Genomic DNA, 144179 nt, shown 5'->3' with positions numbered 1-144179 from the left:
AACCGTGGAACTGCAGTCACTTGACTACAAAATTTAAATACAATAATTGAATCCCAAAATGGCAGGGCTCGAGAGGTGGCACCAAACCTGCAAAGGCAAGGTGGGCATAGCTACTGTAATGGACAGCAGAGGCAAAGTGGCAATCAGCATAGTCTGACTTCTGTAGAGATCTGGCATTTGCTAATTAATCATGGTGTTTCTAGAAAGGAAATTGATAGGAAACCTACTACATTTCTACTCAATTTATACAAGCAGAAAAATTCTAGGTTGAATGGACAAAGACTACTTTGAATGATAAAAACAGAGAATCATGGATCCTCAATCAATTTCCAGTCTTGAGCCAGTTTACAGACCCAAAACCACTTGATTGAAGGGGAGGCCATGTCCCCTTGAGGAAGGACCCCATGACATTACCAACAATTTATTCAGTGAAAGTTTCTCCCATTATTTCCCAAGGAGACCTCCAGCATTTTACTAGGGTAACTGTGCATTGGAGAAAGGGAAATAATCAGGGACTACTGGACACTGGCTCTGAGCTGACATTGATTCCAGGGGACCCTAACCATCATTGTGGCCCTTCAGTTAAAGTAGGTACTTAGGGAGGTCAGGTAATTAATGGAGTTTTAGCTCAGGTCTGACTTACAGTGGGCATAGTGGGTCCCCATACTCATTCTGTGGTCATTTTTCCAGTGCCAGAATACTTAATTGGCATAGACATACTTAGCAGCTGGCAGGATGCCCACATGGACTTGTTCACTGGTAGGGTGAGGGTTACTATGGTGGGAAAGGCCAAATGGAAGCCATTAGGGCTGACTCTACCTAGAAAAAATAGTAAATCAAAACAACATTTCATCCCTGGAGGGATTTCAGAGATTAGTGCCACCATCAAGGAGTTGAAAGATGCAGGGGTGGTGATTCCCCCACATCCCCATTCAACTCTCCCATTTGACCTGTGTGGAAGACAGATGGCTCTTAAAGAATGACAGTGGAATATTGTAAGCTTAACCAAGTGGTGACTCCAATTGCAGCTGCTGTACCAGATGTGTTTTCATTGCTTGAGCAAATCAACACATCTCCTGGTACCTGGTATGCAGCCACTGGCTTGGCATATGCCATTTTCTCCATTTCTGTTCATAAGGCCCACCAGAAGCATTTTGCCTTCAGCTAGCAAGGCCAACAATATATCTTTACTGTTTTACTTGAGAGGTATATCAACTCTTTGGCTTTGTGTCATAATCTTATTCAGAGAGAGAGCTTGATCACTTCAGGTTGCTGCAAGATATCACACTGGTTCATTACATTGATGATATTATGCTGATTGGATCTAGTGAGCAAAAAGTAGCAGACACACTAGACTTACTGATGAGACATTTGTGTGCCAGAGGATGGAAAATAAATCTGACTAAAATTCAGGGATTTTTCTACCTCAGTGAAGTTTCTAGAAATGCAGTGGTGTGGGGCCTGTCAAGATATTCCTTTGAAGGTGAACGATAATTTGCTGCATTTGGCCCCTCCTACAACCAAGAGAGAAGCACAATACCCAGTGGGCCTATTTGGATTTTGGAGGCAACATATTCCTTATTTGGGTGTGTTATTCTGGCCCATTTATCTGCTACTGCCCAACAAAATGCTTTGTCTGGCACCACCCATTGGAGTGTTGTGACCAGCTGTCACCAGGCACCATAGCCCCTCTAGCACAGCAGGTTTCTAACCTTGAGGGACCAAAGAACAAAGTGATGAGCTGGTACCAGTCCCCAGAGTTAGAGCATGCAGTCCAGGAGTCCTGAACTGAGCCTTGCCCCCGATTAAAAATCTTCCAGAAATGAAGCCATTTGACTGAACCCAACTTATACCACAATCAAACCCTCAAAGTAGAAAAAAAAACATTCAAAGTATAGCAACGTTAAAGATCGAAAGAACATTAGCCCACAGAGATGAGAAAAAACCAGTGCAAGAAATCTGACAACTCAAAAAGACAGAGTGCCCTTTTTCCTCCAAAAGATTGCACTAGCTCTCCAGCAAGCGTTCTTAACCAGACTGAGATATCTGAAATAACAATAGAATTCAAATTATGAATAAGAATGAAGATCATTGAGATGCAAGGGTACATTGAAACCCAATCCATGGAAGGTAAGAATCACAATAAAATAATACAGTAGCTGGCAGACAAGGTAGCCAGTATAGAAAAGAACACAACCAATCTGATAAAACTGAAAAATACACTACAAGAATTTCATAAGACAATTGCAAGTATTAATAACAGAATAGATCAAGTGGAGAAAAGAAACTCAGAGCTTGAAGACTGCCTTTCTGAAATAAGACCAGTAAACAAAAATAGAAAAAAAGAATAAAAAGGAATGAATGAAACCTCCAAGAAATATAGGATTATGTAAAGAGACCAAATCTATGACTCATTGGTGTCCCTGAAAGAGATGGGGAGAATGGAAACAACTTGAAAATGTAGTTCAGGAAATGATCCATGAGAATTTCTCCAACCTAGTTGGAGAAGCCAATATTAAAATTCAGGAAATACAGAGAACCTTGGTAAGATACTATACAAGATGATTATCTCCAAGGCACATTATCATCAACTACTTGAATGTCAAAATAAAAGATAAAATGTTAATGGCAGCTAAAGAGAAAAGTAAAATCACCTAAAACGGGAAGCCCATTTGAGTAATAGCAGACCTCTTGGAAGAAAATCTACAAGCCCGAAGAAATTGGGGGCTAGACACCAAGCTAGCTGCAGGAGTTTTTTGTTTTCATACCCCAGTGGTGCTTGGAATGCCAGCAAGACAGAATCATTCACTTCTCTGGAAAGTGGGCGGAAGCCAGGGATCCAAGTGGTCTAGTTCAGCAAATTCTACCCCCTTGGAGCCCAGCAAGCTAAGATCCACTGGCTTGAAATTCTTGATGCCAGCACAGCAGTCTGCAGTAGACCTGGGATGCTCAAGCTTGGTGGGGTAGAGGTGTCTGCCATTACTGAGGCTTGAGTAGGCAGTTTTCCCCTCACAGTGTAAACAAAGCTGGCAGGAATTTTGAACTTGGAGGAGAATACCACAATTTGGCAAAGCTACTATAGTCAGACTGCCTCTCTAAATTCCTCTTCTCTGGGCAGGGCATCTCCGAAAGAAAGGCAGCAGCCCCATTCAGGGGCTTATAGATAAAGATAAGCTGTCCTTTGGACAGAGCAGCTGTGGGAAAGGGCAGCTGTGAGCACAGTTTCAGCAGGCTTAAATGTTCCTGCCTGCTGGCTCTGAAGAGAACAGCAGATCTCCCAGCACAATGCTTGAGTTCTGCTAAGGGACAGACTGCCTCCTCAATTGGGCCACTGACTGGCAAACTGAATAAACAGTCAAGACCCATTGGTGTGCTGTATTTAGGAGACCCATCTCACTTGCAAAGACAAACATAGACTCAAAATAAAGGGATGAAAGAATATTTACCAAGCAAATGGTGGGGGGGAAGAGGTTGCAATCCTAGTCCCTGATAAAACAGACTTTAAACCAACAAAGATCAAAAAAGACAAAGACGGGCATTACATAATGGTAAAGGGCTCAATGCAACAAGAAAAGCTAACTATCTTAAATATATATGCACTCAATAAGAATTACCCAGATTTATAAAGGAAGTTCTTAGAGACTCACAAAAAAGTTACAGCAGATCTCTCAGCAGAAACTCTACAAGCCAGAAGAGAGTGGGGGCCAATATTCAACATCCTTAAAGAACAGAACTTTCAGCCCAGAATTTCATATCCAGCCAAACTAAGCTTCACAACTGAAGGAAAAATAAAATCTTTTATGAACAAGCAAGCACTCAGAGATTTTATTACCACCAGGCCTGCTTTACAAGAGCTTCTGAGAGAAGCATTACACATAGAAACAACCAGTATTAGCCTTTCTAAAAATATATGAAAAAGTAAAGAGCATCAACATAAAGAAGAATTTACATCAACGAATGGATAAAACAGCCAGTTAACATCAAATGGCAGTAATCCTAAATTTAAATCGACTAAATCCCCCAATCAAAAGATATAGCCAAAACCCAACTGTATGCTACATCCAGACCCATTTCACATGTAAGGATACACAAAGACTCAAAGCAAAGGGATGGAGAAAGATTTACCAACCAAATGGAGAGCAAAAATAAATAAATAAATAAAAAGCAGGAGTTGCAATTCTCGCATCTGATAAAATAGATTTTAAAGCAACAAAGATATAGTGGTAAAAGGATCAATGCAACAATAAGAGCTAACGATCCTAACACCCAGATACATAGAGACTTAGACTCTGTGAGACAGAAAATTAATAAGGATATCCAGGACTCAAACTCAGATCTGGAACAAGTAAACTTAATAAATACTTATAGAGCTCTCCACTTTAAATACACAAAATATACATTCTTGTCAACACATCATACCTACTCATAGGTTTAAATGAAATACTGATTGGCCATTATTAATACCCAATTTTTAGAATAAAGCAACATTTCCATTCTCTCTCCCTCTTTTTCTTCCTCTTTCTTCCTCTCCTTCACTCCTTTTTTTTTCTTTCCTTCTCTCAAAAAAGAAAATAAAATAAAAGTCACAAATCAACACATTCCAAATGATCTCTTATCCTGGCCTGCAACCCCTTTCTAAAAAAAAAATAAATAAATAAAAAATAAAAGAAAAGAAAACAGACTCACAAAAAGACTTGAACTCCCACACAATAATAATGGGAGACTTTAATATCCCAGTCAGTATCAGACAGATTGATGAGACAGAAAATTATCGAGGATGTTCTGGACTTGAACTGAACTCTGGACCAAGGAGACCAAATACACAACTACAAAACTCTCCACCCCATATCAACAGAAGATACATTCTTCTCAGCATCACATCGCACTTAGTCTAAAATTGACCATATACTTGGAAATAAAAAACTCCTCAGCAAATGCAAAAGAATGGAAATCAAAACAGTCTTTCAGACCACAGTGCAATCAAATTAGAACTCAGAACCAAAAAACTCACTCAACACCACACAACTGCAAGGAAACTGAATAACCTGCTCCTGAATAACTACTAGGCAAATAACAAAATTAAGGCAGAAATAAAGATGTTCTTTGAACGATGAGAACAAGGACACAGCATACCAGAATCTCTGGGACACACCTAAAGCAGTGTTTAAAGGAAAATTTATAGCACTAAATGCCCATAGGAGACAGCAAGAAAGATATAAAATTGACACCCTAATATCACAATTAAAAGAACTAAAAAAGGTGCACCCCTTCCCAGCCGCCCGGCCCCGACTGCCAGCTCTTCTTCGTCGCGCCGCCACCATGCTCTCCGTCCGCGTCCCGCTCGCGCCCATCACGGACCCGCAGCAGCTGCAGCTCTCGCCGCTGAAGGGGCTCAGCCTGGTCGACAAGGAGAACACGCCCCCGGCCCTGAACCGGACCCGCGTCCTGGCCAGGAAGACCGCGAGGAGGATCTTCCAGGAGCCCGCGGAGCCGAAACCTCGAGCAGCCGCCCCCGGCGTGGAGGAGGAGCCGCTGCTGAGAGCAAACCCACGCTGCTTTGTCATCTTCCCCATCAAGTACCAGGACATCTGGCAGATGTATAAGAAGGAGGAGGCCTCCTTCTGGACCGCCGAGGAGGTTGTGACCACCGAACCGCAGGTGGACCTGTCCAAGGACATTCGGCACTGGGAGTCCCTGAAGCCCGAGGAGAGATACTTTATATCCCACGTTCTGGCTTTCTTTGCAGCGAGCGATGGCATAGTGAATGAAAACCCGGTGGAGCGATTTAGCCAAGAAGTTCAGATCACAGAAGCCCGCTGTTTCTATGGCTTCCAAATTGCCATGGAAAACATACATTCTGAAATGTATAGTCTCATTGACACTTACATAAAAGATCCCAGGGAAAGGGAATTTCTCTTCAATGCCATTGAAACGATGCCTTGTGTCAAGAAGAAGGCAGATTGGGCCTTGCGCTGGATTGGGGACAAAGAGGCTACCTATGGTGAACGCGTCGTAGCCTTTGCTGCAGTGGAAGGCATCTTCTTTTCTGGTTCTTTTGCATCCATATTCTGGCTCAAGAAACGAGGACTGATGCCTAGCCTCATATTTTCTAATGAACTTATTAGCAGAGAGGAGGGTTTACACTGTGATTTTGCTTGCCTGATGTTCAAACACCTAGGACACAAACCATCAGAGGAGAGAGTAAGAAATAATTATCAATGCTGTTCCGATAGAACAGGAGCTCCTCACTGAGGCCTTGCCTGTGAAGCTCATTGGGATGAATTGCACTCTAATGAAGCAATACGTTGAGTTTGTAGCAGACAGACTTAAGCTGGAACTGGGTTTTAGCAAGGTTTTCAGAGTAGAGAATCCATTTGACTTTATGGAGAATATTTCACTGGAAGGAAAGACTAACTTCTTTGAGAAGAGAGTAGGCGAGCATCAGAGGATGGGAGTGATGTCAAGTCCAACAGAGAATTCTTTTACCTTGGATGCTGACTGCTAGATGAACTGAAGATGTGCCTTTATTTTGCTGATTTCTTTTTTCCACCTCATGAAAAAATCAGCTAAAGTGTTATCAATTAGCTACACCATGCATTGTCCATAATGTTCATTAACAGCATCTTTAAAACTGTGTAGCTACCTCACAACCAGTCCTGTTTATTTATAATGCTGGTACTATCACTTTTTGCTAGCAGGCTGGCTGGCTGGCTGTGACTTACCATAGCAGTGACAGTGGCAGTCTTCGGGTGACCTTCTAGTGAGCTTGACACAGCAGGATTAAACATTTCATTTAACCAGCACAGGCAGTTGAAAGATGCAGCCTCACTGCTTCAATGCAGATTTTCATGTTTACTTAAATATAAAACTGGCACTTTACAAACAAACATTGTTTGTACTCAAAAGATGATAATAGCTTGATTTATTTGGTTTCTACACCAAATACAAAGCATTCTCCTGACCACTAACAGGAGCCAATTGACAATTCACTAACGGACTAAAGTAAGTTAAACTTGTATAGACTAAGCATGTAATTTCTAACTTTTATTTTAATGGATTAAAATACTCATTAACCAACTTTAAAGTCAATGCTGTGTATAGCTAGATATCAGCCTGTTGGTGCCAGATACAAGATGGGTTGTGAGTTTCTTCTGTGGCTTGGGTAGCGTTCTGGGATTCTCTGCCCATCTGAGTAGAGTGTTGTGGGATCAAGGAATCTCTCAGGGCAAGGAGCTTCTTAAGTTAAATCCCTAGAAATTTAGGCATGATCTGAGCCTTCATATGGGTGAGAAGCCTTTTCATTTTATTTCTCACTGTAGTTTGTCCAACTTCTAGTTGATAAAATTCTTGAAGCGTTTTAATATGTGGGAGCTAAGGTAGTATTGTAAAATTTCAAGTCATCCTTAAACACAATGACCCACCTAAGATCTTACTCCTGTTAAGTGGCAAAATTGTTGTTTATCCTAGTTTTGTTTGTATGTAAGTAGGTTGTGTGAGTTAATTCATTTATATTTACTATGTTTTTTAAATTGGGATTTTTAATTATGTATGTCCTTTTAGATTTTGCCTGTAGTTCATACTTTGAAATAATTGCCGGGTGTCATCTTCTAGCATTGTCTAAATCTGACCATCATCTAGGGGAATCTTAAACTTCAGTAGGAAACCATGAGTTATAAATACAGTTTCCATTCAAATATTCATTTCAGAAGGAAACAAATATTCTTAATAGGGCTACTTTGAATTAATCTGCCTTTATGTTTGAGAGAAAAGAAAATCTGTCTTTATGTTTAGGAGAAGCCGTGAGTTATTAATATAGTTTCCATTCAAATATTAATTTCAGAAGGAAACAAACAAATATTCTTAATAGGGCTACTTTGAATTAATCTGCCTTTATGTTTGGGAGAAAAAAGCTGAGACCTTGCTTGAAAGATGATGCAAGATAAATGTTGACATTTTGGCCCCATTTGTTAATTGTATTCACTATTTGAACATTGTTGTGTTCTGTTGTTAGTTTTCATCATTTATCGTATAGTCAATTTTTAAATCTCTGTATACCTTTCCCTAGCTTTTAAGTTATTGTTACCTAAAGTTAACGAATCAAGATTATATAGTCCTTATACTTATATAACATTAAAATAAAGAAAGGCTTTGCCTGGCATTGTGGGATACAGGCAGAATCGGGTTTTAGGATTCTGTCTCATTAGCTGAATAATGTGAGGATTAACTTCTCCCAACTCAGACTGTTTCCTAATCAGTTGAAAGGGAAACAAGTGTTTCAGTCTCAAAATTGAATACTACACAAGTGTTAAGTGACTAAAATAAAAGTGTTCTTATGTTAAAAAAAAAAAAGAACTAAAAAAGCAAGAGAAAACAAATTCAAAAGCTGGCAGAAAACAAGAAATAACTAAGATCAGAGCAGAACTGAAGGAGATAGAGATGTGAAAAACTCTTCAAAAAGTCAATGAATCCAGGAGCTAGTTTTTTGAAAAGATTAACAAAATAGACCACTAGCCAGACTAATAAAGAAGAAAAGAATCAAATAAACACAATAAAAAATGATAAAGGAGATATCAACACTGATTCCACAGAAATACAAACTACCATCAAAGAATACTATAAACACCTCTATGAAAATAAACTAGAAAATCTAGAATAAATGGATAAATTCCTGGACACATATACCCTCCCAAGACTAAACCAGGAAGAAGTTGAATTCCTGAATAGGCCAATAACAAGTTCTGAAATCGAGGCAGTTATTAATAGCCTACCAACCAAAAAAGCCCAACCAGATGGATTCAAATCCAAATTCTACCAGAGGTACAAAGAGGAAGAGGAGCTGGTACCATTTCTTCTAAAACTATTCCAAACAATAGATAAAGAGGGACTCCTCCCTAACTCATTCATGAGGTCAGCATCATCCTATACCAAAACCTGGCAGAGACACAATAACAACAACAAAAATTTCAGGCCAATATCCCTGATGAACATCTATGTGAAAATCCTCAATAAAATACTGGCAAGCTAAATCCAGCAGCACATGAAAGATCTTATCCACTGCCATCAAGTCAGCTTCATCCCTGGGATGCAAGACTGATTCAACATATGCAAATCAATAAACTTAATCCAACACATAAACAAAACCAATGACAAAAACCACATGATTATCTCAATAGATACAGAAAAGGCCTTCAATGAAATTCAACACACCTTCATGCTAAAAGCTCTCAATAAACTAGGTATTGATAAAACATATCTCAAAATAGTAAGAGCTATTTATGACAAACACACAACCATTATCATACTGAATTGGCAAAAGCTGGAAGCATTCTCTTTGAAAACCAGCACAAAACAAGGATGCTCACTTTCATCACTCCTATTCAACATAGTATTGGAAATTCTGGCCAGGGCACTCAAGCAAGAGAAAAAAATAAAGTGTATTCAATTAGGAAAAGATGAAATCAAATTGTCTCTGTTTGCAACTGGTATGATTGTATATTTAGAAAAACCCATTATCTCAGCCCTAAATCTTAAGCTGATGAGCAACTTCAGCAAAGTCTCAGGATACAAAATCAATGTGCAAAAATCACAAGCATTCCTACACACCAATAATAGATAAACAGAGCCAAATCATGAGTTAACTCCCATTCACAATGACTACAAAGAGAATAAAATACCTAGGAATACAACTTACATGGGATGTGAAGGACCTCTTTAAGAAAAACTACAAACCACTGCTCAAGGATATAAGAGAGGACAGAAACACAGGGAACAACATTCCATGCTTATGGATAGGAAGAATCAATATCATGAAAATGGCCATACTGCTCAAAATAATTTCAATGCTATCCCCATCAAGCTACCATTGACTTTCTTCACAGAGTTAGAAAAAACTACTTTAAATTTAATATGGAACCCATATAGCCAAGAACAAAGCTGAAGGCATCACACTACCTGACTTCAAACTATACTACAGGCCTACAGTAACCAAAACAGCATGGTACTGATGCCAAAACAGATATGTAGACCAATGGAACAGAACAGAGGCCTCAGAAATAATGCTACAGATATACAACTGTCTGATCTTTGAAAAACCTGACAAAACAAGCAATGGGGAAAAGATTCCTTATTTAATATAAATGGTGTTGGGAAAATTGGTTAGCCACATGCAGAAAACTGAAACTGGACCCCTTCCTTACACCTTATACAAAAAATAACTCAAGATGGATTAAAGACTTAAATGTAAGACCTAAAACCATAAAAACCCTAGAAAAATACATAGACAATACCATTCAGGACATAGGCATGGGCAAAGACTTCCATTACTAAACCACCAAAAACAGTGGCAACAAAAGCCCAAATTGACAAATGGGATTTAATTAAACTAAAGAGCTTCTGCACAGCAAAAGAAACTATTATCAGAGTGAACAGGCAAGCTACAGAATGGAAGAAAAATGTTGCAATCTATCCATCTGACAAAGGGCCAATATCCAGAATCTACAAAGAACTTAAACAAATTTATAAAGGAAAACCAAACAACACCATCAAAAAGTGGGTGAAGTATATGAACAGACAATTTTTAAAAGAAGACTTTTGTGTGACCAACAAATATATGAAAAAAAGCTCATCATCACTAGTCATTAGAGAAATGCAAATCAGTGAGATACCATCTCATGCCAGTTAGGATGGTGATCATTAAAAAGTCAGGAAACAACAGACGCTGGAGAGGATGTGAAGAAATAGAAACACTTTTGCACTGTTTCTGGGAGTGTAAATTAGTTCAACCATTGTGGAAGGCAGTGTGGGGATTCCTCAAGGATCTAGAACCAGAAATACCATTTGACCCAGCAATCCCATTACTGGGTATATACCCAAAGGATTATAAATCATTCTACTATAAAGACACATGCACATATATGTTTATTGCAACACTGCTCACAATAGCAAAGACTTGGAACCAACCCAAACGCCCATCGATGATAAACTATATGAAGGAAATGTGGCACATATACACCATGGAATACTATGCAGGCACAAAAGGATGAGTTCATGTCCTTTACCGGGACATGGATAAAGCTGGAAATCATCATTTTCAGCAAACTAACACAGGAGTAGAGAATCAAACACCACATATTCTCAGTCATAAGTGGGATTTGAACAATGAGAACACATGGACATGGGGTGGGGAGTGAGTAACATCACATACTAGGGCCTGTTGGTGGGTGGAGGCCTAGGGGAGGGATAGCATTAGGAGAAATACCTAATGTAGATGACAAGTTGATGGGTGCAGCAAATGACTATGGGACATGTATACCTATGTAACGACCCTGCACATTCTGCACATGTATCCCAGAACTCAAATTATATATATATAAAAGATTGTTTTCTACTTTATGTGTATCACCATAGCAGCTGGTGCAGAGCTCAGGTGTTTAGAAAATTACTTATTTGCTAGATAACCATTATTTCTATTATCTCTACACCAGTCTTTTCAAGATGGCTTTAAAATAGAAAGAAAGGTCTTTGTCTAATAGCTTTATTGAGGTGTAACTGAAGTACAATAAAGTGCACACATTTAAAGTGTACGAGTAGATGCATCTTGACATATTTATACACCAGTGAAACTATCACTGATAGTGAATGTTTCCATTTCACATAAAAGATTCTCTACACCCTTTTCCTTCCTGCTAATCCTTAGGAAACCACTAATCTTCTTTTATCCAACTAGATGTTAGCTTTATTTTTATATTTTAGAATTTTATATAAATGGAATCATATAGTACTCTTAAAAATAATCTGGCTTCCCCCACTCAGCTTAATTATTTTGAAATTCATCTATATTGTTGCATATATACTCTTTTTTTCTCTTTCTTTTTCATGTTAACGTTCTATTATATGGATATACCACAGTTTATTTTATTTTATTATTATTTTTTTTTTGAGACGGAGTTTCGCTCTTGTTACCCAGGCTGGAGTGCAATGGCGCGATCTCGGCTCACCGCAACCTCCGCCTCCTGGGTTCAGGCAATTCTCCTGCCTCAGCCTCCTTATACCACAGTTTATTTCACCATTTACCTGTTGATAAACATTTGAGTTGTTTTCAGTTTGAGTCTTTACAAATAAAGATGCTACAAAAATTTTAAAAAAGAAAATTACTTGAAATCATACGATTACATGGAAATTAAATAACCTGCTTTTGAATGACTTTTGGGTAAACAATGAAATTACAGCAGATATCAAAACATTCTTTGAAACTAATGAGAACAAAGATAAAATACCAGAATCTGTGCAACACAGCTAAGGCTGTTAAGAGGGAAACTTATAGCACTAAACATTCACATCGAATAGTTAGAAAGATCTCAATTTAACAACCTAACATCAAAACTAAAAGAACTAGAAAACCAAGTGCAAATCAACCCCAATGCTAACAGAAAACAAGAAATAACCAGTAAGCACTGAATAGAAGGAAACTGAGACAAGAAAAACCAATCAAAAGATCAACAAATATAGGAGCTGTTTTTTTGAAAAAAATTAACAAAATAGATCGACAGCTAGCTTCACTAATAAAGAAGAAAAGAGAGAAGATCTAAATAAACACAATTAGAAATGACAAAGTGGATATTACCACTGAGTCTACAGAAGTACAAATAACCATTGAAGAATAGTATGAACACATCTATGCACACAAACTACAAGATCTAGAAGAAATGGATGCATTTCTGGACACATATACCCTCCCAAGACTGAACCAAGAAGAAACTGAATCCCTGAAACCACCAGTAATGAGCTCCAAAACTGAATTAGTACTAAATATCCTACTGACCGAAAAAGGACCAGGATCAGATGGATTCATAGATATATTCTATTAGATATACAATGAAGAGTTAGCACTATTCCTGCTGAAACTATTCCAAAAAAAATTGAGGAAGAGGAACTCCTCCCCAGTTTATTCTATGAGGCCAGCGTCATCCTGATAACAAACGCTGGCAGAGACACAACAACAACAACAACAAATAAAACTTTAGGCAAATATTCTTGAGGAACATTGATGCAAAAATCCTCAACAAAATACTGGTAAACTGAATCCAGTATATTAAAAATCTTATCCATCACATTCAAGTAGGAAAGCCTACTTGAATCCCTTGAATCCCTGGGATGCAAGGTTGGTTCAACACAAATAAATCAATAAATATGATTGATCACAGAAACAGAACTAAAGACAAAAACCACATATTATCTCAAACAGATTCAGAAAGCGTTTTGATAAAAATTACTGGTTATATGCCCAACTGAATAGAAATCACTGTATCCTAAAGACAAATGCACTTCACTGCAGTACCGTTCACAATAGCAAAGACATGAAGTCAACCTAAATGCCCATCAATGACAGACTGGATAAATAAATTGTGACACATATACACTGTGAAGTACTATGCATCTATAAAAAATGAGGTCATGTCTTTTGCTGGGACATGGATCGAGCTGGAGGTCATTATCCTTACTGAACTAATGCAGAAACAGAAAACCAAATACTACATGTTCACACTTATAAGTAGGAACAAAATGATAAGAACTTATGAACACAAAAAAGGAAAAAACAAATTCTGGGGATTACTTCAGGGGCAATGATGGAAGGAGGGGGAGGAACAGAAAAGGTAACTATTTCATATTGGGTTTAATACCTGGGTGATAAAATAACCTGTACAACAAACTCCCATGACATGTGTTTACTTATGTAACAAATCTTCACATTTTCCCCTAAATCTAAAATAAAAGCTAAAAAAATTCAACACCCCTTTATGTTAAAAAATCTCAATAAACTAGGTATTGAAGGAACATACCTCAAAGTAATGAGAGCCATCTATGATAAACTCACAGCCAACATCATACTGAATGGGCAAAAGTTGGAAGCAGTCCCCTTGAAAAATGGCACAAGACAAGGATGTCCTCTCTCACCACTCCTACTCAACAGTTATTAAAAATCCTGGTCAGAGCAATCAGACAAGAGAAAGAGATAAAGGGCAAATAGGAAGAGAGGAAGTCAAACTGTCTGTCTTTTCATGTGACATGAAATCAAACTAAATGCCCATCAGTGAGAGACTGAGTAAAGAAAATGTGGTATATATACACAGTAGAATATTATGTAGTCATAAAAATTTATTGATTTATCTAGATAACCCCATAGTCTCAGCCCAAAATTTCCTTCAGATGACTTCAGCAAAGTTTCAGGATATAAAAACAATGTACAAAAATCACTAGCATTCCTATACACCAAGAACAGTCAAGTCAAGAGGCAAATCAGGAATGCAAACCCATTCACAATTGCCACACAAAGAATTAAATATCTAGGAATACAACTAATGAGGTAGGTGAAAGATCTCTACAATGAGAATCACAAAACACTGCTTAAATAAATCAGAGAAGACACAAACAAATGGGAAAAATCCCATGCTCATGGATAGAAGAAATCAATATCATTAAAATGGCCTTACTTCCCAAGGCAATTTATAGATTCAGTGCTCTTCCCATCAAACTACCAATGATATTCTTCACAGAACTAGGAAAAACTACTTTAAAATTTATATGGAACCAAAAAAAAAAAAAAAAGAGTATGAATAGCTAACAAGTAAAAAGAACACATGGTACTTGACTTCAAACTAGAGTGCAGGGCTACAATAACCAAAGCAGCATGGTAGCGGCACAAAAACAGACACATAGACCAATGGAACAGAATGAAGAGCCCAGAAATACAGCTGCATATCTACAATCATCTTATCTTTAACCAAGCTGAGAAAAACAAGCAATGGGGAAAGGACTCTCTATTCAATAAAAGATGCTGGGATAACTGGCTAGCCATACACAGAATATTGAAACTGGAACCCTTCCTTATACCATATACAAAAATAAACTCAAGACGGATTAAATACTTAAATGCAAAAAAACCATAAAAACCCTGGAAGACAATCTAGGCAATACCATACTGTACATAGGAATGAACAAAGATTTAATGACAAAGACACCAGAAGCAATTGCAACAAAAGCAAAAATTCACAAATGGGATCTAATTAAAGTAAAGAGCTTCTTCACAGCAAAAGAAAATATTAACAGTATTAACATAGTGAACAGACAACCTACAGAATGAGAGAAAATATTTGCAAACTATGCATCTGACAAAGGTCTAATAGCCAACATCTACAAGGAACTTAAGTTTACAAGAGAAAAACAACCCAATTGAAAAGTGAGCAAAGGATATGAACACACATTTCTCAAAAAAATCCTTTGGGTATATACCCAGTAATGGGATTGCTGGGTCAAATGATATTTCCGCTTCTAGATCCTTGAGGAATCCCCACACTGTCTTCCACAATGGTTGAACTAATTTACACTCCCAGCAAGTGTAAAAGTGTTTCTGTTTCTCCACATCCTCTCCAGCATCTGTTGTTTCCTGACTTTTTAGTAATCGCCATTCTAACTGGCAGGAGATGGCCACATACATGTGGCCAAGAAACATTTTTCAAAAGCTCATCATCACTGGTCATTAGAGAAATGGAAATCAAAACCACAATGAGATACCATCTCCAGTTAGAATGGTGATTACTAAAAAGTCAGGAAACAACAGATGCTGGAGAGGATGTGGAGAAACAGAAACACTTTTACACTTGCTGGGAGTGTAAATTAGTTCAACCATTGTGGAAGACAGTGTGGGGATTCCTCAAGGATCTAGAACCGGAAATATCATTTGACCCAGCAATCCCATTACTGGGTATATACCCAAAGGATTATAAATCTTTCTACTATAAAGACACATGCACACGTATGTTTATTGCAGCACTACTCACAATAGCAAAGACTTGGAACCAACCCAAATGCCCATCAATGATAGACTGGATAAAGAAAATGTGGTACATATACACCATGGAATACTATGGAGCTTGAATAGCCAAGGCAATCTGCAGAAAAACAAACAAACAAAAACACAACAACAAAACAACAACAACGAAACAAGCAAAGCTGGTGGCATCATGGTATCTGACTTCAGGTACCATGCCATAAGAAAGAACAAGATCATGTCTTTTGTGGGAACATGGATGGAGCTAGAGGCCATTATCCTTAGCAAACTAATGGAGGAAGAGAAAACCAAATACCACATGTTATCTCTTGTAAGTGGGATCCAAATGATAAGAACACAGACACAAAGAAGAAGAGAAGAAACACTGGGGTCTACCTGAGAGTAAAGGGTGGTAAGAGGGAGAGGATCAGGAAAAACAACTAATGAGTAGCTGGCTTAATACCTGGGTGATGAAATAATCCCTACAACGAAACCCTGTGACACAAGTTTAACTATATAACAAACCTGCACATGGACCCTTGAACTTAAAAGGTAAAAAAAGTAACGAAGAAAAAGGGGAAAAAACTAATGTAAAAAAAATTAAATATTTATTTTTTGCTTTATTGTTTGGGTTTTCTCTTCTTTGGGTATTCCAATTATGAGCAGGTTGAATTTTTTTGCTTGTCTTTTATAATTTTTCATTAATATATTTTATATCCTTATTTCTGCTTTATTCTGTATGCTTTTCCTGTTTCTATCATCTGAGGCCCTTAGTGTGGCGTTTATTCTCCTTTGTGCTCCTTGTATTTTAGTTTTTATTGTTTTTTCATTCCATTTCCTTCTTGAGTCTTGCCAGTTTCTGTAACATATTCTTGTTCTATTTGTTTTTTTTTTTTTTAAATCATTGAGTTCTTGTATTTCTTCTTTGGGGTCTACCCTCAGACTTGTGATTGCTTCATTAAATTTTTAAAACTTATGTTGGAATGACAGATTACAATTTGTTTTATGGTAACATTTTTCTGGTAAGTTCTAATTTTCTGTAGAAAGTTAGACTGGTATTTTCTACTTGGTTTTATCAGTGTATGGTGATCATATTCCTTTTCTTTTTTCTTCTATGAAAATAAATTCCGTTTTATTGGACTGATTTAGGAGATTCCTGTGGATGTGGGTAGAGGGTGGGGTGTCCTTCCAGACTTTACTGCTCTGGGGCTCCCTGTTTTGTTTCTTTAACAGCCCCAGAATGCTTCCTCTTCCTCTCAGATTTTAACCTAGTTAGGATGGTTCTATATTTAATCCTGGGCCTCTCCAGTGTTTTATAAACCACTGTTACCTGGGGCAACCTTTGTCTACCCAGGTGATGTACTCATTTTAGAAGGTGTATTTTGTTGATATTTTTGAAACAGCCCTTTTCTAGGCTCCCACTGCCTCCAAAATTAAATCCCCGAATTACCCCTGATCATGCTCCACTACCATGTATAGCAATGGAAAAGAGAAATTTTCAGTGACTTGAATCCTGTTTGGTACACTCTCACTTGTTTGTTGATATGTCCCCTTGAAACGCCATTGTATAATTTCCTTGAGGTCAGAAATCATGCCTCCTGAGGAACGCGGTGGCAGCTTAATGATGAGTCTTCTCCCTTCGCTTGCTAGAAAACACACAAAGCAATAAGAAGAGAGGCAAAAATCAGAACAAAACAAAAAATCTCTACACACTATTTTTCAGTGAAATGAAGAGAGAGAAAAACTGCAAACTTCAAATTGCTTCTAAGCAGTGCCTGATAAATTGTTGCTGGGAAGAACAGGGAATGCGGAAAGGGTGTAGCAATAGCAGAACTAAGAGCTCTCCAGCAAGTTAGTTGGTGGAGCACAGGGGGTTTTGAGGGTAGTGAAACTATTCTGTATAATACAGTAATGATGGACACATGTCTTTATATATTTGTCAAAAACCCTTAAGATGTGCCAAAAAAAGGAGTGAGCCCTAATGTAAACTATAGACTTTAGTTAATAACAACATATCACTATTGGTTCACCCACTGTACTAAATTTACCTCACTGGTGCAAGATGTTAATAATGGGGGAAAGTATGTGTGGGGGTAGGAGGCAGGGGCATGTGAAAGATCTGTGCACTTGGATCACTTATTCTGTAAACTCAAACTGCTAGAATAATTAAATATTGATTTGAAACCCCCATATATTGTCAGTTCTGTCACCTTAGGAGTTTGAGGTAGGATAATTCATACTAGCAGGAACATGAATCTCTATACTCTTTCTTTCTACTTTCAGAAGCCGAAGGAAAGATTACTATCTCGCAGCCTCTGCTAGTTCCTTTGACACCCCATGTGGATGGCTGTCTGCTTAGCACAGTACATCAGTGTGTCTCTGGATATGCTAAAGAAGGCTCAGTGCCAGTTAGGGAGAGAAAACTTTGCAAATCAAGCGAGGACACTCCTCAAATTAGTTTGAAAGCAGAGCAGAAGCATGGACTTGAAGCCAGAAGTAAACTTTGAAAACATAAGCCCTTGGATTGTGGAGAAATCTTAGGCAGAGCACCGAACTTGCATTGGATGAGGGCTCAGCACAGTTTAAATCAGTCTCAGAGGGCAGGATAATTTCAGCTTACATCTGGATTACACATTTCAAAGATATTTGGTTTCCAAATTAAACTCTTCCCTCTCTTCAATCAATGTCTTACCTTCAAGTGTCTGTGAGTCATTGGGAAGAGGCTTGGTTCAGCTACATTGTAAGTAGATAACCATCCAGAGAAATTACACATGACCCAAAGCAGTAGAATGAACAGTGGGAAAAAAGCAATTACTGAATTGACCCTTTGCCAGGAAATATATAGTATAGTGGATCTATGCCATCTGTCGACCTATCTATCTATCAATCAATCTACATATATATTTCGTATCATTTATTCCTCACAAACAATCCATTGCAGAGGTTGAGACTGATGCTCAGAGAGGTCGTTATGAAGCTAGTAAGTTCCAATTCAGGTTCAATTGACACCACAGTCTGTAACTGCAACTTTGAATACAATGGTAATGAAAGATTTGTCAAGTTTTTTTTTTAACTTCTGGCTTGATTTTGTGATTTAAGAACGTTAGTCCATTTGCACAGGCAGACTGTCTTCTCAGTGAAACAACGAAAGGCTTCATGGCAGTTATGATAGGCCTAAGCTAGGAAATAAAAATAATTCTGAGATTTGAACTGCTGATGAACTTCACATATTTTTAGCAGGCCTTCCTAGGTATTTAGCAGAGCCTATTACTCTTTTTGATTAAGATTGGAATTTCGATTGCATTTTGAATTTTTAAAAAGGATTTCCATAATTTTCTCCTATCCTTCACTTTCTCCCAGCATCATCCATTCCCACCTCCCCAACTTCTGCACAGTAATTTGAGGTAGAGGCCATGGGCTTCTTGACCAGGGTCATACACCCATTAGAGGCTGTGGCATCAGCAGCCTCAGATTTGTTTAGGATGTAGCAATGTAAGTACAGGCTCTCGTTGAAACAAGGTTGTAAATAAAAGGGATAGCCTGTAATTTCCTTATATCTTTTGTTTTGTAATTTGCAAGTATGTCATATGAGCTGGCAGTAGAACTCTCCAGATCTATCCCTTTGAGAAAGAATCACAGTTTATTTCCTTTTTAAAAAAATTTAAAGTGTAGCTGTACCCTTCTTAATGATTATATGAAATTTTTAAACTGTGCTCTTTATGGCAAATCCTATCTGACGTAGCACCTTAGCAATAATAATAGCATGACTTCATTAGTCTTTACACTTTAAAAAGAGATAATTTGTGCATTTCATTGGCATACAAAATAGGCATTAGCTTGTAGTGTTAAAGGATGCAGTTTAATCAAATTCTCTGTATAGAGGAAGAGCCTTATTCTGAAAGTTATAAGATGACTACATACGTGTGTGCGTGTGCACACACACGCATGCACACACACACACACACATACACGTCAGTCCTAGGTTAAAGCAAATTAAGTTATATAAGAACTCGCTAGATATGAGAACACTCCTCTAATATGGAATTGCTGAATTTTTTATTGTTTCCTGTGAACATGTGATATTTCATTCATAAACACAATTTTGGTAAGCTTTATCATATAAGTGAAAGTAAAAATTTCAATTGTTTTTAAAGGAAAGTATTGCGTTTTGGAATTTTTACCCATGTGATCCACAAAGTGGACATGATCAAGTGTCTATTTAGAATAAATCAACAAACAATTATTTATCTAGATAAAGTATAAATGTTTTTCACAGAGCTGGATCTTCTTATAAATTGTTTGGGCCAGATGTCTTCAGTCATTGTTTGGGCCAGTCATACACCATAGAAATGTGGGAATTTCAGTTTGTGATTTTCTTGACACATCACTCACCCTCAGGGATGCTGGTTTACTGCACTGTTAGAGCTTTGTAACTTAAGTATAAGACGGACTTTATGGGCTGGATGTGGTGGCTCATGTCTGTTATCCCATCACTTTGGGAGCCTGAGGTGGGTGGATCACAAGGTCAGGAGATCGAGACCATCCTGACCAACCAGAGATGATAAAAACCCATCTCTGCTAAAAATACAAAAATTAGCTGGACATGATGGTGCATTCCTGTAATCCCGGCTACCCAGGACTTTGAGGAAGGAGAATCACTTGAACCAGGGAGTTAGAGATTGCAGTGAGCCAAGGTTCTGCTGCTGCACTCCAGCCTGGTGACAGAGCAAGACTCTGTTTCATAAAAAGGGGAGGCTTCCTAAGCATGTTAAATCAAATGAAAGAAAATTGTCCATGGCGAGTAGGTAATGATCAATAGTAGAAATATGCCCATTAGAAAAAAATGTTCAGAAGGAAGCCAACATGATAAGAACATAAAATGCAAAAAGACAAGGAAAGGAAAGAAATGATACACACATATATATAAAAGGAAGAAATCGAAGTATCTTTGCAGATGACAGAATTTTTATATACAGAATCTCAAATAATTGACAAAAAACCCCAGAATGAATTAACGATTATCACAAAGCTGCAGGATGCAAGATTAATCTACAAAAATCAACTGTTTTTCTACATACCAACAATGAACAATTACAATTTGACATTAAAAAACACAACATGATTTATATTAGTACCAAAAAGTAAAATACTTATGTATTTACTTAAATGCTTGGGTATAAACCTAACAAATATGAAGATTTCTAAAGAAAACAATAAAACTTTGATGAAAGAAATCAAAAAATATCTAAATAAACAAAGAAATATTCCATGTTCATGAATAGAAAGACAATATTATCAAGATGTCATTCTTCACAACACAGCAAGTTGTTTTGTGAATATTGGCAAATGGATTCCAAAGTTTATATGAAGAGTTAAAGGACCAAGAATAGCCAACACATTATTGAAAACGAAGAGCAAAGGTGGAGCACTGACACTACTCAACTTCAAAACTTACTATAAAGCTACAGTAATCAAGACAGTATGGTACCAAAAAAATAACAGGCAAGTAAATCAATAGAACTGAATAGAGAGCAACAGGAATAGATCTACACAAATGTAGTCAACTAATCTTTGATAAAATAGCAAAGGCAATTTAATGGAGAAAGGGTAGTCTTTTCACTGTTAAAAAAAATGGAAAAATAAGCCACAAAAATTTTCAAAATGCATATCTGATGAAGAAATTGTATCCAAAATATACAAATAAGAAAATGAACAACTGAATTTAAAAGTTTAAAATTAATAACTGAATTTAAAACTCAATAAGAAAATGAACAATTGAATTTAAAAATGGGTAAAAGATATGCAGAATTCAAGTTACCTATGTAACTTGAATTGCCAGTTACAAGAATTACCAGAATTTAATTACCTATGTAACTTGAAGTACCAGTAGGCCCAGCAATCTCCACGTGTACTCATTGCAGTCATATTTAAGCATGGGTCCCAACCACTGACATTGTGACTTTGCTTTGTGACCTTTCCTCTTCTGGGTACTGAGATGCTATGAAGCCATCTGATAAAGATTCATCACATGTCATAGGCTGATGCCACTACCTGATTCGTTTACTTGCAATTTGAGCCATTTAAAGACCAATAAACTTCTTTTTAAAAAATGGGCAAGAGATCCTCTAAACAGACACCTCAGCAAAGAGGATATATAGATATATGAAACAACGCTCAACATCATATGTCATTAGGGGATTGTGAAATAAAACAACAATGAGATACGACTACACACCTATTAGAATGCGGAAAGTCCAAAACACCAACAACAAATGCTAGTGTTGATGTGGAGTGACAGGAACTTTCATCCATATAAAATGAAACAGACATTTGGAAGACACTTCGGTGGTTTCTTACAAAACTAATATACCCTCACCAGACAATGCAGAATGAAATACTTCCTTGGCATTTTTCCAAATGAGTTGAAAACTTAATGTGCACACAAAACTGGCACACGGATGCTTATAGCAGCCATATTCATAATCGCCAACACTTGGAGGCAACCAAGATGTTTTTAATAGGTTAATGGATAAACAATCTGTGGTACCTCCATACAGTAGAATATTATTCAGTACAAAAAGAAGCCAAGACAAGAAATGAGGGAATCTTAAGTGCATGTTGCTAGTGTTAAAAGCCGATCTGAAAAATGCTGTACATTTTATGACTCCAACTATATAACATTCTGGAAAAGGCAAAACTATAGAAAATATAAAAAGATTAATGGCTGCCAAGTTTGGCATTTGGGGGACAGAGGGAGGAATGAATAAGTGGAGCACAGAGGTTTCCTAGGACAGTGAAACTATTCTCCATAATACAGTAATGATTAATACGTGTCATACATTTGTCAAAATTTATAGAATTGTATAATACAAAAGTGAATCCTAATATCAAGTATGGATTTCAGTTAATAATCATGTATTAATATTGGTTCATTAATTGTAATACATTTACCACACTAATGCAAAATGTAGTATAGGGAGACTGTATGTGTGTGGAGGAGGGTAGAGGGAGTATATGAGAACTCTTTGTGTTTTCTGCTCAATGTTTCTGCAAACCTAAAAGTTCTCAAAAAAGAAAGTCTATTAATTTAAAAAACTGAATCAAGGGTTGTGCATGACAATTGCAGGTAATCTGGGGATGAGCACAATTTGCTTGACTTAGAGTCCAACTAGCTCCTGAATGCCATTAGAAACCAAAGCACACTGGATTTCTAAAGTGTACTAAAATGAGAACTTTGCATACTTGAAGAAACTATGACTAGAAAATTCTTACTGGGAAGTTAGATTGTCTGTGGAAGTGATCAAATTGGCTGACAGTAGCTCCTCTTTCCTCATGGCCTTAATTGGTTGATGTGGCTACCACTTGTGAAAGGAAGCTGACTGGCTGCCACCCACAGACCTCACCCTTAGTAGTTGATGTAGTTAACTTTCATCAAGTCTGGAGAGAATCTTCCTCCTACAGGTGTCACAGGCTTTGGGGTTCCTTTGAAGTTGCTCTTGGTCTTTCAGTTTTTTAAACTTGGGACAAGTTTTCCCAGAACTAGGTCAGAAGATATCAAGGTAACTCAAGCCCAAGTTGCTCCCAAGAGTCCCCACCTCCTCTGAAAATCAACCACAGACCCAGCAAACTCTTGGTTCTGTATCTATTCCTCCCATCACCTCAGGTTGAGTGTGTGCCTCCCGTCCCTCTCTCCTTCAAATTTATCCCACAGTTTTAACTCTTGGGCCCCAAATATTGGTTAAAAATATCGTTCATCTTTTACAAAGAGGGAAATAAAAAGTATTTTTACATGTGTCTTCTTTACCGTTTCTTGCAAAAAGTCCTAATGTTTCTCTGGTCACTTCCGTGGAGATAGATTAGCCTCTTCCTTGGACGTTTTCTTCTCGTGAAATAAGTGATGCCACATTTATCTGTTTAGTCTGTTCTTCCATAAAGAGAGGTCTTTTCTAGCAGCAGCAAGGACTGTTTTAGTGAAATTGCTTTTGGACACTGAACGTAATGATTCAGGATACTTCTGGGTTTTTTTTTAAATACCCTGTTATGAATTTACTATTAGTTAATTAACTTACACTCTGAACTTAACCATGGTGTGGCTTCTATTATGCAGTTATAAAACTCACTCCAACAACACAAATGGAAGTATGCTGGTCTGTCCTCATCTTGATGAACTCAGTTCACTCCCAAAGTGTATCAAGCTAGAGTTATTTTTCTATTTTCTGGTCTCTAAACCCTGCCTATTGATCCAGAGCTTGAATTCAGAGTGATCTATAGAAACATGGCCTATTTTTCTAAAAACATAATTGAGATTTTGGGCAGATTTTCCATGGAATGGGAACCAAGGTATAAAATCTAGTGTTTGTAAAATCAAATTTTGCAATTTGAAATTCAAATAGGCATACAAAACCATGAAAATGTAAGGATTAGGGGGACTTTCATGTGGGCCACAGGTAGAAACAAACGAAGTGAAGGAGAACCCTCAAATAAACATATTTTTATGAGAAGAACATGTTATGAGATAAAACATAAATGTGGTTTTGAACGAAATCCCCAAGTGGAAAAGGGAGGAGAGGAGCAGAGAGGTTCTGAGGAGACAACCCACGATTGTGAGGCTATGAGGTGCTGGGAACCAGCCACAAATTCAGGCCACAGAAGAGAGTGGAAGGGGTAGTAAGTACTGCACAACTTGGGCTAGCTTCTACAACCACTTGGCATCAGCTCTGTGTAAAAAAGAAAAAAACCCTAGACATCATGACTACATAACCTGAGAGAACCTCCATATCTAGATGTGTGGATTCTAGATTTTTACTTCAAAATAATCTCAGACACTTACTTCCTGATATGGGGCTCCTTCTCTTACCTCATTCCCTGACCTCTGGGTCCAGGCGACCACAGGTGCCTCATGCTGTCTATAACCTATGTTTGCCTCTGTTTAGGAGGATGCTAAAGACCATTAGGACTTAAATAAGTTTTTTTCTTAAGTAGGTAAAAAATTTGAAATAAACATTGGAGGGAAATCTGCAGCTTTCATGTTGGGGAAGCACTGCGTCATTGCTGTGCTTCTCTGGATGCTCCCCTCTGAGATGGGGGAGGTGATCCTGGGGCCCATGTTTGTTTGGATCATGACACCCCAGGGACTTCTGTTGAACAGATCAGTCTTGATTCTAAGGCAGGACTGCTGAGAGTGCAAAGTTCAGCCTTAAAAATAATATCTCCATAGATGAGTATCTCTTAACTGGGCAAAAGGTCTTGCAAATTGGAATGAGACAAAAGGTAACCATGGGATTTTGAACTTGAGCAAAAAGAGGAAGTTTGTGGGCTCTGGCAAGGTGCTTTTTCAGGGTTTTTTTTTTAAAGGAGAAGTATGGACAGTTTATAAACTGGCCGACTTGCTAGCAGATAATCAGTTATTACTGTCACTTGCAGATAGTGTCTGGCAAAATAGCTCATAACTAATGATTGCTGGGAACTCTGGACCCAACCTGATGTCTCGCCCTCAATTTCTTTTCATTTTGCACAGAGCCCATTCCAATTATGGTAATCAAAATGCTATTATAACTTATGAAATCCTGGGCAAATTATTTATATTTCTTAGCCAGTATCCTTTCTGTAGATCGAGACTACAGGAGGCTTGGTATGAGAGAGAAGTAAGATCTGACTGTGGAAACCCTGACACAGTAGGCACACCGTAAGTGCTAGTGCCTTCCTCTCTCCATCCCATTTCTTGACTGACTTCTTTATTTCTTTCTCTTGGTAAAAACTGAAGGGAGAAAGTAAGCAATAATGATGTGAGGAAAGGCTGCCTACTGATTTGTTCTGATAAAAGAGCAAGATTTATTTAATAGACGTTCATGAGCGCTTTTCATGTTAAAGGTGCATGCTTGGCAGTAGGAAAAGGATGAAACTGTACATTATACATTTCATGCCCTCAAGGAGCTTTTAGAGTAGTAGAGAGGCTGAGAAAGTATTTGATAAGAGTTCTATAAACTGGTAAATAAGAAACACTCTGGGAATGGGTAGGAAAGGCAAAGTCATTTCTGGTTGGATTCAATACGGTGTTGGGGACAGAATGGAAGCAGCATTAACAGTGCTTTCCAAGAGCCGACAGCGTCATCATGAGCATGCATGTATTATCTTATGCAATACAGCAATTCTGTGTGGTACATTCTTAGCTTCATTTTACAGGTTAGGAAATTGAGGCTGAGACAAGTTAAAGAACTCGTCTGAGATCAAGTAATTAGTAAATGGTAGAGTTGGGACTCTAAACAAGTTATCTGACTTTTTATTTTTAATTATCCTTTAAGTTCTGGGGTACCTGTGCAGATCATGCGGGATTGTTACACAGGTACACACATGCCATAGTGTTTTGCTGTATCCATCCCCGCATCATCTACATTAGATATTTCTCCTAATGTTATCTGTTCCTAATCCCTCCCCCATGCTGTCCCTCCCCTAGCCCTTCCACCCCCAACAGGCCTGGGTGTGTGATGTTCCCCTCCCTGTGTCCATGTGTTCTCATTGTTCAACACCCACTTATGAGTGAGAAGATGCGGTGTTCGGTTTTCTGTTCTTGTGTCAGTTATCTGACATTTTAACTCTTTTTTCTCTATCCCACATTGCTTCAAGGCATTAGGGACAAAAGATAATTCTACACAAAATAACCATTGTTAATAGGTGGAGATGGAGGAGGGTTCTTTCTTTTGCAGGTGAGGGAAGAACATGAAAAAAGTTCTGAAACAGGACAATGTATTCTTCTCCCTTGTGGTTATGTGATCTTTTCAAGGCACTATTTCCATGAGGCTGATCCATCAAACAATTGGAGGTATTGTACCATGTGGACAATTTAGGAACAATCTAGGGCTTAAATAGAAATGGCACTGACTAATTAAAAAATAGAGAGGACTACTGCTTGGGACAGTCACCTGAAAGCCCCAATTCTGGCTCTGCCATAGACTTCCTGCAGTTCCAAGGCTCTAGGAATAGCTACTGTCCTCATGTGTCTCAGCGACCGTCCTCTTTGTAATCATTTAGGCACCAAATGAAAGGCTTTTTTTTTTAAAGAAATCTTGTTGAATTGTCTCCTTATTGTTGCTCTGTTCAGACTCCAGGGACACAGAGTTTTGGGCAGTCTGGAGTCTCTCCAGGAATGCTAATCTTCTCTGAAGGGGTTGCTCTGAAGAGGAGAAATGCTTGCCTTTCAAAAGTACATCCTTAGGGAGGTTATCAGCTGCTTCAGTTTTGTACAGTCAGGGAAATTTTATCCTCTGATAAGGGATTTGAGAACAGTTGGCTGTGGTTGCCTAAAAGACTCCACAAGGACAAATGTCCAGAGCACAGTCAGCCCCATTACCCAGAGGCCAAGGTCTCTTTGTTTATACCCCTTGTAGCTTTGGCTGCATTCCTATCCTGTTTGTCCCAATATTATGACCTCTTTTGAGTCTGGAAGAAGTCACAGTCCTTGGAAGTGACTCCTATAAGAAGCCAATATGTGGTGTAACTTTTTTCTTCATTCATTAATTGCTTAGTTTATTCATTCAGTTTAGTAAAATTTTCTATTGTCAAGAAACTCTTATTGCATAACGTCAATGTTTTCCTAACTATGAGTCATGGAGACAATGCTGGCTTTCTTTGTTTTGTTCCTATAAATATGTGTGAAATTAGGATTTCTAAAAAATTAAGTACTTTGATAAATGGCATTTTTTACCCCCTTACCCAAATAAAGTGGTTGGAACCTATTTACTGTGGAAACATTTGACACTAAAGGTAAACCAGCTTTAATCTTAACTCTTCCCTCCGGACCAGTGAAAGATCAAAGAAGAATTTAGAGAATTTAAACAAGTGGACAACCAGTGGATCAGGTCCATGTGTGCAGCTGGAGTCCACCTCTATCCCGTATCCACTAGGAATGGAGCCTCCTTCTGGCAAATTCACTCTTCTGAAGGCTGTGGGTTGGTCTAGTTTGGGTTGTGGGTGGGTCTGAAGATATACATCATCTGGGATGTACTTCTCAGTCTTTATGTCTCCATCAATCAAATGATAGCATCATGTAGTGTTTACATATTAATAAAAGTCTTGTTCCTTATTATGTCCCTAATCCTTCCTCAAATGAATTAGGATATAAAATATCCCAGGTGAAATAAAGACTATGAAGATGGTTTATCAAGAACTTCATTCCCAATGGTGTATCACGTAGAAAGAGAGCATGTCCTGAAGGGAAAAAGGGAGACTTTATACTCGTGCATCAAACCAAATGTCAGCCAGAACACCAGCATGAAACAGGAATGACTCAGTGCAGTGAGCAGGCCCTAGACAAATGCGTAAAATAGCTGCGGTTGCCATTTGATGTCTCCCATGCTCCTTGTTTCTGCCTTTGCCTCTTTCCAACTTTAACAATGCTGTCACTAACCCATACTCATCTCTCTGTCTCTTTTCCTTCATCAAATCTCCAGTATCCAGACATGATCTGAAATTTATTTCCTCTAGGGGGTAGAAGTGACTCAATTTGATATTTTACTCATGGGACATTGAAGGTAATAAAAAAAAAGGATGAGGGTTTAAATATGGACTTTCAAACATCTGGGAGAGGAGTAGAAGGGTCTTTAAGGGATGAGAGCTTAGTGGAGACACTGGAAACAAGTGATATAGGTGATTTAATTTATCCTGTTTGACTTCTCAGCAGAATATTGTCAACATGTTGACAACACCCCTTTTTTGAAAGCAAACTTTTATTATTTTTAAAAATTATGTTTATTTATTTAATTTGGAGATGCGGGTCTCTCTCAGTTGCCCAAGCTGGAGTGTAGTGGCTTAATCATGGCTCACTGCAGCTTTGACCTCCCAGGCTCAAGCAGTTCTCCTACCTCAGCCTCCAGAGTAGCTGTGGCCACAGGCATGCTCTGCCATGCCTGGCTAATTTTTTTATTTTGTAGAGATGGGGTACTACTATGTTGCCTGGGAAAATTATTCTTATTTTGTTGTGTACAGAAAACTCAACAGTGTATGGTTAATTCAGTTTAGTAGCAAGTGTTCCAGCTTTTGCCTTTTCCTTCTTGACAATGTGAGGCACAGATTTGGGACCCAGGACATTGCCTTCCCAGTGGGGGCAGATCTCATAACATCTGTCATTGTCATTTCCTGATAGCTTCCAGCAGCTTTATCAAAGCTCCTCTGTCTTCTCAGTTACACTATGTGAAGGTGATGGTGGTTCGGGTCTTCCTGTGGACTAGACATCCTAATCTTGCCTTGATAAGGCAGTAAGGGATCCATATTTTACATCACAGGGCAGGCAGAAAGACAGCCAGCTTGATGGGATCCTTGTTGTGTTCAGTCACCACCAGTTGAGACTTCTTGTTCTTTACCATGTTGACAGTGTTAAAACTGCTCGAAGGACAGGTGATCCCTTAATGGGGAGAGCCCCTTTGCTGTCAGCTCTCTTCTCAGTCCAGGCCAGCGGTCCCTGCTTCTTCCCTTGCTTTGTCTCTGAACTGCACACCAGCTTAAGCAGTGAGTAACCGGCAGTCCAAGGCCTGAGTGAACTGGTTAATGGCAGGAGGAACTTTCGGCTGCTCATGGAAGATAGCCCTTTGCCACTGCAACTGCATGTAGTGGGGCTATTTGACAAAGCAGGTAAGGTCCCTTTTGGGTGGGATATCCTGTCCAATGCCAAAATTCCTAGGGCTTTTCTCAAACAGGGACTTCCCATCTTCTTGCCTTCCTGCTTCCTCATGACAGCGGGGGTCAGTGCCATTTTCTTTCCCTTGGCCTCCTTTCCTTTCAGCATCTTAGGCACTTGGAGGACAGAACAATTCCCTTTTTTACGAAGCCCTCTCCTGTCTTAGATTTTCTGTCATCATCCTTTCCTGCTCCCTCTATTTCACTGTCTGAAGCATCTCAGATCCCTTTGATGGGTTTTTCTCTAAACAACCTTTAAATATTGCTGTTCCTAAGGGATTATTCTCAGGCCCTATTTATTTCTTTCTCTAAATTCTCCCCCTAGGTTGCCTCATCTATTATAAAGGCTTTAAATACCATCTTTATACAGATGTCTTCTAAATTTTTACATCAATCCCTCTGAGCTTCAGACTAACCCAGAAGTTTACTTGACATATCCAAGTTAAAACAGCTAAGTCAAAACCCTTGAAATGTTTTTTTTTTTTACCTCTACAACTAATTTTATGTCTCCACTAATCTTCCTTCGCTTAATAAATGTCAGTGCCAAAAACAAGCAATGGGGAAAGGATTCCCTGTTTAATAAATGGTGTTGGGAAAACTGGCTAGTCATGTGCAGAAAGCAGAAACTGGACCCCTTCCTGACACTTCACACTAAAACTAACTCCAGATGGATTAAAGACTTAAACATAAAACCTAACACCATAAAAACCCGAGAAGAAAACCTAGCCAGCACCATTCAGGACATAGGCATAGGCAAGGACCTCATGACTAAAACACCAAAAGCAATGACAACAAAAGCCAAAGTAGACAAATGGGACCTAACTAAACGCCACAGCTTCTGCACAGCAAAGGAAACAATCATTAGAGTGAACTGGCAACCAACAGAATGGGAAAAAAATTTTGCAATCTACCCAAGTGACAAAGGACTAATATCCAGAATCTAAAAAGAACTAAAACAGATTTACCAGAAAAAAACAAAAAAACTCATTCAGAAGTGGGCAAAGGATATGAACAGATACTTTTCAAAAGAAGACATATATAAGGCCAACAAACATATGAAAAATGCTCATCATCACTGGTCATTAGAGAAATGCAAATCAAAACCACATTGAGATACCATCTCATGCCAGTTAGAATGGCAATCATTAAAAAATCTGGAGACAACAGATGCTGGAGAGGATGTGGAGAAATAGGAACACTTTTACACTGTTGGTGGGAGTGTAAATTAGTGCATCCATATGGAAGACAGTGTGGCAATTCCTCAAGGACCTAGAAATAGAAATTCCATTTGACCCAGCAATCCCATTGCTGGGTATATATCCAAAGGATTATAAATCGTTCTACTATAAGGACACATGCACAAAATGTTCCTTGCAGCACTGTTTACAATAGCAAAGACCTGGAACCAACCCAGATGCCCATCAATGATAGACTGGACAAGGAGAATGTGGCACATAAACAACTTGGAATACTATGCAATCATAAAAAATGATGAGTTCGTGTCCTTTGTAGAAACATGGATGAATCTGGAAACCATCATTCTTAGCAAACTGACACAAGAACAGAAAATAAAATACCACATTTTCTCACTCACAGGCAGATATTGAACAATGAGAACACATGGACATAGGGAGGGGAACATCACACACTGGGGTCTGTTGTGGGGGTCTAGGGGAGGGACAGCAGGGGTTGGGGAGGTTGGGGAGGGACAACAGGGGAGAAATGCCAGATATAGGTGATGGGGGGATGGATCCAGCAAACCACATTGCGACGTATGTACCTATGCAACAATGCTGCATGATCTGCACATGTACCTCAGAACCTAAAGTGCAATAAAAATAAAAATAAAAAATAAATGTTAATGCCATCCACCTGGTTTGTTATTAAGAGCCATCTTTCATTCCTCTGTTTTCCTCACCAGCTATATCCACTGCATTATTCATATGGTTTGACTGTGTCCCCATCCAAATTTCATCTAGAAATGTAGCTCTCATAATTCCTATATGTTGTGTGAGGGACCAGGTGGGAGATAATTGAATCATGGGGGTGAGTTCCCCCATACTGTTTTTGTGGTAGTGAATAAGTCTCACGGGATCTGATGGTTTTATAAGGGGTTTCCCATTCCACTTGGCTCTCATTCTCTCTTGCCTGCTGCCATGTAAGATGTGCCTTTGCTCGTCCTTTGCCTTCTGTCATGATTGTGACGCCTCCCCAGCCATGTGAAACTGTAAGTCCATTATATTTCTTTTTCTTTGTAAAATACCCAGCCTCAGGTGTTTTTTCATAGCAGTCTGAAAATGGACTGATACAATCATCAAGTCCTATCAATTCTACTACCAAAGTACATCTGAAATCCAGCAGCTTTTCTCTATCTCCATTGCCACTATCCTGATTTATGCCACTATTGTTTCTCCCCTAGACCTCTGCAATAGCTGCCTTCCTTATTACACCAAATAAGATTACATAAAAGGCAAAAATGTAGTGGTTTAGAGTGAATACTATGGAGTGATACAACCTAGGTTTGAATCCTGGGTCTGCCTATTACTATGTGAATTTAAGCAAGTTACTTAAGTTTTCTGTGCTGCAATAGCTTTAGCTTAAAAATGGTGAGAATAATAGCCCTGCCTATAGAGTTGTTATGATAATTAAATGCATTTTTTCATTTGATTAAATTGGTATTTAAATGAGAAGAATTGTGCCTAACATAGAAAACTCTTATTAATATGTCAATACAATTATGTTATTCAGAGCTTAAAAGCCTTCAGTGGCTTCTCATGTAATTGATAAAAAATTCAAGCTTCAAATCAGAGCCTCCAGGTCCCATGTGACCTGGCCCTGCCTTCATCTTGATCTCAACTCTGTTCACTCTCCCTCTCTCTCTTATTGTACTACAGACACACAGGGCTTCTCAGCTTCCCGGATATGCTAAGTTCTTTGCTGTTTCAAGGGCTTGTCTCTTGCTATTCCATCTGCCTGGAACCTCTTCCAATTCCTGATTCCTTTGCCTATTTCAGATTCGCCTAAGTGACACATCTTGTTGGGAACTTTCTCTGGTCATGTTATTTAAGGTAGGTTGCCTTTTTTTGTACTAGAGCTATGTTGTTCTGCTCATATCACTTACTACCTTATTTAGTAATTTTGTTTTTTTTTCTGCCATCCTCACCAAAATGTAAGTTTTGTGAATCCAGTGGCATGAATATTGTGTTTATTGTTGGAACACTGGTACCTAACAGTGCCTTGCACATAGTGCTCATAAATATTTACTGAATGAATGAAATGAACAATTGCTAGGCCAGTCTTGATGTTCAGTAGAAACTCAAGTATAAGGCAGAATTCAGGCTCTGCAGGATGTACCAAATAATATACCAGTAAGTACTGGCCACCTGACTTGCTTTGCTATTTAGCAAAACAAGCAATACAGTGGATAGCTGTCAGCCTGGTAGAGGAGAAAGTTCTGAAAATGGAGACAGAAGTCCTGAGTTCTTTGTCCAGGATCTGATACTAACCATCTTTGTGACCTTGAACAGCCTCTACATATCTCAGAAACTTACTCTGTCACTGGAGAACAAAAATGATTGAAAGAAGCAACCCCTATCCTTTGGTTCTCATGTTGGAGATAAATCACCTCACTGAATTTTAGGAGAATTAAGAAATCATCCACAGATGCTGGAATAGATTCTCCTTGCAGTATTTTAAATATGTGAGAATTTATCTATCAATAATTATTTATTGATCCCTGCATGCTCTCTGGAGTCATGATCACTCTCACTGTTACCTTGCATAAAAGCAGCTTCCCTATTTTTTATTTTTTTGCACAGCTCATGATTTAAGCAATATTTAGCCACACACACACAAGCACGAAAACCCACATACACACAAGTGTATGCATACATTTGTACATATACAATTTTTCTTTAACTGTAAGCTTTTTATTCTTGCTTTGTTGCCTAGAAAAACCTCGCTTCTATCAATTTATTAAGAAAAAAATATCTCCTGTCCTGTTAGATAAGGATTATTGGGTTATAATTTTACCAAGAAAAGGAAGGCATATTTCCACAACTTCAGTCCCACTCATCTCCAAAGCCCTTGAGTGTGCCCAGGGCCCTGCTAACAACTTCTATAAAAGTCTCTATCCACTTCTTCCCCTTTCATGCATTCAAACACTTTTTCACATATTGAAAACAATTTTAAAATATTTTTGACAGCTAGTAATTAACATTACTATTATAATATTAATGTTAATATTCAAATGATATATTTTTTATATATTTTGCAATGTGATTATACAGTGTTTTAGTTACATTTGGGGATAATGAGCTCTCTTAGGTTTGGTAAAGTTAAGCCTCCATGCACCATTTCTTATTGTCCAAATTCTACCCGTTCTTCCAGGACCAACTCATATGCTGCCTCCACCATAAACCTTGGTTTATTTCTTTGTCAGGAAGTAACTTACCCTTCCTTTGAACTCCTGTAGAACTTTATTTATTCATTTGGTTATCTATTCATTTATTCATTCACTCAGTGAATTTCTACTATGTGTGAATAAAAATCTCTTCTCTCAGTTTATAATTTAATGAAGGAGACAGACAAAAATGTATACATACTATATTAGATGGTGATATGTTTCATGGAGAAAAATAAGGTAGGGTAAGATTATAGATAGTTTTCACATAGGAAGTAGCCTCAAGAAGAAATAGTCTTTAATAAGAGACCTGTCAGGAGTGAGGGAGGAGGCTGGAAGACAGGTACAGGGGGAGAAAATTTTAAGTGGAAGTTCAGTGTTTTAGTCTATTTGGGCTACTATAACAAAATACTTTAGACTGGGTAACTTGTAAACAACAGAAATGTCTCACAGTTCTAGATGCTGGGAAGTCCAAGAAAACATCAGCAAATTCAGTGTCTGGTGAGGGCCTCCTTTCTGGTTCATAGGTGACTCCTTTCTCTGTGTCCTCACATGGTAGAAAGGATGAAGTCGTTCTCTGAAATCTCTTTCATAAACGCACTAGTCCCATTCATGGAGACTCCATCATGACCTAATCACTTCTTAAAGGCTCCACCTCTGACTACTATTGCATCGGGGATTCAGTTTCACCATATGAATTCTTGGGGAATACAAACATGCAGACCATAACATCTCACCACTAGGCTCCTAAAATGTTGTCATTTCCCCATGCAAAATACATTCATTGTGTCCCAATTGCCCCCCAAATCTTAACTCATTCCAGCATCAACAGTTCAAGTCCAAAGTCTCATCCAAGTGTCACTTAAATCAGATATGGGTGAGACTCAAAGGTGTGATTCATACTGAGGTAAATCCTCCTCCAGCCGTGAGCCTATGAAATCAAACAAATTAGGTGCTTTCAAAATATAATGGTAAAACAGGCCTAGGACAGACATTCCCATTCCAAAAGGAAAAAAATTAGAAAGGAAAGGGATAATAGGTCCTGACCAAGTCAACACTCAAGAGGGCAAACGTTACATCTTAAGGCTTCAAAATAATCTTCTTTGACTGGAATTCCCATCTTCCAGACACACTGGCTGGGGCTGGGTCCTTAAATCTTCAGTAGCGCCCATAGCTTTGCTGGGTACAGCCCAAGCTGCGGTTGTCATGGGTAGGAGTCTGGTGCCTTCAGTTCTCCCAGGCTGGAGTTGCATGCCGATTACTTTAACAGTCCTGTGGGTGGTCCTGCCTCATGGCTCCACTAGGCATTGCCCTAATAGGGGCTATGATTAATGACCCACTCCTGTGGCTGGCTGTTCTATGCCTGGGACCTGCTGCTCTCTGGGACATCCTTCCAAACCTAGGGAGGCAGCCATACCCCCACAGCTTGTGTACTTTGCACACTGCATTTTGTGCTGGAATTGGCACAGCATGGATGCTGCCAAAGTTTATCACCTGCTCTCTAGAAGGGAGGCTGTTATAACCTGTACTACACCTGGGCCACAGGGACCGTACCTGGGGCAGCCGAGGAGCACTGTGCCAGAATGCAAGGAGTAGAGACTTGAGTGATGTTCTACAGGCACCCAAGGGCACACTTGGCATCATTCTGTCCCCCAGGCCTTGACACTCTGGACCTGTGATGAAAGGGACAGATGCAATGGTTTCCAAATGCCTTTGGAGTTATTCTTCCATTGTCTTGAAGGATAGCACCTGGCTTCCACTGAGAGTTACTCATCTCCTTATCAAAGGGTCACTTGGCCACACCCTTGTCTTCCTCCTTTTTCATTCTTTACAATAGGCATAGGCTGAGAATTTTCCAAATCTTTAAGATCTGCTTCTTTTTTTTATTATAAATTCTGCCTGTAAATTGTTTTTCTTTTCTTGCATTTTACTGTAAGCCATGTCAAGAGAAACTGTACAGGTTATTCAAATTTTGCTTAGGTATTTCTTTCTTTTTCCCTTCCCTTCCCTTCCCTTCCCTTCCCTTCCCTTCCCTTCCCTTCCCTTCCCTTCCCTTCCCTTCCCTTCCCTTCCCTTCCCTTCCCTCCCCTCCCCTCCCCTCCCCTCCCCTCCCCTCCCCTCCCCTCCCCTCCCCTCCCCTTCCCTTCCCTTCCTTTCCTTTTCTCTCTCTCTCTCTCTCTCTCTCTCTCTCTCTCTCTCTCTTTTGACGGAGTCTAGCTCTGTCACCAGGCTGGAGTGCAGTGGCGTGATCTCAGCGCCGCCTCCTGGGTTCAAGCCATTCTCCTTCCTCAGTCTCCTGAGTAGCTGGGATTGCAGGCATGTACCACCACGCCCAGCTAATTTTTGTATATTTAGTAGAGACGGGGTTTCACCATGTTGGCCAGGATGGTCTAGATCTCTTGACCTCATGTTCTGCCTGCCTTGGCCTCCCAAAGTGCTGGGATTACAGGCATGAGCCACTGTGCCTGGCCTGCTTAGATATTTATTTGCCCAAATATCCAGTTTCCTTTTTCGCAAGTTTTACCTTCCACAAAACACTAGAACATGAACAAAATTCAGCCAAGCTCTTTGCCACTTTATAACTGGATGACATTTCCTATCATTTCTAATAATATGTTCTTCATTTCCATCTGAAACCTTATCAGAATGGCCTTTACTAAATACCCATGTTTCTAACAACATACTGTTTATGACCACTTATGTACTACTTAAGAAGACTGAGGCTTTCTCTACAGAACTCTTCTTTTTCTGAGTCCTCACCTGAATCACCCTTAATGTTTTGTTCGTGGCAATGTAGGCTTTTTCTATTATGCACCTCCAAACTTTGCATCCTCTACCCTAGTCTAAATCCACTTCTACATTTGTAGGTATTTGTTACAGCAACACCCCACTTTTGGTACCAATTTCTGTCTTAGTCCATGCGTGCTGCTATAATAAAATACCTTACACTGTGTAACAAATAAAAGAAATTTATTTTGTACAGTTCTAGAGGCAGAGAAGTTCAAGATCAAGGCACCAGCAGATTCTGTGTCTGGGCTTGCTTTCTGGTTTATAGATGGCATTTTCTCATTTCATTCTCACAAGGTGGAGGGGGTCAAACAAGTTCTTTGGGGCTTTTTTAATCAGGACACTAATCTCCGCTAAAGGCCCCACCTCCTAACACCATTGCATTGAGGAACAGGTTTCAACACATAAATTTTGGGGGGACACGAATATTCAGACCATAGCAACTAGTGTGTTTGCAGAGAAGTACTGAGAGGAAGTCTGATAGGAGATGAGAGAAGATATGTAGGTAATGGTAGGATGGGGATAGGGTACAGACTTTATAGTTAGTTGAGGATTTTGGCTTTTACTCTGAGTGAGATGGGAGACCATTACAAAGTTTTGAGCAGAGAAATACCACTACCGGAATTTTGCTTCAGAAGGATCGTTCTTGCTGCTGGGTGTCAAATATGCTATAGTGGGTGAGGGATGGAAGCAAGATAATTGTCAGAGGCTAAGACCATGGTGGTTATGGTGGAGGTGATGAGATATAGTTAGATTTTGCAAATGTTTTGAAGTCAGAGGTAGCAGGAGATCATGCTAAACTGTGGGGGATAAGAGAAGGATCAAGAAGTTGGGGGAGGGAGCAAGTTTGAAAAAGATTAGAAGTTCAGTTTTGGATGTGTTATGTTTGAAATGTCTATATGACTTTTGGGAATAATCATGGAATGGACAGTTGTATTTATGAAACTGTAGTTCACTGGAGAGATCCAGGTTAAAGATGTAAATTTGGAAGTCATCTACATATAGGTGGTATTTAAAGGCAAAATAAATATAAGAGGTTACAAAGGAATGGTGCTTTACCTGTGCATGTTTTAAACATGTTTTCTATACTTTATTATTAGTTCTAAGTTTCTCTTACCCATTACTAGATTAATTTCCTTGAAGGTAGACTCTGTGCCTGAATTCTCACAGAGCCTAGCCCAGAACCTAGCTGTAAGTAGGATGTTAAGAAATGATTTTAGCTTGAGTCAATAAAACAATTTATTAACAGTGCAAGACAAAGTGTGATTATGAGTTAAAACTGTGATACAGGTAATGCTAGATTTCAGTAAGTGATGTGCTCAGTGTGGTTTAGAAGGCATTGCCCAGAACACTGGTACAAGACGGGAAATAAGGAAAGGGAATGGTCAGAATAGGGGAGGAAGAGGAGAAAAGCCTACGGAGTTGGGAGAGCGGGATAACAGGAGTTGTTTTGGTTCTATGAAGGCTAATACAATAGAAAAAGACATGCCGACCCCTGGTTTTCTATACTTTTTATTAGTTATAAGTTTCCTCTTGGAACTGGAAAAGAGATGCCAAACCATTGATTGGATAGAATGTAAAGAATTAAAGGATGGTTGAAGAAGAGGAAGACTTAAAACAGCAATTCTCAAACTTGAGCCTGCCTGGAGGGCTTGTTAGTACACAGGTTCCTGGGCCCTCACTTCTGAAATTTCTGATTTGATTGATCTGGAAAAGGGTCAAGAATCTGCATTCCCAGTAAAAATTTCTGGGTACTGTTGTTTCTGCTACTTTGAGAACCACAGGCTTAGAAAGGGGATACACTTTATAAATTTGTAAAATGTACTTTGTATGATATGTAACAAAATCATACTCTGATTTGTTAAAGTGCTTTCTAGAATTGTTGGCATTTCAAGTTCTTATTCTAATCTTACAGACTGAAAGATTTTTTCAGCAACTCAACCTTCTTGCCAGCCTTACTCAGAACCACCACCAGCTCTTATCAGACTTTTCCTCAGGTATCTGGACCAAAGCATCAGTGTGCACCATGTGACTTGAGGGTTAACTGAATTATAGGGGTTGAAGAGAGGGCAGTTGTCTTCTTTTACATAACATTTTAAAATTTATTAACCATGTATTGAGGTCATGGTATATTTCCAGTACTAAATTAGATGCCCAGGACAACATAATAATTATAATATTAGGTCATTTAATATTTATTATAATATTATTAACATAGAGCTTCCTATGTTCTATCCACCGATCCAAGTGCTTTACATGTGTTAACCATCTCACTAACCATAACAGCACTATGTGGTATTGTAGTACTCTTATCTCTATTTTACAGATTAGGGGTTGGCAAACCGTGGCCTTTGGCTTGTTTTTATAAGAACCATGAGCTAAGAATGGTTTTACATTTTCAAAAGGTTAGAGAAAGAGAGAGTGAGAGAGAACGAGAGAGAGAGGACAGAATATGGTATAGAAAGTATACTAGACTTTGCAAAGCCTAAAATATTTTCTGGCCCTTTACAAGATCAGTTTGCTGACCCCTTTTATAGATGATGTAAATCAGCCAAAAGGAAGCTCAAAGGTGGAGCCATTAGAATCCAGGTAGTCTGTATCTGGGACAGACAAACTCTGCTTTTGAGTTGTTCATGATTAAGGCCTGGGGAGGTAGAAGAGACTTTCCTAAGTGATGTTGTCAATTATTGGCAGTGCTGGGACTTCATGCCAAGACTTTCAGTTCAGTATTATTTCTGATACACCCCAGGATATTCTTCATACACTTTCCCATCCCTTCCAAAATAGCCCTTAGTAATAATCAGTTTTGAACATACTAAATGCTTAATTTTCTTCTTCTTCTTACCCAGTGCCAAGTTATCTGGTGAGGAGAACAACAAGACAGCTCAATTCATTTTTGGATAGATTCAGTGGTTAGACATTTGTCATCAAACATCTGGGTAGTGATGTCTTTCATCTCTACCTCATCTTATCTTCTTGCAAAGCCTGGGCGAGTACAAAAAAGAAATCTAGCTCTATCTACCTGAGTAGTCTAAAATCTATTTCCATAATGATATATTGTCTTTTCTTTCCCCCTTTTTAGTTCTTGTACTTTGCTACCATATGATTCTGTAATGGGTTGTAGTTTGCATTTCTTAGGTTAAAATTATTTTTTATAATAGGCTGAAAACTTTACATAGAATGGATGATATTCTTTGGGAAGCTCCAAAGCAGGTATAGGGGGTATGGAGATAATTAAGACAGTGCCCCAGGCATTATCAAGCTGATATAAGGAAAAAAGAGTTCTGCACCAAAAGGGCAAGCTCCTCAAGCATCCTGAAGACAATCCAGGTAGGCTGTGTGTCTCAGCCCACTCCTCACATCAAAGATTACATGAATCAGTATCCTTATTCATTGCTCAGGGCAATGTCATTTTCACTTGAGATGAGAAAACAATGCAGTCACCAATGACTAATTAGCCTAGATACTCATTTCAGATATGGATAACCAAAAAGAGGAGAAACCAGCAGCATGAAAACCAGGATCTAAAATGGAAAGAAAAAAAGAAATAAAATTCTGAAGAAACAGAGATATCTAAAAAATTGTAAAGGACTTTAATAAAATTTTATTTATGTATTTCCAGAAAGATTTGAGAGGATTTTAAACCCATAAAATAAGAGTAAGTTGCTATGAAAAAGAAGGAATTATAGGACACTAAAGTGCTTTAGAAAATTTAAAACATGATTTTCAAATATTCACACTCCTCAATGAAATGCTTAATGGAGATAGGTGAAAATTGAGTTAGCAATGGAGAACACGTCTGTCCAGGAGGAATACAATGGAAGTCACATATATGATAATGTTTTCTGGTAACTACATTAAAAAACTACTAAAAAGGGGGACCTGGGCAAAATGGCTGAATAGGAACAGCTCTGGTCTTCAGCTCCGAGTAGGATCAATGCAGAAGGTGGGTGATTTCTGTATTTCTAGCTGAGGTGCCTGGCTCATCTCATTGGGAATGATTAAAGAGTGGGCGCAGCCCACAGAGGGTGAGCGGAAGCAGGGTGGGATGTTGCCTCATCTGGGAAGCACAAGAGGTCAGGGAACTCCCTCCACTAGCCAAGGGAAGCCATAAAGGACTGTGATGTGAGAAACACTGCATTCTGGCCCAAATGCTATGCTTTTCCCCACCGTCTTCACAACTCACAGACCAGGAGATTCCTCGGGTGTCTATACCACCGAGCCCTGGGTTTCAAGCACAAAACTGGACAGCTGTTTGGGCAGGTACTGAGCTAGCTGCAGGAGTTATTTTTTTCATACCCCAGTGGTGCCTGGAATGCCAACAAGACAGAACTGTTCACTCCCCTGGAAAGGGGGCTGAAGTCAGGGAGCCAAGCGGTCTAGCTCAGCAGATCCCACCCTCACGAAGCCCAGCAAGCTAAGATCTGCTGGCTTGGAATTCTCACTGCCAGCACACCAGTCTGAAGTTGACCTGGCATGCTGGAGCATGGTGGGGGAGGGGCATCCACCATTACCAACGCTTGAGTAGGTGGTTTCCCCTCACAGTGTAAACAAAGCTGCCAGGAAGTTCAAATTGGCCAAAGCATAGCAGAGCTCCACAAAGGCATTGTAGCCAGACTGCCTCTCTAGATTCCTCCTTTCTGGGCAGGGTGACTTTGAAAGAAAGGCAACAGCACTTCTTTCAAAGATAGGGCTTTATGGATAAAACTCCCATCTGTCTGGGTGGTTGTGGGAGCAGCTTCAGCAGACTTAAACATTCCTGCCTTTTGACTCTGAAGAGAGCAGTGGATCTCCCAGCACAGTGCTCAAGTTCTGCTAAGGGACAAACTGCCTCCTCAGGTTGGTCCCTGACCCCTGTGCCTCCTGACTGGGATACACCTCCCAGCAGGGGTTGACAGATACCTCATACAGGTGAGCTCTGGCTGGCGTCTGTCAGGTGCTCCTTTGGGATGAAACTTCCAGAGGAAGGAAGAGGTAATAATCTTTGCTGTTCTGCAGCCTCTGCTGCTGATAGCCAGGCAAACAGGGTCTGAAGTGAACCTTCAGTATACTCCAGCAGACCTGCAGCAGAGGGTCCTGACTGGTAGAGAAAAAACTAACAAACAAAATAGAATAGCATAAACAGAAACAAAAAGGCTGTCCAAGCGAAACCCTATCTAAAGATCACCACATCAAAGACCAAAGGTAGATAAATCCACGGAGATGAGGAAAAACCAGCATAAAAAGTCTGAAAATCCAAAAACCAGAACACGTCTTCTCCAAATAATTACAACTTTTTGCCAGCAAGGAAACAAAACTGGACAGAGAAGGAATTTGATAAATTGACAGAAGTAGGCTTCAGAAGGTGGATAATAACAAACTCCGCCGAGCTAAAGGAGCATGTTCTAACCCAATGTAAGGAAGCTAAGAACCTTGAAAAAAGGTTAGACAAATTGCTAACTGGAATAACCAGTTTAGAGAAGAACATAAATGACCCGATGGAGCAGAAAAATACAGCATGAGAACTTTGTGAAGCATACACAAGTAAAGTATCAATAGCCGAATCAATAAAGTGGAAGAAAGGGTATCAGAGATTGAAGATCAACTTAATGATATAAAAAATGAAGACAAGATTAGAGAAAAAAGAATGAAAAGCAGTGAAGAAAACCTCCAACTAATATGGGACTGTGTGGATAGACCAAACCTACGTTTGACTGGTGTACCTGACAGTGATGGGGAGAATGAAACCAAGTTGGAAAACACACTTCAGGATATTACCCAGGAGAACTTCCCCAACCTAGTAAGGCAGGTCAACATTCAAATTCAGGAAACACAGAGAATACCATAAAGATACTCCTTGAGAAGAACAACCCCAAGACACATAATCATCAAATTCACCAAGGTTGAAATGATGGAAAAAATGTTAAGGGCAGCCAGAGAGAAAGGTCAGGTTACCCACAAAAGGAAGCCCATCAGACTAACAGCGGATCTCTCTGTGGAAACCCTACAAGCCAGAAGAGTGTGGGGCCAATACTCAACATTCTTTTTTTTTTTTTTTTTTTTTTTTTTTGCATTTTAGGTTTTGGGGTACATGTGCAGAGGTACATGTATGCAATACAGTTGCATAAGTACACACAGGGCAGTGTGTTTTGTTTGCTTTCTCCCCTTCACCCACATTTGGTATTTCTCCCCTGGCAATCCCTCCCCACCTCCCCCTCCCACCGGCCCTCCCCTTTTCCCCCTATAGACCCCAGTGTTTAGTACTCCCCTCTCTGTGTCCATGTGTTCTCATTTTTCATCACCCGCCTATGAGTGAGAATATGCGGTGTTTCATTTTCTGTTCTTGTGTCACTTTGCTGAGAATGATGTTCTCCAGATTCATCCATGTCCCTATAAACGACACGAACTCATCATTTCTGATTGCTGCATAATATTCCATGGTGTATATGTGCCACATTTTCCCAATCCAGTCTATCATTGATGGGCATTTGGGTTGATTCCAGGTCTTTGCTATTGTAAACAGTGCTGCAGTGAACATTCGTGTGCATGTGTCCTTGTAGTAGAACGATTTATAGTCCTTTGGATATATACCCAGTAATGGGATTGCTGGGTCAAATGGGATTTCTATTTCTAAGGCCTTGAGGAATCGCCACACCGTCTTCCACAATGGTTGGACTAATTTACACTCCCACCAACAGTGTAAAAGTGTTCCTTTTTCTCCACATCCTCTCCAGCATCTGTTGTCTCCAGATTTTTTAATGATCGCCATTCTAACTGGCGTGAGATGGTATCTCAATGTGGTTTTGATTTGCATCTCTCTGATGACCAGTGACAATGAGCATTTTTTCATATGATTGTTGGCCTCGTCTATGTCTTCTTTCATAAAGTGTCTTTTCATATCCTTTGACCACTTTTGAATGGGCTTGTTTGTTTTTTTCCTGTAAATTTGTTTGAGTTCTTTGTATATTCTGGATATCAGCCCTTTGTCAGATGGGTAAACTGAAAAAATTTTTTCCCATTCTGTTGGTTGCCGATTCACACTAGAGACTGTTTCTTTTGCTGTGCAGAAGCTGTGGAGTTTCATTAGGTCCCATTTGTCTATTTTGGCTTTTGTTGCCAATGCTTTTGGTGTTTTGTTCATGAAGTCCTTGCCTACTCCTATATCCTGGATGGTTTTGCCTAGATTTCCTTCTATGGTTTTTATGGTGCCGGGTCTTATGTTTAAGTCTTTAATCCATCTGGAGTTAATTTTGGTGTAAGGTGTCAGGAAGGGGTCCAGTTTCTGCTGTCTACACATGGCTAGCCAATTTTCCCAACACCATTTGTTGAACAGGGAATCCTTTCCCCATTGCTTGTTTTTGTCAGGTTTATCAAAGATTGTATGGTTGTAGCTATGTTGTGTTGCCTCTGATGCCTCTGTTCTGTTCCATTGATCTATATCTCTGTTTTGGTACCAGTACCATGCTGTTTTGATTACTGTAGCCTTATAGTATAGTTTGAAATCCGGTAGTGTGATGCCCCCCACTGTGTTCTTTTTGCTTAGAATTGACTTGGCTATGCGGGCTCTCCTTTGGTTCCATATGAAGTTCAAGGTGGTTTTTTCCAGTTCTGTGAAGAAAGTCAATGGTAGCTTGATGGGGATAGCGTTGATTCTGTAAATTACTTTGGGCAGTATAGCCATTTTCATGATATTAATTCTTCCTAACCATGAACATGGAATGTTTCTCCATCTGTTTGTGTCCTCTCTGATTTCGTTGAGCAGTGGTTTGTAGTTTTCCCTGAAGAGGTCCCTTACGTTCCTTGTGAGTTGTATTCCAAGGTATTTTATTCTTTTTGTAGCAATTGTGAATGGCAGTTCATTCTTGATTTGGCTCTCTTTAAGTCTGTTATTGGTGTAGAGGAAGGCTTGTGATTTTTGCACATTGATTTTATATCCTGAGACTTTGCTGAAGTTGCTTATCAGTTTCAGGAGTTTTTGGGCTGAGGCGATGGGGTCTTCTAGGTATATTATCATGTTGTCTGCAAATAGAGACAATTTGGCTTCCTCCTTTCCTATTTGAATACCCTTTATTTCTTTTTCTTGCCTGATTGCTGTGGCTAGAACTTCCAGTACTATATTGAATAGGAGTGGTGACAGAGGGCATCCTTGTCTAGTGCTGGATTTCAAAGGGAATGCTTCCAGTTTTTGCCCATTCAGTATGATATTGGCTGTTGGTTTGTCATAAATAGCTTTTATTACTTTGAGATACGTTCCATTGATACCGAGTTTATTGAGGGTTTTTAGCATAAAGGGCTGTTGAATTTTGTCAAATGCCTTCTCTGTATCAATTGATATAATCATGTGTTTTTTGTTTTTGGTTCTGTTTATGTGGTGAATTACGTTGATAGACTTGTGTGTGTTGAACCAGCCTTGCATCCCTGGGATGAATCCTACTTGATCATGATGAATTAGTTTTTTGATTTGCCGTTGCAATCGGCTTGCCAATATTTTATTGAAGATTTTTGCATCTATGTTCATCATGGATATTGGCCTGAAGTTTTCTTTTCTTGTTGGGTCTCTGCCGGGTTTTGGTATCAGGATGATATTGGTCTCGTAGAATGATTTTGGTAGGATTCCTTCTTTTTGGATTATTTGGAATAGTTTCAGAAGAAATGGTACCAGCTCCTCTTTGTGTGTCTGGTAGAATTCGGCTGTGAACCCATCTGGACCTGGGCTTTTTTTGTGTGGTAGGCTCTTAATTGCTGCCTCGACTTCTGCCCTTGTTATTGGTCTATTCATAGTTTCAGCTTCCTCCTGGTTTAGGCTTGGGAGGACACAGGAGTCCAGGAATTTATCCATTTCTTCCAGGTTTACTAGTTTATGTGCATAGAGTTGTTTGTAATATTCTCTGATGATGGTTTGAATTTCTGTGGAATCTGTGGTGATTTCCCCTTTATCATTTTTTATTGCATCTATTTGGTTGTTCTCTCTTTTCTTTTTAATCAATCTGGCTAGTGGTCTGTCTATTTTGTTGATCTTTTCAAAAAACCAGCTCTTGGATTTATTGATTTTTTGGAGGGTTTTTTGTGTCTCAATCTCCTTCAGTTCAGCTCTGATCTTAGTTATTTCTTGTCTTCTGCTGGGTTTTGAGTTTTTTTGATCTTGCTCCTCTAGCTCTTTCAATTTTGATGATAGGGTGTCAATTTTGGATCTCTCCATTCTTCTCATATGGGCAGTTATTGCTATATACTTTCCTCTAGAGACTGCTTTAAATGTGTCCCAGAGATTCTGGCATGTTGTGTCTTCGTTCTCATTGGTTTCGAAGAACTTCTTTATTTCTGCCTTCATTTCGTTGTTTATCCAGTCAACATTCAGGAGCCAGTTGTTCAGTTTCCATGAAGCTGTGTGGTTCTGGGTTGGTTTCTGAATTCTGAGTTCTAACTTGATTGCACTATGGTCTGAGAGGCTGTTTGTTATGATTTCAGTTGTTTTGCAATTGCTGAGCAGTGCCTTACTTCCAATTATGTGGTCAATTTTAGAGTAGGTATGATGTGGTGCTGAGAAGAATGTATATTCTGTGGATTTGGGGTGGAGAGTTCTGTGAATGTCTATCAGGTTTGCTTGCTCCAGGTCTGAGTTCAAGCCCTGGATATCCTTGTTGATTTTCTGTCTGGTTGATCTGTCTAATATGGACAGTGGAGTGTTAAAGTCTCCCACTATTATTGTGTGGGAGTCTAAGTCTCTCTGTAAGTCGTTAAGAACTTGCCTTATGTATCTGGGTGCTCCTGCATTGGGTCCATATATGTTTAGGATCGTTAGCTCTTCTTGTTGTATCGATCCTTTTACCATTATGTAATGGCCTTCTTTGTCTCTTTTGATGTTTGTTGCTTTAAAGTCTATTTTATCAGAGATGAGGATTGCAACTCCTGCTTTCTTTTGCTCTCCATTTTCTTGGTAAATCTTCCTCCATCCCTTTATTTTGAGCCTTTGTGTATCCTTGCATGTGAGATGGGTTTCCTGGATACAGCACACTGATGGGTTTTGGCTTTTTATCCAATTTGCCAGTCTGTGTCTTTTGATTGGTGCATTTAGTCTATTTACATTTAGGGTTAATATTGTTATGTGTGAGTTTGACTCTGCCATTTTGATGCTAGCTGGCTGTTTTGCCCATTAGTTGTTGTAGATTCTTCATTATGTTGATGCTCTTTAGCATTTAGTGTGATTTTGGAATGGCTGGTACTGGTTGTTCCTTTCTATGTGTAGTGCCTCTTTCAGGAGCTCTTGTAAAGCAGGGCTGGTGGTGACAAAATCTCTGAGTGCTTGCTTGTTTGCAAAGGATTTTATTTTTCCTTCACTTCTGAAGCTCAGTTTGGCTGGATATGAAATTCTGGGTTGAAAGTTCTTTTCTTTAAGGATGTTGCATATTGGCCCCCACTCTCTTCTGGCTTGTAGTGTTTCTGCCAAGAGATCTGCTGTGAGTCTGATGGGCTTCCCTTTGTTGGTGACCCGCCTTTTCTCTCTGGCTGCCCTTAGTATTTTCTCCTTTATTTCAACCTTGTTGAATCTGACGATTATGTGCCTTGGGGTTGCTCTTCTTGCGGAATATCTCTGTGGTGTTCTCTGTATTTCCTGCATTTGAGTGTTGGCCTGTCTTGCTAGGTGGGGGAAATTTTCCTGAATAATGTCCTGAAGAGTATTTTCCAGCTTGGATTCATTCTCTTCATCACATTCTGGTACACCTATCAAACATAGGTTAGGTCTCTTCACATAGTCCCACATTTCTTGGAGACTTTGTTCATTCTTTTTTGCGCTTTTTTCTCTGATCTTGGTTTCTCGTTTTATTTCATTGAGTTGATCTTCTACTTCTGATATACTTTCTTCTGCTTGGTCAATTCGGCTATTGAAACTTGTGCATGTTTCGCGAAGTTCTCGTATTGTGTTTTTCAGCTCCTTTAATTCATTCATATTCCTCTCTAAGATATCCATTCTTGTTATCATTTCCTCAAATCTTTTTTCAAATCTTTTTTCAAGGTTCTTAGTTTCTTTACATTGATTTAAAACATGTTCTTTTAGCTCACAAATGTTTCTCATTATCCACCTTCTGAAGTCTAATTCTGTCATTTCGTCACAGTCATTCTCTGTCCAGCTTTGTTCCATTGCTGGTGAGGAGTTTTGGTCCTTTCTAGGTGGCGAGGTGTTCTGGTTTCGGGTGTTTTCCTCCTTTTTGCGCTGGTTTCTTCCCATCTTTGTGGATTTATCCACCTGTCATCTGTGTAGTTACTGATTTTTTGATTGGATCTCTGAGTGGACACCCAGATTGTTGATGATAGAGTATTTCTGTTACTTGGTTTTCCTTCTACCAGTCTAGCCCCTTCGCTGTATGACTGCTGAGGTCCACACCAGGCCCTGCTTGTCTGGGGTGCACCTGTAGCAGCTGCGGAACAGCGAGGGATGCTACCAGTTTCTTTTTCTGCTATCTTTGTCCCAGGATGATGTCTGCCGATTGTCAGTCTTATGGATATAGAGGGGTCAGGGAGTTGCTTGAGGAGACAGTCTGTAGGAGCTCAAGTGCTGAGCTGTGAGCTCTGTTGTTCATTCAGGGCTGCTAGGCTGCTATGTTTAGTTCTGCTGCAACCTAACTCGTAAGAAAACCCCTTTTTTTCCCTCAGATGCTCTGTCTGGGGGGGGGTTGGGGCTTTCCTTGTGAGTGTCCGCCTCACTGTCCTGCCCAGCTAGGAGGCAGTCTAGTCACTTTTTGTCTGCTGAGGCTCCACCCTGCTGGTGTGAGGTTCGCCCTTTTCCTGCAGGCTCCACCCTTCTGCTGTGGTCTCCGCCCTGTTGCCTCGGGCTACGCCCTGCGGTGGAGTCTCTGTGTTGTACTGGGTTGCCTCGGCAGTGGCAGGCTGCATCAGCAATGGGCGTGTACCTCAGTAGGGGCTGATTGCCTTGGTAATGGCTGATGCCCCTCCCCCACGGAGCTGCACTTTAAAAAAAAAACCTATTCACCGGGAGCATTTGGAATCGCCGTTTTGTTTGTCACACTGCGCTCCCCCAAACGCTGAGTCCCTGGGATTTCCTGGGCTGGGTCACAGTTCAAGACCCGTTCAGTCTCAAGTTCAGCCCTCTCGGGTCTTAGTTTGCTGGTTCAACAGGGCACCCGTAACAGTGCGCTTTTGTATGGAGTGCTGTGGAGCGCCTCTGCGCTCCGGTGCGGGCCGGAGCCACACCGGCTGCCGGCTACGCCAGCAGAGACCTCTGCCTGGCGTCCCGCGTCTCTTTTATACCTGGTAATTTCCCCGTTCTGTGGGCAACTAAGATCCGTCTAGAAATGCTTCCCTGACTCACCCTCTCCGTGCATCCAGCGAGAGCTTCAATCCTGGGTTGTTCTCACAGCGCCATCTTGAGTCCTCCCCTCAACATTCTTTAAAGAATTTTCAACCCAGCATTTCATATCCAGCCAAGCTAAGCTTCATAAGCGAAGGAGAAATAAAAAACTAAGCTTCATAAGGAAAGGAGAAATAAAATCATTGACAGACAAGCGACAGACTAAGAGATTTTGTCACCACCAGGCCTGCCTTCCAAAAGCTCCTGAAGGAAGCACTATATATTGAAAGGAAGAACCAGTACCAGCCACTGCAAAAAAATACCAAATTGTAAAGACCAGTGACACTATGAAGAAACCGCATCAACTAATGTGCAAAATAACCAGCTAGCATCATGATGACAGGATCAAATTCACACATAACAATATTAACCTTAAATGTAAATGAGACTATATTATATATATATATAATGTAATATAATATATATATATATCTTCTATCTAGATGTTTTATCCATTATTGAAAGTAGGATTTTGAAGTATCCTATTATTTTATTGCTATCTATTTCTCCTTTCAGATCAGTCAATGTTTGCTTTATATATTTAGGTTCTCTGATGTTGGGCGCATATACATTTATAATCATTATATATTTTTGGTAGATTGAACCTTTTATCATTATATAATGTCCTTTTTTTGTCTCCTGACAATTTTTGGCTTAATGTCTATTTTTTTTCTGATATGACAATGCTTGCTCTCTTTGGTTACCATTTATAAGAAATATCTTTTTTCTTCCTTTCATTTTTAGCCCTTCTAGGTCCTTAAATCTAAAATGAGTTTCTTTTTTTTTTTTGCCAATCAGTATGAGCCTTGAACTCATGACCTCGCCTTCGCAAGCGCCACGACATTGGGCTGCAGCCACTTTGGACCCCTAAAATGAGTTTCTTGTAGACAGCATATAGTTGTGTTTTGATTTTTATCCACTCAGCCACTGTATGTCTTTTGGTTGTATTCTCCCTCAACTCACTAGACTGTGCCAGTGCTGTCATAAATTCAAGACTAGAATGACACAAACTAATCCTCTTAGAAGCCCCCTCAGAAAGTTAGGGTACTGGATATGCATTAACTCATTACTTCCTTTGGGAGAAGCTGAGAGGTAGGGGAATCTTCTTGATTGTATGTTGTTGAACTAGGGATCTGGTAAGAAGGTATCTTGACTCTTCCTACTAGCTTCAATTAGTCTGGTTTCATGTTTTCCCAGGTTGCAAGAGACTTTGAATTAGTTTCTTAATTTCTCATGAAGGGAATTTGTGAGTTGTTGCCAAATTAGTTGCTAATGGGAGGAAAAATATTCAGGGCTCCCTACTCTGCCATCTTGCTAAAGTTACCACCTAACATTTTAAAAAATAGATTAAGAAACATGTTTTGAAATAATCAATAACATGAGATAATATATATCTATAATGTGCTTAATAGAATGACTAGCACATAATATGTGCTGAATTCTATCTACTAATACTAATGGCAATGATTAATAACATGAAATAATATATATTACATTCTTAATCAAATGACTGGTACATAATATGTGCTGAGTGCTATCTAATATTACTAATGGTAATGATAATAATGATATTAACTTGCCCAATGTCACATAAGCAATGATGCTGAAATTTAACCCAGAAATCCTATCAATTTTACGAGCAAAGCAGTTTGTCAAAGTGATTCTGTATTTATTTTATATATTATACAGAAATGTTCTTACACAGGAAGCCTGATGAAGAAAAGTCACTCACACATAATTCTAGCATTTCAATATAATAGGTATCATCATTCAATGTGATTTTAGATTTGGAAAGTTTGCTTTGAAAAGCATTCCTGATGCTTGAATTTGTCCCTACTTTCTAAGAACCTTCTGGGTTTTTTTCAGAGCAGAAAATAAACAAGCAAACTGTTTTTTCTTGCTCCTTTTCCTCCATAGTCTTAAAATATCTAGATTGTACATCTCGTTATTGTAATTTAGAATTATGATGGATGACCAATGATTTAGGTAAAAGAAAAGTTTATAACTAAAGAGAAAAATTGGAAAATGTCGACAGTTGTGGCTATGGAATAACCTAATGCTTTATTTAACTGAAACATAATATTAATTAATCTGATAGAGTTAAATATAAGGTTATGATGAGCAATCCATCCCTTCTCATTTGTTATTTGATTAAAGTTACATTATCACAAAGGATATTGAAGAAGTGTTCATCATTTTTTTCTCTCTTACATATACTACCAATGTGAGAATTCACGTATATCCCTTATTCTCTTCCCCCTGCCCACTCTACCCCAAGTAATCTCTTAGCAGTGATTAAAAAAATATTCATTTCATTATTATTATTATTTTTATTCATTTATATCAACTAGTATTTTTAATGATAAGCAATAGAAATCCACTTTGAAATTTAGTTAAAATGTGACTTTGCTAACCTCTCTATAAGATAGATTTCTGACCTCAGTAATATTAAAGTCTTCAGCTCATCAAAGACAGTAAGTATGCTCATGATATTTTTCAGAGAGAAGAAAGAACTTAACAAGCACTATATAACTACTACCTTAGTCTTGGCTTCCATCCATCAACATTTCTTCTTGTACTTCTGCAATAGTTTCCTATCTAATTATCTTGTCTCCATTTTATGTATCCCAAATTTACCCCCTCTATAACGATGAGTTATAGTCTTTCAATAACAGACATTTGATCATATTGTTCTTCAGTCTTTTCCCTTAATATCTTTCAGTGCCTCCCCAATACCTTTAGGATGAGTCTAAACTTTTTGTCACAGCATACAGGGTCTTTTGTGATCCAGATTCTTCTTATTTCCCCAAACTTATGCCTTTTTATTTCACATTATACATTCACTCATATCTACAATGAAAGTTCCTTACATGTGTTACTATTTTTTGTGCCTTTTTGCTTTTGCATCTGCCTTTTCCTTCCCTTTAACACACTTACCCTTCTATTCCAGGGTAATGTTTTCATCCTTTATACATTAGCTTTTGCATCACCTGATGCTCATGTTTCATGACAGACACTAGTATGCTATGTGACCAAGCCCCACTTCCTCTTTCCCCTGGAATCACAATTAGACTGCTTTCCTAGGCTCCCTCAAATTTAGATATGGCCTAGTCACTGAGTTCTGATGAATGTGAGTGACAGTGATTTATGTCACTTCCAGACCTGACTCTGAAAACATTCCATATAATACTGTATGTTTGCTCTAGTTCCTCATCTTCTGGACAGATGTAATGGATCCTGGAGGACTTCAAGATTCTAGTGGGTGATAAAGCCACTAGACTGGGGAGCCTGGTAACCCTTTGGGCCCTCTGGCTAGGCACATCCATATTGGACTACAGCATGAGCAAGGAGTAAACTTACGTTGTGTTAAATCTCCTGAACCTTATAGTTTGTTGTAGCAGTTAGTCCACAATGACTAACACGCTTCCTTTGATGTCTCCTTTTATCCAAAGTCCCTATCACTGTGACAAAGTTATATGTGAGTAAAGCATCCTTCTTCTCAGGCACAGATCTAAGACTGGTTTATTTATCTAAATGAAAAAAATGAAAATTTCTTTCCTCCTAAAATTCACATTCTGGTGTTCAAGACAGCTAGTAAATAATAAAACCCTAAAATATAACTTTAAGCAATGATAAGTGCTGTCAAGTGAGATAAGGCTGGATAAGGGGATGGAAAATGGAGGGTGAGGGGTGTGTCTCTGATGTATTAGAGAAGGCTCTTCTGATGATGTTATATTGAATGGACTCTGAATGTGAAGTGAGAGATAAGCCATAGATTGAGAGTTAGGCAGGGAATAGAAAGAGTTAAACAGATGCAGAAAATAGTGTTGCTTTTTTATATTAGGACTATTAATAGCGTGAAGAAGAGCAAGAACACTGATATGGCAGGAGTACAGTGAATGAGAAGGAGAGAGAGGTAAGAAGGAGTTCAGAGAAGGGGGGAGGAGTCTCAGGTCATGGAAAAACTTGAAGGGCCTGGGGTTTTACTCTTACAGAAGGTGGGGGAGAGCCACGGGGTGATTGTGAGCAGTTGAGTGACATTTTGAAATGATTGCTCTGGCTAATGAGTAGAGAATAGTCTCGGTCATGGATTTATGCAGGTGGATTCTCACCTGTCTCCAACGCCTTTGGCCCACCAAAAGCTTTATCTCCAGTTCCTCCTGATCAAGGAAGCCAAAGATGTGCGCTACAGACCATGTATCTGTTGGTCTTATGTCTGACCTCAAGTGATTTCCCTAATTTTCATCCCTCAATCATATTGCCAGAAACCGACAGCTTCTGTTTTCCAGTGAAATAAGAAGTAAGTCTTCACTTACATAAGAATGAGGGTGTTGATGGGAAGAAACGGGAGACTGGTTAGCTTTGAGAATGGGAGAGTAAATTCACTAGCAAAATGTAGGTTTTTAAATTTTTGCTTTTTTATGAGGTAAAAAGGGAATAGACAGGGATCAGCCATTGTGTCCAAGATGAGCAAGAGAAAGATTAAAAGTTAGAATCTTTTCCCAAGAAATGTCAACTAATTAGAGAAACAATGAGTACCACATGAAATAATTACATGGCTGTTTTCATTCATTCAACCACTATCAATTCAACAACAATTTATTAATGCTTATTCTAAAGCAGAAGACTAAAACATTGTCCCTACTCTGTGTTTAATAGGGAAAAATAAAAACAAGTTCTTTAAAATGCAAATAGAAACTACAATGACATATCATTTCACCCCAGTTAAAATGGCATATATCCAAAAGAAAAGCAATAACAAATGTTGGGGAGGATGTGGAGAAAAGGAAACCCTTAATACTGTTGGTGGGAAGGTAATTTAATGCAACCACTAAAGAGAACAGTTTGCAGGTTCCTCAAAAATCTAAAAATAGAGCGACCATATGATCTAGGAATTCCATGGCCATGTATATACCCAAAAGAAAGGAAATCAGTATATTCAAGAGTTATCTGTGCTTCCACGTTTGTTGCAGCTCTGTTTACAACAGCAAAGATTTGGAAGCAATCTACGCACTCATCAACAAATGAATGGATAAAGAAAATGTGGTATATATACACAATGGAGTACTATTCAGTCATAAAAAAGGATGAGATCCAGTCATTTGCAACAATATGGATGGAACTGGAGGTCATTATGTTAAATGAAATAAGTCAGGAACAGAAAGACAAAGTTTACATATTCTCACTTATTTGTGGGATCTAAAAATTAAAACAATTGAACCCATGAAGATAAAGAGTAGAGGAATGGTTACCAGAGGCTGGGAAGAGTAGTGGGAGAGAAGCTGGGGGCAGTGAAGATGGTTAATGGGTACAAAAAAAAATAGGATGAATGAATAAGTCCTACTATTTGATAGCACAACAGGGTGAGTATAGTCAATAACCACTTAATTGCACATTTAAAAATAACTAAAAGAATATAACTGGACTGTAACACAAAGGATAAATACTCGAGGGGATAGATACCCCATTTTACATGATGTGATTATTAGACATTGCATGCTGTATTAAAACATCTCATGTACCCCATTAATATATTAATATGTACCTACTATGTACCTACAAAAGTTAAAATAAAAATTTATTTTAAAAAATTAAAAATAAAAATGAGTTCTCTAATAAAGATGTGTACACCACACTATGAGAGCACCAAAGAGACAACTACTCAGTTTGTTTGATGAAAGGAATGCATGTGATCAAGAACAGCTGTGGATAGGTGAGCTGAGTCTTGAAGGATAGATAGGAGAGTCTAGATACATGACTAGAATAGGCAGAGTAATAAAAGGCTCTGGAGAATTGAAAATGCAATGTAATTCAAAGACGAGATTATTATCGGGGTTTGGTGTAGTCAGGGAAGGCTGCATAAAGGAATGGGGACTTGAAAGGACTTGAAAGATAACAAATGGGTGTAGATTTTAGGCTGGGAACAGTATATATAACAGAGACAGGAATATTCTTGGCATATACTGATATGAAAAATACATGATATGAGCAGTCTTAATCATAAGCACTGTGCATGTACATGCTGGCTTCTTCTGCAGAGTTGTAGGGGTGATGGGGTGGAGAGAGGCTAGATGGAGTGATTGGACTAGATTGTAGAGCGTCGTGCCTAATTCCAGGGTATACATCTGATGTTCAGTTGTCTTTGGATGAATATGAAAGAAGATATTTTCCCCTGTGTCTATTTCCACCTCAGATAGTCCTAGCACATTGTTAACTCTGCTCTGGTTCCTTCGGTTATGGAGAACATCTGGCAATGCACTGCCATCCCACAGGAGGGAAGCTAGGTGGCACTGCATTACTGCCCAGCCAGGGCTCCCTCAGGTCCCTTTGGTTTTAAATCAGTGTTAATTAATATAAAACCATTCAGCGAGATAAATGGTCTGGAAACCTTCTAAAGAAAGGAATTTTGTTTATTTCGTAAATGTTAATATAGTGAACCATTGTTACTTGGCCCAAAATTAGCTAGCTGATCTGCCTGAATTCTGCTATCAAGGGCATAATTCTATCAGCAGACGAAGATCGTTGTATTTTGCTATTTGGGAAACTCTTTATTATTTCTATAAAGAAAGTGTTAAAATGATTAAAGGTATGTCACTATCTCTTTCTAACCTTCCATAAGGGGAAAATTGTCCTTTTTTGTTCTTCAGCTAGAATTCAAAAGACAGAGAAATAAAGCTGCCTTTTCCCCCATGCCACTTAGTGATAGAATTGGGAATCCCACTGCAGGCTAATTATTCAGCTAAATAAGTGTTCGCCTGGATAAACTCTTGCTGTTTTGATTTTCTTTAAGTTTTTTTTTTTTCTGAGGAAAGTAACATTAAGAACTCAGGTAATTTAATAGCACCCTGTACCTGATGTAGACAGTCAGCAGATTTCAAAAAATTAAGGGGCTTGCCTCTACAGGAGAGTGAGATGGTGGACGATGTCTAAACATTCTCTACTGATAAAATATGTTGATCTAAGATATAAATTTGCTTCTTAAGAATTCAAATGTAATAGAGAAGATAAGGCAGACTTATCTAACAATAAACCTGTTTTACAGAGGCATTTTAGTCAACTAAAATCTTTCCCTCCTCATTTTTCTTCTGACTTCTAGTTATTATGGTATGAAATTACATTGCCTAAATTAATAAAGTTGTCCAAAACATCTAACCACAATTTTACTTAAAACATCAACTTCAGGAAATAAGGGGCTATGTGGGCCACTGACTATAGACGAGAGCTTATTTGGGGTCGTAAGAGCCAGACTCTCGAGGATTGTACGATGTACAGAGAGCCGGAAACGTGACTCTATACTAATCTTTGTAGTGCAGCAGAAAGTAGAGGAACTCGAGAGGTCAGAAGCAACCCCAGTCCGTAAAGCAGAATAGGGCTGTAATAAATAACAGAGTCAAGAGTCCCATTGTAATAAATGGAAGTAGAAGCAGGGCAGGACCAGAGAGAAGAGCCTGCAGGGGACTGGCTTAATGGTATCAGATTGACTATTGAAAGCCATTTTGTTTTCTAGGCTCTTTCCCAGTTGCATGCTGACATATTGTTTATACACGTAAAATTATCACTCACGTTTAATGAGCCTTAATTCTCTTCTTCATGAAGAAGAAAGAATGATTGCAATCAACAGATTTTTGGACTTACCCTGAATCACATTTTTACTACCCCCATGCATAGTTGCAGTTTTATATTTCCAGCATTGTGTTGAAACACATACCCTTGGGCCCTAGTACTATAAATAGAGTGAACTAACTTGTCCAAAATTAACAGCAAAAGAGGCCATTCAAAACTCAGTAAGATGTCAGGACACACTGAAAAATCATAGTTAGCGAAATAAGCATGGTAGGCAAATATTCTGTAAGATAACCAGCTTTTTAAGAACCTGATTTGATGAACTGGAAAGTTAGGGGAAAGAAGACCTAGAATGTTTCCTACTGTAACTTTGTTTGCATATTCTGATTTCTTAGGTTGGAATCAACCAATTTTGGTTTGAAAAGCCCTGAATGTTTTTCCACAGAACGTGTAGACCAATTTGAAAAACAACATTCCAAGCAAGCAAAAAACCAACTCAGTTCTTGGTAAAAAGTCTGATTTCCTGTGTTTAGTAAAACTTTTACTGTTAAAATAATCTCTTCCCCTCAATCAATATGTTTCTCTATTTTATATAATTTGGGAAACACATTTCTTTACTTTAGAAAGTCGTGAAAGTCACACAGAACTGAACCAGCTTGTAAACCCTGTGGCTTTACCATATGGCCAAATCATTATAATTATTCACAGTAATAATAGCAAACATGAAGCAGTTATTATATGCTAGAGTCTATGTCATACCCTTTATATTTATTAATCAATTTAATCATCGTAATAATTCTATGAAGTAAGTTGTTGATTTAGTAAAATTAAAAGCAGTTTTCTGATATCGTGTAAGGATTACTGGAATCTTCTGAATGTTGTGAAGTTTTTCTTAATCTAAAGTATTCCTTTCAACTTTGCATTGAAGAAAATGTTCTAAGGATCCTTGTGCCTTCCTAAAGTCCCAGTTTCCCAAAGCAGGCAGCTGACTGGGGACTTGAGAAGAGCATCTAATTTCTTGATTTCCGGCTTAGACATATTATTTCAGCAAGACTTAAATTTATTATCCTTCTCAGCAACTTTGCTGAAAAACACATCACATTGCATTGGCTGGAAAAAGACGGTTTGTTCTGTTCTCTTAAAAAATGCATAATTGTGCATTTCATTAAAGCAAAAGTCAAGAAATTTTCTGTTTCTCGGCAGGCCAAAGGTGGGCAATTCTCTGACCATAACTTTCTGTTGTCTCAGTTGTCTCGTTGGAAGTGTGGATTGTGACTGGGAATTTTGCCCCTGACATGCTCCTGGGAGTCAAGGGAAGTGTCTAATGCCAACAAGTCTCCTCATTTTCAAAAACAGAGGCAATTTTATTTGTATTTCAAACGTGTCCTCATTGAGCACATCCCTGGTTTCCGTTCTGATAACCTGTGATAGTATGCTGTCTTTCAATTTGTCATAAGTGGTGCAAGGTTGATGTCAATCGGATTTGTTTGATGCCTATATCCTTTTGAGGCTTGTTTTTGTATTTACTTTCTATACAGTTTTTTGTATTTTACTTTGTATTTACATGAAGACCATGAGTTTGAGACGGGCTGAAAATGTTCAATCTCTGCAAGTGTCTCAGGGCACACAGTCTGGTGTCATGGGAAGATACCTGGAAGCTCAGGGTCTACGTCTAGCTTCATTGGTCGTTAGGTCTGGGACCATGGGACAGTGACAGTCTCTTGGAGCCTCAGTTTTTTTAAGTGTAAATCGGGAGGTTTAAACTATTAACACAATATTAATATTAATCATAACTCAAATGTATTGGATGTTTTGACAGGAACTTTACATGGCTTCTCTTATCATCAAAGTAGCATTTTGAGGCAGGAACTATTATTACCCCACTTCACAGAGGAGTCAACTGAGTTTATTTACTTCTTTAACATAATGTAAGTGGTGAGGACAATACTGAGGCCAGGGCACCTGACTCTATTTTATTCTCTAAGTGTGACCTGCAGACCAGCAGCATAAACAATACCTGGGAGCTTATTAAAAATGCAAATTCTTGGGTGCACTCTAGACTGACTCAAAACCTTTTGGGTGATGTTCAGTACTCTGTGTTTTAACCAGCTCTGTGGGTGATTTAATACTAAAGGTGGAAACTGTTCTAGGACCTATGTCCTAGATGGTGGTTTTCTGTGTTCGATGAATTTTTCAGGATCTGAAATGTAGTCCTATTGAGTGTTGTTGATTCTGTGGTTGTCTCCTCCCCGCATCACTGCTTTGAGTCTGCCTATCCCTCCTGCAGCTGTGTGCTTGGCCCAGAGAACAGTGTCTGTGTAGGGAAGCAGCACAGGGCATGTGAAGATGGTATTCCTGCTGGGACTGCCAGTGTTCTTTCCTTGGCTCATACATCATTAAAGTCAATGTATATTACAGTTTTGCAGCCAGAAACCCGCCTAATTAACAATTCAAAAAAGTGCTCAAACCATTGGAAACTCTTAAATACGAGAACTTACACTTACACCCGTTAAATGCATAAATGTCTCCTCATTCCTACCAAAGGAACTTTGATGGACTTTATCTGTTCCAGAAGATTTTGAGGCCTTTAGTTTTGTGAATTAACCAGGGAACACTGCACATTTCTCTTTCTCTTGGAAAAACACCAAGTTATGTTTGTTACCATCAATGATAACAGATGCTATACTATAAATACAACAATTGGGTGTATAGCCAGATTGTTACAAAAACCTTCAGGAGCTTTTAAAATTTTTTCTAGAAAAAAACACAAATGAAATTTTCCTTTTTTTCTGTGCCCTAGTAATCATCAGATATCATATCATCAATATATGTCATCAAAGGAATTTGAATTTCTTCCACTTGGTTGCAACTAGGGTGGGGTATGATAGTAAGTGGCACATTTGTAGAGTGTTAAGAAAAGTATGAATACAAAGCAGAAAGAAAATCCCAGCAGGAAAGAGAAAAAATATGTTGATTTATGTATTTTAAAAATGTTTAAAAAATTATTATTATAGAAATTCATGAAGTATAATAAAGTACAAGAGGAAACTAAAAATACTTCACACTCCCACTATTCAGCATTAACCAGTAACGTTTAATGTATAAATATTTTTAGACTTTTTTGCTGGCATACAGAGACATTTATACTTTAGATCTGTATTTTGCCAAAAACTCAATCCTAGTTTGCACGCCTTTTTGAAATGTAATGGTTGTGGTTCTCACTTCATGTCAACACATATAGATGTGTACAGCTTTCAAGAGTGACTCTTCTTGCAGAAAGAACTGATAAGTAGTCACTCTTGTACTTTGGTGTCATTGGCTCAACATGTCAGACATGTATCTGCCTGAGTTATCTTCCAATGTCACCTGGGTAGACGTGGAAAAATAATCAGGCAGACATAATCTGCCTCTCATAGGTGGTCACTTCAAAACCAAATAAAATGGCTGTTGTGAAGCTCATTCAGTCTATTGTCTGTGGCTTCTTGCTATTTTAATTTACTAAGTACTATGCAGTTCTGCCTTAGAAAGTTCAACTTTAAGGCACATTTTTGTTGATTAATAGTTCCCTTTCCTTACCAATACAGACATTCCAAAATAAAGTCTGAGTTCATTTCTTTTGTTCTTTTTGTTCCCGTAGGGAATTTCTACCCCAGGGAAAGCACTGTTAGGGAGATTCCAGGGATCAAATTCAGGCCATCTGAGCTGTGTTCTAGCTGTTTTATTATTAGAAGAACTTAGAGATAAAAAGTTTACTATAAATTTCAAAGGATATAAATTTAGGCTGTATCTACACATAAATTAGCTTGGGAAAAAAGACAGCTGAATTCAGTGGAATGACTGGTAATGAACTAGTTAGCAACTGAGTGTAATTTGCTGCATTTTTTAAAGCTGATTTCTGTTAGGGACCAAAACAAGACACTTTTCTTTGTGGTGGATTTTTCTGCCTTTCAAACAGAACGTTCTTACAGACACAGAATGCTTTGCCAAGAGATGTTTAATCTAAAGGCTCCCCAATTCAAGAAGGGAATAATTTGTCTGAATCCGACAACAGGCAATGACAAATTCTTTATTTGGTGAAGCATATTAACTGGAGAACATGCATTGCAGGCACTCACAGAGGAAGCCACCTCTCTGCTCAGATCGTGATTCTCTGGTAATAACATACTGGAGGGCGACTTGAGGAACAGAAGAGCAAATTCTTGAAAACGCACTGCATTGTAGTTTAATGGTCAGAAAGCATTTGTACAACTTTAAGAATAAATTATTTTTTCCTAACAGATCAGAATTCCTCTGCCTCTTCTTTTTAGATGGCTGTATGTAAAGTAAAAGTAACATGGCTTGTCAGTTTTCATTTTCTGCTAAATGAAGTCATTAACAGTTCAAGACTTTTGTTTCTTTTATTTCTAAAGAATAGATACTCATTTTGTATTATCTGTAAAAGTTATAAAGGAATAAGATTAGGAAGAAATGAATAAATATTTTAAGTTATGTATTTAAAATGTAGCAAGTAATTCTAGTTTATAGGATAAGCCCTAGGAAAAAAAATGTAAAAACTAAACTATGTATCTACCTTTTAACTAACTACCCCACATCAAAACAATCCACTGAGAATAAGACAAATGTGACATTAGGAATAGGTGAATAAAAATAGGTATTTAAGGGAACCAAATGGTTTTTCAAATCTCACTTGATAATTTATACAGATGCTCCCTCTTCAAGGAGGTGGAACATACTTTCCATCCTTTAGGTATGAGCTGCAATAGTATTCTCCTTCCAAAGAGTACAGTGTGAAAGCTGGGGGGACGAGAATAGCTTTACAGTAGAGAAAACTGGCACACGCTATCTCCGCCAGGTGATGAAGGGTAATATGAAGAGTGACAAGTTGATATTATTTATCCTTGATATTAGGCAAAAAAAATGGCACTTTACCTCGAAGGCCTTTCTTCCCTAAACCCATACTTCAGTGTAATCATTATAAAAACACCAGATATATTCCAATAGCAGTGCAATATAGTTATTTATCCCCTCCAAATCTCATGTTAAAGTTTGATCTCCAGTGTCAGAGGTGGAGCCTGGTGGGAGATCCCTCATGAATGGCTCGGTGCCCTCTCTGTGGGGGTGAGTTCTGCTCTGTTAGTTCCCAGGAGACCTGGTTATTAAAAAGAGCCTGGCATCTTCCCACTCCAACCCCTGTGCTCTCTTGATTCTGCTCTTGTCATGTTTTCTCTGCACACCCTCTCCCCTTCACCTTCTGTCACAGTTGGAAGCAGGATGAGACTCTTACCAGAAGCCAAGCAGATGTTGTCACCATGCTTCTTGCACAGCCTGTGGAACTGCGAGCTGAACAAACCTTTTTTCTGTATAAATCACCCAGCCTCATGTAATTTGTAGCATCATAAATGGACTAAGAAAAGGAGCATCCCACACAACCCTGACCATTATCTGTGGTGGAAGAAATAGAATGTGTAGTGGTACCAAGTGAGAAAGCCATAGTGGATATGACCCCTGGACATAGCTATGCACAGAGCAGAAAGGAGGGAGTGGCTAGAGATGATGCTGGACAGGGCAATTTGGGGCCACTCACAGGGTCTCATTTGCTATGTTAAAAATTTTGTTCTTTCTATGGTCAATGAGAAGCATCAGAGGCTTTCAAGAAAGGAAGTGACATGGTCTGGTCTTGCCATAGAGAGACAACTCTTACTAAGGAAACTGGAGGCAGAAAGAACACACCTGGCCCCTCAAGTTGAATTAAGGCAAAAGATACATTGAGGCAATCAAGGGGACATAGGGAGAAAAGATTGTTGGGAAAAAGTTAATCCTCCTCCATCTATATGTTGTTTACCCATTCAGTAGGTCAGCCAACAAATCTGGGGGCCATGTGCACAACTCTGCATGTAGCGCACCACCTGAGAGGTGTATAAAGCAGCTGTGTACTGTGTATACAGCACTTTCTGGAGCTGAGTGATGGCATGCCTCTAGGATATGCATTTTGGCTGGGCACTGAGCTGGATGCTGAATGAGCAGTCATAAACAGAACAGGTACAGCCCCTGTCCACGTGGAACTCTTTCTCCTGTTAAGGCCATACCAAGACTGGTGGCTACTCTGTGCAGGGGAATAATTTTGCATTCCTTCCAACTGAGAGTGGAATGTAAGTCTTGTTTGGTGGGAGTTCTCTGTCCCTACTCTCCAATCCAGACCAATAGCTCTGGCCCCAATCCACAAATTTCACACAGCAAAGCTAGGAAGGCAATTTAACTAGTCCCTTTGGATCAGTTAAATATAGGCGGTATTTCATTCTTTATTGGGTGACAATGTTCCTTCCATTCAGTCAGTATTCTAAAAGTGGCTACGTTCCTTTTATCTTATCCCATCCTGGTGAAGTTCAAAGCAGTAGGTGATTTTGGCTCCCCTTTTAGACTGATGTTTGAAGCAGCTGTCGGGCTGGGTTGCCCCTTAATTCAGCCTTAGTTTAATGTGGAAGATAGACATTAAATAAATCTTTAGAAACATTTCATTGGAGTTAATTTGATTTCGTGATTCCAAATAAATGATAGAATTCTCTCCCTCCGCCCCCACCCCACCCCAGGCAAATCTCTTCATTTTTTTCCCCTGTTTATTCGTGAAGCCTTTCCTGGGAATAAATAGCTCACAGCCCTGTGGAGCTCCTTGGAGAAGGTCTGAATGAGACAAGTGGGGCAAAGCAGCCCATCTGTACTTTCTGTTCTTTACATCATGGGGGACATTGCTGCTTCCTTGGTGCACAGCAGGACGGAGTGAGAGCAAAAGCCTTAGAGAAGCAGTGATTTATACCAGCTATAGAGAGTTTTACCAAGAAATAGACTGATTTCTCCAAATAACAACCTTTTCAATGTAAATGCAGAAAAATGGCAGCAAAAAGGACAAGGGGCATAGTGGAAACTTGGTTTTGGTTTTGGTGCTACGCTAGAAGTGCAAGGCTGCAAGCTGCAAAGAATAGACTGGGGACCAATGTGTAACACCGTTAATACTTTTTGGAATGGGCTGACTGGCAATCAAAAATCTGTTAGGTTAAGTTTGAGTTCAGGGCCCACATACTTATTTCTGTATATCTTCCTGATCCCCCTACACCGCCATAAAACTAGCTGCTCTTTCTCCTTCTCTTTATCTCTGCTAGCTAAATCTAATCTAGATGGTTCACAACACATGTTATGTACCGCTTAGTGTGGATTAAAGCCACTTTCACTTTTTTTTTCCCCAGAAAAGGATTTTTTTAAATTCAAGTAACTGAAAATAGGAAACCAGAGGGGAAGCCCTAGGCTGAGGCATATCATGGCTACCCCTCCCTAAAAGAACAGGGGGAGGAGGTGGCCCCTACACCCTTTATGGTCAGTTTGGGACACCCTTGCTCACTTTTCTGCAGCATCCTAGGTGCAGGGCCCCACCTTCCCTGGGACTGGGATAGTTGGTCACCCAGCCTGCCATGCCCCAGTCCCTCTTCTCCATGAAGAGTATCTTGGGGTAGGGTATTGTGGGCAGAACAGGAGGCAATGAGGATGAACATCTGGCGCTGGTAGCAGCAGCAATGGCAGATGTCAAAGAACAGAACATTGAACAAAAAACAACACAACTGTCCAGAGGGAGTTTATGAACAGAGGAAAAATGGAACCAGAACCTTGGAGGATAGGGAGGGGCAGGAGGGTTGGGAGTGGGCAGGGTGAGCTCCTTGTTATTGGCGCCCCATCTGAGGAGGGGGAAATGGCCAAGTGGCAGAAAAAAAGTACTGTTGGGGGAGCAGCCCCAGCCCACCTCAGGTGGCAGCCACGGGGCTCGTAGGCCTCACTGGGACTATAAATGACTGCATCTCCATCACTGCAACATGTACTCAGATCCGAGGTGGAGGGCAGGGGGCTGGGGTCACAACAAAGAGGGAGTAGGGGACTCACACCCCTTCTGCCTTCCTGTAGTCAAAGGGGGCTGTCCAACCTAGTGCAGGGAGGAGGGAAGGCAGAGAAGGATGAAAGGTGTGAGCCTTACGTGGTGACAAAGACAGCTTGGCTGGGGGAATTCTGGAGCCAGCACCCCCCTCCATTGGCCACACCTGCTGCTGCCAGGGCAGTGGAGTAGAGCGTGCCAGGATGAGATGGAGCTTGGGCCCGTTTTAAGGCCAGGGGATCCCTCCCCTGGCTTCCCAGTGGAGGAGGAAAGAGGCGCCCCCAAACCAAAAGCCCAGACCAATATCCGCACCACCATAGGGACGCTGCAGATGCGGCTAAGTGGGATGTTAGCCTTGTCCAGGAGGGCACGTGTGTATGCGTGGGTGGGGGGGGGGAGCTGGAAACTGAGGCCAAGGGAAAACTGCTCCCCATTCAGCCCATTGGGGGCCGTGCAGCAGCTGGTGTGCTGTGTAGTGTGGTGTGAGGGCGCAGGTGGAAGTTGGGGGTGGCGGTCGGAGGCGGTGGTGCTGTTGGGTCTGGGGAAGGGGCGGGGGTCGTGGGAGGGGAGCAAAGCTGTCTAGTCTCAGAAGAAAGCTGCTTCTCTATCGAGGAGCAGGCGGCACGCCGGGTCACTGCTCCTTCCCCAAGGACTCCTGAGAGATGCCCTCCTCTTCCTCCTTCTCTGTTTTGGGGGTCTGCCCCTTGGTTTCCTTCCTGGACTCGTGGTGGTTTTCCCGGTCTTGGCAGTGCCCTTGTTTGTGCTTCCCTTTGGTCGGCCCGAGGTCTCTTAGGTGTTGGGACTTCGCTGGGCCCCTTGGGAGGCTGCCCCGGCCCTGCTTCTCAGTGCGTCCTTTTCCTGCTTGGAGGCCAAGGGCTGGCTGGACTCCAAGCTCGACTCTCTCATCTTGCCTTCTCTAAGGAGGAGGTGAAAGAACGATGGCTGGGGTGCTGGAGCTCGGCCGCCGACCTGCGGTGCGCACTCTGGGTTGCCGGGAGCTGCGGTGCTGGGCGCTGGGGACCAGCTTGGCTCTGCCACGGCCGCGCTGGTAGCAAATGCGGATCTCCACTTTCACTTTTTAAAAGCATGAAGCTGGAAATCATCATTCTCAGCAAACTGATACAAGAACAGAAAACCAAACACTGCATGTTTTCACTCATAAGTGGGTGTTGAACAATGAGAACACATGGACACAGGGAGGGGAACATCACACACCGGAGCCTGTTGGGGCTTTGGGGGCTAGGGGAGGAATAGCAGGGTGTGGGGGGATTGGGGAGAGATGATATTAGGAGAAATATCTAATGTAGATGACAGGGGGATGGATACAGCAAACCACCATGGCATGTGCATACCTATGTAACAATCCTGCACGATCTGAACATGCACCCCAGAACTTAAAGTATAATAAAAATAAAAATAAAAGGAGTACTTGTGTTCAGTTTCATCTTCAAAGGTTTGTGCCCTGGTAAAAGCACTAAGGCATAAACGGGGAGTTAGGAGGTTTTGAGGGACTGTGTAGGAGGGCTTGCAAGGGAAGTCTCTGAATTCATACAAAGCAGGAGCTGCTAATTCAGCTGTGCACTAAGAGACAGAACGGAAGCCCTGTCGCATCGTGGCTATTGCTGAAGATTGGGGAGGATCAGTCAACCTTCTTCACCCTCCAGACTCCTGATGTCATTCCCATTAGTGATGCTGAGGACACAGTGGTTGGGAGATTTTCCTCTGCTAACCATCTGACTTCATTTTGAACTCTGATTCCCTAACTTGCTAGTTGGGCAGATTACTTAACCTTGGAGCCTCAGACACTTCAGCTGTAAAATGTAGATAATAATAGATGCCACCTCATAGAACCGTTGCTATGAAGGTTGATCAAAATGATGCTGCATGGTGCTTAGCCTGGCACATCGCACTCCACCAAGCAGTCAGGTAAGCTATTAACTGTTAACTGTAAAAAGAAACCAAACGGAGAGTGTGCTTGCTGCTATTTTCCACTGAGTTAGAACAAACATTGGCCCTGCTTCACTGAAAGGATAGCGGTGCATAGATGGGGGAGAAAAGGTGAGAGCTTCAGCAAGCTCTAAGTAAGCGTATCATACAGCTGATGACACTCATGCAGCTCAGGCAATTGCAGAGATGTTCTGAGTGACATTTCTCCTACTCCCTGAAGGCTTAGCGCTGAAGTAATGACATGGATGACAGGTTTTCATTTCCCCCAATTTTCCTGCCTACATGGTTAATCTAGGGCTTCTATCTGTGTGCTACACCTGATGGGGAGCACAAAATTCTAACAAAGATGTCTAAAGTGTACCAAATTTTTCATCTGGGAGTATTGTATTGGAGATCAGTCTCGGACTCGTACAGCAGATAAACATAAACATGATCATACCGTATATTAGGACTTTAAGAAGCTTCATTCCGGGACAGTAATCTGAGCTCTCACTATATTTAGATGATTCCAAATTGAAGAAAACAAGAGACTGCAGCAGTTATTAAACATTAGAATGAGTTATTGAATAGAGAAGAAATTCGCATGTCTCTGAGGTGATATGGAAGTGACGTTGCCCGAGGGCAGGATGAGATAACAGGATTTACTGAGCTCTCTCTCAGCCCGAGTTACTCAGGGAAGGCTCTAGTTCAAATGCTTTGTATTAATTCTTTCTCACAGCATCTCCAACATAAATATAGAATCTGCTCATTTCAGTCTAAATCCATTCTCAACATCAATATCACTCATGTCATCCTTCACACTGATGTTACCTTTCCCATTGGCCACGGCAATAGCCTCTCACCTTCCAGCTTTCTTAGTTGCCCCCTAAATCCATTATGTTCAGAGAGGTCAGAGTAATCTTTTCCCCCAACATTTTACTAAGAAAATTTTCAAACATAAAGCAAAATTGTAATAATTTTACTATGAATATTCATGTACCTGCCAGCTAGGTTCTGCCATTACTTGCCTTCTCACATTTCTGTCCATCCGTCTTTCTACCCCTTGATTCATCCACTAATACATTAATTTTGGTGTATTTCAAAGGAGTTGAACATACCGGTAGTGTTCCCTGTAAACACCCTGGCATGCACATAACTAATCGAAGTTTCATATGTATATATTCTATATATTATATATATAGACCTATATATAGATCTATCTATATAGATCTATCTATCATCTATCTATCTATCTATCTATCTATCTATCTATCTATCTATCTATCTATCTATATAAAGAGAGAGACAGAGTGAGTTTCCCTCTGTTGCCCAGGCTGCAGTTCAGTGGTGCAATCTTGGCTCACTTCAACCTCTGCCTCCCGGGTTCAAGTGATTCTCCTGTCTCACTCAACATCCCAAGTAGCTGAGATTACAGGCATGAGCCACAGCATATTTGGCTAATTTTTGTATTTTAAGTAGAGATGGGGTTTTGCCTGTGTTGGCTAAGCTGGTATTGAACTCCTGACCTCAGGTAATCCACCTGCCTCGGCCTCCCAAAGTGATAGGATTATAGGTATGAGACACCATGCCTGGCCGTGAAGTTCAATATTTATGTAGTTTTTTTCTTTTAATGTAAAATTTGAACACCAAATTTACATTTTTTGTTTTCACCACTGTGTAACTCCTTTTTTAAATAATTTACTTTTTATTTTTATTTTATTTGTTTATTTCTTTTAAAGATGGGGTTTCACCATGATGACCAGGCTGGTCTTGAACTCCTGACCTCAGGTGATCCACCCACCTCGATCTCCCAAAGTGCTAGGATTACAGGCGTGAGCCACCACACCCGGCTTATTTTTTAGATGGAATTTCACTCTTGTTGTCAAGGCTAGAGTGCAATGACTCAATCTTGGCTCACTGCAACCTCCACCTCCCAGGTTCAAGTAATTTTTCTGCCTCAGCCTCCCAAGTAGTTGGGATTATAGGCATGTGCTACCATGCCCAGCTAACTTTTTGTATTTAATAGATACGGGATTTCACCATGTTGGTCATGCTCATCTCGAATTCATGATCTTGGGCAATTGATCTGCCTTGGCCTCCCAATGTGCCAGGATTACAGGCCTGAACCACCATGCCTGGCCATTAACCCTAACTCTTATTGAGGATAGATTACTGTTATTCCAAAAAGTTCCCAGAGGACACCAGTGTTCTAAGTTTTTGCCACTGTGTATTAATTTCTCCTGTTTTAGAAAACCATGTAAATTGAATCATATAAAATTTTCTTGCCTGTAAAAGAAAATTAATTCCTTTTTATTGCTGAGTAAAGTACATTTATAAATATTCCACAGTGTGTTTATTATTCTTTTATTAGTAGATTTGGGGGACGTTTCCTGTTTGAGGCGATAACAAATAAATCTGCTATGAAATTCTTGCACGAGTTTTATAATGTTTTATAAAGTTTTATATTTTCATTCATTTTGAGTAAATACCCGGAAGTAGAATTGCTGAGAAGGTGTGTTTATTTATTTTTTATTTATTTATTTATTTATTTTTAGATGGAGTCTCGCTCTATCACCAGGCTGGAGTACAGTGGTGCGATCTTGGCTCACTGCAACCTCCGCCTCCCGGGTTCAAGCAATTCTCCTGTCTCAGCCTCCTGTGTAGCTGGGACTACAGGCGTGCGCCACCATGCCCAGCTAATTTCTGTATTTCTTAGTACAGACGGGGTTTCACCATGTTGGCCAGGATGGTCTCCATCTCTTGACCTCGTGATCCACCCGCCTTGGCCTCCCAACGTGCTGGGATTACAGGCGTGAGCCACCGCGCCCGGCCAGGTGTGTTTATTTTTAAAACAGAGTGGCCTTTTAGAAATATGTTAAATAATGTAATTCCTCCTCTATTTTCAATTCTCCAGTGACTTCCATTGTAATTAGGATGACATCTTGCCATAGTAAAAGCTCAGAAAGATCAGGCTTCTTTCTTCCTCCAGCTCAATCTCATGCTGCTCCCCTGACCGTATCTTCTACTCCATCCTACCTGCCAACTTGTCCCACACCATTCTATTCCTTAGCAAGCCAAATGTGTCCCCAAATTGCTCATACCCTTGTTACCCCAGCCAAGACCATTATTATTCCAATCTATTACATGGCAGTTTCATTCTTCAGGTATCAGCTTAAATGTTACCTCTTCAGAGAACATCTAGGTTTAGAGAGGTTAAATCACTTGAGCAATGTCACACAGCTGGTAGAGCCAACATGTAAATCCACGCAGACAATCTGACCCCAAAGCCCGCTCCGAAGCATCTTAAAACAAAAGCCCTCCCTCAGTGCTATGTCTTGTGATAGTTTTTCTCCTTCTCTCTCTTAGCTACTATTCACTGCCCTTTTCATTTGTCTTATTTTTTTCCTTTGCTTTTCCCATTCCTTAGAATTGTTCCTTCTAAGGTTATCCATGATCAACCCACTGGATTCAGTGAAAATACTTTGTGGGACCTACATGACTTTGCCTTTCTTCAGCATTTGACTCTGCTGACTATTTCCTTTTCCTGAAAGGTTGCGTTTGGCTTGTCTAAGCACAGTCATTCATGGTTTTCTCCGCCTCTGTGGCCCCACATTCTTGGTCTCTCTACTCAGTGTTCCATTGCTTTCCCTTCAGGCACTGTTGCTTCAGAAGTCGTCCGCTGGTCTTATTCTTGCAGCACTTCATGCATTCTCCCTGGGAGATCTCATCTGCGTCTATGGCATCAATCATGATCTACATATTGATTGTCTCTTCAGCTAAATCCCCACTCTAAATACATATTGAACCACTTTAATTCTATGTCCCAAAGGCACCATGTTAGTCTCCAAAGATGGGTCCCAGTGAGCCATATCTCCTAGTCTTTATGCCCTCTGGAGTCCCCTACCTTTGAATCCAGGCTGACCCTGTGACTCTCTCTTAACCAGTAAAATGCTGTAAAGTGGCAGTGAGTCCCAGAGCTAGGTCACTAGAAGCCTTACAGCCTCTGCTTAAGCCTCTTGAAATGTGAGTTGTTGGGATACTGTCTCTTGTAACCCAGCTATCTTGCTGTGAGAAGCTCCAGCCACATGGAGAGGCCATGTGTAGGTGAACAAGCCCAGCTAAGCTTTCATCCAATAGCCGACATCAACTGCCACCCACATCAATGAACTGTCCTAGATAACCAGCCACTTGAGCCTTCAGGTGACTGTAGCCCAGCTCATCTCTGACAGAAACTACATGAGAGAGCCCATACGAGAATGTCCAGATGACCCTGGCCCACTCACAGAACCATGAGAAATAATCATGAGTTATTCTTCTAAGCTGCTAAATTTTGGAATAGTATGTTATGCAGCAATGGCTAACTGGAACAGGCATCTCAAATGCAACATTCTCAAACTGAACAAACTGTCTTTCTCTTGTACCATGTCCTCCTCTAATCTTTGTCATTCTGGTTAATGGCATGGCTCTATACCTAAACATAAACCTGGAAGTCATTCTTCTTTTATTTATTTATTTATTTAGAGATAGGGTTTCACTCTGTCACCAAGGCTGGAGTGCAGCGGTGCAATCAGACTCTCTGCAGCCACCAGGTGGGCTCAAGCGATCCTCCTGCCTCAGCCCCACCAGTAGCTGGGACTATTGATGCATGCCACCAAGCCTGTTAAATTTTGGTATTTTTAGTAGAGATGGGGTTTCGCCATCTTGCTGGTCTGAAACTTCTGACCTCAAGTGATCTATCTACCTCAATCTTGCTATTTTGCCCAGGCTGGTCTCCTGAGCTCAAGTGATTCTTCTATTTCTTATTAAATCAGCTGTCACCTCCAGTCAGCTTCCGTTTCAGTCCTATAAATTCTATTATGTAAACAGATCATGTAGTCTCCCTTTCTCTCCGACCTATTCCTGCTCCCTTAGTTGTGGCTTTGCCGTGGCTTGAATGTGACCCCCAAAAGCATATGTTAGAAACATAATCACCATTGTAACAGTATTAAGAGGTAGGACCTTTAAGAGAGAATTAGGCCATGAGGGCTCTGTCCTCATCAGTGGATTAATGCCATTATCACAGGAATGGATTCCCTATCAAAGGATGAGTTTGGCCCCTCCTGCTCTCTCTCTCTCTCAACCCTATTTGCCCTTCTGTCATGGGATGATATAGCAAGAAGGCCCTCACCAGATGCTGACTCCTTGATCTTGGACTTCCCAGTCTCCAAAATTGTGAGAAGTAAATTGTTATACTTTATAAATCATTCCGTCTCAGGTATTCCCTCATAGCAGCACCAAACAGACCAAGACAGACCCTTTATCCTTTCTCATGTACACAGTTAACGTTACTGTTTTAACTGGCCCTTCCAAAACCATTCTCTACACTGCTGTGAGCTATCTTCCTAAAACATGAGCCTGATCTTGGCTATAAAGCTGCTCATGGTTCCCAATTGCCCCAAAATTAGGTGGAAACTTTAGTAGGGTACACAAATTCTTCATAATCTGGCCCATTAGCACATCATTATTATTTATGTCTGCTGCTCTTCCATAACTATTTGGTCTCGTTCATATCCACTCCCATTTTTTTTTCCCAGAAGGCTCTGTCCTCTCTTTCCCTGGACCTTTGCATACATCTTTCTGTACTCGTATCCTGTAGTGGTTAAGAGCTCTGGATCGGCCGGGCGCGGTGGCTCAAGCCTGTAATCCCAGCACTTTGGGAGGCCGAGGCGGGTGGATCACAAGGTCAAGAGATCGAGACCATCTGGTCAACGAGGTGAAACCCCGTCTCTACTAAAAATACAAAAAAATTAGCTGGGCGTGGTGGTGCGCACCTGTAATCCCAGCTACTCGGGAGGCTGAGGCAGGAGAATTGCCTGAACCCAGGAGGCGGAGGTAGCGATGAGCCGAGATTGCGCCATTGCACTCCAGCCTGGGTAACGAGAGCAAAACTCTGTCTCCAAAAAAAAAAAAAAAAAAAGAGCTCTGGATCTTACTGTGGCTTTGTCACTTTCTAGCTGTGTGACTTTGGCCAACTTAGTCTCTCTATGTATCAGTTGCTGCAATGGAAATAATAGTAGAGACTACTTCATGTGGTTCTTATATGGATTTAAAAAATTAACACAGGCCGGGTACAGTGGCTGAAGCCTGTAATCCCAGCCCTTTGGGAGGCAGGTGGATCACCTAAGGTCAGGAGTTCGAGATCAGCCTGGCCAACATGGTGAAGCCCTGTGTCCACTAAAAATACAGAAAATTAGCCAGGCGTGGTGGTGAGTGCCTGTAATCCCAGCTGAGGCAAGAGAGTCACTTTAACCCAGGAGGCAGAGATTGCAGTGAGCCAAGATCGTGCCATTGCACTCCATCCTGGGCAACAAGAGCGAAACTCTGTCTCAAAAAAAAAAAAAATTAACACAGGTAAAAAGCTTAGAGCAGTGCTGAGTACATCATAAACACATTCGTGGCTAAAGCATCAACAAGGATTGGGAGCTACCACTATTTTTTCTTTTCCTAGAATTCTATCTCTTACCTTCCATTCTTCTCACTGCCATCATTTGCCCAGAAATCTTTATATGTCCTGCAAAACTCAACTCCGAAATTATCGGTGACTGCTCTAACGAAGTTCTTGATGTATGCTATTCACCCCCGACCTCCTACTTTATTGATGCTTTATTATTGTACTTACTACTCCATACTTAAAATCTGTAATTAGTAATAGGCAGAAAACCTGGAACTGATTCCCAGCGCCTGGTACGTTACAGGGGCTCCTTCTACACCTGCTGAATGAACGATGGAAGGGTCAAGTGAACAAATGAAAGAAATCAGGCAGAAAATTTTTTCAGGTGTCTTGGGGAGGTGAGAATTAGAGAAGAAAAGAATGAAGGCGGTTGGGATTTGATGAAGAACGTATTTGTGACAGTGAAACTCAGTTGTGGGATTTTACTATTTATATTATTTTCTTTCCTTTTCAAATCAGTGTGAGTTTTACAGACATTAATAAAAATTTCACCTGGAGCTGGTTACTGTGTCACCATTTGGCTGCTGTTTTCAGCCCCATCAGTGCTTCATCACTGTGGGAAGTTAACATTCACTGAGGGGTGGCAGTGCCCTCTGCATTTCTCTGGGAAACTCCAATGACTCACCCAAAAGTGTGAGAAGCCAAGCAGCTTTCCTCAGCCAGGAGATAGCTATAACCCGGCCTCGATTCATGCCAAAGCAGCCTGGCGAAAGTGCCCTGGAAGTGAACAGCCTACTCATGACTCAAGGAACTCAAAAGCCAGAGTTCTGACTAGTATTCTTGGGGTGGGTGAAAGAACTTCACTCCCTCAGATCTCAGCCTGTCCTTTCCTGAGGTGAGGGAGACTTTATTTCAAGTGTGTTTGAATAAACATGACATGCATCAACTTGATTTTCCAGGTTTTGGAGAAAGCATCCATTTGTCCTCTGCATCATGAAATAATGTCACTGGCAGCTCCTTTCAGTCCTCGTGCTGCACTCTCCTTGGTGACTATTAGCGCTGGAGTTGGGCAATTTAAGGGCAGGAGTGGAGACCTGCTACTTATAAAGGATGATGACACTTCTTTGGGGACACCGCTCATGCTATGTCTCAGAGCATCTCTTATGTTCCAACAGCTGTTCCCAGGGTAGGGGATTTTGGAACAGAGGCTTATGCTGCAGTCTCCATGCAAGTAGGACTGAGGCCTCTTCTCTTCAGTAGCTGAAAATTCCCCCTTCAGTAGATATTGCTTAGCTACTATAGCCCTTACTCTCTTCAAAAGCAATGATAGGGATTCCTTTAGGACCTCAGTGGAGGAATTCGCTTTTTGCAGAGACTAGAAAGAATGCATAGGATGCAAACGTTTCTACAGTCCGGGAGGGAGTCTCACATATAAAAACAAAACGGTAATATATTTTATAAGTGTTTTGCCTAAACATGTGAGGCTGTATTTACTGTTTCTCAAGAAACATTTCTTAAGAAGTTACTGTGTGCCAGAGCCACATTAGGGGCAGGAAGCTTTATCTTCACGTCAGCAGCCCTAGGTAAGTGCTTAGTCCATGGTCTGGGATATAGCCTGTGTGTAGTGCTATTTCCCTTAGCCTGGCCGGAGTTCAGGGTGAAACTGATGGGCAGGATTCTGAACAGATCTTCTTTCTCTCCTTGAAGGTAACTAACCTTCCATGGGACTTGAAACTTTGGATTTTGGCCCTAACCAAGTCAGCAAACTCAGAGGGGCAGAGATTATTTGAACTGCCAACATACTACTTAATGAGAATATGTGTGACGAAGCTCTTAAAGTTGAAACTTGAGAAAGTAACATTGGCTGAAAAAACTTGTTGGATAAACACTGCCACTCCCTCGAAAATTCTGGGAGTTCCAGCTTAGTTGCTGACCGTTTCTTGCTATTTATCTATTTGCTTAGCACTGACATTTCTTAAACTTCCAATGTATACAGAGTGCTACACTGGGTTCTGGGAAATACAGTCAGCTATGCTTCCTGTCTGCAAGTCGGTCACATTTTAAGTGGGGATGTAATAACTGACAGATTCAAACAGCTTAACAATTTCAGAGAAAAACAACTTTTATGGCAAAGGTTTTCAGCAACTACAGGCACAGTACTGCCCAAGGCCTTGGCTGTGACACTGCTTCTGTCACAGAGAAGAAAAGTGAAGTATTAGAAGACTGTCAAAACACCATGGAGTTAATGCTATGTTCTTTTGCATCTGCCGGTCTTTGTACATGCTGGTTCCTCGTCTTCCCACCACTACCCTTCTATCATTTATCTAACTCATAAATATGAATGCAAAGCCCTTTTTGACCACCAGCCTACACACACACACACACACACACACACACACACACACACACACACCCTGTGTTAGTTGTCCTTCCATTGAGGTACCAATAGCACACTATAATTCCTGCATCATGATAGCATTTATTACAAGGCATTATGATTTCTGCTCAACTTCTCTGTATCTCTCCTGCCTGCTACATTGTAACTTCTGTGATGGCAGGAATATATCTGTTTTGTTCACCATCATATTGGCTGGCATGTAGCAGCCATTCAATAAATACTTGCTGAATGCATGAATGAACAGGTGAATGTGAGAAACAACATTCAAATAAAATTTTCATGTATTGTTTACTTTGTGCTGTAACTTTCTAAGTATTTTATAGATCTCGTTTCTGTGGTCTTGTAGATGGCATACATTTGTTGCAGTATTATATTGTTTATTGAATGCCTCAGTCACTTATAAGATTCAGTGCCTGTTGCAGAAGGATATAATGTTACCGATAGGAAAGCCACAGGCTTGATCCTTATAGAGAGACCAAATGACTTCTTATCTGGAAATCTCTGCCTTAATATGAGCAGCACTTGGATTAGATGTTCTGAAACTATGTGCCACTCATTATGGTGGGCAAATAGTTCAGACAGACTAGGACATGGGATATGAGCAACTTAGAATAAGCTACAAAAAGAATTCTAAAGACGAATGGCCCATAAAATTACTTTTCCATTGAAAATCAGACCCAAATCTGTGGCAAAAACAGAAATATGGCTGTAGAAGTGAGGGCTAAATAGCAAGCAGTGTTTAATTCGAAGTAAATGAATGTTATTTCAAGGAGCGACGTAGCTAACATTTGCAATAAATCTTTGTTTTGAAGTATCTTTCTCAAAGGTCATCAAAATAAGTTTTCATTTAGTTTCCTAAATCCAGTTTCTGCTCTGTTAGTTATTGGGGATTTTTTGAATAAATAATCTACACAGAACTGTGGACTCTGCGCTGCTTTTTCAACCTCATGGTGTGGTCATCCAGAAAGGATTTCTTCTCCACACGGAAGGCTGGAGGGTTAGAAAGGGGGTACCTCCTGCCTGTTGTATCATATGCTTCCCAGAACCTTAAGGATTAAGATGAGTCATTATAAGTGAAATGACCCTAGACAGAGAACAAAGAGGGCTGGCACATGTTTGCTGTAATATTCCAGGAGAGCTCTTCACCGTGTTTACATGTTCTTGAGAGGGTGCCTTCCGTGCGGTGACAAATGAATCACCCGGACCTCCCGCTACCACACAGCAATTGTTTAATCAGTGATCCTGTGCATCTGGGCCATTATTCAATCAGCAGGGGCTAAAAAACAAAAACAAACAAACAAAAACAACCCATTCTCTCTAAATATGACTCTCTTGTGTTTCCTGTTTACATATTTTTTGTGTGAATGTGATTCTACTTTTTAGCTTAATGCATTTGGATTGGTTGTTCACATTGACCGTAAATTGCCAAACACTCAACTTTAATCTAATTATACATACTATAGACAGAAAACGTTGAAGTTAAAAACATTTCCATAATCACGAATGGGGTGTATGGATGAGCAAGTGGATGAATTAGACCTTTTGTCATCTCAGTCCATAGCTTGATCCTTCAGGTATTCAAACGGAAACTGGGACTGTCTTCGACTAATGACCTCGCTGATGATGAAGTTCATCTGCCACCATCCGTAGTGAATGAAACTGTATGGTGTAGTTGTTAAGTCCTAAAGTCAGAGAGACCTAGGATCAAATCTCACCCTGCTACTTTCTAGCTATGTGACCTTGGGCAAGCCACATGGTGCCTGTAAGACTCAGTCTTCTTAACTATATATAAGAACAATGATATTCCCTGTGCCAAAGGGATCTGTGAGATAATAGGATCTTAATTGAGTTAAATTATTTAATAATTAAATGAGATAATGCATTAAAGTCATGGCACATTTTGAGCACTTCGTAAATATTAATGATGAAGATCCTTATTTAAACATACCCTGCATTCTAGAAACGAGAAGTAACGTTCTGGCTGAACCTAACCCCTGAATGGCAACAGAGAAACCTGTTTCAACAGGGTTGAAAAAAAAGAGCTGGGGGATAAAGTAATGTTTCCAATCTTAGAGTTCAAGAGGAAAGACATTTTTTAAATCACTTGGCATAGGGATCTTTTAGGCACCCTAGAAGAAGACGCTTTCTGAAAGAGTTAAAATGATTTCCTTAAAATGAACAAATCTTGGCTGGGCACAGTGGCTCATACCTGTAATTCCAGCACTTTGGGAGGCTGAGGTGGGTGGATTACCTGAGGTTGGGAGTTGGAGACCAGCCTGATTAACATGGAGAAACACTGTCTCTACTAAAAAAAAAACACAAAATGAGTCAGGCTTGCTGGCGCATGCCTGTAATCCCAGTTACTCGGGAGGCTGAGGCAGGAGAATCGCTTGAACCTGGGAGGTGGAGGTTGTGGTGAATTGAGATTGTGCCATTGTACTCTAGCCTGGGCAAGAAGAGCGAAACTCTGTCTCAAAAAAAAAAGAAGAAGAAGAAGAAGAGCAAATCTCCCTCATAGAATTTTTGCTTAGACTAAGTTGATGAGACATTCATTAAGAAATAACTTCTCATCCTTGCTTGGATAATGCAACCAGGGAACCAGTAAATATCCTGGGAAAACTAACTCGCTAAATACAATTACTGTTTCTTAAAAATGTTATTTTTAATCTATTAAAATAATGTTATTGTTATTAAATATCCTTGAGGTTCTATCCTGTGACAGAAACTGTACTTAAATATAAGGAATTAAATATGAATGTGACATAGCTCTGTCCTCAAGAATTTTCAGTGGGAAGATAGAATATGCTATTTTAAAAAAAAGCCATCCTTGGCATGGAAGGTCAAACGCCTTATTGATGATTGATACTGAATGATTGATGATTGAAACTGATGATTGATAGCAGAAGAATGACCAGTCCTCATCTTGAAAGAGAAGGCCTGGGCTCTAGTTTTGGTTCCATCACTTGTCAAGTTTGTAACCTGGGGAAATTCACTCACATCCTTTGAGCTTTCAGTTTTCAAAGGAAACAGAGATGATAATATTTTCCCTACCATGCCCATAAGGTTGTTGTGAGGTTCACATGAGCTAAGATTTATGAAACCATATAATAAATTATAGCACTTCTGTGCTAATCCTTGGTATGATCAATTTCCTTCCTCTGGCTCCTCATAGACTGAGACTCTTACACACTTTTTCTATTTCCTGTCTCAGCTTATGGACTATCTGAAAGTTATGTCATTGTTGTGTGTATGTGTGTGTGTGTGTATTGTGTGCCTATTATCAAGTCTTATCAAGCCAAAGCAGCAGAACTAAACACAGACTTCTGGACTCCTAAAAGTCCACCACTTAATACTGAAGACAACATTGTTAGAGAAGAAAAGATATCCTCTACATTTGGACCTATTTCAGAAATGAGTAGTGTCACCCTTGTAACAGTGGTGAAAACTGAGTATTGATTTATTGAACATTTATTCAATAAAGGTTTATGAAGAGCCCACCCTGTACCAGGAACCCAGCTACCAACTCAAAGAATGTGATTGAGAAAAACAGGGAACTCAGTCCTGACATTGACCTTTGCTGGTAACTTATGCACATTGTAGGAATTGGTCAACTTCCTGTCCTTTAATTTCTCCTCTGTAAAATGAAGGTTAGTTAGTTGTAGAGCATACAACCAGTGTTATGTCTGAAAATACTGAAATATGAGACAAAGTGAAAAAGAAGGGTATGAAACCCCTTTCCATTCAACTGAAAAAAGGATGGTGATTATTACTCTTGAGAGTTATGAGAGTGAGCAGTGGAGAGAGTGGTTTGTCTGAGGATGTCATGCTGAGCATCAGGTGGATACGGAATTTGTGTCGGTCGGGAAGTAGAGAAGGGAGTTGGGGCAAGCTAAGACTGCCAGCTTCCACAGTCGGGAGTTTCTGGGGCTAGTTATGGGGAATGAGTCAGGAAATAGTTGTGTTTAAATGGGAAATTTTAAAGCTAATGTTGTCATGGGTCAAAGGAATTTTTTGGGATGATGAGAGATGTCAAATTTTGTGGATGAGCCTACAAGTAGGTGATAGTTCGACATTGAAAGATTTGTCACTTTTCTTCATTCTAGAATGTTCATTTTGTGTGTGTGTGTGTGTGTGTGTGTGTGATTTCTTAGTCTATGGTGAGATATATTAACAGAGATAAAAGGAATATTTAACTAAAAGATGAAGCAACAGAAAGTTAATCAAATAGCATCCAAGACAGGACTGCAATGGACTCCAGGGCTGTCCTGAGAGAAAAGGAACCAACATGCACTGAGTTCAGGTGAATTTTTGCTGAGCCCTGGGCACTGTCATATCCATGAAATAACCTTGTTATTGCCTTGAAAGGCTGTTCTTATATAGCTCTGAAAACTAAGGCCAAGAGACAGTAAGCAGCTTCTCGGAATGTCTATGTTGTTGAGCTCAGGTTTGAGCTGTGGAGGGTACGAAGTCATTCTCCTCTTAGAAACTCTGTCACAGACTCAACGTGCTGGGCAAACTCACTTTACCTTTAAAGAACACTCTTTACTTGGAAAGGAGAGACTCCGCTCCCATATGCTTGGCTGTATAGAAGCACTGTCACTGTCACTGTTAGCATTGTCAAACGATGTTACCGGAGCAAAGGCACTCGAACTAAGCCCAAGGCATATGATGCTTCTGTCGTCACCCTGTGGTAACTACTGGGGTCAGCATTTCACAAAACCTACTAAACCTTTTTCATTAGGAAAACCCTACAGGTGGGGGAGGGGAAGTGTCCCACTTCCATTTGGAACAATGTCCAAATGAGAGCAGGCTATCCACTTCCTAGAGGCAAATCTTTCTGAATCTACATGGTTTCACAGACTCACAGGACTTTAGAGGTGAAGACACCTTCAGATAGATATTTTTCAGATCGATCTTCAGACAGACGTTTTGCCTGATTGCTCAGTCTAGGTTAGAGGAAAGCCAGGCCAAGAATTCACTTGCGGCCCTCCCTATCTTCCTGTGTTTAGGACTTTTCTGTCTACAGCATTGGGTACATGATTAAGCTATTTAACCAGTTTCTGAATTTGTAATTTATGAAGCCAGGAAAAGGGCATTTATCACTTGAATCATCCAAGCAGCCTGTGTCAGAATTAAGGAGGGATTTTTTTTCTAAAAATTCTGTTCTAGGCTATTTAAGGTGACTCTACTTGCCTGCTTTGGAGAGACTTGGACATGCATTTCTGATCCCTGGGCTGAGTTCTCCCAGCCCTAGTGAACTCGGAAGTACAGACCCAGAAGGTTCTGCTTGATGGTTCCCATCAAGGGTAAAACTGAAAATAGGAAGCCGTTGGTTGCTGACTGAAAGATAAATTTGTTTAAATCGCCTGCAAAAACAGTGGGTCATATGAAAAGCCACGTGACTAACCAGAAATAATTGGAGCTTAAAAGATGCTAGAGTCTATGTGTAAGATGTCTTTCACCATGGGATCTGGGTAAGGAAAACTCACCCACTCACAAATTCTTAAGTCCCATTATCTTTTTGTCCTGGAACAGTTCACCTGAGCTGATGTGGCAAATTAAATAATTGACTTAATACAGAAATGTCAGCCTTTATTGATGACAATGAGGTGCTCATTTATTTCTGCTTTATTAATAATTTATTTACCTATTCAACACATCTCTAAAGCCTATTGTGTGCCAGGTGTGGGGGAAGAAACAAGTCACACTTCCTCCAGGACACTTTTTCTAATCCTGTGTAAATTCTGTCTCCCTTTCTTGAAAGTTAATAGACCTTTATTTATAGTTCTCCAATAGATTTATGCCATGTTGCCTTGTATTATAGCAGTTTGAAAACAGGTCTTACTCTTCAGAACAAAGACAACTGCTTTACAAATATTTGTCTGTCCCATGGTATTTAACGTAGGGCTGGCACAGAGTTTGTTGTCAGTGCTGTGGAATAAATGAGTGAATGAATATTTGTTGAATTAGGTAAGAAGTTGCTTCAGCTTTGGCTGTTATGCTGCTGTGACAAACAATCCCCAAATTTCAGTAATTCACAACACAACAATTTATTTCTCATCTGTGTTAATGTCCACTGTGAGTTAGATGCACATCTGCTCCTCATCTCTTTGATTCTGGGATCTGGGCAGAAGTAGCCATTAGCTGGAATTTTCTAGTGTTGGGAGACAAGAGCGATGGCAGAAATGGCATTCATTGGCTGGGTGCAGTGGCTCACGCATGTAATCCCAGCACTTTGGGAGGCCTCGGCAGGCAGATCACCTGAGCTCAGGAGCCCGAGACCAGCCCGGCCAACATGGTGACACCACGTCTCTACTAAAAAATACAAAAATTAGCCAGGCGTGGTGGCGGGTGCCTGTATCCTAGGTATTCAGGAGGCTGAGGCAGGAGAATTGCTTGAACCCAGGAGGTGAAGTTGCAGTGAGTTGAGACTGCACCACCACCCTCCAACCTGGATGACAGAGGGAGGCTCTGTCTAAAAAAAAAAAAGTGGTGTCCATCACTTCTGCTCAAATTGCATTGGCCCAAACTAGTCATGTAGCCAAGCCTGCCATGGAGGGCAGACAAGGATAATTCTCCCATGGGGAAGGCCATGAATGTTTGGGAATAATAATATAATGTACCAGAAAAGTCATCCTTATTTTTTAAATAACTTAAAATTTAGTTGAGCAAGTAAGCTATACACAAAGAAATACAATTTTTAAAAAATAAGGTGCAAGCGACATATTATAGAGGTGAGAGAAGGAGGGATTTCTTTGGACTGAGATTAGTCATAGAAGGCTTAATAGAAGATGAGTTCTTTAAAATGGGCATAAAAAGTAAGATTTTTTTCAGATGTAACTGGGCAAAAGGTGGATAAAAGAGTATTTAAAAAGATATGAAAGTACTCAAACAAAAGATGTACTAAAAAAAGGTAAAAAGTCCAATTTTGATGGAGAATTAGGTACCACATTTCAAAGTCAGGAATTTAGAGTCTATTAAGCAGGATATTGTAAGCCACTAGAGTTTTGGAAAGCTAACTAGAGAATGGATTGGAGAGAAGCTGAAGATATTTATGAGGCTATGCACAGGGTCCAGGAAGGAGAGACTAAAGACAGAATCAGAACAGTGACAACTATGAAAAAGTCAGAACGCACAGCGGCGAGATGCAAAGGAAATGCACAAAGTTTGAAAACAGATTGGTTTGGAGAGCAAAAGAGAGAGACCGTGAAAGAAGTTGCAGATAATTCCCTTAATGGTTGTGCCATTAACGGAATTCAAAAATTAAGAAAGAGGACAGACTCATAGGAGTAAAAAATAAGTTTTATTTGAGCTATTCTGACTTTGAAGAATTTCAGAGAGACTGTTTAGTAGGCATATGGAACTGTGGGAATAGAGTTTGGGATTGTGGTTGCGATTGAAGATGTAATCCTGAGATACCCCTTAAGAGGTGACAGTTGAAGCCATGAATGCAGATGAGAATCCCAAAGGAAAATAGTGGCCAAAAGACAGAGTCTTGGAGGGCTGCCCACATGTAGGATGTGGGAAGATGAAGATAAACCAGGGAGGGAGGCTGAGGAACGCTGACAAGGCAGAGAGGAGAACAGTATAGTGTGGGATCAAGTGAGCTGAGGTGGGCGAGAGGCCGAGGAGCAGGGAGAGGTCAGCAGTGTCAAATGCTCTAGAAAGTGCTAAGCAGACGAGAATATAGAAAATGGTATTGAGGCTGGAGTAGGAGATCACTGCTGATGAGAAAGGAAACAACTTCAGTGAGGACTGGAGATGTTCTTGTGAGATATTTGATAACAAATATGGCAGAGATTGAATAATGGAGTAGTTGGAACTGGTGGAACTGAGAGTGCAGTTAGTGCAGTAACCTATGGAAAGAGGAGGGATCTGTTCCATTCGAGGAAGGCAGGAATAAAATATGCACTTGTCCTTGAGAAGGAGTGATTTTCAAGGTGCCTCTTAACAAAGTAGAGTCTAGGGAATGGATTCGTTCTTTGAAATCAAAAAGGAATTGCTTATTATTGAAAACTCAGGTTAGCTATTAAAAAAGAAATAGAAAAATGAGACAAAACAAAAAACATGCACATACAGCCAGTCGGGAAGCTGAGGAGACCTTCCAAACAACGGGGTTGTGTTCATTTTTATGTCAATGTCTGGCACTGGGCAGTCAAATATTCACAAGTAATAAATAGTTATTAGAGAATGTATTATTGGGGCTCAGGACTGATAATTTTAGGAAAAAATTTTTGTGACCTGGAGCTGGTTAATCAAAGTGTTACTTCAATCGAAGTGTCACTTCAGTGAGAGGAGGTCAGTTTAGGCCTTTTTGGGGGTGTAGTCAAGACCTTTTCTTTACATCAGATTGAGGTTGCTGGAGTCTCTTCAAAGTGACTAGGATGTAGTTTTGTGCAACCCACAAAACTCTGCAGGGAGATAAGACCCAACCAGAGCATACTTATGTTATGCTAGGCTGCTGTCTGTGACATGAGGAAGTGTCCTTGGGCAAGAATAACTGGTGAACTTAGCAAAAAGGTGATGTTTAATAATATTTATTCATTTATTTCTTCATTAATCATTCACATTCATTCAACATTCTGTGTATTTACTGAGCAAATAACTGGCTACTCCTCCGGAGACAGACAGAACCTCTCCACTCATGAGGATCACATTGAGATGCAAAAATAAGAATGCACTATGGGAGGTCATATAGTGATGGCTGCTTTAAAGAAAAAGGAAAGCAGGTTAAAGGAATCAAGAACAAATGGGTGGGGGGGTGACCGCTCTTACATATAGTATGGCTTTGAGAGCTCTCTGATGAAAAAAACACTAAACAGAGGTCTGAATGATCTGGAGAAAACATGGCCCAGACAGAAAGAGCAGGCAATGGTAAGCCTATTCATTCCCAAGGCAGGAATGAACTTGACACATTTTAAGTGCAAGAAAGTCAGTGTGGTGGGAATAAAGGAGCAGATGGAGAGATATGGAAGTGGGTATGAACTCAGAAGAGAGGCCAGACCATGTAGGACCTTGAAGGCTTTTATTTTCACTGTGGTGGAATCTCCTTAGGTGGGTTTTGAGCAAGAGAAGAACTATGCTAGGGATTATATTTTTAAAAGATCACTCTGACTACTGTGTGGAAATAGACCATAACAGGACAGGACCTGAAAGAGAAGAACAGAAGTTTGAATTGTGACATGGTAAAAAGCCCCATAAAACTGCATACCTCAACCACACCTCGGCTTTCTGTTGAAACTGCTATCTATAACCCAAATGTGAATAAGTAATTAAGGACTGTAATCGCCACCCTACCCAGACAATGTATAAACAAATGCTAATCTTGGCTTTTGTGAACCACTTCAGTAACAATCAGAGTGTCAAAAAGTCCCCTGGCCCTCGGTGTGTCTGGAGCCCCTCACCCCCATCTCCGCCCAGGAATCCACTGGAATGTCCAGAGCCCCTCACCCCCATCTCCGCCCAGGAATCCACTGGAGTGTCCGGAGCCCCTCATCCTCATCTGTGCCCAGGAATCCACTGGAATGTCCAGAGCCCCTCACCCCCATCTCCGCCCAGGAATCCACTGGAATGTCCGGAGCCCCTCACCCCCATCTCCGCCCAGGAATCCACTGGAGTGTCCGGAGCCCCTCACCCCATCTCCACCCAGGAGGTGATTTACAGAATCCACTAGCCCTTGGAATGTCTGAAGCTTCTCACCCCCACCCCTGCCCGTCACCCTCACTCCCAAGGTGATTTTCACAGGTATAAAAGGTCTTGACACCCTCCTTTCAGGGCCATGGGTTGGAGAGACGTGAGTCCTCTGTGGGCACCGGCAATAAAGACCCTGCAATATGGCATTCTTTTGTCTTGGGGTTGACTTTCTATGCTCGGGCCAGTACAACAGAATGTGGATCCACCAATGGTGATGAGGAGAGGTGGAAGGATTCTAGGTATATTTAAAAGTTTTTAATAACAGTTTTATTGAGATATAATTTACATAGCATAACATTTTATTTAATTGTACTCATTAAAAGTATACAATTAAGTGGCTTTAGGAATATGACAGGACTCCATGATAGGGTCCATACAAAGTGTGAGAGGAAAAGAGAGGCATCAAGGATGTCACTTAGGTTACAGATTAAGAAACTGAGTGGCATTTGCTGACCTGTAGAGCACTGGAGAGAAGAAAAGTACCTGTATCTGAAGTATTTGGATCGAGTATAGAATTAGCACCAAGACAAAAGTATGCCAAATTGCAGGGTCTTTATTGCCTGTGACCACAGAGGACTCATGTCTCTCCAACCCGTCTCTCCAACCCGTGGCCCCGAAAGGAGGGTGACAAGACGCTTTTATGCCCGTAAACCACTTCTGGGGTGAGGGTGTGGGGCGGGGGTGGGGGTGATTCAGGCATTCTGAGTGCCAGGGGATTCAGTAAATCACCTCCTGGGCAGAGAGGAGGGTGCGGGTCTCCGGACATTCCAAGGGCTAGGAAACTTGTTGTCACTTCGATTGTTACCTAAGTGGTTTACAGAAGTCAAGATAAGCGTTAGTTTACACATCGTCTGGGCAGTGGTGGAATCCACAGATCTTAGTTACTTATTACAAGTTGCAGGGCCAGGATGGAATTAGCTTGGGCTGCTTATTCTGGTCATTACCGGTAAGCAAAGGCCAGCAATTCGGGCAGTTACTGATAAGAAAAGGTAAGCAGCTTTACATAGTGGGCATTTTGCAAAACAAGTTAGCAGTTCTATTTACAGAAGCCAAGGCCAGCAGTTATTGTGAGGAGAATAGGGCAGCCGTTACAACTTATTTCTGAAAAACAGCTTTGTTTTGTATAAAATGGTGTTGTTCAGGCTCTAACTCTAGGCCTGCTATGGCACATATCACTTGACTAGGAGGTGACGACCTTAAACACATAGGAAAATGTCTAGTGTGTTGTAAATGTGAAATATGTTTTTGGTTATTCTTTTCCCTATAGTACACTTCCTCTCTACTTTTAAACACAGTGAGTATGTAGAAGATACAGTTGTTGAAATCAGCATATAGAGTCAGAGAGGTTAATGTTAAGGTTTGATCTGATGTCCAGAAACTGCTATGGCTCTAGGAAGTTTTCTATTTCTCTTTCCTTGGTGCTGACTCTGTCTCAGTTATGGCAGAAAGTAAATTTCTCCTGTAAGCCATATAGCAAATTACCATGCAAGATATTTTCTCTAGGAAGCCAGAGAACAGATTATCATGTTGAATATTTTTAATGGGCCATAGAGTGACCTCTGTTAGTGTCGTCTTATGGAAAAAGCATCAGAGTATATACCAGATGGTGATCCTTCTTGCCCAATAAATCATTGATATGTAAAATTTGGTGATCTCCATTGGGATTCCCCACTATTAATTCCACATGCCTAATGCTATGTGCCAACTGCTTTTCTCAATTGTGTGTATTTTTATTGTAAATTTACAAACACACTTTAAGATTTATACATAGACACACACACACACACACACACACATATATGTATAAGACTCAGGTTTAACAGTAATATTTCACATTCATTACTAAAGTATGGGTAAAGCAACTGGAGAAAAGCCAAATAAGTTGAACATGGACAGGGAAATCCAGAGTCAAAATTTACTAATGGGAAGTACTTGGTCTGGATTCTTGCCTTATTCTGAACCTTGGGACTCATTCGTCTGAGTTATCTACTGCTGTGTAACTGACCACATCAATGCTTAGTGGCTTGAGGCAACACTTTACTATTATTATCTCTCCTAGTTTTGCAGGGTAAATGAACTCATCTGGGCAGTCCTCATTCTGGGTCTCCCATGCAGTCGTGGTCCTATAGCTGCCGAGGCTGGAGCCATGTGAAGTCTCAACAGGGCTGAGTATCTACAATAGCTTCTTCATCACATCTGACATCATGTTTCTGCACGTGGTCTTTCTTCCAAGAAAAGTAGCCTGGACTTCTGACATGGCAGCAGGAAATTCCTGTACTCACAAATGCAAGGCCTGGAACTGACACAATGCTACTTTCACCATATTCTATTGTTTGAAGTGATCAGAGGTCAGCCCAGATTCACAGTTGGTGGAGGAATTAATTCCATCTCCAGATTGGGGGTTGGCATGCATATAGAAAGAGGGAAAGAATCAATCACAGCCATTTAAAAGATGAGCTACATTTAATCAGCATGTAACAAGTCTCCTCGCACACAGAAATTACCATGCCTTTTACAAAAAACTATTTTTTAAACATGAATCCTCTGATCACCTGTTCAGATGGTTATTGTCAAAAAAGAAAGAAACAACAGAAAAACAACTCTTCATGAGGACATGGAGTAACAGGAACCCTTGTTGGGCACGGTTGGTGAGAATGTTTAATGGACAGTCACTGTGGAAAACAGCATAGTGGCTCTTCAGAAACAATTAAAAATTAAAAATTGACATATGATTCAACAATACTGAGTATATGCCCAAAAGAATTGAATGCAGGGTTTCAAAGAGATGTTTATATACCCATGTTCATAGGTATATAAACATTATTCAATTATGTACAACAGTTAAATGTGAAAGCAACCCAAGTGTCCATTGATGGATGAATAATACACAAAATGTGGTATATAAATAATACAGAATATTATTCAGCCCTAAAAAGGAAGAAGAATCTAACAAATGTTATAACACAGATGAACTGTGAGGATATTATGCTAAGTGAAATAAGCCAGGCACAAAAAGACACATACTGTATGATTTCACTTGTATGACTACTTAGAGTAGCCAAATTCATGGAGACAGAAAGTAGAATGGTAGTTTCCAGGGGGTTGGTGGAGGAGTGGGGAGTTTTTGTTTAGTGGGCATAGAGTCTTACTTGGGGAAGATGAAAAGAGTTCTGAATATGGATGGTGGTGATGGTTGTACAACACTATGAATGCATATAACAACTGAATTGGACACTCAAGAATGGTTAAGATGGTAAGTTTTATGCTAAGTGTGTCTTATTTCATCTTTTGAATAATTTATTAGTAAAGAAACATATACTAAATATCTGATAACTGTCACTGTATCAAGTTGATTCTGTATTTATAAAATCAGAGATTTACAATTGTTTTGCTTCTTACAAAACTTCTCCAGCATCAGAAAAATTGTTGACATATAGATTCCTACTTCATAGATGTGAACAAATCATTAGATATTGTTCTTCAAAAAATAGATAAGCATGTCTGGATTCTCCTGTAACTTTTTGTGGGTTTTCAGGATCAGCTTTTGAATACTATTTTATTTTACTTTTAAGCCTAGATCTATAAGCTAATGGAAATAATAATTGTGGAATCATTCTGGCAATAACTTTTGGTCAATGTGACCCATTTCATTTAACTGCACTGAAGTGTAGTAGGTATGGACAATCCTATGAGCCCTAATCAATCGTGTCCTATGTATCAGACACAGAGTGAGCTTACACAAGAGTGGAAACCAACTAAGGTGGTACAAGTCCAGAACTGACTGGGACTCAAGGTGATATATGGGAGGAATTGGCAAAAAAGTTGGCAGGTATAAAATCGGGAGAAAACCAAGCATATTGCTGGGAGTTTCTTGAAAAGTGGGAAGGTCAGGCAGCCCAAGCAGGACATAAGAACTGATAAGTAACCCAGGAGAAACCCTATCCCAAGAACAGCAACTAAACAACAATATGAAAACAGATAAGCACATTATTAATAAGTGGGTTTACATACTGAATGAACCAGAGATATGCAGGCCAAAGCATGCAGAAAGCAGCAACTGAGAAAGTACATTCATGAGTTGACCAATAATTACTTAAGACGGGAAAGTCTTTAAACTCAGCTGCTCAGCTCCTTCTAGTATCCCTAAAGAAACCTCCCTCATCTTGGACAAGGATCTGTAAAATTTATAACACCCATAGGTTAAGGAATTCTCCATTCTGGTAGGAAAAGTTATATCACTACTCTCCTAGTCATAAATTTTCAGTTAACTCACGTAATGTGTCTGCAGGTTGTTTGACATGCGGCAGTCTCAGTGAACGTTAGTTCCTTCCCTTCTAGTTTCAAGGTATGCAAAAGGCCATTTAGCAAGAAGTGATTTCTGCCCCCATCTCATGAAGGTGGGGCTGACCTGGCTTTGTCATCAACATGTTGATGACTTTCAACTCATTTGGGTCCCTCCTATAGCCACATGCTGCTAATTAACTTGAAGAAAATTAAGTCATCACCGTTTTCTAAATTGTGTATGTAAATTCCAACTTAGGAACAAAGTTGATAGTCACTGAAGAGTAGTTGCCTACATAGCGTATATAATAGGCTGCTCTGATCCAAGTTCTTTGGAAATACAGTTAAATCAGTGCAACAAAAGTTAAGTTCATCAGAATGGAAAAGATTTGAGGGCCATACTGGTCACTATGATAAGGACTTGATAGAGTTTTGCAGAAAAAGTCAAATGTTGATTGACTCATAATTTATAAGAATTCTAAATAAAGATATATAAACGGAGGTAAAATGACCTCGGTATGAACAATGTTATGAGAATCCAAGCTGTTACATCCGGTATTAGCAGAAACTTTCAGCAGCACACCCTGCTAAGAAGGGCCAACAACAAATACTGTAATTCAAGTGAGGAATGGCAAAAGCAGCCTTACTTTCCAGAACTGCCCAGTTAATCAAAAAGTCTGGAACTATTCCCGGGATTTTTTTTTTTTTTTTTTTTAGTTCTAGACAAAACCTCAAGATAACCCTTGTAAAATTGATCTAATATCAATGGGTTATGAGATGGTAGTTGTAAGTTTGCATTATCAAAGGGGTTTTACAAAAAATAAAGTGATTTGTAAAATGAGACTAAGATAGAAGAGGTAAACATGTATCATTTGTGTGTGGTGATTGCAGGAGAGTGGGGGAGGGCAGGGGAGCATTCAAGGGAAAGAAGAAACAGTTCTACAATGTGGAGGAAGTTGATCAGACATCAGCTTCCCTAGAGGATACGCAAAATTTAATTATTAACTTGTTCTTGGCACCAGATTTATTACCCACACAAAGACTTTAAATCAAACCTAGAAATAACTCTGACAGAGAAGAGGAGACATTTTATTTGAAGGTAGGTGCTGTGGGTGAAATAGTAAGTGGAAGTCTGTTTATTCTCACTGATTATCTCCATGTCGAAGTTTCAAATCCTGCAGTGGCTGATGGAAAAGGTAAAGCTAGATGAGAGCATCATTTACTTCTTTGTGAAAAGGTATCCCTCAGTAATTACTCGGGATTCATAGGTAGCTTTGTGTTGTATCACGGGGCTTGAAGTTGACTCTAATTAAAGCCCTCCCATCTTTCCAAGAATTCTTAATGAACATAAGCTTTGGAACTTTAGCATTTCCTCAGATCTTCAAATAGGACATGAAAAATTATCATTGGCCCGAATACAATATATTAGTGATGTAGTTCAAGTGCCCCTGACCTTATTTACTCACTCCTTGAGATTTTACCTAGAAACATTTCTGTTCAACTTGACCAGCTGCAGCTATAACTACTCTCTCAGAATATCAAGCATACAATAGATACCAGTAGATACTTTTCCTATAAAAAAAAGCTTTAAAAAATAGCTAAAGATAAAGATTTCAAACATACCCTCCTCTATAATCCATAAATTCCACTTTTAGGTATATACTCAGGAGAAATATGTCATCCTCAAACACGTACAGGAATGTTCACAGTTGCTTTATTCATAATAACCAAAGACTAAAATCAACCCAAATGTTCATCAAATACAGCAGAATGTTTCAAAGCAGTGAAAAAGAGCAAGCAACATGGATGGATGTCACAGACATAATGTTGAGTGAAAAGAAGACACAAAATAATACCATTATGAATCCATTTATATGAAGTTCAAGGATAATTAAAGCTAATCAATGGTGATAGAAGAATATAGTGGCTATCTTGGGAGGACATTAACTTAGCATGGTCATAAGGAAGGCTTCCGGGATGCTAGAAATGGTCAGTTTTTCTGTGTGGTAGTACTATGGGGGTATATACATGTAAAGAGTGATTAAGCTGTGAACCTAAGATTTGAGCAGTTTATTGAATGTATATTAGATATCAGTTTTTTTAAAAAAAAAAATAAGAAAAAATTCTGTTCAGAAGTTTATATTTGGAGATTCAAAATTTAAGCTTATGCCCAAAATACCAGCTCTTCATTGATAATACATTAGTGATTTGAAGATGGCTGTAGCCCATAATTCCCTGTGAATATAGTTTTTGGCACATAATTTTAGAAAAATAAGCATAATAGGAAACTGTATTCAAAATAGCTTTTCCACACTTATTGGTATCAATAGTAATAATATAAGCTACTTTTCATTATACATATAATATACAGTACACAATATAGGTTCATTTACTTTCAACAGATATTATTGTCTTTTCTTACTGTCCTGAGTTAAAGAATCTCCTTCAACCTGAACAAGGCAAATAGCCCATTATGAGACTGTCATAACAAAGTTTATTTCACTCTGAATGTTCCAAGTGCATTACCAAGAGACATTGAAGAAAAGGGGAATAAGCCCTTTTACTAAAATGGATTTCCTTCAATTTTCTTAAAATAGAGTGGTTTCCCATTATTGCTTCTCTGCTTCTGGTAACCAGTCTTCAGGAGTTATTAGTTTTAGATGTCATTAAAAAAGAAGTGGGACAGTGGAGGGGAGGTTGGGGAGGGATAACATGGGGAGAAATGCCAGATGTAGGTGACAGGGGGAGATGGAGGCAGCAAATCACATTGCCGTGTATGTACGTATGCAAAAATCCTGCATGATCTGCACATGTACCCCAGAACCTAAAGTACAATAAAAATAAATAAATAAATTAATTAAATTAAATAAAAAGAAAAAAAATAGAGACCAATAATGCAATCCACCACATGCTAGAATTCTTTTTCATTAGATCTCACATTCTCTCTGATCATATTTATCTTCCCTTTTTTATGATGCCACATTTTGGGAGATTGACTTTCTCTTCAAATCCTTTAAATAGATTTTTTTCCTATCATTTTAAAAACATTTCTCTAGAACCTTCATTCTCTGAATGTTTTATTTTTATAACTTATTTTTATCTTAATAAATAAACTTTTTGCTTCTAAAGGAAAAAAGAAGCAATTTTTAATGAACTAACTTGAAAACAATCTCTTCTCTTATTCTGGCTGATTTTTCTTAATTGACTAAACAAACCATTTCTATAACTACAGAAAGTAAACAGACCCATTCCCGAAAGGATAAGTAAGCCCTCTTGCCAGCTAGGGAGTTTCAGATCTGTTTAGGGAACCAAGATAGTGAAACAATAGCATAGAGGAAGCTATTGATAGGCAATGTATCATAGGGTGCTGTAGACATTAGTCATGAATGCTGAAGAAATCCAAGAGGAAAAGTCAGTTGGGAGCAATTTATCATTTTGTTGGGGGACTTTCTTCATGGGATAAAACTCCACTTATTTAAAGCTGTACCCTGTCAATCCACAGTGCAACCCAAAGACTGGAACAGCAGAATGAAAGGCTTCAGGTTCATAACCCTTGTGCCTGATTTAGTTTCAAAACATTTCTTGGCTGCTGTTTTGGAACCATTAGAAAGGTCAGTTGAGTCTCAGCAGTAGTCATGGAGAAATCACAGCTTAACCCAAAACACTGAAAAAAAGCCTCAGTATCTTATGGAACCTCAAGAAGCCAAAGCTTTTAGAAGTCCCAGCCCCTACGGCTTGATGGAGGTGGATGGAAATCATTAAGGGATACCTGTCTAACAGCCATTTAGAGTGGACTCTTGATTGCTGTTTCCTGAAAAAGGAGTCTTGTACCAGCTACTTCTGGAGATTAGTGGGTACATTTTTTAGTCAGCATTATTTATAAGTTTCTAGGGAATTTATGAATATTAATATGATGTTGGGAGAAAAGTTGTGAATGTTATAATGTAGAATTGGGGGTGGGGAGGGGGGCAGATATCCGAGTAGAAGCAGCTGTGGTGTGTGGCTGTCATGGAGAGGAATGAAAGGGGTGGTGAATACAGCACTTTCAATTGAAATATCCAGGTACTCACACTGGTACTGATGAGGAAAACAACTCAACTTACAGAGAAGGAAGAAAAGCAGGGCGCGATGATGGCCCACCTGGGAGTGACATGGAGCTGAGAGAATCCCTCCCCCTAGGGAGGGAAGCAGTGAGTGAATGTGTGACCCCAGGAAAGCACGCTTCTCCCACGGATCTTTGCAATCCTCCAGTCAGGATCCCCTTGTGAGCCCACACCACCAGGGCCTTGGGTCCAGCACACAGAGCTGTGTGGAATTTTAGGAAAGCAGCTGCTTAGGCACACACAGAGACCCAGGAGCTTTACCTACTTTGGCTCGGGATCCCCAGCAAGATGAGAGGTCCATACATACCCCTAAGAAGGGGGCTGAATCCAGAGGACTGAGCAGCATCAGTCTGTGGGCTCCACTTCCATGGCGCTTCACAAGATAAGCCCACTGGATTGGAATACCAGCTAGCCACTGGCAACAGGGTGGAGCCTGCCTGAGACAGGATGGAGGCCCTGGGGGTAGAGGTGGGCCACCATTTCTGTTGTTTGGTAGACCCAGCCATTCCAGCCTGTGGACTTTAGAAAGTTCAAATGGTCCTGATGAGGAAGGGTCCCAGCACAGCACAGGTGCTTTGCCAGAATGTGGAAAGACTGCTTCTTTGAGCAGGACCCTGTTATGTTCTTCCTCACTGGGCAGGACCTTCAGCTACCCCTGCCTGCCCATCTTCCATGGACAGAGCTGTGATCTCTCCCTGTGATGAAGTGCCAGGGTGGGGAGCTGCAGGCCACCACCTTTGTTGTTTGGATGACTCAGCCATTCCAGCCTGTGGGCTTGGTTCAAACCGACAGTGGGGCAGAGGCAGTTCCCCAGCACAGCGTGGCTGTCTTGTCAAGGCATGGCCAGACTGCTTCTATAAATAGGATCTGAATCTTTTCCTTCTCACTGGGTGGGTCCTCCCAGTCATGGGCCCTGCAACCACCCCCACCAATTTTCTACTGCTGACAGAGTTCTAATTTCCCCCTAGGATGGAGGGCCTGGAGTATGGGGCTAGCCACCACCTTGGTTGTTTGGGCATCTCAGCCAGTCCAGCCTGCAGGCCTTGGAGAGCCCAAACCAAGCAGGGGCTGAAGGGATGCTCAACACAACACAGCTGCTCTACCAAAATGCAGCCAGACTGCTTCTTGAAGTGGGTTCCTGGTCCTGTTCCTCTAAGTGGGTTCTCCAGCCACCTCCTACAGGCACATTCACGCAGGCAACAAGTCAGTACCCTACTGGGACAGAGCATTCAGAGGAAGAGGCAAACTACCATCTTTACTGTTTCATGGCCTTCACTGGTGATACCCCAGTTACTGGAAAAACGGAGACAATTAGGGTCTGGAGCAGACCCTTAGCAAAATCGCAGCAGTCTTACAAAAGAGTGGCCAGGCTGTGAAAAGAAAAAAGAAAAACCAAAACAACAACAACAAACCAACAAACCCCATGAAAAGCCCATCCAAAGGTCAGCAACCTCAAAGATTGAAGGTAGATAAGCCCATAAAGATGAGAAAAAGTTAGCATGAAACTGCTGAAAACTCAAAAAACCCTTGAAAGTTCCCCCTTTCTTTCACATGATCGCAACACTTGTTCATCAGGGGCTCAGAGCTGGGCTGAAGCAGAGATGGCTGAAATGACAGAAGTACACTTCAGAATGTGGATAAAAACAAACTTTGCTAAGCTAAAGGAGCATGTTGTAATCTAATGCAAAGCCACTAAGAAACACGATAAAACAATGCAGGAGCTGACAGCCAAAATAGCCAATATAGTAAGGAACATAACTGACATGATAGAGCTGAAAAGCACAGTATAAGAACTCCACAATGCAATAGCAAGTGTTAATAGCAGAACACACCAAGCAGAGGAAAGAATCTCAGAGCTTGAAGACTATCTTTCTGAAATAAGACAGGCAGATAAGAATAGAGATAAAGAACAAAAAGGAATGAACAAAACCTCCAAGAAATATGGGATTATGTAAAGAGACCAAATCTATGACTCATTGGGGTACCTAAAAGAGATGGGGAGAATGGAACCAATTTGGAAAACATATTTCAGGATATCATCTGGGAGAACTTCCCCAACTTATCTAGAAGGTCAACATTCAAATTCAGGAAAAGCAGAGAACCCTAATAAGATATTCCACAAGATCATCCCACAAGATATTTCACAAGACATGTAATATTCAGATTCTCTAAGGTCAAAATGAAAAAAAAAATATGTTAAGGTCAGCCAGAGAGAAAGGCTGGGTCACCTACAAAGGGAAGCCCTTCAGACTAACAGTGGAAACTCTACAAGCCTCAAGAGATTGGGGGTCAATATTCAAAATTCTTAAAGAAAAAGAATTTCCAACCCAGAATTTCATATCTGGCTGAACTAAGCTTCATAAGCCATGGAGACCTTTTCAGACAAGCAAATGCTGAGGGCATTTGTTAAACCAGACCTGCCTTATAAGAGCTCCTGAAGGAAGCACTAAATATGGAAAGGAAAAACGATTATCAGCCATTACAAAAACACACAGACCAGTGACAATATGCACCCTGTTCTGTACACAGACCAGTAATATTATGAAACCACCACATAAATCAGTTTGCAAAATAACCAGCTAGCATCATGATGACAGAATCAAATTGACACATAATACTAACCTTAAATATAAATGTGCTAAATGCCCCAATTAAAAGACACAGAATGGCAAGCTGGATTAAGAACCAAGGCCCACTGATATGCTGCCTTCAAGAGAGCCATCTCATATGCAAGACACACATAGGCTCAAAATAAAGGGATGGAGGAAGATTTGCCAAGCAAATGGAAAACAGACAAAAGCAGGGGTTGCAATATTAGTGTCTGACAAAGCAGACTTTAAACTAAAAAAATAGAAAAAGACAAAAAAGGGCATTTCATAATGGTAAAGCGTTCAGTTTAACAAGAAGAGCTAATTATCCTAAATATTCCTAAATATAAGCACTCAATACAGAGGCACCCAGATTCATAAAGCAAGTTCTTAGATGTCTTCAAAGAGACAGACTCCCACACAATAATAGTGAGAGACTTTAATCGCCCCCTGACAATAATAGACAGATCATCAAGACAGAAAACTAACAAAGATATTCAGGATCTGAACTCTCCTCTGGATCAAGTGGACCTGATAGATATCTACAGAACTCTCCACCCAATAACAACAGAATATACATTGCCACATGACTCTTACTCTAGAATTGATCACATAACCAGAAGTAAAACACTCCTCAACAAATGCAAAAGAACTGAAATTATAACAAACAGTCTCTCGGACCATAGCACAATCAAATTAGAACTCAAGATTAAGAAATTCACTCAAAACCACACAACTACACAGAAACTGAACAACCTGCTCCTGAATGACTCCTGAATTGAGCCCAATTGCATTATCTAAGAGAATACTGGCTACTAAATAATGAAATTAAGGCAGAAATCAAGAAGTTCTTAGAAACTAATGAGAACAAAGACACGATATACAAGAATCTCTGGGATGAAGCTAAAGCAGTGCTAAGAGGGAAATTTATAGCACTAAATGCCCACAGCAAAAAGCTAGACAGATGTCAAGCTAAAAATCTAACATCACAACTAAAATAACTAGACAACCAAGAAAGCAAACAGAACCCAAAGCTAGCAGAAGGCAAGAAATAACTGAGATCAGAACAAAGCAGATAGAGACACACAAAAAACCTATCCAAAGATCAATGAATACAAGAGGTAGTTTTTTTGAAAAAATTAATAAAATAAATAGACTTTTAGGCAGAAAAATAAAGAAGAAAAGAGAAAATTCAAATAACCTCAATCAGAAATGATAAGGGGTATATTACTACCGACTCTGCAGAAATGCAAATAACCAGCAGAGAATACTATAAATATCTCTATGCACACAAACTAGAAAATCTAGAAAAAAAAAAGAATAACTTCCTGGACACATACAACCTCCCAAGACTGAACTAAGAAGGAACTGAATCCCTGAATGGACCAATAATGAGTTTTGAAACTGATGCAGTAATGAATATCCTGCAAACCAAAAAAGCCAAGGACCAGATGGATTCACAACTGAATTCTACCAGAGGTAAAAAGAAGAGCTGGTACCAGTTCTACTAAGCCTATCCAAGTAATTGAAAACATGTACTCCTCCCTAACTCATTCTATGTGGCCAGCATCATCCTGATACCAAAACCTGGCAGAGATACAACAATAAAAAAAGATCAGGCCAATGTCCTTGATTAACATCGATGCAAAAATCCTGAACAAAATATTGACAAACCAAATTCAGCAGCATATCAAAAAGCTTATCTACCAGAATCAAGTAGGCTTCATCTCCAGGATGCAAGACTGGTTTAATACATGGAAATCAATAAATGTGATTCCTCACATAAACAAAACGAAAGACAAAAACCACATGATTATCTCAGTAGATGGAGCAAAGGTCTTCAATAAAATTCAAAATCCGTTATGTCAAAAACTCTCATTAAGTAGATGTTAAAGGAATATACCCCAAAATAATAAGAGCCATCTATGACAAACCCACAGCCAATATCTTACTGAATGGGCAAAACTGGAGGCATTCCCCTTGAAAACCAGCACAAACAAGTTTTGCCCTCTCTCACCTATTCAACATAGTATTGGAAGCTCTGGCCAGGGCAATCAGGCAAGAGAAAGAAATAAAGGGTATTAAAATAGGAAGAGGAAAAGTCAAACTCAGATGACCTCCTGTATCTAGAAAATCCCACTATCTCAGCCTAAAAACTTCTTAAGCTGATAAGCAACTTCAGCAGTCTCCAGATATAAGATCAATCTGCAAAAATTGTTAGCATTCCTATACACCATCAACAGGAAAGCCACAAGTGAAATTATGAATAAATCCACATTCACAATTGCCACAAAAAAGAATAAAATACCCAGGAATACAGCTAACAAGGGAAGTGATGCGACCTCTATAAGAAGAATTAGAAACCAGTGCTCAAAGAAATCAGAGGACGCAAACAAATGAAAAGACATTCCATGCTTATGAATAGGAAGAATCAGTATTGTGAAAATGGTCATACTGCCCAAAGCAATTTGTAGATTCAATGCTATCCCCATTAAACTACCATTGACATTCTTCACAGAATTAAAAAAAACTATTTTAAAATTCATATGGAACAAAAAAAGAGCCTGAATAGTGAAGGCAATCCTAAGTAAAAAGATCAAAGCTGGAGACATTACACTACTCGACTTCAAACTATATTACACCTATATACTTCCATTTCCAGCCTGTCCTGTTTCTTTCTGTGGTGATAGTGCTCCCACAAACAGGGTGAACATTTCTAAGACCCACTGGACTTTCTGTAAAAAGTCTGGCAAGCACCAATCCCACAAAGTGATGCAGTGTAAGAAGGGCAAGGATTCTTCATATGCCCAAGGAAGGTGTTAGTATGACAGGGAGCACAGTGGCTATGGTGGGCAGACAAAGCTGATTTTCCAGAAAAAGGCTAAAACTACAAAGTAGATTATGCTAATGCTTGAGTGTGTTCAGCCCAATTGCAGATCTAAGAGAATACTGGCTACTAAAAGATGCAAGCATTTTGAACTGTGAGGAGATACAAAGAGAAAGGACCAAGTGATCCAGTTCTAAGTATCATCTTTTGTTTTATTATAAAAACAATAAAATCTTGAGTTTATGTAAAAACAAACAAACAACAAAAAAACTACACTACTGAGCCACAGTAACCAAAACAGCATGATACTAGCACAAGAACAGACACATAGACCAATGGAACAGAATAGAGAATCTAAAAATAGAACTATGCACTTAATAACCATCTGATCTTTGACAAACCTGACAAAACAAGCAATGGGGAAATGATTCCCTATTTAATAAATGGTACTGGAAGAACTGGCTAGCCATATGCAGAAAATTTAAGCTGGACCCCTTCCTTACACCGTATACAAAAATCAAGTCAAGATGAATTAAAGACTTATATGTAAAACTCAAAACTATAAAAACCCTAGAAGAAAATCTAGGCAATATTATTCAGGACTTAGGCATGGGCAAAGCTTTCATGATAAAGATGTCCAAAGCAATTGCAACAAAAGTAAACATTGACAAATGGAATCTAATTAAACTATAAAGAGGCCAGGTGTGGTGGCTCACACCTGTAATCCCAGCACTTTGAAAGGTCAAGGTGGGCAGATCATCTGAAATCAGGAGTTCAAGATCAGCCTGGCCAACATGGTAAACCACCATGTCTACTAAAAATACAAAAATTAGACAGGCATGGTAGCATGTGCCTGTAGTGCCAGTACTAGGGAGGCTCAGGCCAGGAGAATTGCTTGAACCTGGAAGGTGGAGGTTGCAGTGAGCTAAGATTGTGTCACTATACTCCAGCCTGGGCGATGGAGCAAGGCTTCATCTCAGTGAACAAAAAATGGATAAACTAAAGGGCTTCTGCACAGCAAAATAAACTATCAGAAGAGTGAACAGACAACCTAAAGAATGGGAGAAAATTTTTGCATTCTATCCATCTGACAAAGGTCTAATATCTTGCATCTATCTGGAACTTAAACAAATTTAAATCTCAACCGTGACAAGGTTTATAACATTATCTGCCAATAGTATATTTCAATGGAGTAGGATGGCCATATTGCCAGTGATGAGTATAGAAGCAGCTAGTCATATGGATCCAGAAGGTCCCTCTCAACCACACCACTATACTGCACCCTGACATACCTGCAGCACACATCAGATAAAAGAAAAATTGCCTTATTATTAGAGAGATATTACAGAAATAAGGAAAAAATCCCCAAAAACCCTAATAGAGAAATGAGCAAAAGGCCCAAATGGGTAATTAACAGAAAAAGAAATGTGAATGACCAATAAACATATGAAAAAAGACTGAACCTTACTAAGAGTTAATGAAATACTTCTTCACCTATTATGTTTGCAAAGATATAAATAAAAGTTAATACTACAGACTGCTATCTACTTCTGATGGAATACTACACAGCCATTAAAAGAATGAAGTAGAGCTACATATTCTGCTTTGGACAATCTCCTCAATATATCATAAAGAAGAAAAAACTCAAGGTACAGAATAATATACTTTGTAAAATACTATTTACACAAAGTATGAGCTCTGTGTATGCATATGTGAGCTTGTAAATGGTCAGAAAATTTTGGGAAGACTATAGAAAAAATCATTCTCATATCCAACTTATATGTAAATATATATTTACATATATAAGAGAGTGGAATAGGCAGTCTAAGGGAGTACAGACCATGGGGAGGAATGGTAACTCTTTTTTACATGTTTTATAATGGAAAATTACAAGCATATACAGGGGAAAGAATGATATACTGATCTTTCTCCCATTTACTCATCAGTTAAGTTCAACAGTAACTCATATTCCTTGATTATGCTATCCTTTTCTTCTGTTTGAAAAAAACATTGACCACTTATATGTCTTATTTTTATACTTTAAAAAACCCAACATAATGAAAGTAACTTTCCTCAGTGCCCTAATAACCACAGTTTGTTAGCTTAACCTTTAGTTCCCACAAGCAGGAGAAAGCTTCGGGGACTAGGGGTCTGGAGAGCATTAGCCACTTTGCTCTTGAACTCGGGCCACCAGTGTAGCTAAAGGGACAGCAGACTTCATTCAGCCAAAATCAAACAACACTTAAAGAGTAACTTCAAAGGAAGACTGCCCACTGCTTGCAACTCACACCCACACCCCCTAGTCCATGTTTTTATAAAGGCACAACTTGATTTATCCTGCAGGGATGTTTTTTATCTCTGTATTAAGGTTTACTCCATTTCCCAGCAGAGCCCAAAGCTAAGAAAACAGTGCCTTCCTCTTCTTCAAACTGAGTCTTCGGCAGCTGCAGTTGTTGTCAAATGTTACCCTTGGTCACAGAGGCATGACGGATGCCTCATGCTAGAAGTTCAGGGGAGTTTGGAAAAATACGGAAATTCCCAGGCACTATTTGGGGCAGAGTGCCAAAATCCGAAGACTGAAAATGAGGATACCTGCCTCTCAGATGCATTCATTGATTTACTCACCCATCGTTCATTCCAGTATCATACCTTTGGCCGGGCTTTGTGCTAGAGTTAGGATTACCAAGTTGAGCAGCACATGGCCCCTGACCTTTTGGAGCTTATGAAATCTGGAATGAAGCGTTGCGGTTTGCTTTGCTTCCTCTGCCAGGATTGATCTTTCCCATCTTGCTCGTCTAGTCTTACTCATCCTTCAGAATTTAGCTCATGAGGTGCCATCTCTGATGAAAGACATTTACAATTTACTGTTTCCTCTGCTAGGAACCACCCCTTCTATCTTGTCCACCTGTGATTACTCCCCCTGAAAAGCCAGTCATCATCACTGTGGCCCTGCCTGACCCCTCAGATTCAAGTTAGTTACTGTGCTTAGCAGATTGCATTACTGATTCTGACATGTTTTCCTCCCTTTAAAGCCCAGCCCTTGGTTCACCATTTCCCATGCAGTGTGTGGCATATATGCATATTTGTTGACTGAATGTGGAAAGTAGTGTAACAGCATAATTTCTCCCAATTTTACGCCACTCAGACTCCCATAAGTGCCTCCAAATATAATCTCGTCAGCCATTAGTCCTTCTACAGTTGCTCCTCCTTCTTTCTGTATTCTATAAAAGAACAAATTATTTTATTTGAGGCTCCAAATAACAAGAGCAGATGAACGTCTGAGTCCCAGCCCTAAGCAGCAAAGACGTATTACTTGTCGTTTTGAATAATACTGGTATTCATTTTGAAACTCTTGCTTGATCCCTTCCACTTTAAATATGTTAAGTATAAGAAGAATTAGAGCTTACAACTGTGATAATGATATCAATGTCATGCTGCCAAGTTTGGGCGGCATGAAGGTCATTGGAGGGCTTTCATATCATTGCAGAACTTAAAAAAAAAACTGACTAACATACCAGGCAAAGAATCACATCATAAAAAATAAACATTGGGCCAAGAACCAGGGGACCTGGCTTCTATTTCCTTTTGAAGCCTTCATTTTTGCAACAACAGAAAAGGGATCAATTAATGTTTGAGTGATTTTGTGATTTCTAGGGTCCCTCTTGGCTTCACGCTTCTATCAGTCTGTAATCCAGGAAGCAAATATTTGCAGTAAATTTAAACAAAAAGTAATTCTTTTATCCAGTCTCATCTCTCATCAGCCAAAGGAGAATCTGTGCTGTAAATAGCCCTTAAAACATTGGGGAATGTTGTAACATTTTTCTTAGTGTTATTAATCCTTTCTGTGAATTGAGACACTTACAGGTAACAAGCAAGGAAAAAAGTGCCTTTGGGAAATCAACTTCAAAAGAAAATTTCAACATCCATTGTTTCTCTTGATTTCTTTTTGGCAAAGATATCTTAGTTCTCACTGCCATTGCAAATTTTGAATTTAATCCAATGGGTGAGGAGACTCCATCCTTATCTATAATTCCCCTGCTGATGGCTCCCATATGGGTGGGAGTCCAGGCCCTCTGGACCTCTTGGCAACCTGAGCTTTTGGATGTGGTACAAAAGGCTCCTGTCACCTTTCCTGAACAGGGACTCCTGTCAGTAATACATCCTTCTTCAGCAACAGGACTAACAGGACTGGCACAGTATCTTTTCATAGCACACCTTGTTTAATATGCAGTTCAAATTTCCATTTAACGTCGATGATTCTGCAAAAAGAAAATCAAGTACTTTTGATTGATAATTATCCTCCCAATTCAAATTTCCATCCAATAACAGGGAGAGAGGTAAGAAGTGGCTCTACCCAAAAGAAAATTAGAACAGTAACCACTAATAATTATCATGTGCTTACTCTATACTAAGTTTTATCTCATTTATTCCTCATATAACAGTATGTATTATTATATGCCCCATTGTATAGAAGAAATAATTGAGGTTTAGGGAAGTTAGTATTCGTCTAAGATTACACAGTCTACCACACTGAAATTCAGATGTGAAATATCTGACTCCACAGTCTACACATATAATCCCTCTGCAATCCTGCTTCTCAAGAATTGTATGTGTATGCTATTAGAATGGGAGATATATAAGGTCTCTAATGGATTCCAAAATGGTAATAGAAGCTAATTGTTGGCTTGCCTCTTGAGTTGTCTGCAAGAGAAGTTTTGGATAATACAGCAATAGAAGTCTTCACAAAATAAAGGAAAAGCTTAAGAAATATCTACTGAGTAAGATTTCAAGAGAGATTCATGAGTCATATTGATTAGAGTAAGTGACATCAGTTGCTATAAGAAGTGCACTGACATCTCAGTGACTTAGCACAACATTTATTTCTCACAGTTCAATGTGGTCAGCTGTTAGGCTCTGCTCTAACATCATTCAAGACAGGATTGGGACCAGTGTGATTTAAGTCAGGCAAAATTTAAGGAGGTGGCAAAAATCTTAGTGATCAAAACAAATAACATTTTAATACAATATTTTGAGACTCAAAATTAATGCAAAAAATTCATACTGAATAAAGTAGCAACACTTTATTTTATTTTATTTATTTATATTTTTAGAGATGGGGTTTCACCATGTTGGCCAGGATGTTCTCAACCTCCTTACCTGGTAATCTGTCCGCCTCAGCCTCCCAAAGCGCTGGGATTACAGGCATAAGCCACTGCACCTGGCCGTATCAACATTTTAAATAAAGACAAGATCCAGCAGGGCTGGGTTAAGAGCGAGGTAAGTGAGATTGAGCTGTGTTGGCTAATTACAGACTAATTTTTAAAATCTAACCAAAAGTAGAATGACCTATACTCAGAAAATGTGCAAAACAAAAGCGTAAATTATTGTCCCCTCCCACCATGCCTTGACCCATGGTAAAGGAAAAAAGGAAGGATCTGTGTAAGTTACCTGACAATAACTAGAATGAACTAGCACATCATAACTCAACACATGGCATTAACATTCACAACAGAATTCTTGCCCATCAATTACTACATCATCAAGCAGCATTTATCAACTAAATGGCTTAGAGTAATTTATGATTCAAAGTCAAGTAACTGCCACTGATTCAATATTTTAATGAGCTATATTAAAATTATGCATTTTAGCAAACTGGGTACACTTTTAAATATTGGGTCATATTACTGTCTCTAGTAACCATACTCATCACATGATACAATCAATTATTAAAATCCAAATAAAATCACACTGTACCTATTCAGAACCAACTCTACATTTTAACATTTTCCATATTTTAATATTGTAGCATTACACACATTTTAACATCACTAAGTTCAATGTCTTATAATCAACATCTTATGAATTTTTCAATTTAATTTTTTTTTAAAAAGGCTGTTATAAAAGTAATGTTTTCCCATCATTTCAACTTCCCATCAGTGTAACTTAGAGAAAGTAGTATTTGCAAGAAGCATGATAGACAAGCATATAATTTTAATTTATTAATAATTCATAGAAAAGGATGTTTTAAAAGCAGCAAGCCCTTGGAAGATAAATAGGCAAAGGACATGAATCTTCCATTCGCATAATAAAAATAAAAATCAAGTGCTAAATAGAATGAGCGCCCTTATCAAATGGGTACAAAATTTCTGGAAAGCAATTTGGCAGCATACTTTAAAATCCTTCAAGTGTTCACACTCTATTTATTCTTCTAGGGATGTGTTATGAGAAAGCAGTCAGAAATAGGTCTAAAATATATTCACAAAGGTGGTAAGTGGAAAAAAGTCAAGATACTAAATGTATTTACTAGATTTCAGTTACCTAAAGAATTTAAAAAGATAATAAAATATGGCAAGATATTAATAGGTAATTTTATTCCTGTTCTTTTACACTTGTATATACTTTATGAATAAACAAATTATTTTAATAATCAGAAAAAAAATTAGAAACTGAAAGGAAAGAAAATGACGATAGGGTATTTTGACATAAGTTCCATTTCTTCCCAAAGAAAGAGATGAAAAATTGCTTACCACAAAAATCTGCCTTCATATGAGACTTACACACTAAAAATTATGTGTGTGGGAGCTTTTATATATTTACATAGCATGGCACATAAGATAAAATACTTCATTTTGTTAGTAGACACAGGAAACTTAACATTCTTGAATTTTAGATTTTGGGGCAAATTGTTTTGAAGATTGTTATTAATTATTATTATCCTCATTTGACTCTTTTTAAAAGAAATACAGAGGCAGCTCATTGGTTAAACTTGCCCTGTTAAGCTGTCTTCCTGAATGAGGAACTTTTCAACGTCCTTGCTAAACATAGTATTAGTCAGCTCTTTATTGTGTCTTACAAATAATAGTTGGATACAGTTCACATTATATAAACATTTATTTATCCAGAAATCCAACAGAGACTATACACTGCTAATGAACAGTTGTGTAATAAAAACATTGCAAAATCTCCTTTTAATGGGGCTGTCCAATGCAATAGTGCTTCAGCATGGAGCAGTCTTCTGGAGGTCTTTGGCTGATTCTTTCTCCCTACCTCTCCATCTCATCTCCAGTCTTGACATTTTATTTCGCTTACATTTTCTTGAAACAAACAAGCAAAAGCACAACAAGCCTTGGTTTGTGCCTTTGATATTAGAAAGAAAATTAGTTAAAATTGACAGTAAGTTTATATGCTATATCTCTTATATATTTCAATAACTTCCTTATCATATTGACTGCTTCAGGTGTTTATACTTTTTGGATTTTACTTTGGTATGCCCATAGAAAGGATATTGTGCAGGTCCTTAAGCATCTTGCAGGCTAGTTGGGGATGGCAGGATGTGGGGGAAGATATATAATCAGCATTTACAATTCAATGTGAAAAGTGTCAACCCTTTTTAAATTCAGCATAAGTTTATTGAATGTGTGCCTTTGGCCAGAGAAGTTCTGGGCATTGGATACAGTGCTGTACAAGGCATAGTCTCTGGCCCTGAATAATCTATTCAGGGTTACTGACTCTGAGACTATGCAAGAGAGGTGAGGGTCCGCTCACTGGCAGCCCCACAAACATCTCAGATCCACTCCCACTTATCCCACATTCCTACTTCCAAACTCCAGCCAAATGAGCTTCTCAGTCTGTAGATGTGGAGTAAGAACTGGAACTTGATTTGTTTATTTTTTAAAGCTCTTCTTGGTAATTCTGATGCCCAGTCAAGTTTGGAAACTGCCATATGACCTAATAGCCTTAATGACCTCACATAGGTGTAGGAGAAAGGCAGCAGGCAAATGTGTCTTGAATCATTTTCCCTCACAGCATCTTGCTGCTGTTAGAATTTTAAAATATAGAATATAAAATCATTAATAATATTGTCTCTAACTCAGTACAACTATATAGAAAAGACAACTCTGCTCTTCTTGAGGATCCTTAGCTTTTGTAATTTATTGAATTAATATTCAACAAAGGTTATTTCTTTTGTTCTCATTTTTAATAGCCTTTTAATGAAAATAAAGGTACAGTCCAGTTTCTCATTGTTTGTTCGGTTGACACAAGCCTGTTATTCTTCTCTTTTACAGTTCCACAAATGTGCAATGCTTTCTTTCCTCTGAGCCTCTGCACATGCTATGTCCATTCCCATTCACTGGCTCATTCATACTCAGGTATCAGGTGTTGAAAAATAATCAAGTTTTGCACATACAAGAGCTCAAAAAAAGTAACTCCCATGCATCCTGTCACAGAAAGTTTTTGAGGAATATGCAAAACAAGGAAGAGGAAGAGAAGTCTTGGGAAACAGAAGCTAAGGAGTAATAGCCAACGGAAGGAAGTCCCAGAATGAAAACTGTGCTGCAGCATGCAGAAATCCAGAAGGGAGAGCTCCAGGGGCAAGAAAGAAAAACGCTCTTGAAAAATAATATAGACAAACACTTCACAGATGTGACAAAATAATTAGACAGGGAGAAAACTTTGAAAATGAAAAAAGAAAGCAAACCAGGTTGTTGATGAAGTATAATTTTTACATACTGTTTGGCTCAGCAGTGAATAATATTTGCATCATTATTGTAGTATAACCATTGCTTATTTCCTTTACCATAAATCACGATATGACTTTATTGGGATAAGGAGACAGGGGAACTGAGTGTGTGAGCAATGATGATGTAAGGGCATTAAATACACAAAAAATTAACAAAGAAGATGTACTTTGAATAAACCAAGAAATAACACACATATTGGAAAGCGATACAGAAAGAAATAGCAGAATAAATGGCTGTAAGAATTCAAAGAAGTTGCCTCAGTCAAGGGTGGGTAGGGGATAGGGGATTTGCACAAGGAACTGTGTTGTTTTCCTACAAAAGTCTTTTAAGCTTTTAAAATGTTTTTGTTTTTCTTTTACAAGCACATTTATTTCTTTAATTAAAAAACAAATTGCTATGTATATATAAAGCAACCACCCTGTGCCTGGAAAAGTGCTTAACTCTGCCCACGATTTAGGAAGAGTAATAAAATGTGATTCTTCTACTTCAGGACTATAAGTCATTTTGGAGTATATAAGCTACAATGCTTATTTAAGAAACAATTAAAGAAAAAGGTGTGATTAAATCCAACAAGAACCCCATGAAGTTTTGTATTCAAATTACATGAACTGTAGTATTTAAAAATGTACAAAACAAAGAGCTCTATTAAGTTTATAATTTTTTCCCCTTACTCAAAGGATGCTAAAATTGATTAATCTGTTTCAGCTCCTCCTTAAGGATCTACAAATTTGGCTCCATCGAAATCTCTCTGAAAGAGGACTCTACTGAAGAACAGCTAATTTCTACATTGCTACTGTAATCACTGCTTTTGTAGTCTTCAGTCTTGGCTCTGTTTTTTATTGCTTTTTTTTTTTTTAGAGTTATTAAGTGCTTACTTACCAGCCACTTTTGTTTTTAAAGGATGAGCATTGGGTTCATGTTCCCTTTTGCCCAATGACTGTTTGAAAAGATGCTGCAGAGATGACTAAAGAAGAACAGACAAATAAGGAAATCAAAACAAAAGAGTCAGAGGAAAAAAGGTTTAATACAAATACTGTGTTTGTCAGGACTTTGGGGCAGTTTCATAAATGTATTTCTTGCCATCATTGCACATTTTATTTGGACATCCTGCCACTTCCTCTGTGCCCTCTGTGACAGAAATATTTGTTAGAAAGGTTACAATCACTGAAAAAGTTGTCTATGTGGCATGTTTCTTAGCAGGAGAGTTATCTTCTGTTCCTCTGAAAAATGTTAAGTTACGGTGGACAACTAAGCCTATAGAAGGATTAAGCAGGCTCAGGTTAGAAGGCGTCAAATATACTTAAACTTTTTTTACATAGAAAATCTCTGGAGAAAAGATGTATCTGAGAGATCCACCGTTATGTACATGCTAAAAGTTTTTTCCCAGCATTACCAATACCAACGGTCTCAAAGCCTGAGCACTATACACTAGGTTAGCGCAAAAGGAATTGCAGTTTTCACTATTACTTTTAATATCAGAACCCATAATTAGTTTTGCACCAACCTAACAGCATTTTAGACTAGTAGACTGGAAAGGTAATATATGCACATGAACTATATTTTGGACATAGAAGGCAAATATACAGATGAAAGCAACCAACTCATATAATTACTGCTTACAGATTACTGTTAACTTCTTAATTGATATCTGTATTAATATATGTATGTATATATCATATATTTGAGAAAAGAAGTGTCATATTGTGCATATATAGTTTGCTCTTGTGCTTTTCTTCCACTGGTATTCTGATCCACTTTTTTTGTGCTGGACCAACTTGGCAAGAATTTGGGGTATTTAATCCAGGCATGAAGGAACAAGGCAAAACTTTAAAGAAACCCAGTTGTTGTTTACATCTAGACCTGAAGACCTGTGGTATTTTGTCTCCACAAGAGTTGAAAGTCAAGTTGGAGACAAATTATTCTGTGACTATTCATTTAAATAAAGCAGATAACATAGAAAAAATTAAAAAGGTATTATCTATTTAGGTATGACCTTTTCTTGGAAGGATTTATGGTCAATAAATATTAGACATTGTAACACAGGGCTAAGCATCCTCATAAGAAAATTTTTAAAATTTATTATGATAAATATACATAATATGAAATTTACCATTTTTACCATCTTAATGTACAGTTCTGTGAATTAAGTACATTCACTTTGTTGTGCAACCATCCCCACCAACCATCTGCAGAACGTTTTCATCTTCCTCAACTGAAACTCTGTACTCATTAAACAATAAATCCCTGGCAACGATCCAAGATGGTTGATCGCGAACATCTTGGGATTGCAGCTCCCAGTGAAAGCGCAGAGAATGAGAGGACGCTACACTTTCAGACAAATTTTGGTCACTCACGGAGCAGAAGATTCCCAGTGGAGGAGCCGTACGGGTCGTTAGCATGACTCTTGTGGCCAGTGCAGCGGTTTTGCCGGCAGCTCGGCGCAGCAGCTCTGGGTGCAGAGTAAACGGGACTGGTTCCCCTTCTGAGGGACATTTGGAGCTCCAGGAAGGCAGAGTTGCCTATTACGGACTCAAGAAGGAAGCCAGACTGGAGATTCCCGGGCAGAAAAGCACCATCAGTCTTAACGCCGCAGTTTTGGCTGGCGCAGTGGGTTGCTCATATTTCAGCCCTGGGAATTAACAACTTGGACGTCCACTGAGAGACCTAATTTGAAAGTTGGTAATTACAAAGATGACAGGTGGATAAATTTACAATGATGGGAAGAAACCAGCGTAAAAAGGCTGGGAATTCTCAAAATCAGAATGCCTCTCCCTCTAAAGAGGATCACAGTTCCTCATCAACAAGGGAACAAGGCTTGATGGAGAACGAGCGCATCCCATTAACAGAATCAGGCTTCAGAAGTTGGATAATAAGAAACTTCTGTGAGTTAAAAAACATGTTGTAGCCCAATGTAAAGAAACTAAGAACTTTGAAAAAAGATTTGATGAAATCCTAATGAGAATAGACAACTTAGAGAGGAATAAAAGTGAATTAATGGAACTGAAGAATACAATACAGTAACTCCGAGAAGTATGCACAGGTTTAAACACTCGAATTGTTCAAGCAGAAGAAAGGATATCAGAGGTCGAAGTCCAACTTAATTAAATAAAACAAGAAGACAAGATTAGAGAAAAAAGGATAAAAGGGAATGAGCAAAGTCTCCAAGAAATGTGGGACTATGTGAAAAGACCAAATCTACATTTGATAGCTGTACCTGAATGCGACGGAGAGAATGAATCCAAGCTGGAAAATGTTCTTCAGGATATTATTCAGGAAAATCTTCCTAAACTAGCAAAGCAGGACAATATTCAACCCCAGGTAATACAGAGAAACCACAATGACATTCCTCAAGATGAGCAACCCCAAGGCACATAATCATTAGATTCACCAGGGTTGAAACAAAGGAGAAAATACTAAGAGCAGCCAGAGAGAAAGGTCAGGTTACCCACAAAGGGAAGCCTATCAGACTTACAGCAGATCTCTCAGCAGAAACTCTACAAGCCAGAAGAGAGTGGGGGCCAATATTCAACATCCTTAAAGAACAGAACTTTCAGCCCAGAATTTCATATCCAGCCAAACTAAGCTTCACAACTGAAGGAAAAATAAAATCTTTTATGGACAAGCAAGTACTCAGAGATTTTATTACCACCAGGCCTGCTTTACAAGAGCTTCTGAAAGAAGCATTACACATAGAAAGAAACAACCAGTATTAGCCTTTCTAAAAATATACCAAAAAGTAAAGAGCATCAACATAAAGAAGAACTTACATCAATGAATGGATAAAACAGCCAGTTAACATCAAATGGCAGTAATCCTAAATTTAAATCGACTAAATCCCCCAATCAAAAGATACAGCCAAAACCCAACAGTATGCTACATCCAGACCCACTTCACATGCAAGGATACACAAAGACTCAAAACAAAGGGATGGAGAAAGATTTACCAACCAAATGGAGAACAAAAATAAACAAATAAATCAAAAGCAGGAGTTGCAATTCTCGTATCTGATCAAATAGATTTTAAAGCAACAAAGATATAGTGGTAAAAGGATCAATGCAACAATAAGAGCTAACGATCCTAACACCCAGATACTTAGAGACTTAGACTCAATGAGACAGAAAATTAATAGGGATATCAAGGACTCAAACTCAGATCCAGAACAAGTAAACTTAAAAAATATTTATAGAGCTCTCCACTTTAAATACACAAAATATACATTCTTATCAATACCACATCACACCTACTGATAGGTTTAAATGAAATATTGATTGGCCATTATTAATACCCATTTTTTTAAAATAAAGCAACATTTCTGTTCTCTCTCCCTCTTCTTCTTCCTCTTTCTTCCTCTCCTTCACTCCTTTTTTTTCTTTCCTTCTCTCAAAAAAAGAAAAAAAGAAATCAACTTTTAGACCTCTAGATCCAGGTCAGCAATGTCTCTCTCATTGCCTGATTTCCTTCCTTCCCTTCTCTCTCTCCCTCCCTCCTTCCCTCCCTTCCTCCCTCCCTCCCTCCTTTCCTCCCTTCCTTCCTCCCTCCCTCCCTTCCTCCTTTCCTCCCTTCCTGCGTTCCTCCCTTCCTACAAAAAAAAAAAAAATAAATAAATCCCTATTTCCGTTCCCCGTTGATCACCATTCTACTTTCTGTCTCCCTAAATTTGACTACTCTAGGTGCCTTATATAAGTGAAATCATACAATATTTGTCTTCCTGTGACTGGCTTATTTCATCGAGCACAATTCTTCAAGATTCATCCATGTTTTAGTATGTGTTAGAATTTCCTTCCTTTTTAAGGCTGAATAATATTGCATATTATATGTATACTGCATTTTGTTTATCCATTCATTGGCTGTATTAAAAATTTTTAAATGTATCAGTCTCTTATGTGTTGAAACTTTCTCTTTCCTTGACTCTGTGGCAGAGTCAGTTAGGTGATGACCAGATTTATGATCCCCTCCATGGTGTAGACTTGTTGGACTGCAGTGTCCAGACAGGGTCTTTCTGACTCCTTCTCATGTCTAGGTGGGTTTCATGACAAGGAGCTGCCCATGGAATGTGAGAGTAAGTGTGTGCATTGTATCTGAATATGCATGACACTCTAAATACCTGCTGACAGGCGGGTACCTAGACAACTTTGAAACAATGAGATGGCAGAGCCACAAGGTGGAAGGAGTCTGGGTCTATGAGTCATTGCTTTGAAGGGAGCCTCTAGAGAGGCCCTTCCTACTAGGAATTACATTGGATTTTGCATAAGTGAGAATTTTATACATTAAGCCATGAGATTTGGGAGTGATTAATCAACCCCATCTAATTCAACTTCCAAGGTCCATGTGTTTCAAGTTTCTTCTCCTACTTTACAATCTTCTTTCTTTGTGTCTATTGCTGGTTTTACTTTCCTCTGCCTTATCTCCTGCTTTGTAGTCACTGGGTCATATAGATCATACTTAATCGTGCCTGTATCAATTCTTTTCTACCTAAATGTTCTTTATGCTTTAGTTCAAACAAAGGCAGACCAAGGAATAAGGTCATGCCAGCTGACAGCTTGGAATGCTAATCTATAAGGGGTGCTTACAGACCATTGTAAATCTTCTATATACCAACAGCCTTCTAAAGAGGATACTTACTGCATTGTTTGAAAGAAGTACACTGAAAAGCCTTTGGATGTGGGCTGAAACCTCCATGGGGCCTGCTTCAGTAGCAGCCAATAGTTACTAAACTGCATTAGGAAGCAAGTGGGTTCTGGATAATGCAGGGCTCTGATTTTGTGAGTGGGGACTAGCAACCAGCTCCTTCTATGAACAAATGTTAAGCCAATATTTTAAAAACATCAGTTTGCAGGGAAGAAGAATACTCAGCCTTCTCAAGTTCCCCAAAGTCTTAGTTCAGGCTACCAAGTTTTCTTGCTACTTTTGGGCTATTTCATTTCATTCCAAATGGTCCTTTACCATTCATCCTCCTCACTGCTGCCCGAGTGATCTTTCTAAAGCACAACTCTGATCGTGTTATCTCTTCTGTTAAAACTCTGAGGTTGCTCTCTGCTGAGGGTGGATATTCTTCAAATGGATATGCCTCACCAGCCACTGGGAAGCAAGTAGGTGAGAAAAACCATTTAAATAGAGCAGGCTATGATGCCTTCATCCTAAATTATAAGCTTATGCCAGAGAATGGGAATGATGTGGAAGATGTGAATCTTACATGCCTGGCTGTTTCTTACCTCTGAATCTTTGCATAGATTGTCCTTTCTTGCAAAATTCCAGAAGGATGTTCACTCTCCTTGCAAGTCTTAGCTCAAGGGTTATCCCTTCAATGAAATTCTTCCTGACAAGTTTCCTACTCCTCATTATCTGTTTCTTTTTGTTTTGTCTTCCTCTCCAAATCTAGAAAGTGGTGGAGAGGCAGAAAAGTTTATGGTTTTCTGGCTTTTAATAAAGGCTCTATGATGGTGTGAGAATGGTTATTATAGCACCATCATTTTAAAGGAAGGTGTATATGCCCGTTACACTGAAAGAGTTTGGCAGCTGCGGCACCTCATGTCTAACGCATATGGAGATCATTGGCAATTGCTCCCTACTGGACTCCAAGACTGCAGAGTGTGAAGATGAGAAACAGGCCCATCCTGTGGGCTAAGCACAAGAGTTTGAATATCTCCTTTGGGCCGAGGAAGGCTCATTTATCTTTTCCTCTTCCTGAATCCCCTTGTTCATCTGGGTGCAATCAATCATCCTTGTGTTAGGAAAAAGAAATTAAATATCTTACAGTGAGTTTAGCTTGCAACTGGAGTGATCATAGAGGAAGAATAAACCAAATTATTCTTGTGTCAGAAATCTCTTTGCCATTCAAAATGTGACCCAAGGATAAAGCTAACCTGAAAGTTATTGGTCTGAAGTTTGTAGTCAAAATAGTTCTTTTAAAAATATTTTTGGTCAGCACCCTTGAGATGCATCATTACCTGCTACCATTGTTATTGTGTAATTGACAGCCGTCAAGTGTCAGGCCCTTTTGATTAAAGGTGAATGCAATTTATAACATAATTTTGAGATGCTTGAGTTGAATTCCACTAAACTTTCATTATGACATCATGGTCTTATTGAGGATTTATAACCAAAAGAAGATAGCTATGAATAAAGCCTCTCTGTGGTCTTTACTCACTTTGGCTCCCACTACTAGCTCTGGTCTTCCAGCCGTACTCCCTGCTTTCAAACAAACACCTGTGAAGACGACACTTAGCTTTGGTCCTGTGGCTCACTACTAAACAGAAATGCTGACTCCCCTACCTGAGGTTTTTCCTTTTTTTTTTTGGAGGTGGGGAGAAGAAGTGGTCAGACACTGAGATAGCATTACCAGATGAATGTGTATTTCTGCAGAGAAGTCCCCTAAACATAAATTCTTACGTTGCTAAAATTTTCTACACGTCTTTCCCTACCAAAAGCAAATTTATTATCTCTTCACTAAAGGGATGGTAAGTTCTACAGCCCCCATCCTCCACCATTTGCCCCTACCCGATTCCATGGAAGACAGCACTAATAGATTGCAGCATTCTTTTTCTCTGATCCTTGGAATACTCAACACAGAAAACCCCACAGTAACTATACATAGACGATAGTTGACAATCAAGTTAAAACCTTTGCACTATCCATGGGCCCCTATATACTGAACACTGATTATATGAAGGTGCATAATACACAATCTTTGCATTCAAGGCCATTGCATGCTAGCGGGTGAAAGAAAGTTAAGCAACCCTTATCTCTCTCCCTATCCCTACTGCATTTTCTCTTCTTGAGGAATCTATCAACCAGATAATTTCTACTTTTATGGTTAAAAATGTAAAAAAAGGCTCACACTGCTTTTATTCTCAAGTCTTACCTTCTGCAGAAAGGTCTAAGATTGAAATATTTAATTTAATTATAAAAATCTCATAATGTTTGTTGGTTTTTCTTCTACTCCTGGTTTAATTACTTCTGACCTAAAAGTAGCATAGCTTCTTGTTTCAGTGGCAACAGATTTTAATTTCCTCTTGTGGCTAGTAAAACAACCTACCTACCTCAATGGGATTTTCCCCCCCACTGACCAGGTAGCCACAAAATATCCTCCTTCTGCAAAATCCTTAGCTAGGAAATGGTGTGACTTGGAGCTGACAGCTGACAAGCGAAAGAGGAATTGCCCACTTTGTCCTGCAGGTTGGGAGTAAGTGGCCTCAGCCCTGAGACTTCACAGGCCTGGGAAAGATCCTCAGCTTCTCCCCCAAAATTTCCTCCTCTGTCTTCCCACAACTGTCTTGAGGAGGTGACTGTGTCTCAGTCACCAATTACAGATGAAGCTTCAAAAGCAAGTGTCCCCCAGAACAAAGCCTTTTGTTTTTACCCTGAGGTGAAAATTATTTTAAAAAAGAAAAAAAATATGTAGCCAGAGCAAAGAGGAAGCTGGAGAAAGCTGGCCACCAAGGGGAAGGGGAAGTGGAACTTCCTCAGCAAGAAGAATCTGAAATACCGGATGAGAGGCACGTGGAGGATCTACAGCGGTTTCCTCACAATTTTAGCTAAGTCTTGCCTTTCGCCGATACTGAGTGAAAGTACTTGACTGATGTCTTGGGTATCTTTAAAGTAAGGGCACCTCTGAGACTCTTCTGATCATCTTGTCTCCATTGCACATGGATTGATTGCTCTTCCCTGCTGAGAAAAGCAGCAGGTTCCTGGATGCTCCGGATAAACCTAGTGAACAGAGCCCAGGGCCCAAGATATTCACCTGGTTCCAATCTTGCTGAGAAAGGCTGTTCCTTTGTTTCAGCATCTGGCTTCATTTTGTGCTTTCTTAGAAATATCCATGTGAGGAAGAAAAAAAATTATCTGCATACGTTTCTTCTGAAATAGATCATTGTATGGAATGGCTGACAGCACATGGGCTTTCTGTGCCATGCTTAGTGACCATTGGCTGAGGACTCAGGGAACCAGATGTCTCATTACTGTTTAAGACTCTGCAGTTTCTCACAGGCTCTGAGGTGCAATGAAAGCTGACTGCTCCTCTAATTACCTCCTTTCACCTTACACTCCTCCTTAAGGACTAAGGGGCCATTTCCTTTTCTAGTTTTAACTCTTTTCAGTGTGTCTACTCACTATTCGGTTAGGATGTTTATTACACGTATTTCACTTAGTGAATATGGTGTTGATGTATCAGTGTCAGGAATATATGAGCTCAACACTAGGTCTAATTTTCAAACTGGGCCCTCCTGGTGAAGTTCTGTGGTCTTATGAACCACCAGCTATTTCTATTTGTTTTTATTGCATTTGCTTTTGGGTTCTTGATTATGAAATTCTTGCCTAAGCCAATGTCTAGAAGGTTTTTTTCCCAATGTTATATTCTAGAATTTTTATAGTTTCAGGTCTTAGCTTTAAATCCTTAATTCATCTTGAGTTGATCTTTATATAAGGTGAGAGAAAAGGATCCAGTTTCATTCTTCTACGTGTGGCTAGCCAATTATCCCAGCACCATTTGTTGAAAAGGACGCCCTTTCCTCACTTTATGTTTTGGTTTGCTTTGTCAAAGATCAGTTGGCTGTAAGTATTTGAGTTTATTTCTGGGTTCTCTATTCTGTTCCATTTGTCTATGTGCCTATTTTTATACCAGTGCCATACTGTTTTGGTGACTATGGCCTTATATTATAGTTGGAAATCAGGTAGTGTGATGCCTCCAGATTTGTCCTTTTTGTTTAGTCTTGGTTTGGCTATGCAGGCTCTTTTTTGGTTCCATAGAAATTTTAAAATTGTTTTTTTGAATTCTGTGAAGAATGATGGTGATATTTCAATGGGGATTGCATTGCATTTTTAGATTGCTTTTGGCAGTATGGTCATTTTCACAATATTGATTCTACCCATCCATGAGCATGGGATGTGTTTCTATTTCTTTGTGTCGTCTATTTCTTATGGCAATGTTTTGCAGTTTTCCATGTAGAAGTCTTTTGCATTGATTAGGTATATTCTTTTTTTGTAATTTTATTTTATTTTTTTGCAGCTAGTGTAAAGCAGTTGAGTTCTTGATTTGATTCTCCACTTGGTTGCTGTTGGTGTATAGAAGGGATACTGATTTGTGTATATTAATCTTGTATTTGGAAACTTTGGTGAATTCTTTTATCAATTCTAGGCGCTTTCTGGAGGAGTCTTTAGGGTTTTCTAGGTAAACAGTCATATCATCAACAAACAGTGACAGTTGGACTTCCTCTTTACCAGTTTGGATGACCTTCTTTCTCTTATCTGATTGCTCTGGCTAGGACTTCCAGTACTATGTTGAAGAGGAAAGGTGAGAGCGGGTGTCCTTGTCTTATTCCAGTTCTCATAGGAAATGCTTTTCCCCATTCAGTATTATGTTGGCTGTGGATTTGTCATAGATGGCTTTTATTATATTGAGGTGTGTCCCTTGTATGCCGATTTTTTTCTGAGAGTTTTAATCATAAAGTGTTGCTGGATTTTGTCCAGTGCTTTTTCTGTATCTATTAAGATGATCATGTGATTTTTGTTTTTAATTCTGTTTATGTAGTATATCACATTTATCAACTTGCCTATGTTAAACCATCCCTGCATCCCTGGTATGAAACCCACTTGATCATGGTGGATTGTCTTTTTGATATGTTGGGTTCAGTTAGCTAGTATTTTGTTAAGGATTTTAGGATCTGTCTTCATCAGGGATATTGGTCTGTAGTTTTCTTTTTTGGTTATATCCATTCCTGGTTTTGGTATAAGAGGGATTCATAGAATAAATTAGGGAGGGTTCTCTTTTTCTCTATCTTGTGAAATATTGTCAATGGGATTGGTACCAATTCTTTGAATGTCTCGTAGAATTTTGCTGTGAACCCATCTGGTCCTGGACTTTTTTGTTGGTATTTTTTAAATTACCATTTCAGTCTCACTGCTTGGGGTATCTAATTCTTCCTGATTTAAGCTAGGAGGACTGTATTTTTCCAGGGTTTTATCCATCTCTTCTTTTTTTTCTAGTTTATGTATGTAAAGGTGTTCATAGTAGCCTTGAATTATCTTTTATATTTCTGTGGTGTCAGTTGTAGTATATCCTGTTCATTTCTTAATGAAGTTATTTGGATTTTCTATTTTCTTTTCTTGGTTAATCTTGCTAATGATCTATCAATTTTATTTATCTTTACAAACAACCAGCTTTTTGTATCATTTATCTATTGTATTTTATTTTTGTTTCAATTTCACTTAATTCTGCTCTGATCTTGGTCATTTCCTTTCTTCTGCTGGGTTTAGGTTTGGTTTGTTCTTGTTTCCCTAGTTCCTTAAGATGTGACCTTAGAATATCAGTTTGTGCCTCTTTCAGTTTTTTTGATGTACGCATTTAGGGCTATGAACTTTCCTCTTTGCACCGCTTTTGCTGTATCCCAGAGGTTTTGACAGGTTGCATCATTATTGTCATTCAGTTCAAAGAATTTTTTAATTTTTATATTGATTTTGTTTTTGACTAATGCTCATTCAGGATCAGGTTATTTAATTTCCATGTATTTGCATGGTTTTGAATGTTCCTCTTGGGGTTGATTTCCAGTTTTATTCCACTATGGTCTGAGAGAGTGCTTGATATAATTTCAATTTTCTTGAATTTATTGATGCTCATTTTATAGCCTATCATATGATATATCTTGAAGAAAGTTTTGTGTGCTGTTGAATAGAATGTGTATTCTGTGGTCATTGGATGATATGTTCTGCATATATCTATTATGCCCATTTGCTCCAAGGTATAGTTTAAATCCATGGTTTTTTGTTGACTTTCTCTCTTGATGACTTGTCTAGTGCTGTCAGTGGAATATTGAAGTCCCCCCCATTATCATGTTTCTGTCTTTCTCATTTCTTAGATCTAGTTTTATAAATTTGGGATCTCCAGTGTTAGGTGTATATATGTTTAGGATTGTGATATTTTCCTGTTGGACAAGGCCTTTTACCATTATATAATGCCCCTGCCTCTTTTAAGCACTGTTGCTTTAAAGTTTTTTTTTTTTTTTTTGTCTGATATAAGAATAGCAACCCCTGATCGCTTTGGTATTCATTTGCATGAAATACCTTTATCCACTCTTTTACTTTATGTGAGTCCTTTTATGTTAGGTGAATCTCCTGAAGGCAGCAGATAGTTGGTTGGTGAGTTCTTATCCATTCTGCAGTTCTGTATCTTTTAAGTGAAATATTTAGGCCATTTACATTCAATGTTAGTATTGAGATGTGAGGTACCATTGCATTCATCATGTTATTTGTTGCCTGTGTACCTTGGTTTTTTTTATTTTAGTTTTTGTTTTTTAAGTTGTACTTTGGTTTTATAGGTCCTGTGTGATTTAAGCTTTGAAGAGCTTCTGGTTTGATGTGTTTCCAGGATTTATTTCAAGGTTTAGAGTTCCTTTTACTGGTGGCTTGGTAGTGGTGAATTCTCTCAGCATTTGTTTGTCTGAAAATGACTGTCTCTTTCCTTAATATATGAGCTTAGTTTCGCTGGATGCAAAATTCTCAGCTGATAATTATTTTGTTTGAGGAGGCTGAAGATAGGGCCCATCTTGCATGGTTTCTGCTAAGAAATCTGCTGCGAATCTAATAGGTTTTCCTTTAAAGGTTACCTGGTGCTTTTGTCTCACAGCTCTTAAGATTCTTTCCTTCATCTTAACTTTAGATAACCTGATAACAATGTTCATATTGCAATCTTTTTGTCATACATTTCCCAAGTGTTCTCTGTGTTTCTTGTATCTTGATGTCTAGGTGTCTAGTAAGGCCAGGGAAGTTTTCTTTAGTTATTCCCCAGAATCAAATATGTTCTACAAACTTTTAGATTTCTCTTCTTCCTCAGGAACACTGACTATTCTTAGCTTTGTTTGTTTAACATGATCCCAGATTTCTTGGAGGCTTTGTTCATATTTTCTTACTCGTTTTTCTTTGTCTTTGTTGGATTGGACTTATTTGAAGACCTTGTATTTGAGCTCTGAGTTTCTTTCTTCTACTTATCCCATTCTATTGCTGAGACTTTCCAGAGAATTTTGCATTTCTATAAGTGTGTCCAATGTTTCCTGAAGTTTTGATTATTTTTTCTTTGTGCTATTTCCTTGAATATTTCTCCCATCACTTCTTGTATTGTTTTTCGGGTTTCCTTGCAGTGGACTTTGCCTTTCTTTGGTGCCTCCCTGATTAGCTTAATAACTTCCTGATTGTTTTTTCTGGTACATCAGGGATTTCTTCTTGGTTAGCATTCATTGCTGGTGAACTAGTGTGATTTTTTAGGCAGTTTTAAAGAGCCTTATTTTGTCATATTACCAGAGGTGGTTTTCTGGTTTCTTCTCATTTGGGTAGGCTCTGTCAGAGGGAAGGTCTAGGGCTGAAGGCTATTGTTCAGATTCTTTTGTCCCATGGTGTGTTCCCTTGATGTAGTACTCTCACCATTGTCCTATGGTTGTGGCTTTCTGTGAGCTGAGCTGTGGTGATTATTATCTCTCTTCTGGGTCTAACCACCCAGCAAGTCTACCCAGCTCTAGGGTGGTACTGGGGGCTGTCTGCAACCTCCACAGAGTCCTGTGATATGAACTGTCTATGGCTCTCTTAGTCATGGATACCAGTACCTGTTACACTGGAGGTGGCAGTGGGGTGAAATGGAGATTCTGTGAGGGTTCTTAGCTTTGGTGGTTGAATGCTCTATTTTTGTGTTGGTTGGCTTCCTGCCGTTAGGTGATGCCTAACAGAGAGCATCAGCTGTGGTAGTATAGAGAGGAATCAGTGGTGGTTGGGGCCCTAGGACTCCTATGATTATATGCCCTTTGTCTTCAAGTACCAGGGTGGATAGGAAACGCCCATCAGGTGAGGGCAGGGCTAGGCATAGCTGAGCTCAGACTCTCCTTGGGCAGGGCTTCCTGTGGCTGCTTTGCTGGATGGGGATGAGTCTCCTAGGTCAATGGAATTGTGTACCTAGGAAGATTATAGATGCCTCTGTTGAGTCATGCAGGTTGTCAGGGAAATAGGGGAAAGCTAGCAGTTATTGGCCTCACCTAGCTCTCAGACAAACTAAAGGCTGGCCTCACTCCCACTGTGCCCCCCTTAACAGCACCAAATCTGTTTTCAGGCTGTGGGTTCACAGGGCTTAAGAACTTGCCCCAGGCTACCTGTCTCCCAGCTGCTAAAGAAAAGGGCTTGGTTCTTCTCCTACTTGTGGAGTCTGCACACTGGATTTGCGGCCTCCCCTGAGTTCTGGCCAAGAAGTGTCTCACCCAGCTCAAATTATTAGAGTTATGCTGGAGATTTTCTTCTCCCTGTGACATTTTCCCCTGTTCCTCTGACTACTGTCCATGTTTCTTTGTTGACTTTCTGTCTTGATGACCTATCTAGTGATGTCAGTGGACAAAGAAAGACATTATACAATGATAAAAGCAGTAGTATTTGTATAGTTTCGAGGGCTCCCTCTGGAGTTAATTACTAGTTTTATTCCACTGTAGTTTGAGGAGATACTTGATTATGATTTTGATTTTCTTAAATATATTGAGATTTGTCTTGTGATCTATTATATTGTCTATCTTGAAGAAGAATGTTCCATGCACTGATGAGAAGCATGTATATTCTACAGTTGTTGGGTGGAACATTTTGCATATATCTGTTGAGTTCATTTGTTCTAGGGTATAGTTCAAGTCCATTGTTTCTTTGTTAATTTCTGTCTTGATGACTTATCTAGTGATGTCAGTGGAGTATTATTGTGTTGCTGTCTATCTCATTTCTTAGGTCTAGTTTTATAAATTTGGGACCTCCAGTGTTAGTTGCACATGTATTTAGGGTTGTGATATCTTCCTGTTGGACTACTCCTTTTATCATTGTATAATGTCTTTCTTTGTCTTTTTTTTTTTTTTTTTGCTGTTGTTGTTTTAAAGTCTGTTTTGTTTTATGTAATAGAGTAGATACTCCTGCTTGCTTTTGGTTTCCATTTGCATGGAGTATTTGTCCACACCTTTACCTTGAGTTTATGTGTGACATATTAGGTGACTCTTGAAGACAATAGATACTTGGTTGGTGGGTTTTTATTCATTCTACCATTCTGTATCTTTTAAATGGAGCATTTAGGTCATTATATTCAATGTTAGTACTGAGATTTGAGGTATTGTTCTATTCATCATGTTAGTTGTTGACTAAATACCTTGGTTTTTTCATTGTATTATTGTTTTATAGGTCCTATAAAATTTATGCTTAAGGCGGTTTTATTTTGGTGTATTTTGAGATTTTTCTCTAAGATTTAGAACTTATTGTACCATTTCTTGTAGTTCTGGTTTGGTAGTGCCAAACTAGCATTTGTTTATCTAACAAAGATTTTATCTCTCCTTCATTTATGAAGCTTAGTTTTGCTGAATACAAAATTCTTAGCTGACAATTATTTTGTTTAAGGAGGCTAAAGATATGACTGATTCCTCTGGCTTGTAAGGTTTCTGCTGAGAAATCAGCTGTTAACCTGATAGGTTTTCTTTTATGGGTTACCTGACACTTTTGTCTCACAGCTCTTAAGATTATTTTCTTCATCTTGACTTTAGCTAATCTGATAACTATGTTCCTAGGTAATAATCTTTTTTCGTGATGAATTTCTCAGGAATTTTTTGAACTTCTTGTATTTAGATGTCTAGATCTCTAGCAAGGCCAAATAATTTACCTCAATCATTCTCTCAAACAAGTTTTCCAAACTGTTAGATTTCTCTTCTTCCTTAGAAATACCAGGTTTGGCCATTTAACATAATCCTAAATTTTTTGGATACTTTGTTGTTTTTTAAAAAATTCTTTTTTCTTTGTCTTTCTCTGTTTTGGGTAATTCAAAAGCCTTGTCTTTGAGATCCTAAATTCTTTCTTCTACATGTTCTAGTCTATTGCATCTTTATTTCCTCAGTGTGTCTTTCATTTCTAGAAGTTGTGACTACTTTTTTTTATGATATTTATTTTTCTGGAAAGTTTTCATTCATATCCTGTATTGTTTTTGTAATTTCTTTAAGTTAGTTTTTATCTTTTTCTGGTATCTTCTTGAGTAGCTTAGTGATCAACCTTCTGAATTCTTTATCTAGCAATTCAGAGGTTTCTCCTTTGGTTGGATTCAGTGCTGGGGAGTTAGTGTGATCTTTTATAGGTGTTATAGAACCCTGTTCTGTCATATTACCAGAACACTTTTCTGGTTCCTTCTCATTTGGGTAGACTATTTCTTCAAATTTTTCTTGAATTTACTTTTGGTTTGACTGTGATTTTTAAAATTTAAGTTTCTTTTTTCCCCTTCTTAAGGACTGAACTTTAATGTTTATTTTAGCCTAATTTGATTTGTGATGCTTGTAGTGGTGAAGACTTTGTGTGAGTTTCTTACTTATAGACAGCCTTTGTGCACTGGCCTTCCCCGATGCTGGTTGTAGTAGTTATGTTCTTGGTATGTGGATGAATTCACTGTCTCCTATGGAGTTGGGATGGCAGAGATTTCTTGAAGCTTATCTCATTCTCTTGTGATGTACACTTTATTTATTTATGTAATTCTTTCCCAGTATTTTATTTACAAAGTTAATGATTAAGGCTTCAGCCAATAGGAGAGGTATCCCTGGGTAGGTACTGGTTGTGGCTAAGGTAGGTGGGTAGATGTAATACTCAATGGTGGTAGGTCTCAGCCTTGATGAGGGTGGCTGGGAAGCTCTCAATCATATAGGCTCTTCCTGCTACTGCTTCTAATTTTATACTTCACACCATTCCCTAAATCCCTTCCAGTGTTAGGTAAGGTTAAAGGCTTCTCCCATGAACTGGATTTTCATATTCCCTAGTGGAGATGTGTGTTCTGAGGCAGGTTCTTCCCTGACACACACACTCTGGGAACTCACAGTTTTTCATCTGTCTCATGGACTTTACAGTGGCATGCCACTTTTTCAAAGGATCTGTGAATTCTTTTAGTTTTCCTGGTACATTTCTGCAGTGGTTCTTGGGGCAAAAGTTCATAATGTGAATCTCGACATACTGTTTGGTCCATCTAAATGGAAGATGCATGCTAGCCCTGCCTCCTACCCACCATCTTGGATGGGAATCCTTCTTTTCCTTTTTTATTGCTGGATTTAGTATCTAGGACCTTCAATACTCCAACATAGAGGGTTCTCCTTTCTCCACATCCTCTTCAGCATTTGTTAATGCCTGTCTTTTGGACAAAAGCCATTCTAACAGAGGTGAAATGATATCTCACTATAGTTTTGATTTGCATTTATCTGATGATCAATGATGTAGAGAAGCTTTTCTCTTCTTCCCCAGGATCACCAGGTTTGGCCATTTAACATAATCCCCAATTTTTTGATACTATGTTCTTTTTTTTAATCTTTCCCTGTTTGGGTTAAAATGCCTATTTGACATTTGAATGTCTTCTTTTAAGAAATGTCTATTGAAATCTTTTGTCCATTTTTAAATTAGGTTTCTAGATTTTTTGCCGTATAGAGTTTTTTGAGCTGTTAATATACTGTGGATAGTCCCTTGTTAGATGGTTAGTTTGCAAATATTTTCTCACATTCTGCAGGTTTTTTCTTCACTTTGTTAATTGTTTCTTTGCCTATGCAGAAGCTTTTTAACTTGATATGGTTCCATTTGTCCATTATTGCTTTCATTGTCTGTGCTTACTGTGTATTACTCAAGAAATATTTGCCCACTCCAATGTCCTAAAAAGTTTTCCTAGTGTTTTCTTACAGTAGTTTCATAGTCTGAGGTCTTAGATTTAAAAGTGGGAGGGGGAGGTGGGGAGGGATAGCCTGGGGAGAAATGCCAAATATGGGTGAAGGGGAGAAGGAAAGAAAAGCACACTGCCATGTGTGTTCCTACGCAACTGTCTTGCATGCTCTGCTCATGTACCCCAAAACCTAAAATCCAATAAAAAATTAAAAAAAAAAAAAAACTTCATTCATTTTTATTTAATTTTTATATGTGGTGAAATATCGGGGTATAATTTTATTCTTCTGTATATGAATATACATACGGTTTCCCCACTACCATTTATTGAAGACACTGCCCTTTCCCAAATACATATTTTTGGCACCTTTGTGAAAAATGAGCTCACTGCAGATGTGTAAATTTGTTTCTGGGTTCTCTATTCTGTTCCATTGGTTTATTTGTCTGTTTTTATGCCACTAATATGCTATTTTGGTTGCTATAGCTTTTTAGTATAATTTGAAGTCAGGTAATGTGATGCCCCCTTTTTTGTTATTTTTGCTTAGGACAGATTTGGCTATTGTGAGTCTTTTTTGCCTCCAGGTAAATTTTAGGATTTTTTTCTATTTATGTGAAGAATTTCATTGGTATTTTGATAGGGATTACATTGAATCTGTAGATCACTTTAGGTAGTATGAACACTTTAAAAATATTTTTTCTTCCATTTCCTCAACATGGAATATCTTTCCATTTTTTGGTATCCTCTTCAATTTCTTTCAGCAGTGTATTATAGTTTTCACTGTAGCGATGTTTCAGTACTGTGGTTAAGTTGATTCCTAGCTATTTTATTTTAGCTCTAGCTATTGCAAACGAGATTACTTTCTTAATTTCTTTTTTGGATAGTTCACTGTTGGCATATACACATGCAACTGATTTTTGCATGTCGATTTTGTAGGCTGCAATTTTACCAAATTTATCAGTCATTCTAGTTTTTTTGGTGGAGTCTGTAGGTTTAGGTTTTTCCAAATATAAGATTATATCATCTGCAAACAAGGATAATATTTCCTTTCTTATTTGGATGCCCTTTATTTCATTCTCTTGTCTAATTGCTTTAGCTAGGGCTTCCAGTACTATGTGGAATAACAGTGGTGAAAGTGGGTATTCCTGTCATGTTCCATATCTCAGAGGGAAGGCTGTCCGTTGTTCCCCATTCAGTATAATACCAACTGTTGTCTGGGTATATAGCATTTACTCTGTTGAGATATATTCCTTCTATACCCAGTTTTTTGAGGGTTTTTTTTCATGAAAGGATATCAAATGTTATCAAATGCTTGGATATCAGTTTCTCCCTTGCAGTTCTAACAGATTTTGCTACATGTAATTTTGAAACTCTGTTATTATGTACATAGACATTTAGCAATATTATATTCTCTTCATGAATTGCTCTTTTATCATTACAAATGAACTTCTTTACTCATTGTAATATTCTTTTCTCTGAAATCTACTTTGACTAATTTAGTATAGCTTCTCTGAATTTCTATTTTTGCTAACATAGTACCTTTTCTGTATCCTTTTTAAAATAATTTCAACTTTTATTTTAGATTCAGGGGTTACATGTGCAGCATATTACATGATGCTGAGGTTTGGGATACAAATGATTCCATCAACCAGGGAGTAAGCATAGTACCCAATGGTTAGTTTTCCAACCCTTGCCACCCTCCTTCCCTCCTCACTCTAGTAGTCCTCAGTGTCTATTGTTACCTTCTTTATGTCCACAAGTACCCAATGTTTAGCTCCTACTTATATGCAAGAACATGTGGTATTTGGTTTTCTGTTCCTTTGTTAACTCTTAGGATATTGGCCTTCAGCAGTATCCTTGTTGCTGCAAAGGACATAATTTCTTTCTTTTTTATGGCTGTGTAATATTTCATAGTGTCTGTGTATCACATTAAAAAAAATCAATCCACCACTGACAGGCACCTAGTTTGATTCCATACCTTTGCTATGGTGAACTGTGTTGTGATGAACATCATGAGTGCATGTGTCTTTATGGTAGAATGATTTTCTTTTGGGTATATACTCAGTAATGGGATTGCTGGGTTAAATGGTAGCTCTTTATTAAGTTCCTTGAGAAATCTCCAAACTGCTTTTTACAATGGCTGAACTAACTGACATTTCCATCAACAGCATACAAGCATTCTTTTTTCTCCACAGTACTGTGCTGAATACTCAATAGGGTCTCTCTTCAGACATCTAGGCTCTTTCCTGGTACACAGCTCTCTCCTCTCTGGTACTCCGCTCTAGGAACTCTAACCACCTTGTTCTCCCAGGACTCTCATCTGTGTCTAGGAAATTTTCTGAGCTCTGCGTGGGTTCCCTTTCCCTGTGCCAAGGCCTGAAAATTCTTTCAACTTAGCAGCTGGGGTAATCTTAGGATTCACCAGGATTGTTTTCCATATCTTAGGGATCACTGTCACTCCTTGTCTGATTCCAATGTCCTGAAAACCATTATTTCATACTTTTCTTTTTTCCAGATTTTGGTTTCAAGACAGGAAGGTAAATCTGGCCCTTGTTACTTCATTTTGGTTAGAAACAGAAGTCCCAGTGACTCAACCTTTCTAAAAGAATAAATATTTATACTTCTGACAGATAGAATGCAGTAGAAATGAGACTCTTGAGAGTTAATTTTCCATGGGTTTCAGGCATTTCAATATGTCCTTCAAGCAGAAAGAGAACTGAACACCTTTGTTTTAGACTATCTTTTGAAGAAGATTTTACAACAAATGACTTAAAAGATACAATAGTGTTTCCCTCTGTAACAAATGGTAGACTTGCTTAAAGATTGGAAAATATTGCATCTCTCTCCAGAGCAAAGGAGATACTGTGCAGTATCATATAGTAGGGTTTCCTAAGCTCAATGCTTCTCTCCTATAATGCAGCTCAGGGTGTGGGAAGTTATCACCTGGTCCTCTTTGCATCACCCTGTCAGAATTGGGGCTCAAGGAACCGGTAGAATGAAATACTTATTGCTCATCTATGGCTGTTTCTGTGAATGATAAGCTATTCTTTGTCTCTGACACAGGAATCTTGAGTTTTCTTTTAACACCCATGAACCTGCGACAGGCTGACATATTAGCTTGCACTAAGCCAATATGTTACACATTCAGCTAAAGTTGTTGGGCTGTAGAGATCCCATGGAGAATCTGTATTTGGGATATTTAGGGAGTGTGGGCTCTTCCAATCACCAGCTGATTGAGTCTTCTCAGCCGGTGAGGAAAGGGGCTTTCAGTTCATTCTAAATACAAGCCTTTGAGCCACACTGCTAAGGGGAGCAGAGATGAGCTGTCCCCTTAACCCTGCCTCATTTGCAGATTAGTGGGCAAAATAAATGCTGTGGTTGTTTTAAGCCACTACGCTTTGGGGTGATTTATTATGCAGCCCTAAATATCTGAAACACCACATATTTAATAACATCCCTCTGGATTTCTTGCTCTTCTTGGTAGAGCACTTTTTCCAAGAGGTTTGAAAAAGATTCCTGTACAGTAAACTTCTGAGGCATTTTACACCTAAAATGCATTTATTTTTCATTGCATTTAAATAATAGCTTAGTTTGTAGTAAAATATCCTTTCCTTCAAATCAATATCTATTGTTTTCTTGCGTCCAGGTTGCTGCTATAAAACTTGATGTTGGTTTAATGCCTGTTTTTTTAGAGGAGATCTGCAGTTTATCCTGATAACATTAAATACTTTTCTTGCATTTTCGTTTTTAAAAAATATTTTTTATCCTAGCACGTTTAAGTAAAGGATTTTTCCTATTTGTACCATTTTGTACTTTATGAGCCCTTTAATTCCAAGGTTTTACATCTTTCTCTAATTCTGGGCACTTCTTGATCTTTTCACTCCTCCAGAATTTTTTCTACTTTGTGCTTTTTTTGGGTGACTCCCATATGAACGCTTTCTCTGATTTTATCCATCACATCTCTTACATTTTGCATCTTCCACAACTTTATCTTTCTGGTGACTTCACAGAAGATTAGTGAGCAGATTTTCCTGCTCACTAATTGTTCTTATCTATTCTTCTGCCATATTATGTGATGAGTTCTTTATTTCAAATTTTGTTTCCAATACAGTATTTCTACTTGGTAATGCTATGGAATTGCTTGTTCTCCCTTTGTGTCACCAATATCTCCCTCATCTTTTTGATGATTATAAATTTCAAGGTTTACTTTTTGTTTTCCTTATTTCAGTAGTTACTGCCACTCATTGTCTGATTCCAATGTCTTGAAAACCATTGTTCATTATATTTTGTCGAGTTTTAATCATTTTAAATCACTTATCTCTCTAGTTTCTTAGGCCAGATTTTTCAGGTATAGCTTTTCCAGTTTGTTTTTTAATGCTGGTATGTTAAGCAGATGTCTTATTAGTTCATCTGTCAGCTCATATTCACCTGCGTGTATCCGTTCACTTTTAGGAAGGGGTCAATTCCAGGCTGTAACTGTGACCTTCTTGGTAAGTTTAAGGAATAAGGGTAGGGTGGGGAAGTCAGCACAAGAAGGGAACTGAGATGTTTCTATTACTTATTTGCTATCCCTCTTCCCCCGCAAAGAGTTGACCTTGTTCTCCAGCAAATGTTGTCATGCCTTCCTCTGGGGGACTGCTCTCTCTGAAAGCTTTTTCTTTCACTTGTAAAATGTTAGATTTCTGTATCAGTCGAAGCAGAATCACTAGAAGAAAAATCCATCTATTTCTTTATATTAAGAGATTTGTTAGGGATTCAAACCTACACGTTGAATGAGCTGATTAAACAGTCTCTGTAGAGCAGCTGTCTTCACATCTGATGCCAGAGTTTGAAGTTTGCAGGGAAGGCAGTCAGAAAGGAAAGATGAATGTAAAGTTATGGAGAGCAAGGACAACTAGAACACATAAGCATGAGTCGTAACCCACAATGATGGACTGGAACTCACACCAGTTCTCACTACCTTCAACCTCGAAGTAGGAAGAAGCTTAAATCCTTCATCATGGAGCAAAATACATCTGGACCATGAGTCAGAGAAGGCGAAGGAGGGTAGAGGTCAAATTGGACCTTTTGCATCTCCATGAAATAAGCCAGCAAAGTGACAATGTGCATGAGTTTCAGAATTTCTGGTTTCATGTCCCATGTTGCTGAGGATAAAACGCACTCACACATACACACAACAAAAAGAAACCAATCTGAGCGCTGCTTCGCCTTCACTCTCCAATATCACACACTAAAAAAGTCTTTAACCCTAACTGGAAATACAAGGAGAGGAATTCTTGGAAATTTAGTTCAGCCTAGCCAAGTTGATACATTACACAGCCACGGCAACCTCAGCATATAAAAGGAGAGGGGGAAGAAGGGGAAGAAGGAACTCTCCGGGGGCTGCTGTTCTGTCTGCATCTGTTGTTACCTGCTTCTCCCCCAGCTGGGCTCTGGCACTTGCTTGTCGTTATTCTGTTGTTTCTGGCCAACACTGCCTTGGCCTAGTTTTTTTGCCCTGTGGTGACAACACGTTAAATAGGGAAAGCTCTTCTAATGCAATAAAGAGGGAAAGAAAATAACTCCAAATTTCTTGCTCTGCTTATTTCTTAGCTATATTTTCCAGCTTTCTTCAACCCTTGATTGGTGATTTTCCATGCTTACCCTCCCCCAGTCATGTCCATTAGCTGTCACACAACTGCCTTTCAATTGGGCCCTCTAATTCTTATGTTGATGCTTGGGTTCCATCTTCATCCCCATCACATGTGTGGTGACATTAGGGTTGGTGGGAAAAAGCTAGCAGCCCACATATTTGCTATCATGTCAGTTGTAATAACAATGTAAATGTAGATTTTGTGTTTCATTGTAAGAAATTATTAAAGTGATATAAAAAAATAAAAGAAATGAATGACTTTTTTGATTATGTTGCTTCGCTCTTCCAGAGATTTGCTTGGCACAGTTCTTTTCGGACAAATCTGTGTGAGGGGTAAGGGTCAAGCAAGATTACACTTCGAACCACAGGATTCTAAAGAATTGTGTATTTTTGGCCCACATGCGAGAATAAAAATGCAGTAAGGAAACCCGGATGTCTCAATTGTTCCTAAAGGTGACAAAGGAAGGCTATATCATGACCAACAGCTGCTCTTATTAGTTCAGATGTAATGTGTCTGCCCAATTCTTCCCTTTGGCTCTATACATTGCAGCTGTATTTCCTTAGAAACTCAAAGGAAGAAACATCCTTCTTGTAATGCTGACTTGTGACTGGTTAGAACAACTGGCAGCACCCAGCCTGGCCAGCAACTTTCTGTATGTCTCTGAGATGGATTTTCCAGGGTCCCACAATATTAAAACACTGGAAATCCAGGCAAATGATATAAACTAAATTTTATTATCATTTGGACATTAGAATAGAAAGTAAACTCCTACAAATAACTGTAATGAAGTTCAATCACTTAATTCAGTATACCAGAAATAATAATGTTTTTAATTATTTTTTGAGCACCTGACAATTTAATATCCGAATCCTTCTTGGACGTAACAGATCATGCTGGCCAAAGAGTTACTACAGAAATGCTCCTAAATCAAATTAACCAGAAAAAGAACAAGAGCTGGTAATGTTGTTATTTGTTAATGCTCTTATTGTAAACTATTTTTTGGATGATAAACCTCTTGTGGGAAGGCCAGGTACTATGCTCCTTCATTGCCTTAGATGATCCGAAAGACTGAGTAATCAAGATGGTGAAATGAACAAGAAGAGTGTCTGCAACACTTTAAACTTCACAAAGAAGTTCCCAGGCAGAAGGGGACAATTGCAGTGACTGATTTTCCTGACAAGATGACAGTGTCTTGATAATGGCTATGAAAGCTTGATGACCCTTAACATCTCATAGAACAAAGAAGTCAGTAGAGCAAGGTGAAAATGTTAAAGGGGGAATGTAAGAAACACAGGAGAAAGATGACAGGGTGACAAGTTAAACATAATCCGCAGAATAAGAAACGTCAGAAGCCTCCTCCGCAGTACACCTACAAACACCTGCCCTTTTGTTAATAGATGAAAGAGAGCCTCTCACTGTAACTCCTTAACTTCCTTGGTGGAGGGGAATCAGATGGCTAGAAAGTATGATGGTGCCTGGTGTGAAAGACTTGACAATGCATCTAGCAAGCTGTATTTCACCTTCATCAGTCTTGTATTTGTACCCCCTATATCCTGGTAATTAAAGTCTTCCAACTCTACTTCATTTCCCCTTTCATTGCCCCACTCACGGAATCTCAAAGGAGTTAATAGGTTAAAGTAGACATATTCACTGATCAGGGCAGACATATTCCTCATATGTACTGAGAAAGAGCAGTAGGGGGATGACCTTGGCCTGAAAACTTCTAATGGGAGTCAATTTTCAAAAAGATTAGAAAATAATCAGCCACTTGTAATCTTCTTTTCTTAATTATTTGAGACCCTATCCACCGTCATTGACCTCTGAGGACCTTTGATGCCTTTGACCCAGCTCCAGTGGAGCACCCTACGTTCTTCCAAATAGTCCACCCATTTGCCTTGGCCTTAAATTCCACCATGAAAGGGAGAGTTTTTTATTTTAAACATTTCTTTTTATCTAATAATAAATGTCAGAGTAAATAAGATAGTGGGATTCAAAATAACATAACACAAATCAGTCATTCATATCAGTTTCTCTATTGAAGAAATGCAATAGTTGATTAAGGATCAGAGGAAGGAAAACCCTTCAATGAAGCAGTGAAAGAAAGAGCTGAAGAACTTGGAGTGAGAGACAACAATTATCTTAATAAATATTTTTATATTATAGTTCTTTTTCCCTTCTGGGCATCAGATGCAGATAGCTGAGTTAATTATTCAATTCATGGGACATTATCATCACTGGCCACAGCACGACTTTATTTTTTAAATTTTTTTCCATTCCTCATTCCCATTCCACCTCCCCACTGGTAGCCTTTCTAATGTATTAAATGTGTATCTTTTTGTTTGCATGCGTTCTTGCAAAGTGCATATTTTTGTGTACATCAAATTTACATAAATAATACTGCATCATAAAATTCAATACATTTGAGGTTTTATTTTCCTCCAGAACATATTTTAAGAGCCATCAATATTGCTGTGTGTACATATAATCCCTTGCCTCTAACCACTACACAATGTGCCCATTTTCCCTAATACTCTCCCAGTGATGTTGACCAATATTACCTTTAGCTACCACAGCCCAGATGATGCTGAGGCCAATATACGTGTACATGACCCTTAAGGAACATGTACATATATATTGAGAATCTCAGATTCCTGAGAATCACTTTGAACTCTATATGCATGAGCAAAATTGCTGGTAATAAGTTTAAAATACCCTTAAACCATTCTAGTTTTTCTTCTACTTTTTCTTATAGGTGAAATATATGTGTGGCTGGTGTTATCATTATCATCATCACATTTTGCTAGTGGATAAATGGAAGTGAGTACAGAGTGGACCCTAGGTATATACTTAACTTTTCTGACGACAGCATTTTTCTTTTTCCTTTGTACCATATCACATTATTTCCACAAATTTGTCTTATCCTGAAATTGAAAAGTGTTGAGATTAGATTAATTGCATTATATTTCCTGGGGCTAACATTCTCCTTTGGGAAGTTGGTGTAAGTAGCTACTCACAGAGCTAAGCTAATGATGTGGGAGATACAAGTTCCCTGTTGGTTGACAGCAACTTTGGTGGCCTCATTTAACTGCTTTCTGGTGAACTAGAAATAGTACCTCTGCACTGAAATCAAGAGCAAGCAAATGCCTGCAACCTATTGGCACAGGTCATAAAGGTAAATTTCCAAGATGACTGGCTCTTGCAATAAAGCAAGGGTGACATAGCTTTTTAATTCATATCTCTCGTCTTGTATGTCTGACATATGGAGGCCCGAAAAAAATGATTATGGGCTTGTGAAAGGGGAGGCTAGGTTTAAATCTGCTGGGGAAAGAAAATGAGGTAAAGACACCTTATTATAGATTCCTCAAAAATATATGATAAACACTTAATGATGACTAATATGAGTACTAAAACAATCATATTTTGTAGTTCACATAATCATCATATACGCATTGTATTGTTTGTCGTTAATGTTATTCCAGATAAACCCTCTACATTCTTCTGATACTGTCACATAGCAGCCCCAGGGCCACATTGTGATATTACTCTTATCAACACAGGGCTCTCAGTCCTTGAGAAATCCTGATACAGTCATTCCAGACATTCTCATACAGACATTTCTGTCTTTTACAAGGGCCTTGAACTTTGATGCTGAATCAAAGAATCTGCTTACACGGGAGAATGCATCCTATTAATCAGGATGGAAACTTCTTTTATCAAGAGCAATGATTGATCTTAACTTAGAAAAAGTTTTCTTAAAGCCACCTGGGATGCGAGTATGTGTCAAATCTTCCACTTGGGAAGTGAAAGATTTTAAAAACTGTAAGCCTTTACCTAAAATATACTGATCCCCTCCCCACAGTGATTTTGACACATCCACCCTCCACCTCATCCTGTGACTTTTAGGACAATCAGCTTTATAGACAATGGCAATGTCACCGGCTACTTGAGCAAATGTCTTTACAGACTCTGTAAAACAAGTATTAGGAAGCCGAGATAATGGAGAGGACAGACTAGGATTTTAGAAAAAAAATCTTTTAGGTTTCCTCAACTGCCATGATATTTTTACTTTTCAAAAAGTAGCAGAGTATATTAGTTTATTGGAAAAGCAATGAGCTAATTTTAGGCCAGAGGTCTGGGCTCAAGCTTCCCTCTCTACTGCAAACAATCTTACGTATTTGGGAACATAACTACTCTGGGCTTTAGATGGACTAGAAAAAGGCCAAGATATTGCCCAGTTCAAAAACTATTCGCCTATTAAGCCTAGAGGAAATAAACAAACTACAATGGGACCCTAGAATATGATTCCCCCGATTGCCCTCAGTTTCTAATTCTTTCAATCAAGAACATTTCCAAAAGACAGCACAGTATAATTAACAAGAAGTTATTGGTGATCATTCTCACACATGATCACCACTCTGTGGTTGGAATCACAGGAAGGTGATTTTTCAGATTCCTTCCTACACAAAGATCTCATTTATGGCCTTGGACTTTTACCCAGCAGACCTCCATGATAGTGTTTCTGGATTCACTGCTTGGAAGATAAATTACATGGTGCAATTCTTTCCCAATTTTTGTCCAGTTTGCAAATCTGAAAAAAAGGTGCTGTAGTTATTCTCTGAAAACACTTGAGAGCGTTTCTCTGAGAAGAAAAAAAAATTACTAGACTCCATCATTTCTCCTACCTGCAGAATCTCAAGAGATATGGAAAATGTCAGGCTTCCCTCTCTACTGCAAACAACCTTGCATATTTGGGAGTATAACTACTCTGCGTAACATAATGGTACCTGCTGGCTTGCAAAAACTATTGTCATCTCAAACAGATGACCTCAGCCTTGGGATGGAGAAGACAATAGAACCCACTGATTGGTAGATGCCTGAATCCATCAAATGTGGAAATCTTTTAGGTTAAACTGTCTACTTACATTTTTACATTCAGCATTTCTCCTTATTTATTTATTTTTTTCCTTCTTTGGGATTTTAAAATGCCTGCTTGGGAAATTTTAGAAAATATTTGTAACCTCCATAAGGACAATGCAATATTCGTGCTGCGATTTCCTTTTTGAGCATTTTAATCACTTAGTATTTATCCTATTTATCCTGGCACAAAGGCTTCAAAAACAGGATATTTTCTTTAAGTACCATTTTAACTGTAATGTGGCAAATTGCAATTGCAAGCAAGCTTTCAGAATTTTTATATGTAATTCTTGGAATTTCCACAGCTTATGATCGGAGCCAACAAAAATATACAGAGATAGAAAGCAGGGAATTTTTGAATCTAGTTGGCTTACTTCACAACATTACTTTTTTTGCAGATATATTTGTTTAACAGGGCAATGGATTTTAAGTGTGATTTAGTAATGGGAAGTTGTTTTTTATAAATTGAGAGGAAAAAATGGTATAAATAGTTTGCATCGATGATACCATATCAAAGGATGTGATGTGTAAGTTAAGTACAAAGCTTTCCTGGACAACCATGAGTACAGAAAGACTCAAAGAGGTCTGGAGTTGAGCTGAGTTGAGACTGTTTTGAAAGTAGGCAATGTGCTGGAACGGAAAGAACACTCAACATAGAATTAGAAACTTAACTTCTCGTCCTAGTTTTCCTATTACCCAGCTGTTAGCCCTCGAGCAGGTCAATTAACCTCTCTGAACCTCAGTTTCCTCATCCTTTTAACGGCAATTAAAAAAAATACTCACCTGATATATTTCCCTGGATTGTTAAAAGACTCACATAAGATAAAATATCTTAAATAATTTTTAAAATCATGAAGCACATTACTAATGTGGGATATCTTTATAACATCTTTCTATAATTCAGTAAATCTTTGAACACCCAATGTTTAAATGGGATATAATGACAAGATTAACTGGGACATTTTTCTTCATCAGGACATGATGTTTATATCATAACTATTTGTTTAGAGCCTAATAAGTCTATATTACTAGCTCTTTGGAACAGACTCTGCTACAGGTTTAAGATGAGCTTACTAAGCTCCTATTATTTCTGTTAAGACCACCCTCCCCTCTTCTTCTCTTCTTCCAAAGCTCAGTGAACTCCAGGAAAGAACAAACCTCCACTGCTGCTCTTACCACTGCAAATTGCCTATGGATTTGCCTATAAAGCCATACCCAGAAGATGGTGATCTGGCCTCAGACCACCCTCTAATAGATGATCAGGACTAATCTTTACATCCATCTCAATAAGCCCAAACTTCTGGACTCATTATAAGTAATCTCTGTACATTCCTTATTCTAAGCCAATTCTGGATCTCCCAGGACTTTCGTGGTGCCCTCTAGAATCATCTGCAAAATCCCTGATATTGTCTATCTTCATTAAGTCTTTATCTTTTTATTCTAATGGAAACCTGGGTTGGTAAATAACACTGTACCTGAAACTTGTCAGATGGTGACCCTACATGTGCCATAGACGCTGGAAGTTAGACTAGGAATCCTTTCTTATGGCGATTTCCAAAACATTTTCCTGCTCCACTGCTGTCCAAATCTCACTCCATTAGCCTCCTGGTACTTTCTGGTGACCCTACATCATTCTTTAATGACTCTTTATTTCACACCATCCATTTTCTTTATTGTAGGCTACTAACAACACCCTGCCCCTTTCTTTTAATAGACTGAGGAGTGGGAGGTTCTGAAAGAGACTCATCTTCTTGTTCTACTATTTTGTACTTCCACCTAAAATTTCCATCTCCTTTCCAACTTACCCTTCCTCTGCTAATTTATTTGCTCCTCATGTTTCTTTGTTCAGTTTCACTAGAATGTAAACTCCATGAAAACTTGGGTATTATTAGCTTTGTCATCACTGCATTCCTGAGTACCTAGTGGTAGTTAGCACACAGGAGGTACTCAATAAATACTCGTTTCATCACCAACCTTAACATAGAGGGAAATAGACGTGTCCATGTCCAGATTCTCAGATAGAAACACTGGAACATACAAAGTAAACTCAAGAAGCTACAGCCAACAGCAGAAAGTCTGTCTAAAGCCTAAAAAAGCGAATAGCAATGACCTAAAGACACAAAATAAGATTTCCATGAAGGTTCTACAAAGAACATGTGCTTTGTTGGAAGAACTGCATTATCTTGGACTATACCTGAATTCACAGATATTTGGCCCATTTGTCTATAGTTCTTCAGTTACTCATTATTAGCCCAGAAATCATGCTGATGAAAGGGAAGGACTTTAGTGACCATATTCAAATGTCAGATTAGAATGAGATCTTATGAGCATCTGGGCTCTCTAAGTGACAGCATTAGTACTTGAAGGGAAGGTGCCTCTCTCCCACAAGCACTGAGGAGACTTAGCATAGTGGACCAAGTAGAGAAGTGGGAATGAGACAAGCTGGGGTTAAGTTACAATTCTTGCTACTGTCTACGTGAGCTTACTCAAGTAACCAAATTTCTCTGAGCCTCTGTTTCTTGATCAAAACTGTGAAGATAAAAACATCCATATTACCTCTCTCATAGGGTTGCTGTGAAGCTCACAGACCATAATTTTGAGGCACTTTGGACAACTCTTCAGATCAAGGGTGTCCAACATTTTGGTTTCCCTGGGCCACATTGGATGAAGAAGAATTGTCTTGAGCCACACATAAAATACACTAACGATAGCTCATGAGCTTAAAAAAAATTACCAAAACATGTCATAATGTTTTAAGAAAGTTTACAAATTTGTGCTGGGCCACATTCCAAGCTGTTCTGGGCCACAAGTTGGACAAGCTTGCTTTAGATAAAGAGTTACACAAATTTAGGCTGGGCACAGTGGCTCATGCCTGTAATCCCAGCACTTTGAGTTGCTGATGTGGGAGGATCTCTTGGGGTGGCAGTTTGAGACCAGTCTGGGCAATGTGGTAAGACTCTATCTTTACATGCGTACATAAAAATTAGCTGGGCATGGTGGCCTGTGTCTGTAGTTCTAAAGCTTCTTGGGAGGCTGAGGTGGGAGGATTGCTTAGGCTCAGGAGATCAAGGCTGCACTGAGCCATGATTGTGCAACTACATTCCAGCCTCCGTGACAGAGCAAGACCTTGTCTCAAAACAAAAAGCAAGCAAGCAAAAAACAACAGAGAGTTTTACAAATGTGAAATGTTATTAGTAACTGAAAGAAAGGTCCTGAATTATTGCCTCAAAAACATGTTTATTTATTTCATATAACTTCATAGGCACTGGGGGCAGACAGAGCTTCAGATCAGGAATATGTAAAAATGAGTAAGACTTCTCTACTTAAAGAGGTTAAATATATCAAAAACATAAAGCCCCAGCTGGACACAGTAAGCAATAAAATGAAGACAAGGCAAAATTCTTTTTAAGAAGGTCAGAGACAGATTTGCAAAGAGGGAAGTTGGTCCCAAACAGGAGAACTGGAGTATACAAAGGCACTTCTGTCCACCTGAAATGCCAAATTTAAACACATGGGATAGTAAAAGCATAAATGATCAAATTCTGAATTCTATTAAATAAATTTAGAAAAGAGAAGGGAGTAATAATTTTCATATTGGTGGTCTTCTTCCTATTATTATTTTATGTCATCATTTAGTGCTATATTAAAATTGAATAAATCACTCATAACTTGTGCATATGTTTCATTACATATAAGTTTTTACTCTTAATAAGAAATAACTGGCCAGGCACGGTGGCTCACGCCTGTAATCCCAGCACTTTGGGAAGCCAAGGCAGGTGGATCACGAGGTCAAGAGATCGAGACCATCCTGGTCAACATGGTGAAACCCCGTCTCTACTAAAAAATACAAAAAATTAGCTGGGCGTGGTGGCATATGCCTGTAGTCCCAGCTACTCAGGAGGCTGAGGCAGAAGAATTGCCTGAACCCAGGAGGCGGAGGTTGCAGTGAGCCAAGATCGCACCATTGCACTCCAGCCTGGGTAACAAGGGCAACACTCCGTCTCAAAAAAAATAAATAAATAACTTTTTTTTTTCAAAATTCCAATAGGTCACAATAAATTCATGATTAAGCAAGATTCTTACCAGATGAGGATCTTTCCTGTAGTTTACTTTCCAGAAAATCTCACACTTCTATCAGCTTACTTATTTATCTGCAATCAGGAAATAAAGCGACAATTTATTTAACTGTAATCAGGAAATAAAGTGACACTTCTGAGTCACAAAAGTTCAACCCTTCTGAGTTGAACTATGTGAAAGTTCTTTACTAATACCTCACAGATCTTTTCCATTCTGATATAGGAGTTGTGTTCATGTCTTCATCTGTATATTTCAATGCTAGAAAGGTGTCAGTATAGTAGTTTCTCAATAAACATTCTATGGATTGAACTGATTTCGGAAATTGTGACAGATGCTGCTAATTGCCTGCCTACTCATCAACCACTCTTCCTTTTTTCTTATAAAGAGAATCCTAATTTATTTGGAGGCCACCATATATTCAGCTAAAATATTTAATCTCCTACTTTCTCAATGAGATTTGAGTGGAAATCACTGCCTGTGACTTCTGAGAATGTTATTTAAAGGGAGACAAACTCCACTAGCTTTGACTTCTTGCCCTTCACCTTTTCCTTGCTTTCCTGACTGAAATGCAGACGTCATGTTTGACAACAAAACTGTCTTCGAATCATGAGAGTTCGTTACATGTAAAGGATGATACAACTGGATCTGAAATCAGTCTTGGTCCTCAACGTTTGTCTCTGGTAATTGATCCAGCCTTGGACTGTGTACCCTTAGACCTCTAGTTAATTAAGCCACTGTGAAAGGTTTCTGTTGCATAAAGACAAATGGAGTCATAGACATAGATCCTTTGACTCTATCTAGTTTAGCAATTCTCAAGTGGGGAAGTAGTTGACATTATATAATCTACTGAGATGGTTTTTCACTTTTTCTACCCCGTTCTATAACATCCTACAAAAAAAAGAATTACTCCTCCTCTCATCTGGGTAAGAATTGCTGTTATATGCTGGCAAGAATAAAAATTTTAAATAAAAAAAATCAAAGAAAGAATTGCTGCCATAGTGAGCCACAGTTACTGCTAAGAAAGTCCCTTTCCTCAGAGGTGTTAGGCCACCCAAGAGAAAAGGTTAACAATCATCTCTGCTTCGGGGAGGCTCATACTAAACTGACAAATTGGAAGTCCTGAAAGTGCTGGAGTTGCTTTGCATTCGGTAGTTATTAAATGGGTGGAAAGGAGTTTGCCTGAAGCATCTTAGTGTCTGACTGCAGCAGCATCGGAAGATAATTATGACTTGGATGTGGACAATGAAGGGATTGGTGAAGTCAGACTAGAAAAAAATGGGTCATGCTGACCCTGATAACAGAATCTTAGCATTGGCGGGCACCTTAATGGCCATCCAGTTCTATGTCTCATAGAAGGCAAAACTTGACTTCTACCATATCACCCACAGATATCATCCAACCATTGCTTGAACACTTCCAGTGATTAATAGCTAGTGAATTCAGAAGGTGCTCTATCACATTATTGAAAAGATTTAACTGGAAAGCACTTTTTACAGTCAACTTAATATGGTTATGTCTTGTTATTAGTATATAGCATTTGCATAGTACTGTACTGTATTTATTTAAAGAGATTTCACATGATTGGTGTTGATTGATAGTCATAAAATGATGTGATTGACATGAAATAATACTACCACCTTATCTGAGCATTTGTAAACTTGCTCTATATATAGTTGTGCAAGGTTTCATAATTCCCAGGTAGAGCAGCTGGACTTGAACACAAGACTGTTGGACTCTGAGTAAAGCTCTCCTTTAAATTGTTATATATTCATTCAGTAGGGATTTGCTGAGCCCCTAGTATCTACTGGTTTCTATGTTAAAAGTGCTGAAGCGCTAATGGTGAATAAGACATAGACATTCATGGTTCTTCTAGAGCTAATAATCTGGTAACTGCCTACCTTTGGGTTGTACTTTTAGCTTTTGGTATAGCACAGAGCAACAAGTAAATTCCTTCCTCTGTGCATTAGTCATTCAATTATTACATTGCTTCATAGGTGGCTCTTCTCCAGACATAATATGTCCTATTCATTCAGCAGCTTCTAATAGGAGCTATTACTTTTCTCTGGACACCCTCTATTTTGTCAGTATCTTTCTTAAGGAGGGGCACTCTGAATTAGACACCCAGGCTCCCAATATGGTCTGGTGGGTGTTTAGTGCTCAGAGACTATGACCTCAGAAGACTTGAAGGCTGAGTTACTAGGAGTGCAACCTGGGCTCATCACAGATATTTTCATATCTCATGGCAATGTTCATTTTATGGTTCATAAAACCACAAGGCCTTCTTTTTTATGAATTGTGAGCAAATCAGACCTCTCCCATACTGTACTCAAGTATTCGAAACATTTAAATGTTGAACTTTAATGCATTCCTATTAAATTTTACTTCATCATTTAGAAAGATTATTATATACCTTGAGATCTTCTTTATCTTGTTTCTGTCATTTCTAAGGTTAACTGTCTTTCCCAGTTTTGCATTATTAATAAGATAGATATTTATGTTCTGTATTAGTTTGTTTTCATGCTGCTGAAAGAGACATACTGGAAACTGGGAAGAAAACGAGGTTTAATGGACTTACAGTTCCACCTGGCTGGGGAAGCCTCACAATCATGGTGGAAGGCAAGGAGGAGCAAGTAATGTCTTACATGGATGGTGGCAAGCAAAGAGAGAGAGCTTGTACAGGGAACTCTTCTTTTTAAAACTATGAGATCCTGTGAGACTTACTCATTATCATGAGAACAGCATGGGAAAGACTTACCCCCATGATTCAGTTTCCTCCCTAAAGGCCTCTCCCACAACACGTGGGAATCCAAACTGATATCATGTGCTCTATGCTACCAATAAAAATGTTAAACTGGACAAGTTCAAAGACAAAACGCAGTAATACTTTATTCAGACAGGTTAGTCTCAGTCTGTTAACCTTACACTTGCAACTTTGATCACTCATTCATTCCACAAATTTTAATAAATGTCTTGTTTTAGGCTAGATGTTGAGATGAAAAACTGAAACCATATGAGGTAGCGAAGTAGGAAATATAGACATATTAACAGGTAAATGCAGAATGATCAATGCTCCATCAATGTGCACTTCTTGTAGTGAGACCACAGAAGATGGTGTAATCTGCTCCATCTGGGAGGAGCAGGTAGGGCTTCAGGTGGCAACCAGCTCAAAGACATAGTGAGGGACTTGATCAAATATTTGCCAAAACCACTATGAGTTCAATCAGTAGATTAGGCATTTCTCCAATTTTGTAAGCTTAGAATCATATCCAAACTCAGAACTGTGAAGTAATTTATTATAGCTTGGTCATAATGATCCCAAGGATCTGATTGACCATTTGTCTTTGAGTCTTAAATGAACATATTCAAACTCCATAATACCCTTTTGATCTGTTTTAGTGTTAAGTAGTGAACTTACATGATGATGACACAAACATTGTAAAGGACCTTTAGGTTATTGTTTACAAGCTAGTATTTCCTGAATCAATTTTTCCGATCCCTAGATATTTGGTCAATGAAGTCACACTTATATATGCCCATAGCCCTAGAATAGTGTCTCCCACTTATTTTTCCCTCCTTATCTTTTAGTGGGAGCCACATCAGTATCCAAGAGGACCAGAAGCTTCTCCAGCCAGGTAGAGACAGTTATAGATTCCAGACCTCAGCTATGGCCTTTGTTACACAGTATAAATATTATATAGTACAAGTTTATTGTACACATCTCAGTGAGTCTCTGGGCTTTAGAATTTTCTTGTAGAATTGAACACTTTTTTGTGCCCTATTTACATATTATTACTAGTATTTAGAATTTTCTTTTCCAAATGTACAATATTTATTATTGCATTTTCTGTATCCACTAAGTGGAAAATCATGCATTCGATATTGTAGAAGTAAATACAGCAATGAACAAGAACTGGTTCTGGCTGTGAGAGGAACTGATGATCCAATGGGGGAGGCAGACCTGCACGTGTTTAATATGAGGAAGTGGCTATTCTGGTTTCTTTCTGATGGGCAAGCATTTTGCAAGGTCTTGGGCTATTTGTGTGCGAGGCTAAGCCAGTTAGTTAATTGAGACTTTTTTAAAAGGCGTTTCACTGGGAGGAAAAGGAAGATAAAGTTGGTTATTGTCCCCTTCCCTATAATAAAAACGTATTATTTTTAATGTTTTACCTGGGTTTGTGGTTAAATCTCACAGCCGAAAAGATTTGCCACTTCAGATGGATTCCATACGTTTGCATTTAAGTCTGCAAAAGAATTCCAGTTATCTAGCAATGTAAGCAAAGTATTGGTAACTTTTCTGAAACCAAAGAGAAAAATTATTTCCCCTGTTTTGGCAGCAGTGTCAGTTCCTTTACTTTCCCCTCAAGAAAATAGTTTTCAAAAGTTGATGATTGGTGCCAAAGGAACTGTTTTTATGAATAAATACAAAACTAAAAAGTTATGCTATCTCCTTTTTAAAAACTGACTCATCTAAGGAAATAACTTTTTCCTTTTTCTTGTAAGAGAAAAAAAATTAATCTCTTTTAGAATGGCAAATATATTTCCTTGATGGAGAAAATCAGTGCACATGACATTGTGGTTATTTATCCAGCTCAAAAACCAGAGTATAATTTACCACTCTTTCTCCTTT

General features: G+C 39.1%; 1 long non-coding RNA gene and 2 pseudogenes across 1 annotated transcript; 2 read left to right on the top strand and 1 right to left on the bottom strand.

The window, feature by feature from the left end:
• The first annotated feature begins 5304 nt into the window (after positions 1-5304).
• Positions 5305-7077, top strand: LOC100414172 (ribonucleoside-diphosphate reductase subunit M2 pseudogene; annotated as a pseudogene).
• Positions 7078-31234: 24157 nt separating this feature from the next.
• LOC144577065 (uncharacterized) lies at positions 31235-90070 on the top strand. Its single transcript, XR_013520290.1, has 2 exons — positions 31235-32562; positions 87008-90070. It is a non-coding gene; the product is annotated as an uncharacterized LOC144577065 (long non-coding RNA).
• On the bottom strand, positions 65133-65407 carry LOC100384993 (high mobility group protein HMG-I/HMG-Y-like; annotated as a pseudogene).
• Positions 90071-144179: the final 54109 nt, after the last annotated feature.

The sequence above is a fragment of the Callithrix jacchus genome, chromosome 7 (genome assembly GCF_049354715.1).
Source record: "Callithrix jacchus isolate 240 chromosome 7, calJac240_pri, whole genome shotgun sequence".
In the NCBI taxonomy this organism is placed as follows: Eukaryota; Metazoa; Chordata; class Mammalia; order Primates; family Cebidae; genus Callithrix; species Callithrix jacchus.
Note: the sequence above shows the minus strand (reverse complement) of the source record. Positions and strands in the feature narration are given on the sequence as shown.